Source organism: Cololabis saira, chromosome 15, assembly GCF_033807715.1.
Source record: "Cololabis saira isolate AMF1-May2022 chromosome 15, fColSai1.1, whole genome shotgun sequence".
Lineage (NCBI taxonomy): Eukaryota > Metazoa > Chordata > Actinopteri > Beloniformes > Belonidae > Cololabis > Cololabis saira.
Window position 1 is genome coordinate 22,211,564 of NC_084601.1, and position 124,535 is coordinate 22,336,098.

The 124,535-nt window shown below is 43.1% G+C and overlaps 3 protein-coding genes across 5 annotated transcripts; all 3 read right to left on the minus strand.

Annotated features, from left to right (window-relative positions):
* Positions 1 to 236: 236 nt before the first annotated feature.
* anxa14 (annexin A14) lies at positions 237 to 21,623 on the minus strand. Of its 2 annotated transcripts, none has more exons than XM_061741092.1 (13): positions 21,507 to 21,623; positions 21,381 to 21,417; positions 19,396 to 19,492; positions 19,225 to 19,313; positions 5,851 to 5,964; positions 5,683 to 5,773; positions 5,141 to 5,220; positions 4,286 to 4,324; positions 3,547 to 3,637; positions 1,196 to 1,291; positions 1,055 to 1,110; positions 456 to 563; positions 237 to 382 (listed from the first exon to the last, which is right to left on the minus strand). In XM_061741092.1, the coding sequence occupies exons 2-13, from the start codon at positions 21,402 to 21,404 to the stop codon at positions 323 to 325; spliced, it is 945 nt and encodes a 314-aa protein (XP_061597076.1). In that variant the 5' UTR covers positions 21,405 to 21,417; positions 21,507 to 21,623; the 3' UTR covers positions 237 to 322. The 2 variants fall into 2 exon arrangements, with proteins under 2 accessions (XP_061597076.1, XP_061597077.1); XM_061741093.1 differs by having other exon boundaries at positions 21,381 to 21,431; positions 21,507 to 21,586.
* A 1,037-nt stretch (positions 21,624 to 22,660) lies between these two features.
* crybg2 (crystallin beta-gamma domain containing 2) lies at positions 22,661 to 93,441 on the minus strand. Its single transcript, XM_061741088.1, has 25 exons — positions 93,222 to 93,441; positions 81,806 to 81,905; positions 74,652 to 74,798; positions 70,413 to 72,280; positions 65,399 to 66,065; positions 63,316 to 63,734; positions 61,456 to 61,642; positions 57,155 to 57,202; positions 48,842 to 48,960; positions 44,710 to 44,923; positions 43,228 to 43,367; positions 42,242 to 42,368; positions 41,478 to 41,513; positions 41,255 to 41,394; positions 41,056 to 41,182; positions 39,027 to 39,181; positions 38,822 to 38,948; positions 38,162 to 38,194; positions 35,773 to 35,885; positions 34,257 to 34,386; positions 34,032 to 34,171; positions 29,684 to 29,807; positions 27,544 to 27,702; positions 25,615 to 25,774; positions 22,661 to 23,289 (listed from the first exon to the last, which is right to left on the minus strand). Exons 1-25 carry the CDS (start codon positions 93,407 to 93,409, stop codon positions 23,201 to 23,203), a joined length of 5,757 nt encoding a protein of 1,918 aa, XP_061597072.1. The 5' UTR covers positions 93,410 to 93,441; the 3' UTR covers positions 22,661 to 23,200.
* A 16,373-nt stretch (positions 93,442 to 109,814) lies between these two features.
* prdm1b (PR domain containing 1b, with ZNF domain) lies at positions 109,815 to 121,053 on the minus strand. Of its 2 annotated transcripts, XM_061741085.1 has the most exons (7): positions 120,943 to 121,053; positions 120,578 to 120,851; positions 117,111 to 117,230; positions 115,196 to 115,436; positions 112,635 to 113,431; positions 112,064 to 112,192; positions 109,815 to 111,404 (listed from the first exon to the last, which is right to left on the minus strand). In XM_061741085.1, the coding sequence occupies exons 2-7, from the start codon at positions 120,746 to 120,748 to the stop codon at positions 110,880 to 110,882; spliced, it is 1,983 nt and encodes a 660-aa protein (XP_061597069.1). In that variant the 5' UTR covers positions 120,749 to 120,851; positions 120,943 to 121,053; the 3' UTR covers positions 109,815 to 110,879. The 2 variants fall into 2 exon arrangements, with proteins under 2 accessions (XP_061597069.1, XP_061597070.1); XM_061741086.1 differs by lacking the exons at positions 117,111 to 117,230; positions 120,578 to 120,851; positions 120,943 to 121,053 and adding an exon at positions 115,816 to 115,966.
* Positions 121,054 to 124,535: the final 3,482 nt, after the last annotated feature.

The following is a 124,535-nucleotide window of genomic DNA, read 5'->3' on the forward strand; positions in this document are numbered from 1 at the left end:
GTAATGAATCCAAATTTCCTGAAATTTGGAAAATTGTTCTGATGAGCTCTTGCGGACCAGTCCGGGTTATAGCTACCTGCTGCCAAAAAGTTAGTGTGAGTGAAACATTGGGTCAGAAATCAACTTGTCAACAGGAAACTTTATCGTAAAGACGAGATGTTAAGCTGGTTCAGCTAAGCAATATCAGAATATCAGAAATGAGCGCCAGCTGAATCGTTGAATTGAATAAAATGATTGAATAAAATATGACAAATATCTTTGGAACTTTTTTTTTTTAATAAACTGTTTTATGGGGATAAAAATCTTTATGTACAGCGTCGCTTCAGTCCTCGGACCGGCAGATGGCCTGCAGTGCCTGCAGATGTTCTCCTTTGAAATGGTTCTGTCAGAAAAAATAAAAAAAGTCAACTTCTCATCATGAAAACAGTGGTTGATCGGTGTGGAGAAGATCTCACCTGCAGAGCAGAGTACAGAGACGTTCCCGTCAGCTTCCGGTACGCCACTCGGACACACAGAAGGTCCTCCTCGCTGTGACACACCATGATGCCGTGGACCATGGATGTCTGTCGGAGAGGAAGATCAAAACAGTTTCACAAAGCAACACACAGCATTCAAACTGAGATGAAAAATAATGAAAGCTTAAATCAGGTATTTTGGCAATTTGATCCTCAATGCAAGTAAGCAGATAACCTCCAATAAGGAGAAACACTAGAAAACAGAAAATGGTCTGTTTTTTTCTACTGACCTCTGGCAGAAGGCCTTAAATCATGAACTGCCATCAGACTGGTGAACACTTTAAAACACTTTAAAACCTCAGCGATCAAACACCATTTTCTTGAATATGAGGCGCAGTCGTAGTAACCTCTGGAACCGTTAACATTAATTTTGCACCTTTGAACCTTCTTTTTAGCTGAGGTGTTAAAAACATCTAACTTGCTGGTGTGTCACTGAACACCTCAATATCGTTGCTGAGACCCCGTGATGACTTCTATGTGGACTCTTGTCTTCACTGATCAGAACATTCACCACTGCAGTGAAATCCACATCATCTCACCTTCATGGTGCTCAGTCTCTTGGCGAGGTAATCAGCAGGACTCTGGATGCACTGTACTGTAGAGACACAAACCAACGTCAGGAGCTGATGGATTTCTGCAGACGAAAAACTCATGTGTCTGCACTCTTCGTGTCTGCTTACCTAAAACTTTCAGAGCCGATCTGAAGTCTCCAGAGAATCGTTTCTCTACTATCTGACTGACCATCTGTCCGGTCTCCAGCTCCAGGCCCATCAGCACTGTCAAAGAGGTCAGCAGTCAGACACCAGAGCAGCACCAAGGTCTACATAATAATTAATAAATAATAATAATAATAATAATAATAATAATACAATAATTGGAAGAACACGGATGCACCTACAATCGGTGCTTGGATCAAGGTTATGGCACAATGTATGTCAATGGAGAGAATAACATATACATTAAAAAACAAACTTGGAATGTACGAGGACATCTGGAAACTGTTTAATCAATTCATTAAAAAAGGAGATATAGGTGTGCTTCTACGGGAGGAAAATGCAGGGCAGGACACTTAAATATCAAAGAAGTGGTCAACCTCGGAAGGAGAAGGGTCTTGAAGGGCGACAGCAAAAGTTTAATTTTTGTTTATTTGTAAGTTTTGTTTATGTATTTATGTTTCTTTAATTTGCTAGAGGTGCCATTGGACTGTACTTACAATACTGGCATATGCTACTTTGTACTAATTTTGGACCTTATAAGAAGAGAGATGCAAAGAGAGAATGGATGTGGGTTGGGATGGGGGGGGTTAAGACTGTTAAGTCAAAAGTTGTTGTGAAATGTCCTTTATAATAATATCCTGTGTGTGAATAAAAAAAATCAATAAAGATATTGTTAAAAAAAAAATAACGATAAAACATTTCTAGAGGGGATGCTGGATGGGACCATGTGGGATGAAGCAAAAAATGGGAAAGCTGTAATGTGGACGAGCGGCTAGGTTATGGATGGCCTGGAATTAGTGCAGGGTACTTGAGGTTGATGTGGAAGCCTTTAAAACCAGAGCTTCCTGTTACAGGGGTCCACACAATCAAAAACATAAACTATGTTAAAGATATAAGAACACGACCATGCAGCAGACTCATTTAAATCTCAGAGAGACTCAGTCACTCAAAGTCCCATTGAAACTGATGTCCATCTTGGACAATCAGTCCCACACCGTTCATGACACACTCCAGAGACAACTGAGCTCTTTCTCCAAAAGATTTATTCTTCGCCGCTCCCACATAGAAGGGTTCAGAAAGTCCTTTTTATCATTCTCCATAACACTTTTCAATGATCCCACCCTGTGTGACAGATGATTACACTTGCACATGTAAGTACGCACTTCTTTGCACTGCCAGAGTGTACATTTTTGTGTTAAATGAGTACCCATGTTTTTCTTTTTTCTGTTCTATATGTGTGTGTGTGTGTGTGTGTGTGTGTGTGTGTGTGTGTGTGTGTGTGTGTGTGTGTGTGTGTCTGTGTACGTCTCGTGTGTGTATATAATACTCTAATTTTAAGTTATTCTACATTTCCACTCGTTTCTGCAAATTGATATGCTGGTGAAACGCTATAATTTCACTTGCAGGATAAATAAAATACCAACTTACCCACAACCCATAAACCTGATTTCATCTATCATACCAGTATATACAAACCAAATAAGACATTACAATAATAATATAATACTAAAATAATAATACATTACACAACATTACATTTATCAGACACCTTTATACAAAGCTAAGGAATACAATCAAGCCACAGTAATGTAATAGACCAAAGTAGGTGCAGATAAAACAGAGTTAAAACAATTGCAGCTATGACGACATTCATGTGCTCGGGAAGTTAAAGGGGGAGCACAGTTCACGACAGAAGGTGTGAAGCTACACAAAGCTGTAAATGTAAGTTTTGTCCAACTGCTGTGATCATAAATACATTTTCATTTCATACCTATCTTTAAAGGACAGGTCAACGGCCTTAGTCCCATTAAACTAATTCCTGAAGGCTGTTTCTGTTTTTCTTTCGTTGTAACTTTCTGAAGTCAAAAAAATGTGACCCTATTTCTGGATGCCTCTTATTTGCCTTCTTGTTCTTGGTGAATTGTGTTGCCAGATAAAATTGAAGTATCCACTCCAATTTTATTAGCTTTAACAGTTAAGTGAAGGTACCAATTATCCAAATCAGAGAGAACACCAGTGAAGACCGAAGGTCCCAGGATGGAGTGCCTGAGAACACGGCTAGAGACAGAGGCATCCAGGAAAGAATATTACAGAACAGGTCGAGACCGAAAGTCCCAGGACAGAGCTCTGGGGAACATTGGTTCAGACCAAGGACTCTAGGATGGAGCCATTGGGAACACTGATGGTGAGAGCTGGGAACTGAAAGATTAAAATTGGAGGAACTGTCTTTCAGTTCAGATCATTGAGGTGGATAGAGTTTGATCTGGGGAAAATGGGGATTTCAATTTGCTGGAGTTTCTGTGTCAGCGGCTCACCTTTATTCAAGTGGTCTGGGTGTCTGGAGCTGAAGATATTGATCCACTGTCCAGCATCAACCTTTTTGCCACTCAGAGACCCAGCAAGAGCCTGCAGTTTTCAAACAAAATATTCATATTGAGCTAGAAACTTTCAGAGCCAGCTTTCAACTTGGATTTGGATTCCCACAGGTTATTACCCAGGAACCAAAATAAAAACAACAGACAAACGCAGTCCAACATGTGCTCATGCAGGTCACTCAGAGCTCTTTAACTCTGCAGTTGAGAAGCATTTAAGAAGAGTACAATCCGTCTATAATTGTTTTGCGGATGATTTACTGGTCTTCAGTGGCAAGAAAAAGTAAGAGAACCTCTTAGAAAACGTTTCTCTATGATATGAAGGTCATTGAACCGTTACAATGTCCATGAAAATCACCACGGAGGACGACAAAGTCTGGTAGAAATTTGGCAAAAGGAACATGGTTTACCAAGATCAAATCATCTACGAAGAAGCACAGTGGAGGGAGTTTAATGATATGGGCTTGCTTGGGAAAATGAATTCCTAAGTTTCTAGAACATCCTCCAGGATAACATGTCTGTCCACCAGCTCAAGCACAGAATATAAGATCCCATTTTAAGGCAAATAAAAGGCAGAAAAACAGTTAAATTAGAGAGGTTCATATACTTTTTCCTGTTTCTTTAGACCGAGTTTTCACAGTAGTGTACAACATCAACATATCAATGAATTGAGAAGAGATACCTCAACATCACTTTGAACCACAGCAGGGACGTTATGTTTCTGTTGTGAGACAAAATAAAAGCCTGTTAAATGACATGTGGAGGACAGAAATTAATTTGTATCATCACACATTCACTTTGTTTTTATGTAAATTGCTTAAAACTTCAAAATGGTTTTCTCCATGAAGTGGAGACATTCCTTAAAGAAAATTTAAAAACCATCCGTCCCATAGTTGGAGCTTCAATGCTATTTTAAAATTTCAGACTTCAGGAGAGCTGATTTAGGTTGATGGGTGGAGCTGTAGGAGCTGACCTATCAAGTGGAATGAGCATGTCTGAGTTGGTGGTGATGGGTGGTGTACTCTAAGGAAATCTGATCACTGCAGTTTAAGTGGACAGCGATGTTACGTGCTTCATCCACACAGCAATTGGTTCCACCTCTGTAGATGGAGTAAAAAACACATTTTCTTCTGATGATACACCTTGTCACTTGACTTTGGGCACTAGCTACAAGATGAACCCTGCAGTGTTGCTTAGCAACCTGGAAGGTGATGGTAGAACAGCTGCGCATATCCAATAGTACCAGGTTTATTTTTATTGATGTTTTTTTTTTAAAGTTTTCTGGGGAAGGAATTCTGAACCTTCCTGGATCAGTGTGAAACTACATCTGAAAAATGGAGGCGGAGTTAGTCGCATACTTTGTGTGAAACTTGGTGCCAAAATCACTTTTAAACAACAAATAAAGAAAAGTTATTTTTGCTGCCCACATGAATTTAAGGAGTTAATACTTTTCAGGTAATCTTAAAAGTTATCCTTTTCAGCGTTTGTACATTTTCAGCATTTTGTTGTGACAGAGAAGTATGTAAACTGGATTCACCTTCATCAGTGCCATGAGCAACTTAGAAAAGTCTCCACTGGTTTCTCCTCTCAGCTCCTTCTCCAGATCCTTCTTAAACACTCCAGATATGACAACAAATATGTAAGTTCATACACAGCAACATGCAATTTAAGGAGATAGACTATTGGCAGCTGTCCACAACAGGTTAATATGAGTTTTTTTTTTTTTTTTTTTTTTTTTTTTTTTTTTTTTTTAAAATGGTGACTGAAATAAATCTAAATTAAAAAAATGTAATGTGGGCGGAAGGTTATGAAGATGTGCACATAGTCTTTTAATTCCAAATACACTCTTCTGATGGTGCGGAAAATAGCGCTGGAGCAGGCTAGCTGCACAGGATATATCACCATGGTAACTTATTTGCTACTGCTTCTGTGAAACCAAATCAAGGCTTAATTCAGCCAGAATATCCGAAAATGCCTGTTTAATCCGATATTCTGGTTTTGTGAAACAGCCCTCAGACACAGGAACATGCCTGTAAATACAGCGAAGAATGGATTCAGGTTTATCTTTCCTAGACTCACGTTGTCTGTAGGCGGTGCTGATGTCTTGAAGTTGCTTTCCAGATCGAGTACTCAGGATCTCCATGAGCGTTTCCTCATCTGTGCCCAAACCCTATAAAACACATCAACATGGCTCAGTCATGCCATTGTGATCCAACTCTGTCAACACATGAACATGCAAGTGCCTACCGCCATGGCCTGCTGCAGACGCTGAGCCTCGGCGTTGTCTGGCGGCAGGAGCAACAGGAGCAGTAGGTCTTCCAAGTCTCCGGACATGGACTTCTTCAGAGCCACGCTCAGGTTCTGAAACACCAACACAGGAAACGTCATCCATCAGTGCCAACTGGCATTCCCAGGTAGGTAACACTGGAGCTCTGGTCTGTCAATGAATATTACCCAACCCAGAACACACTTTGCTATTCAGATCTAGTACACCTTCAAATTAAGTTGGTAAAGACATATTTAGTGATCCAAAGGAAGGAAGAAATACAGATATAATTCTAAACTGGTGTCTGTGGTCATAATGATAGGTTAACTATCAAGATAAACTAGCCACATTAACTAACATACTGTAGCTTCATCCATCATCTACTGCTTATCCAGAATCAGGTTGCTGGGGCGGTAACCTAACAAGGGAAACCCAGACTTTCCTCTTCCCAGCTGCTTCATCCAGCTCATCTGTGAGGATACCAAGGCATTTCCAGGCCAACTGCGAGACATAACCCCTCCATTTTGTCTTAGATTTTCCCCGGTGTCTCCTCACTTAAACTTAAACTTAAACTTTATTTATTTGTATAGCGCCAAATCATACAATATAAAATGCAACACATGGTGCTTTACATGCAGAATAAAATAACAATAAAAAACACAATTTAAAACATTCCATACGACCCCACCCCCCACGCGTACACACACACTCACTCACACTCATATACCTGTGCACACACTCACACGCCCACACCCACACACACACACACACAGTAAGTGGACTGGTGACATGGCTTAGCACTAACGATCCCGGTGAGGAAAACACTACCTATGGGTGGCCGTCCACACCGAGAGGCATCACCGACCACGACCACCAGAAGCATCCCCACAGAGACCCCCCCAACCCGGACAGACCGGGGCAGACCCCACACAGAAGGTGGAGCCCCCCCCCAGCTACCCAGGCCTGAGGGATCCCCATGACGACACCCCCATGGGCGGAGCAGGCACACCTCCCAGTGTGAACGACCCCCCTGAGGAAACACTGGAGCTAAAAACTAAAAGATTAAAAGAAAGTAAAAAATACCTAAAAGTGTAAAATTTTAGAGAAATATATATAAAACTTAAGATGAATAATAAATAACATAAAGTAAAAAGTCACTAAAATGGATTAAAGTTTTAGAGATGATAAAAGAGCTAAAGAAGTACACACAATACATAGCTAAAAACACTAGGTAAATGAGATCAGATAAAAGCCAAACTAAAAAGGTGTGTCTTGAGCCTCCTTTTAAAAATATCAACATTCTCTGCGGCCCTGAGGTTCTCTGGCAGGCTGTTCCATAAAGAGGGGCCATAATGGCTGAATGCAGCCTCACCGTGGGTTTTGGTCGCGGTTCGGGGAATGGTTAAAAGGCCGGTACCAGAGGACCTCAGGGTCCGTGAGGGTTGATACAGTAAAAGCAGATCAGATAAATAAGATGGCCCAAGACCGTTAAGACACTTAAAAACCAGTAAAAGAACCTTAAAATCAATCCTGAAACGGACGGGGAGCCAATGCAGCGATTTTAAAACAGGTGTAATGTGCTCCCGCCCTCTGGTCCTCGTCAGCACGCGAGCGGCTGAGTTCTGTAATAACTGTAAGTTCTTAATACTCTTTTTAGGAAGACCAGAGAGCAGGGCATTACAATAATCTAAACGACTAGAGATAAAAGCATGCATCAGCACCTCCGTGCTGGCCTGAGAGAGAAACGGGCGGACTCTGGCTATGTTCTTAAGATGGTAAAAACCTATTTTCGTGATATTCTTTATGTGTGGAATAAAAGTGAGCTCAGAGTCAAAAATAACACCCAGGTTCTTTACACGTTGCGAAGGTTTAAAATCTTGTAGTTTTGGTAAAAGTTTCTCTCTCCGGCCTTCAGGACCAATAACTAAAACCTCTGTTTTGTCCTGGTTGAGCTGTAGGAAATTATCTGCCATCCATGACTTAATATCTAAAATACAGTTAAAAAGGGCATCAAGTGGCCCTGTGTCATCAGGAGACACGGCGATGTACAGCTGTGTGTCGTCAGCGTAACTGTGGAAGCTGATGCCGTGTCTCCTGATGACGTCCCCCAAGGGAAGCATGTAAAGGTTAAAAAGAAGCGGACCTAAAATTGACCCTTGGGGGACCCCACACTTAATTTCATGCATTCTGGAGGAACATGTATCCAAACTTACAAAGAAAGATCGATCTGTGAGATAGGAGCGGAACCAGTTAAAAACAGTACCAGAGAGGCCCACCAGGTGCTTCAGTCTGTTTAATAAAATGTGATGGTCTACTGTATCGAAGGCGGCACTAAGATCCAGTAGAACCAAGACTGTCAGTTTGCGGTTATCTAAATTGCACCTGATGTCATTTAAAATCTTTAAAAGGGCTGTCTCGGTGCTGTGGTTCATCCTAAAGCCAGACTGAAATTTCTCTGAAATATTGTTTCTTATTAAAAAATAATTTACTTGGTTAAAAACCAGCTTTTCTAAAATCTTACTTAAAAAGGGTAAGTTGGATACAGGTCTGTAGTTATTAAAAATGCTGTGATCTAAATTACTCTTCTTCAGAAGGGGCTTCACCACCGCCATTTTAAAGGCGGCAGGGAAGACACCCGTCTGAAGAGAGTAATTTACTATATTTAAAATATGTTCCTCAAAGAATTCATAAAATGTCTTTAAAAGTGATGTGGGAATGGGATCTAAAAGGCAGGTTGTTGGGTTTACCTGGGAGAAAACTCGACCAAGTGTCCTCGCATCAACCAGGGCAAAACTCTCCAGTGTTTCCTCGGGTAAAAGCAACTGTCCAGATGTGTTAAAAATGACATTTTGATGTGGTAAAAGACTGGACCTAATGTTGTCAATTTTACTTCTGAAGTGGTCTGCAAAATCCTCACAAAGATTGTCTGTTGGTGGTTGTGAGGAATTCTTAAAATGTACATTTGTTAAAAGATCGAAGGTGGAGAAAAGAAATTTAGAATTGTTTTTATTGTCTGTAATGAGTTTTGAGAAATGGGCAATTCTTGCTTGTTTGACGGTTTTATTGTAGGATTTGAGTTGATCACGAAATATCTGATAATGTATTGTAAGTTTGCTTTTTCTCCACCTTCTCTCAGCACTCCTGCATTTTCTTTTTGATTTTTTGACTTCCTCAGTTCTCCATGGGGGTGTAGGCTTAGTTTTTATGGTTTTTGTTAAAAGTGGAGCAACTGAGTTCAGAGTGGATTCTAGTTTCCTGTTAAAATTATCAACAATAAAATCACATGATGCAGGTAAAACATCAGCAGGAGTGCTCTGTAAAATCTCAATAAAATTTGCAGCCACTTCAGGAGTTAGGTAGCGTTTCCTCACCGTTCTCATCGAGGCTTCCTGATGATTAAGACTGGTGACGTTAAAAAACACGCAGTAATGGTCAGACACAGCCAGATCGACAACAGAGGACACACCGGTGGACAGGCCATAGGTTATGACTAGGTCCAGGGTGTGTCCTCTGTTGTGAGTCGGCTGTGTGACATGTTGGGTAAAATCCATGCAGTTTAAAAGGTTTAAAAATTCTCTCGACAGTGGGTCGGAGGTATTGTCAATGTGTAGATTAAAATCACCAGTTATTAAAATTCTGTTGTAAGTGGTATGTATGATTGATAAAAGCTCTGAAAATTCACTGATAAAAACAGTGGAGTGATGGGGTGGTCTATAAACAGTTAAACAAAGAATAGGAGGACTGCTAAAAACAAAGGCAAGGTGTTCAAATGAGGAGTAGTTGTTAAAAGGGACCTCCTTTGTAGCTAATATGTTTTTAAAAATTGAAGCTGTGCCGCCTCCCTTTCTAACACCCCGTGTAGTAAATAAAAAATTAAAATTTGGTGGAGAAGCCTGGATGAGGGAAAATGCAGCGTCCGTGCCAAGCCATGTCTCTGTTAAAAGAATACCATCAAGTTTATGATGCACAATAAGATCATTTAAAATAAAGGTTTTGTTTAAAAGAGAGCGCACGTTCAACACAGCCAAGTTAATGTCTGTGTTGGACGTGCGCTCACGACCACAACGTACCGGGTTGATAAAAACAAGATTGTCTCTGTTAAAACCAGTGGGTCTGTGGATCTGACGGGGAAAACGGGCGGTGACCAGGGGATGAATTGGTTGAGGATCTGGTGTGTGGGTGGCGCCAGATGTAGCTGGTTTTATGGAAGAATTATCTGGTGGGGGTGGCAACACAGTGGGATGTGGCCATAAAACCTCAACAGGGAGGCATCCAGGAGGCTTCCTCACCAGTTTCCAAACCTACCAGATCTGCCTCCTGATATTGAGGAGCAGCTGTAACTCCTGGATGACTGAGTTTCTCCTATTTCTCAGGGAGAGTCCAGACAACCTGAGGAGGAAACTAAGTTTGTCCACTTGGATCCCCAATCTCATTCACTCACTACTCACAACTCGTGAGCATGGGTAAGGGTAGGAACGTAGATTGACTGGTAAATTGAGAGCTTTGCCTTTTGGCTCAGCTCCTTCTTCACCTCGACAGATCGATGCAATACCCGTATCACTGCAGATGCTGTACCGATCCATCTGTCAAGCTCTTGCTCCATTGTTCTCACTCGGGAACAAGACCCCAAGATACTTTAACTCCTCTACTTAGGATCTGGATCTGATCCCTAACACGGACAGGGCACACCACCTTTTTCTGGATGAGGACCCTGGTCTTACATTTGGAGGTGGCGAGTATCATCCCAGCCACTTCACATTTGGCTGTGATCACTCCAGTGAGAGTTGCAGGTGATGAAGCCAACAAAACCACCATCATCTGCAAAAAGAAGGGACCCAGTTCTGAGGTCCCCTAACCGGATTCCCTCCACTAAACTGCACCTAAAATTCTGTCTGAGAAAGTTATCAACAGAAGAAATGACCAAGGGCAGCCTTGGCAGAGTCCAACCCTTACTCGGCAACACACCTGAAGAGGGAAAAAAGCTTGGGTTACCAAGCACAAAATGGTAACCCATAGTCAAATGTATTTCAGGCACCATAGTGGGCAATGCTAAATTATATGTGCACAACAATGTGGGACTCTAGTTTTCTCTGGACCCCTGCCAGATCTGACCATTGATGATATGTTTATTGCATGTTAACCTTCAACCGCAGTCGTAGTCAAACTTCTCTGCAGCCTCCTACCTGATGCCACCCCTTCAAAACCTTCTAATGACTATCTACTCCCAGATATCCCACATCCATCCATCCATCCATCCATCCATCCATCTTCCACCGCTTATCCGGAACCAGGTCGCGGGGCAGCAGCCTCAACAGAGATGGCAAGACTTCCCTCCCCCTAGACACTTCCTCGAGGGAGTCCAAGACGTTCCCAGGCCAGCCAAGAGACATAGTGTCTCCAGCGTGTCCTAGGTCTTCCCCGGGGGCTCCTCCTGGTGGGACATGCCTGGAACACCTCCCTAGGGAGGTGTCCAGGAGGCTGCTGACTCCTCTCAATGTGAAGGAGCAGCAGCTCGACTCGACTGATGCTTGCTCAGGAAGGGGGAGTGTCCATCCATCCATTATCTATACCTGCTTTTATCCTTTGCAGGGTCACGAGGGTCTGCTGGAGCCTATCCCAGCTCGTATTCAGGCGAGAGGCAGGAGTTCACCCTGGACAGGTCACCCGTCTATCGCAGGGCCACATATTCATACAAACAACCAGACACACTCACACTCACATCTATGGGCAATTTAGAATCATCAATTAACCTAGTATGCATGTTTTTGGACTGTGGGAGGAAGGCGGAGTACCCGGAGGGAACCCACGCAAGCACGGGGAGAACATGCAAACTCCACACAGAAAGGCCCCTGCCGGGCCTGGGAGTCGAACTGGAAGGGGGAGTGTATCCAAGAAAAGTTTTAAAGCAATCTTTTGGTTTCTTTAGCGAAGTAATAATTATTATTTTATTGGCTTTGTATTAATTGGACCAACATGGAACTGTTTTGTTGAAGTGCCTTGAGATTATATTTGTCATGCTTTAGCATTATATAAATAAAGCTGAACTTAATTGAAGAAATTGAAAAAACAGGGAGTAGTGCTATTATATATTATAGGGGTAGCTAACAAAGCTAACCAAGTATAATGGCAACCAAGTGAATGGCAGTTAGCTAGCCAGGTGGAGAGATAACTGTATTTTGCAACCTAACATACCAAGTTAATAGCTACACCTATCTATATTTGTTTGCGTAGCTACACTGAGCCCAGCCGACATAACCTTGCTTTCTAGCTATCAAGGTTAGCGAGTTAAGTTAGGTTATCTATCTACAGTAGATTTTTGGAAGTATTTTGGAAGGTCACTATTATGATTATAAAGAATAATTTAAAATCAAACTGAATATGTAAACTGCATGTGCTCACTAATCGAATCTGTGTATGTGTTGAAACTAAGGTGCATCTCTGACTTTCACTGAGAGTACCATGCTGTAACAGGCACGAGATAAGAGAGGCCCCCAGCAATAAACTAAGGGGGGCCCCAAGCCACCCCTTTCTCAAGTGTAATAAAACTTTCTCAAGAGAGAGACCGGCAGATCTGGCGGGACGATTGACCAAGCAGGCTGCAGGAGCCGGCTCTGCCGATCTCACTCATGAGGCCTACTTTAATTCTATCCCAGTCTTGTGTCTTTTTATTTACCTTTTCCAGCTCAATTAAAGAACCCGGGGTGATTGAATTCGATCACAACAATTTGGGGGCGTCGTCCGGGATTGAGAAACAGGAAAGAGGTAATTATGAAAAAAAAAAAAAAAACAGCTGGTTGCGGAAAAAGGCGAGGACACGGCCCGCGCGGCAAATTCAGGGTAAGCAGACCGTTTATCTGCATTGGATATACTCAAATCAAGACTGTGTCCAAAGTCTTAAGTAAACACCCAGCTGCTGAATTTAAGAACTGTTAAATTTAAGGAATGATAACGGCTGAATTTAATAACTGCTAAATTTAAGGAATGACAACTGCTAAATTTAATGAAGAAAGGACAAAGCTGGAATAGAAAATAAAGAGGAAATATATATAAGTTAAGAGGAATATTTGTTAAGGGTTTAAGTCCCAGGATGTTATTAGAAAGGGTTTATTAACGGTTAGAGTCCGAGGATGTCGGGGTTTGAGGCCCTTTTGAGGGACAGGGTTATTGGAGAATCCTGTTACCGTAGACATTCTGAAGTCTCGGGCGTGGCTGCCCCCCCGTGACGTCGACGGGCGCACGTATTTTTGCTGGGTTAGAGTCCCGGGATTGAGACCACCCAAATTCTAAGAAGCTGCCAAAGAAACTTAAAAAAAAAAAAAGTTGATGGTATGCATTGAGGATGGAATAGGATTTTGGAAACTGTAGAGATGTTTTAAAATGCCCAAGAAACTTTAAATGTTGAGGGAATTTGGCTTTGTGAAGATATTATAAGACCTAAGTTGACATGAGCCTGAAAAACAGATATAGAGATGGTAATATTGTGGAATATATGTAAAAAAATTAAGCAGTGGCTGCTCGCCTTGCTATGAGAAAGGAGGGGCTGCGCTTGTGGGTGAAGCGCCTGCATTTACGTGTGTGCTGGTGTGTGTATGTGTGTATGTGTGTGTGACAGAGACAGAGACTGCGTGTGTATGTGTGTGAGAGAGAGGGAGAGAGAGATGTGAGAGATAATGTGTGTGTGTGCCTTTGTGTATTGTAACCTATGTTATGTTCATGGAATTTTGTAGATATATTCTGTCATTTTAAGAGAAAGAAAAGTATGATTTAATTGACTTCGTAGTTGGTTTTAAAATCGGAGATTGGTTAGACAGAAAAGTTGCAGGTTCAGATGCCATGGTCGTAAAAGTCCTCTGTCAGATCATGACCTGCTCTGATCGTTAGCAGATTTTATGGTGCTTGGAGATGCAGAGAAGCAGAGATGCAGACTGTTGCTCCGATGGAAGGAGGAGGGGCTGTTTGGGTCTTTCGGCAGCACAGATAACCAGTAAAGCTTTAAAAAAGCTAGAGATTATGTTGATAATAATCTTATTTAGGGGTTGAATAGGTGACAAATTTTAGAATATATTTGGATATTATAAGATAAAATGTTAAGAAGTAAAAGGTTTAAATTCATATGAGCCTCTCTCTGTTGACTTGGTTAAAATAATATGAACAATGAGCTTCTTTAAATGATACATTCTGTGTCTATAAAGGACACTTTTTATCTGTTAAAAATACATGAGCTTCAGCTTCTCTGTTGACATTTTTTAAGATAACATTAACAATGAGCTTCTTTAAATGATGCATTCTGTGTCTAATAAAGAAGACTTTTTTATTTGATAAAGCATATATGAACTTCGAGAGAGGACTTTTTGGGAGTTTGTTTGTTTAGGTTAAGAATGTTTGGCTGTGTACTGGAGCACCCCCCCACAGCGAAATATGGTGAATTGGTTAGGGGCGGCTCACGTTCTTTAAGTTTCAAGTGAGGACCTAATAATATTAACGTCTTAGTGGATATAAAGGAGTTGATGAATACAGATTTTGGAATCTGTGATAGTAGGGACATTGTAATTTCTGTCTGTAATTTTTATAGTTGAGGTTACTGTCATTTTTGGGAAGTAGAAGTGCTTTTGCAATTTTTATTTTATTTAGGAAAAGGACCAGATTGAAATGATAAATTACAGATATAAGTTAGAGGTTTTACAATGTTATTTAGGACTTTTCTATGGTTATTAATATTAGGACAGTCAGTGGATAATTTACTTTTACATTTTTGAACAGGGTTTGTCACTTTCTGTTTACTGTAACTGTTGCTGAGAGAGGAAAAATATATAAAGATTATTTTCTTTTTACAAACATTGGTTAGTTCTCCATTAGCGAACCAAGGATTTTTTAAATAAATTCGGATTAATTTGAACGAGAGGAGATTGGGAATTTAGAAGGAGTGAAAACTGAAACGCTACCTGGAACACAGGGAGGGGGTCGGAAAAGATAACAAAGGAATGTAGGGGTACGGCCAGATCAGACCATGTCGTAAACATGTTGGGTGAAACAGAAACAGAAAAAAAAAAGAGGGGAAACTTTCAGCGCCAGGCGCGGGGTCAGTGGGCTGGGGTCAGCCCAAGAGATACTGTTAGTAAATCAGCATTAAAAACACACAAATTTTATGAACCACCTTGAGCACCCAACCTCCACTACCACATACCATAGAGGGATGGGTGGACAAGGAGGGGCCCGGGGGATTTGGCGAGGGGGTTGCCATAGAGACCCAGGAAAAGACACGCCCCACAAAGAGACAACAGGGGACTGGCTGCTTTGGAGAAAAAACAGACTTTACCATTTACATGCCCCCTCAGGATGAGGGTGGGGCGCAAACCCTGAGACATTTTTTTCCTCGTGTCACACAAGCTCCCTGTGACCTGATGGGGACAGACCAACTGATCACTTGGGGGTGATGATTCAGTGTGGTCCCGATGGTTTGACGCTGACCTTTCTGGACGGGGGACACGGAGTCAATCAACCATCTGAGTGGACATTGCATGTTATCTCCTCAGCCAGGTCTGGCTGCAGCAGTACAGTATGTTGGACTTTGTTTGAACCAGAAACATCGGTTACTCCTGGCCCGATATACGGTCTATCAACAGTGGCGCCCCTGAGTCGACACCTGGTGTCCTTACGCTTGTTCCCCCAATCCTTTACATATCACATTATTTTACGATACACCTAATGGTAACATGATGCCTTGCACTCACATTATGACACGACTAAGGTGGTATGAAATTATCAAAAGGCTTGCCCTCATGTATCATTGGTTTTTGCGTCTGGCACATCAGGCTAAGGATTTAATGCCTCCAAAGCAAAATTATTATCACCACCCAATAGTTGTACGACATGGTGAAACAACTAGGCGTTACGATTTAGAGTTTTTTCTGTAACAGGATCATCAACAAGTGATCCTGTTTCAAAAGGGGGAGTAAGGTTGGTAGTTATGTGATGTGTAAACATGACCCTACATGTATACAGCATGTAGCAGTTAAAAGAAATTAATCAAAAAGAAATTAAGAAAATGAAGCATCAAATATTTCGTATACACACAAAGGATATCATAGGGGAAAACCACACAAGTGCATGCAAAGAATCGTTTGTGACGATAAAGTCAGGGAAGACTTAGTGAAAACACCATTTGACAAAGCGATTAATTTGTTTGTAGACGGATACGGTTTTAGATACTGGAACGAAGGGTTACAATTAGCATATGCGATAGTAAACGAGGAAGACGAAACATGGGTAACAGTAGATGCTAGAAGGATTGAAGGAATTAGAATCTGAATCAGAATCAGATTTATTAGTCAAGTTTGAATATTGCCCAAGGAATTAGACTTCGGTTATTTCGCTTTCCATTCGGATTTGAAAGTAGCAACAGTAAATAACAAATGTACGGTAGATAAAAGTGTGGCACGTATTAAAATATATACGATTAAAAAAGTGAAAGGTGTAACAGTATAGAGGTAGACATGGTAAAGACAGCTCTTAATAAGAAATATAAATAGTAAGTGGCCTTGAGATGGGAAACTGAGATTGGAATGAGTAGAGTTAAACCTGAAACCACCTGATAGATTGTACAAGCATTATGGGAGTAGTTTTATTCTTTAAGGTAAAGAATACCAGAATGGGCAAACAGATGGCGATTAGATGAATTAAATTCAGTCCAGGAGATGGCACGAGTAATTTTTCTTTTTTGTAAAAGGTCAAATTTTTTAGATAGCTGGGATAAGTATTACAGTAAATAATAGTACAGGAATTTAGATGTTGTCCAAACAAAGGTTGATAAAGAATAAGAAGAGCAGAGCGTGGAAGCAGGTGTCTCGCTTTGAAAAGCAGACCGACATTTTTAGATTCTTAGATATTTAGTTTTGCAAAAGTGATCTATATGACGATTAGAGTTTAGACAGTCATCAATGAGGACTCCAAGGAACTTTGTAGAGTTTACTTTCTTGATTTCTTTATATTTTATTTTGATCTGAAAGGCCAGATTTTCCATATTCTTTTGTTCTTTATGGAAACTGAGTGATATATTATTTGTTTTCTTAATATTAAGAGAGGTTTTGTCATTTTGGATCCAAATATCCACCTCAGAAAGCACATTGTTAAGGAGATTTTGAATTTCATGGATGTTGTTATGTGATACAAGAAAGGTTGTTTCATTGAACATTCCTAGAAAACATGTCAGTGTTTAGCCCCGGGGGCAGATCATTTTCAACTTTATTCTGTACGAAGATATGTCTTTATGTAACATTCAACAGTGAACTACGGAGGAGCTTAATAAGAAGGAATATGTTTTTCAGTTATTGTAATAATTCATTTGATCATCAACCAGTATTTTGGGGCAAATATGCCGTAGTTTCATGTGAGTGAATGATTTTTACTTTTTGTTACGTAGAAATGTCACTTTTCTATAAAGGAAATGTTAATCGTGTGGACAATCCTGAGTATCCCCTCAACGCGTAAAGGATTTAACAGAGTAATTTGCATGTCTGGATTGTTGACGTGGGTGTACATACAGTGCCCAAAGGGAAAGAAATCAGTAATGTTCATAAATAAGCAATTATTGCTCCACACCTATCTGTAGGAAATTGTAGGATAGTGTATTGAATCATCTGGAGTTGAGTATTGTGGAGTGGGTGACATCAGGAAGGCGTTTGGGAAACGCTGGATGGGACATGCGAATATGAAGACTAAATTGGCAAAAATCTGTGCACAGACCAAAATGACATGGGTGGACGCGGGCCACGGACTGACCCGTACGAACTACAGACTGGACGATTTTTTCTAGGGCCGCAGAATGCGCCCTACTTGAAGGAGACTGACGAATAACAATTTGGTCAGAAAGCTCACTTCTCCGAACTGCAAAGTTTGGTATCTGCTTACTCCAAACAGGTCGGAGACGGACGGACGGACACGGACCTCACAGACAGAATGGGTTCCCCTGTGAGTCATCAAGAGACAGTGGTCGGAGCCGAGGTGGACAGGACCCAGAACGGACCTCCCACGTCATCCGACTCCACAGGAAAGGTGACACGTGGTGTCAACGGTCGCAGTGGGCAACACCGGACCCCCCATGAAGATTAGGACCCCAGATCCGGCTGGATCATCAGCGTTTATAAAAGACCTGAGCTTTCAAGAAAGGGGCAGAATAATCCCCTGAGCAGGGTCCACCGGGTGTTCAGAATAGTCTACCTCTGACCCTGAAGAGGAACAATAAAGAAGAAAGAAGATACATAGGGTGATCTCTGATTAGAGATCAAAAGGGGGAATATTATGATTATAAAGAATAATTTAAAATCAAACTGAATATGTAAACTGCATGTGCTCACTAATCGAATCTGTGTATGTGTTGAAACTAAGGTGCATCTCTGACTTTCACTGAGAGTACCATGCTGTAACAGGCACGAGATAAGAGAGGCCCCCAGCAATAAACTAAGGGGGGCCCCAAGCCACCCCTTTCTCAAGTGTAATAAAACTTTCTCAAGAGAGAGACCGGCAGATCTGGCGGGACGATTGACCAAGCAGGCTGCAGGAGCCGGCTCTGCCGATCTCACTCATGAGGCCTACTTTAATTCTATCCCAGTCTTGTGTCTTTTTATTTACCTTTTCCAGCTCAATTAAAGAACCCGGGGTGATTGAATTCGATCACAACATCACCTAACTCACTTGCTAGCTAAGTTAGAAATATACACCTAGCTATCATAGCTAACCAATTAAGCAACTAACATTGTTAGCTAGACAAGTGTAGTTTACATAATTAGTTATTTTCCTAGCAAAAGGTAAGTATAGTTATCACTTCCAGTACAGCACTTGGAAGTCATTTTGAAAAGTATTGGGGAAGCTCCAGGTCTGCCTGCGCTTTCATAAATGGTATTAAATGATTAATAAATGACACTCTCCTAAAATGACAACTAAGCACTGGATACAAGACTGTTCAAAACAAGTCTGAACCTTGAAAATGTAGTAAAAGAGGAATATGAAACACTTTAGCAAATATTCCTCCAAGAAACACTGGAAATTAGGCTAAGTTAGTCATGATAACTACAGCTATGTTAGCCTCATGACCACGACGAGCACCTGGAGAACAGGAAGTTAATGAATGGATGGAAGTTTTCCCAACCTGCGGTTGTACCAGCAGGACTATTATAATCCTGGAGAGCGTGTGTGGATGTTTCCTTCAGGGTTAATTGGAAGTGTTTACTGAAACGACTCCATCCTGAACAAATAGACCTCTCACATGGGTGTGTTCAGGTATGTCTGATCAGCAAATACACTCCTGCGTACAGCTCAACACCTCCCTTTCTTCCTTAACGACATGTTGGCTTCTTTACCTTGCCGCTTTTCTCCTCGAAGGTCCTGGAAATCACCTGTCTCTGTGCGTTGTTCCGATTGGTCAAAATCCTGACCAACGTCACAGTGTCTGAGCAAAGTACAAACGCTTTATCAGTGACATGAAATAATGAGCCGAGCAAAGGTTACAGAGGGTGGAGGGCGACAGGAACCTTTCTTCTCCAGTGCCGCCTGGACCTCCATCACGTCTCTTTCTGGCTGGAAGTTGGTAAAAGGTCGGACAGTCCCTAGAGTCCCCCAGGACATGGTCTGAAGACAGGAGAGGAAGCAGACATCAGACTGATCACCATCTAAAGCTACATCACAGATGAGGCAACATGAAACTAAGACCTGCAGGCGTCTTCACAGATTAAATATGCTGATATGAGTCAGGCTCCATCACAAAAGAATCTCAAATATGTGTCATACATCCCTGAACAGATAAGATTGAACAGGTTGATTAAAAAAATGCAGGTGTTAAAAGCACAAATATGATCTTATCGTAGTGGGTCACAGATCGTAGTGGGTGTTGCCAACTTATTAGTGACTTTGTCGCTATAAGGGGTGCAACGGACCAAAAAACTCACGTATCGGATTGTTTCTTGGATCAGTCACGGATGTTGTGCCAAAGTGCTTACACAGTGTCACAGTTTTATCCATTAACCTATTCCGTCATAATTATATTTGACAGGGAAGCCAAAATGTATGGAGGACGAAAACTGACATAATTAAAAATAATAGCAGAAATATATATATTTTTTGTTTTTCCCTTTTCCTTATACATGCATTCCTTATTTTTACATTCCCTCATCTCCTCTTTTTACTTTACCTTATGCATTTCTGCCTCATTATGCAAATGAGGACAGCTGCCCTTCTTGATGGAGCTCCTCTACTATTGGTCAATAAACAGGAAGAAGCAGATCGGGCCAAAATCAAGACTATAAATATTTTTTTTATATAGTATAAAAATATGCAAAGTTGCATATCAAGAGTTGCATAACTGTAAATACAAGAATAAACTAATTTAGATCATGTATATCAATGTAATTATTATTCAATGACTCCACTGGCCTACTGGATAAAGGAAGGAGGTTAGAATTGCAGTATTAAAAAAAAAAAAAAAAAAAAATCAACAAAAAGAAAGTTCATTTGTAGTTTTAAGCATACATTTCTTTTTAACTTACTTTTTTATCTCTCCCACTACTGTATTCCTTTCCTACAACATCCATTACAATGTTATAAAATAATAAGATAAATAATAAAAGATAAATTATGCAAATTAGGTGATGACATAATTTAGCAACTTCTAGCAATGTTTAGGACAGCCAATAGCTAGTTTAATGCTGAGGAGTTGGCACCACTGGTAGTGGGGTCATAGTAGAGAATATCTATTGTGTCACAGATCATAGTAGGTATCTCTCACACACACACACACGCGCACACAAAATATGCGTAATGGGCAATACAAAGTTCCCCCTTACTGGTTCCAGAGGGTTTGAGAGCTGCAATCAGGTGTTCATCATCCCCGATGTATTGATCATCAGCAGGTATACAGAGCTTATAAAACGAGATGTTCTGTCAGTTATCTGATCTAAAACGTTCAGGTAAGTGATGATACCAAGAGGTAAGGATATCAGCAATGGTCTTAGAGAAGCCACTGTTGCTGCACATTCGTCCAGAAAAGGTTCCAATTCATCCATCCATCCATCCCTCCATGCATCCATCCATCTTTTCTATTCAGATTTGGGTCAAGGGGCAGCAGTCTCAACAAAGTGCTAGCAAAGGCTAAGTTAACAGCAGCTGAACCCGCTACAGTTAAGACTGTAGCTGTCAATCTGAGGGGCTGAAGATCTATCCTTCATGAAGACAGCTGGACCACGTCATCCAGATCCAGGCCACCAAGTCCTACTGGAAAGAATCCAACTTACTAGCAATACCAAAGTTTGAGTCCGTTTGTGATGGAACTGGAGCTGACCCGAAGCAACAGAACCAGAACCACCCACATCTTCCTGTAGCTCAACAATCCACCAGACCCCTGCATAGCCCTGACTAGGTGAGCTGAGGACAGGACTCTCCTGTATCTGAACACACCCTTTTAACTACGTAGTAATACGCAGATAACATTAACATGTAAGAGGAAAACTTTATAATCACTTACATATGAGGTGTATTCAGGATCCATGATTCCGTGGTCTCTGAGAATGACAGACTAGTGACATTAAAACACAGAGAAATCTTCACCCACACACACTCTCCCAGGTGAACCACAGCTCCTGTTTCTTACCTGGACACTGCAGCAGTTTAGCACACCTGTGGATCACGTTCACAACCTCAACTAATCTGTCCTGGATCTCAACACAGCTGCTGCAGGTACACTTACTTCCTGACCAATCAGGGCACAGCACACCCACAGCCCACTGTAGGGGAGGGGCAGGGGCAGGAATCCAGGCGGGCGGGTTTGTTTACATCCGGTGCAGCCTGAACTTGGTTTCACCTGCGGGAAGAAGCTGTGACGTTACTGATGTTTCCCTGGGATGGAGGTAGAAAGCGGAAACACCCCTGGCCGTCTGCTTACCTGGATCAGCTCAGGGACACCTGGAGAGGTGAGGCCTGGAAACATGACACCTGTGTGGTTCCTACAAACACAGCTGATCTGCAGGCTACGTCCTATTACAAACATGTGTGTCTATTGTGGAAACATTTAAAACAGAGGAAACTAGTTTACACTCAAAATAAGTCTGATAAAACCATGATCACAAAAAACCTGCAATTTCCTTTTCTGAGAAACAAATACAGAACCCCACACCTCCTCTGACCAGTACCGTCTGGATCCAGACCTGCAGTTCCTATACTGACCACCAGGGTCTGGATCCAGTCCTCCAGTTCCTCTACTGACCACCAGGGTCTGGATCCAGACCTGTAGTTCACTAGGTACAGCTAACTAGTGGCACAACTCTTGCTTTCAGACAGTTTAACTGTGGATCAACTAATCCTTCCCTTGTTGTACTAAAATCAGCTAACTGAGCTGGTGGTTAAACTGGTGTAGCTAGCACTGAGTTACACTGAAGCACAGATAACCACATGCTAACTGGGGCTAAAGCTAACCACATGCTGACCGCATCCAAATTCGTCACGTACTAACCACAAATTAGCTACATAATTGCAGCTACATTAGCCATATACTAGCTGAAACTAAATACACTAGCTATAGTCAAGTTAGCCACATGGTAACCACAGCTACATAAGTTGCATGCTGACTGTTGCTAAGTGCTACCTACAGCTAAATTAGCCAAATGGTAACCACTGGTTCTTGGTATCCAGGAGGAAAATGGCAATGGACAAATAGAAAATAGAAAAAATTACATGATTTAAAAAAGTGGGTACAAACATTTGAACATGACTGTTACTCAATGTGAATATTTGAAATAAAGTCACCCATTTCTTTCATTTTAACATGTTTATTCTTTATTCAGAATTAAAGCCCACCCCCCTGATACAGACAGAACATCTTAATAATCTTTGATATTAAAAATGCTTCACACTTTGGACCTAAACAAGACGAAGAAGAAATTGCACCACATAAAGCTATCCATCTCACTCTCTCTTTATGTCACACACACTGTCACACACGCACACACATATATATTGCACAGAAGCTCTCTTACACAAACAAATATAAAACCAGTGTGAAAACTCAAATATTCAAATGATTAAACTGCAGCCTCAATGCTCACCAAGGTCCTCAGACCTCCTTAAACCTTCTCAGATGTCCTGGAATATCATCAGACCTCCTTAAATCTTCTCAGATGTCCTGGAATGTCCTCAGATTTCCAGCTACTTTGAGCTTTCAGCTCTGTGATATCCCTGCTGCAGATACAGTAAAGTCTTTTAAAGCTTCCAAATATAATGTCTGTGGGAAAAAAAAAATTCATGTAGCATCCCAGAGCATCCTGGAGCGTCCTGGAGCTGGTATAAAATCTACAGAAGCTGTATCTTCCAACGCTGACTTGGCCTGTCGTCGCTCTCCGGCATCACCACCAAGTGGTCGCGGTCGTACGATTTTCCACCTGAAGAAAGAAAATAGGTCAAACCCGGGCCTGGAAAAGATGGAGGACCTAAGTAAAACCAGAATAAGTGGATTCATGAATGTCATAAACCCATCCAAGATATCTCCTTCCACCAAATGGTGGACTTGTGGACTGCACAAATTTCAAGTCCAAAGCTGTTACCGACGGGAAACATCTGGATCATCAAGGAGCGAAAAATAGATCCCGCTTCTAAATGCCAAAGCTGCTCCCGTCCTCTTCACCTAATCCTGATCCTAATCCTCCAGGGTCAGAGCCTGGTGACCCAGACCACGGTGACAAAAGATGAGAGGTAACGGTCCACCACGTCTTCTAAAACCACTTGGTGATGAGCCAGACCTCATGGGTAAGGGGTTAAGGCCCTGTCACACCACGATTTAGCTAGAGATGCATCGATCGATCGGCAACCAATCGGTATCGGCCGATACTGCCCCTATTGGTTTTGATCAGCGTTCTCAAAATAATAGTTCAAAGCTGGCCGATCCAATGACGTTTGCAACAACCCACCGCCCGCGCGTGCGTTCCCAGACCTCAGACCCAGGTGTCCTAAGAGGGTGTCGCCGGTATGGGTGTTTTACAATGTCCGAAAAGGACAACAAATTTGCAGTTTGCAAAGTGTGTTGCAAAGGAAATACCCCGAGGAGGAATGTTATAAAAGAATTTCAACACTACGAAGCTGATAAGACATTTGAAAGTTTCTCACATCAAGGAGTATATTGAGTTCTCAAAGTTGGCTGCTGCTAAGGCAGAGACAGAACAGGAGTGCGCAGCAATGACGCTACCTCACCTGTAACAGAGACCTACTGTAACAACAGCAGCAACAGCAAGAAAATTAAAGAACTACATCATAAGGTAATTGATTCATAGGCTACGTCTTGATCATCAGCCACTTTCTGTTGTAGCAGACATTGGGTTTAAACGCGTTGTTAGCTGCTTGGATCCGCGGTACACGCTGCAGAGTCGTAAATATTTCACTGATGAATGTCCGCCAGAGTTTTACCAGACTATATACATCCAAAGCCTCATGCAGGACGACAATCGTGTCAGTCGGCTTCACGAGACATGTGGAGTTCTAATGTGAAGAGTTTCCTGGGTCACATGGGGCGGATGCTATCGCCAAAGCTTTAGCAAAGCTTAATCATTCATAATTAATTTTTATTTTAAGATTTAATTCCTTTTTTTCCACAGGAAAACTAAGGTTTATAGTTAACAACTTTTATCAACTCTAAGAGAGGGAAATATCTGCTGTTGTCTGTGTTGGTGCAGTGCACGTGTTGTAGCTACACATAATTATTACCACAGGAAAGCTTAAGCTAGTAAGCTACACTTACTCTTTGTAAGCGAGTCTAAGTTGTCTCTAAGAGTCTCTAGAAGGTGAAATATTGCATATTGCATCAGCCTGCAATAAAACAGTAAATTCATGAAACTTCATCTCCTAATTTTTATACCTAACAATACGTCAGTGTTGTGTACATGAGACAACAATATTGAAGAATCTATGGATTTCACGCTGTGATCGGTGATTGGCAATATCCGGATCGGCAGATACTCCTTTTGGAGATCGGTGATCGGCCCTCAAAATCCTGATGCATCTCTAGATTTAGCCAGCATATGTCGACTAATGAAAAATTTGGCATCAGCAAGAGACACCCAGCGGCCTATCTCCACCAACACAATGGATAGAGATTGAGCTCTTGCTTTTCCAGACACCTCATAAGTCAATGAAATAACCGGTATTTTGGCCATATCTCCCGAGAGACCCAGGCAACACAGCACCTGGGATTCTTCAGGAATGGAAACCCTTCCATCATAATAAGGTGTTGATTCCAGGAGAGGATCAACGGCTGCTCCTCCACCTCTTCCAGTTGAGGCGGTTCATCTGGTTAGGTGGTCCCCTGGAAGCCTCCTTGAGGAGGTGTGTCATGCATGTCCAACTAGGACGAGCCCCAAAGCAGTCCAATGACACTGGAAGCTTGGATTGATCTGTAAGTGCTCATCTTTAACAATGAGGAGGGTTGAAGTTGTAAAATACAGGAGGAACAGTTATGGTTCCAGGTATCAGCCTATGATAAGCCTAATGTTTCCTTGTCAGGAACCATCTAAAAACTCCCTCTGTGTGAACACCAAGCGTTGGATTTTGCATCCCAACAGTTTCTGCAACTGGGACTAAAATGAAGAGGATTTTATAATGATCACAGATGAATTAATCTCCCAGTTTTCAGAAGGTACCACACATTCAGCAATGCATGACAGAAGTTTTGCTCATCTGGCTGACAAAGCATACATGCTCGTGGTTCCCTGCCGCACCTTTGATATCGAGCACCATTCCGGGGAACGTCAGGCTGGTGATGAGGCCCTCCATCTGGGCCGTCCAGGTCTGAATCGGCTGCCGGGTCTCGCTCCAAAGAAGCACCTTTGCTGCTGGCTCCACGTTTGACATGACTTGGAGGCTCATGGTGGGTGACATCTGCAGGACACAAATCCAGAGACATTATTTTAACCAGAACTGGTTAAACGCTGAGGAACCCTGGATTAGCAGTCAGCTCTGCTCCCTTTAGTTACTGTTGCTCCAATCTCTGTTTTTAGCATTTTTCAATTGTGACTGTGATAGCCATGTTTCAAGATATTTTGACAAATATTCAAAGTTTGCTTCATTATCAATTCCAATTACTCACAGCACCTTCTGTTCTGGTTTCTCCAGCAACCTTAAAACTTCTACACCGATTCCACTATCCATCCACAACCATGCTAGAGGTTGATATTTGTTCAGGATGGAGATGTTCCAGTAAACACTTCCAGTTAGTCCTGAAGGAAACGTCCACACACATACCATCCAGGATTATAATAGTTCCGCTGGTACAACCTCAAACCAGGCAGGGAAAACTTCCTTCGTTCCTTCCATCAATCCATCCATCCATGGCTAGAGTATAGAGTTTGTGTGTGTGGGGGACAGAAGGGGGTAGCAGGGAGAGAGTTAAAGCTCCTGACATCGTGATGGATGAAGCTGTCCCTAAGTCCGCTGTTCATGGCCAACAGGGTTCGGAGTCTCCTCCCCGATGGCAGCAGGCTAAACAAGCTGCGTGGCAGGTGGGTGGGATCACCTGAAATGCTGACAACTTTTTTTACACTTAGTTGCGTTTTTTCTGGGTGAGAGTTTGACTCCATTAGTTCAATTCATGAGTACTTCCTTATATACTATCATTTTTATTAGAAAATGTCTATGTCCAGCCAAGGGGAAGATGCCATCTGGTTTGATGGTTTAAAGGATTTAATCACTACTTTTTGCAGATGATGTTGTCCTGTTGACAGGAGTCCAGATCTTCAGCTCTCTCTGGAGAGGTTGACCGAATGAAGGGATGACAATCAGCACCTCCAAATCTGAGACCATGGTTCTCTTGTTCAAAAACAGCTTGGAATGTTTTTTTGCAGTTCTCCAGTTTTCTCCAATGTTTTCTCACCTATGGAACTGTGGGTAGTGACTGAAAGAACCAGATGGAGGATACAAGCAGCTGAAATGTCAGCTGAAATAATCACAATGTTGACCAGGGAAAAACCTGTGTTATCTTGATTGTTAATTTTTGTTTGTGATTGACCGAAATAAATATTTACTAACTACTAACTAAATGAGTTTCCTCTGCAGGGTGGCTGACTCTCACTTAGAGATTGGAGGAGACGTTGAGTCATCCAGGAGAGACTCAGATTAGAGTCACTTCTCCACATGTTGAAGGACCACTGGAGGTGGTTCATCTGGTTAGGATGTCTACTGCACACTTTCTTTGGGAGGTGTTACTCAGATAAGAGGAAGATTAGGGATGTGTAGATGGAGCGATGAGTGAGCCAGCCACACAGCCAGCGAAGTCAGAACGTTCCTGGAGAAACCAGAACAGAACCTTTTGCTTGAATGAAGAGAAAGCATTAAACCTTCTTTCTGTGAAACACGGTGGTGGTAATATCATGGTTGGAGCTTGTTACTGCTTTTCTACATCGTCAGTAAGATGTCAGGACATGACAGACTGATTCTCAACAAGCAGTGGGTCATTTTGAGATGGCCTTTGGCAGACAACAATCTACCACAGCTGGATCACTGAAGGAGGAAATGTTGTAGAGGTTGGCGTGAGGCATGTTTGGATTGTTCCTTATCCGTTTTCAGGAGCAGTGTAAAGGTCTTATAAAGTTTCCAGGTCAAATTGAGCGATACTTGGGGATCAGGGTTCATGACTCCAATGACATGGTTACCTTGTTTTTAATCAGCCCATCCTGGTAGAACCAGATGTCACTCATCGGCTCCACCTCTGGAGACGCCACCACTCGACCCGACTTCATCTCGTCCACACCGCCCTGGACGGATATGAAGTGACCACTCTCCACGTTCTTTATGCGGAAAAAGTGACGCTTCTAAAGGAAGAAAAAGAATAATTGTTAACCTTAAATAAGTCAATCACATCTGCATAAGGGGATATTACCCATCAGGATACTGTTATGTCACAGAAATACAGAAAACTGCACTTCCTCTTCTGACCTTTGACCTCCAGGTTAAAATTTCTTTTGTGAACTTCACAGATTAGCTTGAGCTAAGCTAACAGGAACTAAAATAGCTAAGTTTTGGTAACTGAACTAAGCTGGGTTTTTGTTCATTTGTCCATTCCTGGATTGACCTTAGTTGGGTGGAGTCAGGTCCTACCGACTTGGCGTCTTCTGTCAGTCAGAAACTGCTTTTAAAAACAATTCTGCAGAAACCTGAAGGTGAAGAAACATCTAAAACATCCTGGACAGTGGTGGGCGAGGCCTGGGTTAAAGAACACTGGTGCAAAGTGAACTTTTAGACACCTGTCCACCCATTTTCTACTCCTGCTTAAGCCTACACGGGGTCACGGGGTCTGCTGGAGCCCATCCCAGCTCATTGAAAAGAAAAGGCAGGGGTACACTTGTCAGTGTACAGTCACAGTCCATTACATATGTAGATAAAACAACCATACACAATCACACTCATGGGCAATTTAGATTCATCTGTCAACCTAACACACATGTTCTTGGACTTTGGGAGAAAGCTGGGTTGCCCGCAGAACCCCCTCGCAAGCAGGAGGAGAACATGCACAGAAAGGCTCCTGCCAGTCTGGGAGTTGAACCAGGAACCTTCTTGCAGTAGCAGTGCTAACCGCTAAGCCACCGGGCTGCCCAACTTTCAGGCACTGCAACTGTTATTTTGTCAGTGGTGTTTGTGTTGTTGTTGCGCAACGGATGGACACCTCTTTTTATTGCACATTGTGGGAAAAACAGAGCCTGGTGTAGTTAGGGTTGCCAAACGTCCCTTGAAAAACGGAATCGTCCCGTATTTATAAACTAAAGTACGCGTCCAGTATTGAGCTGAAAAGGGACGCACTTTGTCCCGTATTACTGTGAGAGTCAAAACATAGTCATAAAACATAGTTCATAAGTAATTTTTTTCTGTCTTACTACAACTGTAGACTACAGTCATGGCCTTTGAGGCAAATATATGTTTACAAGTTTTCTACAGACTTTCTGTTTGCACTTTTGTTATTGCAATAAAAATGTGCACTATTACAGGATGGATGTTCTGCTTTCTTTCTTTTGTTTTATATTAATGTATACAATTTTAAGTTAAGCAGGACAGGTTCCTGTTTAAGAAAGATACTTGTTTTATTCAGTTCATTTTGTTATTTTGTATTAAAGTGAATTGCTGGATAATAATTTGTTTTCCATGTGTTCATGTCATTCAAAAATATACATCTAATTCAATTCAGGTTCGAGTCAAATAGTTAAAAAATCGTTTCACTCACAAAAAAGGGGCTAAAAAAATTTGCCAGGGAACTAAAGTCACTTAGATTATAAAGTTTATGTAGAACAGAGTTTTGGTTTTGTGAAACATTCATTGTGAAGATGTAACGTTCTGAAAGAGTGGAATGGCCCTTTTGGTGTTCTGCCAAATCAGAGGCCGTGAATCAACGGCTTCCTCACATGAACAAACACACTCCACAACCATTCCACATCCAGGAAAAACCTGCAGGAATTCCAGGACAAATACCTCAGACATGGATGAGGATGTTAGGATAACTTTAAAGCCCACTTATTATCAATTTCTGCCCACTCTGAAGTAACTGGTAAGAACCGGCAAGAACAGGGTGTGGGTTCTGTTGGAGTTCCCTGCCTGAACCACCTCACTGGGCTGAGGCCAAGCTAGCAACGGAGTTTTGGCACAAGAAGAATTGGTTCCAGAACTGGAGAAGACCTGACACACACATCAGGACCGAGGACCTCCAGAAACAGTACATGAACAAAAACCCAGTAGCCTACAGCAGACTGGAGTGAAGGTCCATCCCTAAATGGTTCCCGGCCCGGGTAATCAAAGAGGACGAACCTGTCTGACCGGATACATGGAGCCAATCCTCTGCAGAGAGCTGAACTTGGGCCAGTTGGTGATTTCTATTGGTTCCAGCAGGAACTGGCGCCCCCTGTAGTTGGTGTGTTCACATACCACCCAGCTGCAGAGAGGAGGAACACGGTTACAGGAAACAGATACGGTGAAAGGAAGGAAATAGAGTTACAGGAAACAGGCAGAGTTACAGGAAGCAAGCAGAGTTACAGGAAGCAAGCAGAGGAAACAAGCACAGGAAACAGGCACAGTTACAGGAAACAAGCAGAGGAAACAGGAACAAGCACAGGAAACAGGAACAAGTACAGGAAACAGGCAGACGAAACAGGAACAAGCACAGGAAACAGGCAGAGGAAACAGGAACAAGTACAGGAAACAGGCAGAGGAAACGGGAACAAGCACAGGAAACAGGAACAAGCACAGGAAACAGGCAGAGGAAACAGGAACAAGCACAGGAAACAGGAACAAGTACAGGACACAGGCAGAGGAAACAGGAACAAGCACAGGAAACAGGCAGAGGAAACCGGAACAAGCAGAGGAAACAGGAACAAGTACAGGAAACAGGCGGAGGACACAGGAACAAGCACAGGAAACAGGAACAAGTACAGGAAACAGGAACAAGTACAGGAAACAGGAACAAGTACAGGAAACAGGAACAAGCACAGAAAACAGGAACAAGTACAGGAAACAGGAACAAGCACAGGAAACAGGAACAAGTACAGGAAACAGGAACAAGTACAGGAAACAGGAACAAGTACAGGAAACAGGAACAAGTACAGGAAACAGGAACAAGTACAGGAAACAGGAACAAGTACAGGAAACAGGAACAAGCACAGGAAACAGGAACAAGTACAGGAAACAGGAACAAGTACAGGAAACAGGAACAAGTACAGGAAACAGGAACAAGTACAGGAAACAGGAACAAGCACAGAAAACAGGCAGAGGAAACAGGAACAAGCACAGGAAACAGGAACAAGTACAGGAAACAGGCGGAGGACACAGGAACAAGCACAGGAAACAGGAACAAGTACAGGAAACAGGAACAAGTACAGGAAACAGGAACAAGTACAGGAAACAGGAACAAGCACAGAAAACAGGCAGAGGAAACAGGAACAAGCAGAGGAAACAGGAACAAGCACAGAAAACAGGAACAAGCACAGAAAACAGGAACAAGCACAGAAAACAGGCAGAGGAAACAGGAACAAGCAGAGGAAACAAGCACAGGAAACAGGAACAAGCACAGGAAACAGGAACAAGCACAAGAAACAGGAACAAGCACAGGAAACAGGAACAAGCACAAGAAACAGGAACAAGTACAGGAAACAGGCAGAGGAAACAGGAACAAGCAGAGGAAACAAGCACAGGAAACAGGAACAAGCACAGGAAACAGAAACAAGCACAGGAAACAGGCAGAGGAAACAGGAACAAGCACAGGAAACAGGAACAAGCACAGGAAACAGGAACAAGCACAGGAAACAGGAACAAGTACAGGAAACAGGAACAAGCACAGGAAACAGGCAGAGGAAACAGGAACAAGCACAGGAAACAGGAACAAGCACAGGAAACAGGAACAAGCACAGGAAACAGGAACAAGCACAGGAAACAGGCAGAGGAAACAGGAACAAGCACAGGAAACAGGAACAAGCACAGGAAACAGGAACAAGCACAGGAAACAGGCAGAGGAAACAGGAACAAGCACAGGAAACAGGAACAAGCACAGGAAACAGGAACAAGCACAGGAAACAGGAACAAGCACAGGAAACAGGCAGAGGAAACAGGAACAAGTACAGGAAACCGGAACAAGCAGAGGAAACCGGAACAAGCAGAGGAAACCGGAACAAGCAGAGGAAACAGGAACGGGAAACCGGAACAAGCACAGGAAACAGGCAGAGGAAACAGGAACAAGCAGAGGAAACAGGCACAGTTACAGGAAACAAGCAGAGGAAACAGGCACAGTTACAGGAAACAAGCAGAGGAAACAGGCACAGTTACAGGAAACAAGCAGAGGAAACAGGCATGCTTTTACTTCTTCACGGCTGGAATACCACGCTGAACAAATATACCTATAGCCAAAAGGGAAAAAACAGAGGAAATAGATACAGTTTCAGAAAACACACACAATTGGAAGAAAAAAGCTCACAGGGAACATGGAGAAGTAATAAAAGTACTTTTTCTGTGTGTACTTTCACAGTCTCGGGACAATTACGGGCATGTAGGGGAGATGAAATCAGCCCTCAGCTGTGCCTGTAAGGCATCCGTAACATACATAGAACAGAGAACTTTTTTTTACAAAGCCATGGTTGGCTGGAACTCTATGCCAGTTCATATCTCATGTAGGTAGCAAAGATTGGTTTAAGATTCAGTTGAAACAATATCTAAATTTATTGAATTATGATTTATAATTTGGAAGGAACAGAATGAAGTTTTAATAGAATTACAGGTAGTGTAAACCCTATCACAATAAAGGTGAAAAGTGGTCAAGAATTCTAAGATAAGGTTATTTCAGGCAGGTATTGTTTATGAAGGTGTTTTATTTGATTTCATTTCTATGTATTTATGTCTGAGAATGATGGTGATTTAGTTCTCCTCTGTGTTGTTTATGACTAAGGGAGTTGTGTCTATTGTTTTGTTTGTCATGTATAATGTATGTCTGTTATGTATTAAGTGTTAATTTGTGTGTTGTATGTCGGACCGGAAGAATAGCTAATGCTGTTGCTAATGCTAATGGGGATCCTAAATAAAACAAACAACCAAACAATCAGAAAACTGTTGGCACTGAATCATCAGCAGAGCAGTCAGCCCTCGCCTGAAGACCTAGTTGGATAAAGACCTGCTCACATAAAGACCTGTTTGCATAAAGAGTCCATAGCACTTAGCTTGCTGCCCTGAAGAAGATGTAACTCCTGTCATCGTCAGGTTGCACAAACAAGTCTGCTTTGCCAAAAGGTAATGAAATCCATCTGATGTCAGGTAACTGAGACCAACCGCACCCATGCATACATCCTTCCCTGATGACAACGGTTACAAACTTGACTTCCTGGAACTCTCAGAAACCTGGAGAAAAGCTGATAATTGGAGACATTAATTGATCGGGGGTCATGTTCTGGTCTCTGGAAAGATCCTAGAGACAACTTCTGTAGTAATAGACGCTATAGGCCTATAAATAAAATTGAATAATCCTGCTACCCCAGCTGCACTATCCTCCAGCTACTCTTTTTCTTTCATATCCTGCTGCTTCTGACAAATGGAAATTTGTCCCGCTGCTACCACGATAACAGATAGACTATATTTACATACGGTGCTATCATGATGATGGCTCCAGTTCAAGTTTCTGGGGTTATGTATCATCCACCGGGACTGCTGGGTGACTTTGTGGATGAGTTAAATACACTACTGTCTTCCATCCCAGATATATTATGGTGCTTTTCCACTAGTACCTACACAGCCCGACTCGATTCGCCTCCATTTTGCGCTTTTCCACTAGGGGTCTAACGTGCTGAGTAGATACTTTTCTGTAACTACTCTGCCGAGGTTCTAAGCGGCTGAGTCGGCTGTATCTGACGTCATCACACTACAGGCCACCGATTGGTCGGGGGTTGGAGTCAGACGTCTGAGTCAGGAGACGGAAATCAGCAAAAGAGTGACTCTGACGGCTTCTTGTTCATTTTATTCGACAGGCAATGGCAGCGCAAAAGTGTTTCTGATCCAACTCTGAGGTGCAGATGTTCATAAACCTGGTGGCTGAGGAGAGAATTAAAAAGGGATCTAGACGGGCGAGAAGGAACGACCAGATCTACCAGGAGCTCTGTCACTTCATAGCTACTCGCGGCTCCCAACGGAATTTTCAGCAGCGCCGAGACAAACTAAATAAAATTAAAAAGCGTTGCCGCTTGAAGCTTCTCTCACTCTAATTTTTTCACTTGATATCGAACACAAGCCACAGACCCAGCAGCACATATATCATCTCCTCCAGGTTCTACATCTTTAGTGTTGTCATCTTCTTCGTTTAGATCACACAATCAAATACGTCACAGCAGCTTCACTCCAACCTCCTACTTCTGCTCCAGGTGCTGAATTGTTATGGAAAAGAAACTTGGTTGAGTAGAGCCGAGTAGGTGCTAGTGGAAAAGCGCCACAAGAGTAGCTCCTATCCCAAACAACTGTGTCTCTAACTTAAAAACTTTGCTATATATAATGTACAGGAAACAAGAACAGAGGAAACAAAAAACAGAGGAAACAGACACAGTTGCAGGAAAGAGAGTTACAGAAGAATCAGTACGTCTAGGTTTTAGAAACACTCATCCAGCACGGGTTCATGGGTTTCCACACTGACCAGCCGCTGTTGACTCTGATGGACAGGACGTTGTTGTTCAGGCCCTCCTGGAGCATACTGGTGATCTCTGTGTCCATGGTGATCTCTCTGCCCTCCAGACACTCCAGCCCGAACAAAGAGATGGAGGGAACCGAGAAAGTCTGCAAACAGAGACGGACGCTCGCAGTCAGATCAAGGAAGAGGGCCCACACCGGGTTTTACCGGGACACTGGACACCGTCCTCACCAATGGCACTGGTTTCACGGAGCGGATGGAGGCAGTAAGGGGGCAGCCCATACTGGCCAGACTCGGGTACTCTCCTTCAGACAGGACATAAAGGTTCCCGGAGAAGTTCTTGTCTTCATAGAGAACCCAGCTGGAATATGGAGACAATAATCAGACATCTGGGATATCATCATCATTCTTGTGTAGGAATTCTGAACGCTAGGCCTGTGTTGAAAAAAAAACAAAAAAAAAAACAATTTTCCGATTCTAAATCGATTCTAATATTAATTCCTAAAAATCGATTCATATGTGTAAAGATTGATTTAAAAAAAAATGTTTCCCCATCATTACAGCTTTTGGTATTTTTTTGTTTAGGCATGAAAACATTAAAGTTTTCAGTTATAATTGCATAAATTGTCTATATTTATTTGCTTTATATACTGTCTTGGGGTTACATTTGCATAAAATGCTAAAAAGCAAACTCCCATGAATGGGAAAAAATAAAACTGAATTCATACATCTCGGTTTGCTGCCCTGGATCTGTTTAGTAATTCTGACCCACACAATGTTTCTGAAAGCAGTTATATCAGCATTCTGGGAGGTGATTGGTCCTTACAGCATCATAAGCTGCCAATACTTGCTGTTGAATCTCAATATAATACTAGTATTAATATGTTGCATAATTACAGTCATATAATTCATGCAACAGCTGAAAAAACAGTTTTAATAACACCAACCCAAATAAATATCGGAATCGAATCAAATCTTGATAATTTGTTCTGAATCTTAAGAATCAGAATTGAATCGATTCTTGACATTTGAATCGATCCCCAGCCCCAATGCTGACAACTTTCCACAGAGAATTTATGGTTTGTGCACGTGTGTCACTGGTGAGTCGCGGAGAGCTGCTTTTACATCGTTCTGGGCTACTGTAGGCTACTGTAAGCTTCAGTTGGGTTTAAAACCTGAACAAATGTCAGAAAACATATGAAAAAAAGGACAAATCACAGATGAATTTATTGATGGATTAGATAGTGATTATGTAAATAAAAAGGAATCAGAAGGCACTTTTGTTTTTTTTCTTGTTTTGTTATGAATTTTTCATCTTTATTACCATTCCTAGGCCTTGCTAATTACTGAGTTCATGTATGTATGTACGGTATGTAAGCATGCATGCATGCATGCATGTATGTGTATATATATATATATATATATATATATATATATATATATATATATATATATATATATATACATACATAAACAAATAAATAAATAAAAGGAAGTTCTGTCACCACTATGAATGTAATTTTTTCTTCAAATGCCAAAGCAATCCAATCTGACAGACATTAATGTGTAGTGAATGATTGATGGTACTGGTGTGTATGATTAAACTTGTGAAATCCTGAAAAAAAAGGAATAGATTTATTGATCTTTACTTCCTTTCTTTCATCATCATTATCATCATCATTATCATCATCATTATCATAATCAGATCCCTGAAACCTCCTATGACTTGGCTGTTCCGTCTGCATACCTTCCTCCTGCCACTCGAATCGACCTGGTCAGGAATCTGTCCGCCAGCGCATCCTGGTGGTTTTCAAAGATCTTACACTCCCCTTGGAAGTCTGGCTCGGGGTAAAGGATGATCTGATGAAGACAGAAGAGTTAAACACTCCAGCATTTTTTATTTCCTGTCCTTTGAAGAGCTGGAAGTTACACCCCTTGTGTTAAATTTAAATATCCAACCGTGTGAAAAACCCGACTGAAAAAATGTTTTCACTAAATGGACCAGTTTGACGCATCTATCACTCTGCTGAGTCGCTCACGTTGAGAACATGCTTTGAGGGGAAACTATGTCTAAATCTTTGTGGAAGGTCAAAGCTGTAGGACAGATCTCTGACAAGCCTCATCCTTCTGAACGAACTAATATGTTAAAGAAGGCGTATCATGAATTTGTCAGATATTAAAATGGTTCCTTGAGGTCTTTATGAGGGTGGGCTTGTTTTGGAGAACCGCCAACGGAGATCACGGTTTAAGACTCTGCTTTTATAAGATTCAAGGTTAATTTGTGTCCCGTGGGAAATTTGTCTTGGTCAAAAATAAAGTCGCAGAAATAAACATATTAGACAGGACGGACTTGGACAAACTTACACAGATACAACATGCAATTAAAAACAATACAGTAAGTCCAAATACAGTACCTCCCACCCCATCCCATTATGTTTCCAAGCCTGGCCTGAGTTTAGCTGATATGGGGATGGATGACTTCTTGTATCTATTCGGGTATCTCCTTGTGATGGAGGTATCCCATCCCTCCATGTCACATGGTTAAATGTCATGCTATGTGTATTAGTGATTGTGATTTTATCACTGAGGAGGATTCTTTGGCATGCAGTTCTTGGCAGCTATGGAAGTCAGTCCTACACAAAGCATGGTACATAAATCAGCAGTACCACAAACAGGCAGGCTGGCTGTCAGTTGTTTGGTGGAACTCTGAGCACTGCTAACATGTTTGCAAGGTGTGAATGGATTAAAGCCCTTAGCCGTGTCCTCTGACAAAAGAGTATTCTGTGGCTGGTCAGAGTTATTTATACTTCCTGGATCAAACCAAGTATAGGAAGCAAGAGAAGGGTGTTTGGCTGGATAATTGTCTGCAAATTGTGTTAATGAAGCCACACAGAGATCAGATGTAGGCCAATATACAGTATAGTCAGTACTCGAGTTGAGGGGGGATGAGGGGGGATGGCATCCCCCCTGAAATAAAAACGGTCAAAATCATCCCCCCTGTAAAACTGCCATCCCCCCTTTCCATCCCTTATGTCATTTCATCAATGAATGTGGTTTTACTGCTATTTCAACATTTAGAGTCATCACCAGAAAAATAACACCAGAAAAATAACTTATTTGACAATTTTCACCGGTTTCAAGTAAATTTTCACTTGAAATAAGTAGAAAAAATCTGCCAATGGGACAAGATTTATCTTCTCATTACAAGCAATAAAATCGTGTTCCACATGCAGATTTTTCTACTTATTTTAAGTAAAAATCTACTTGAAACAGGTGAAAATTGTTGTTTTTTCCAATGATGAGTCTTGTTTTAAGTGTAATGAGATTTGTTTTACTAAAATGAGACATTTTCACTAGAAATAAGACAAATATTCTTGTTAAGATTTTGAGTTTTTGCAGTGATCCATTTTATTTATCCTGTGAAGGACAGAGTCATATTGATAAGTTCAGAAAACTGTTTTTTATTGTTGTGTTTTGATGTATTTGATGTAAGCCCAGTGGATATTCAAAGCTTACAGAAGGCTGCAGAATTGGGGGCTATTATTTGTAATATATTATATTATTTGTAATATATTATTTGTAATCAGCACAAATTATCTGTCCCCATATGATAAAATCCACCATCCCCCCTGATTTTTTTTTACAACTCGAGTACTGAGTATAGTATAGGAGTAAGAAGTTGTATATTATGTATTTACTCTTGGACAAGTGATGTGTATTATGTGTGTGTGTAAACTAAATCCCTACATTGTCATGTGGTCTTGTCCAATCAATGTGGGGAGGGTATATAAGAGCTCAACCGGGGTGGTGAAGTGTTGTTGTCAGTTGTCTGTGCACTGTGCTTGTAATAAATGCCCACACAAGGGCTAACTTGATTTCTGCTTCAGCCTCCTCACGTCATCATATTTAAGGCCGCCATTTACACTCCTCTTTAACTGGAACCCTGTAACACCTTTCTGATGGAAGCAGCTCATATTGAGAGTATATGTACTGTAGGGGGTCAGACTACTGGGTGTTCTCTCACCCCCATCACCTTCATTGCTGTACAGACCAGTCTGGTTGGTTCTGATTTTATGTTTTCATTTCACAGCGATTCTCCATAACTTTTATTCCTTGTACTGCTGGGAAACACTCACCTCATGTCGGTTCCCCGAGACGTCCTTTGGAGCCTAAAAGACAAAAAAGTGTGAGAAACCTGGATTCCTGTTAAACCATTTTGTTTCACACAAATAAAAGGAAGAAGAAAAAATTCACATAAGGAAAATATTAAAAAAACAAAAAAAACAAGAATAAATATGTGTGAGGAGTGGTTAGAAGCCTATATAGGCTTATATGAAAACCACACCCAAACAATATACTAAAGTTAAGATATTAACAAATATAAAAATCATCATTAAATGCACAAACTGAACATTTCCTGTAAAGGAAAAGGTGGAAAAAAATAAAATAGGGGGTCCTATTATTCTAAATCAAATGAATTAGTGAGCAGCGCATTCTTAAGTTTCTTTTTGTACATAGACAGTGACGAAAATAAATCAATTAAATGTACATAATTGTTGCACATGATAACTGCACAATATTTAATAGAAAACTGACCATGGGATGTTTTATACAATGGAAGATGAAGTTTCTTAACTTGTTGTGTTGAATAACTATGAATTTGAGAATTATTAACAAAATAGTATCTAAAACCATGAGGTAAATCATGTACAGACAAAGACAAATGTACAGATTTGAAGAATGTTGATGTCATGGCTAGTCAATAATCGCAATTTATAGATCTGATTGGTCCTCACCAGTAAGATGGGCTGGACCGAGCAGATCCGGGCGTCCTGGGTCCCCCAGTCGGCGCAGTTGTTGTAGAAGCCTTTCTCCAGGATATACTGGTTCCCAGAGAAGTCCACGTGAGAGTAGGCAATCCATCTGTGATGAGGAAGAGGAAGAGTCACCCCGAGGACCATCACACGCTTCTGTCTGACTCAGCCGAGGAGGAGAACTTACGCCCCGCTGACCACGTTGATGGAGCGTGTGGACGTTTTGAACCCGAACAGCTCCACATCTGGAATGGTCTCCGTCACTTCAAACGTGTTCTCCTCCGACTGGCTGTCCTCTTCCTCGGGCTGCTCGAACATCACCATCATTGGATCTGTCAAGTCCTGCAGGCAAGCATGAAGTTGGCTTCATCTCAAATATTAATTATCCATCCATCCATTTTCCACCGCTTATCCGTTCCCGGGTCGCGGGGGCAGCAGCCTCAGCAGAGATGCCCAGACTTCCTTCACCCCAGACACTTCCTCCAGCTCCTCCGAGGGGAGTCCGAGGCGTTCCCAGGCCAGCCGAGAGACATAGTCTCTCCAGCGTGTCCTGGAGCGTGTCCTCCCTAGGGAGCGTGTCCTCCAACGCCTCCCTAGGGAGGCGTCCAGGAGGATCCGGTACAGATGCCCAAGCCACCTCAGCTGACTCCTCTCAATGTGAAGGAGCAGCGGCTCGACTCCGAGCTCCTCCCGGGTGACCGAACTCCTCACCCTATCTCTAAGGGAGCGTCCAGCCACCCTGCGGAGGAAACTCATCTCGGCCGCTTGTATCCGCGATCTTGTCCTTTCGGTCATTACCCAAAGTTCGTGATCATAGGTGAGGGTGGGGGCGTAGATTGACCAGTAAATCGAGAGCTTCGCCTATCGTCTCAGCTCTTTCTTCACCACGACGGTCCAGTACATCGACAGCATAACTGCGGACGCTGCACCGATCCGTCTGTCAATCTCCCGCTCCATCGTTCCCTCACTCGTGAACAAGACCTCGAGATACTTGAACTCCTCCACCTGAGGCAGGACTTCTCCACCCACCCGGAGAAGGCACGCCACCCTTTCCCGGTGGAGAACCATGGCCTCGGTTTTGGAGGTGCTGATTCTCATCCCTGCCGCGTCGCACTCGGCCGCAAACCGCCCCAGCACATGCTGGAGGTCCCGGTCCGATGAAGCCAACAGGACAACATCATCTGCAAAAAGCAGAGATGAAATCCTGAGGTTCCCAAACCGGATCCCCTCCGGTCCCTGGCTACGCCTAGAAATCCTGTCCATAAAAAATTATGAACATTATTGGTTATCTTCCTCAACCAATCAGACAGCTGGAGGACGTTTCTGCCGGGTCTGGAGGATTAAGACAGATGCATAAATTGTTTCATTCTTTTTAATTGATGACTGTCTGTCTTTAATTTCTGCTTTTGAACTCTTACTTTTTAGTGCATTTTTAAGATCTTTATCTATAAAGCACTTTGAATTGTCTTGTACATGCTGTTCAAATAAACTTGCCTTGCCTTTAGAGGACCAATCAGCAGATGGAATTGATGCATCTGGAAGCAGGAAGTTGACTCAGGAAACTCCTGATTATGACTGTTTTTCAAAGCTTTAAGTTACTAACCAGTTAAACTAGCTAACAAGGTTTGCCCTTTTTAGCTTCTTAAACTAACTGACTTAGCTTACCAGTTTGCTTAAGTTTGCTACTAGAGCTAGGTAACTTAGTTGTTGCATCTAGGGGGACAGGGCTGACTCCATGTGGGGGTAGCATATGTACAGGTTAGTTGGTGCTTGAAGCCGTTATGAGATTTTTTTTTTTAAAGTTTCAGGTTTGACTGTTATTTCAAAACTTGTATTTATTCAACCATTGTGCACTTCTTAAAATCACAGCTAGGCAGCTGAAAAACTGGATAAATGACAGTTTAAGGCAGTTTGAGCCTTTGAACATCAAGAAGAGGGAAATGGGACCTTTAAAATTCTCCTGTACAAATTCAGGCTTGGTTGCGTTTGTTGACTGAAAGGGCCGAGGAGGTCAGCCCTGCTATAGTTCAATCCTTGAAGGTTTTAGCTCGGACCCCTTTAATGGACATTTCTAAAGAAAGAGAAAAGTTAAGGCAATGGGGTCCCAACATGGTGCCTTGGGGTCCTCCACACCCCAAAAAAACAAAGCGTTATAGGGTTCTGAGTTACTTGAGAGCTGTGTTATTGTGATATAGCACTAGAAATAAGAGACTTACAGCTCGGATGACCCTGGCAGAGCGAAGCTCGGAGTCGCAGCCCCCCCATGTCCTCCAGTCATGGTACTCCCCCTCTTCCAGCAGGTACTGGTGTCCGCGGAACCCCTCCTTCTCGTAGCCCACCCATCTGCACAAGCAGACAGAAACGTCATCATACCAGCATTATCAACGAACACAGATACTGCGGGCCGACACTCACACTCCTCCAAGGACTTTGAGTGAGCCGACACTGTACATGAAGGCGGTCTGCTGCCGGTCTGTCCTGGTTATAAAGTCCCGCATGTCCATGGTGACGATGCGCGACTTCCCGGAGAAGTACGGTTTGTCATAGATCACCATCTGGAGATGAATCAATGATCATGACTAGGACTGCTTCTGGACAAGACTGTATCTGCAAGATGGATGTTTTTTTATCCTCCTACCTTTGGTTCGCTCATGTTTTCCACTGTAGGTTCGCCCTGGTGTAAACAAAGACAAGTGATCGATCAGTAGGCAATCAGAGATCACTCATTATACAGTAATCCCTGGCTATAACGCGGTTCACCTTTCGTGTCTCGCTGCTTCACGGATTTGCATTGTGCATCTTGTTCTGCATTCTGATTGGCTAAATAGTCTCCCCACTTCTTCACTTCCTGTATGTCAATAATGTTGGTCGTTTAGCAACAATGCTAAGAATGGCCAATGAGCTTCAGCGAGCAGCTCAAGAACGGGACCCTTTGATGAATCGTTCATTACAGTTCTCAAATATAATCAATGGTGTCGGTTTAGAAGAATCTTTTTGCCCAGAAGAAAAAAGATCGACAACAACTACCCATAACTATGTTCTTCTCTCAAAAAAACACACCTGCACCGCGGGCTTTAGAAGAAAAAGACTCTACAGAGCGAGTCAGGATGCAGCGGCATCAGAAGAGCAGTGAAATACGCGCCAGTCACAATTTGTCCTACTGTATCTTTTTTCATAATAATTTTTCATTTTCTCCTGTTCAAATACAATTAATCTGGTCGCGGTGGGGCGGGGCTGATCTCCGCAATTTGAAGCCTTGTATAATAATTGTAAAAAAAAAAAAAAAAAAAAGGTTGCTACTTTGCGGATTTCACTTATGGGTTCTTTTTGGAACGTAACCCCGCGAAAAACGAGGGATTACTGTATATCACTTGGGAGCTGGGAAAAGAGTCAACCGCTTACCACTTTGAGGGGGTGCAGAGAACCCACATAAGGCTGCTCAACCCCCCAGGATGCCGGGTTGGAATAACCCCCCACCTCCAGGACTCGTGGGTCGCCCTGGAAGAAGGGCTGCGAGAACACAAGCCAGCTGAGGAGCAGAAGACAAGATTTTAGTGAAGACTGTCCAAAACTGAACGGTCCAGACCTGATCCAGCCTCCCAGAACGTCTCCAGAACTGTGGATCATCACTGGGACTTTACAAACGTCAGTGGATTTCTGCAAATTCCAAAACTTTGGAAAACCTCCAGCATTATTCTCATTCCTGAATCCACAAAACCCAAAGAGATTAATGATTTTAGTTTCCCTTAACGCTGTGCTCATGGAATCCTTAGAAAAGATTTAATTGTGTCTTACACTGCAGACAACGCTGATCCCCAGTTTGCACATCAGTCTGGCGAAGGTGTCGAAGATGCTAAACTCTTCATTCTCAACAAGGTTCTTAACAAGTTTCCTAGTTAGAAGCAGGGCTGGGGATCGATTCAAATGTCAAGAATCGATTCGATTCAGATTCTTAAGATTCAGAATCGATTATCAAGATTTTATCTGATTCGATTCTGATTCGAGTTAATGTTACTAAAGCTGTTTTTTGAGTTGTTGCATGAATTGCATGACTGTGTAGTTTTGCAACATATTAATACTAGTATTATATTGAGATTCAACAGCGAGTATTGGCAGCCTGGCCTTGCTCCCAAGGATGGGATCTCTCATTAAATCCAATCTTTATTTCACCATCCTTCATTCTGTCCAGCAGACTATTCAACTGGGATTTAAATTATATATTTGGAGCTTAGTTCTTGCAGATCTGGCCGTCACAGCGCTCTGGTATCATGCTGTTGTTTTGTATGAACGGAGGTGTATCCGTTGGTATTGTTTGTATATCACCGGGTCGCTGCATAAACGCATCAAACTGGGATGAACAACATTTCTGCTCCTGATTCATCACTTACAGTCCAGCATTGATGATGATGGAGTTGGCCTTGATGGGGAAACCAAAGATCCTGGCGTCCTCTGAAGTGTCCCTGAAGATCACCTTCTTCCCCTCGGCGTTCTCTTCTGGGAACAGACTGATCTCTGGAACACTGTAGTCCTGATCAACGACAATACGAAAATCAGATAAAAGAACAAGTTGCATAGATGGAACTGCGGAGAATCTCCTCGTTACCATCAGGGACAGCGGATTACTTCTATTCACTCTTACAATGTAGGCAAAATATGTAAACATTAATCAACTTTCTCACGTTAAAGTTTAAGTAAGAGTAATTTCTGTCCATGCCGACTCTACGTGTGTAGTTCTCCTGCAGCCACCAGGAGGCTCCAAATTACCAGGTGAGAATCAACATCCAGATTAATTGGAGACATACTGTAAAATTAACCATTTTAACATTTAACTTCCTAAATAAGAACCTCCCTGTGAAGAACTGAAACCGGGACTGACCTAAGACCAGGACTGATCCAGGAAGGGAAACAAGGACACAAACCATCTGGTTTCAGGTTCAAGTTTTCTCTCAAATGTATAGGTTTATAAAGTCAGAAATTCAGACCCATTTTCATGGAATTATACTCCCACCTGTGTTGTTTTTTTCTTAAAATGTTTCAAACATCCCATCATACTAGTTTTATTAGAACTAATCACAGTTGGACCACAGAAAGTCATTACAGTTGTTTTTCCTGACTGCTGTTTTGAGGGTTGTCAGATACCTGTGATATTCAAACCTGCTTCATCACCTGTCAGGACAGAATGTACTTCTTTAGATATTTTTGCAGGTTAAGAATTTCAGTGCCTGGTGTAAACCATTATTCCTTCAGTTAAAACTGTTGAAATAAAAAAAAAATTCAGGACAAAATGAATGGAACGTTGTGTTTCTGTAAAAGGTATCAGTTTATGGAACAATCTGGATACAGAAGCCAAAGAATGCAAATCAAACATTACATTTAAAAGAATAATAAAAGCCAGTTTGATTAGGAAATATCATGATAATTGTTAAGTTAGGTGGGGTTTCTTTCTCTCTCTCTCTCTCTCTTTAGCACCGTTGTCATATTTCTTTTCTTTGTATCAAAAAAGAATACGACTTTCTGTGTTTGACGACAGCAATTTTGTGTTATTTTATAACTTTGTTGTAGTTTTGTTTTTGTTTTTTTGTTTTTTTTTATTTACGTTTATTGGAAAGTGTTTTTTTTCTTAAATTGCGTAATTTGTAATTAGTTTTTTTTATTATTACATTAATTGAAATTTGATTTCTTAAAGAAAAGGACAGATAAAATAAGCTTAGTCTTCTTTCTGTTCCCTTTCATTCAAGGAAAGAGATTTGTTGTAATTATATTGAACTGTTTTGTTTTTCTTTTAATTAATGAAATAAAGAATAAAATTAAAAATTAAAAAAAAAATCAAATAAAATGTGCATGTGACAATAAAGCATCTGGAATCTCACCCTGACTGCACGGCGTACAGATCCGATGATGGACCTCTGAGCCGGCTTCTTCTCCACCGGGTCGTCACTCGTCTGTCCGTTCTGCCCCTCCCCCTCCTGCTGTCCGTTTTGAGGCTCCTCCTCCAGGGTCCTGAAGGGGCAGGTGAGCTCTGTGTCGCCCTCGTGCAGGGCAATCTTCTCCCCTTTGAAGTTAGGTTTCTCGTACAACACCCACCTGAGGAAGAGTGAACGTTGGTGAGAGGAAGGTTACAAGACAGTTGCTGGAGGGCAGTACTGTACCCTAAAACTGCCCCGGCTAGGATGTATCACCCTAAAACTGTCCCGGCTAGGATGTAACACCCTAAAACTGTCCCGGCTAGGATGTAACACCCTAAAACTGTCCCGGCTAGTAGGCAGCGTCCTCAAACTCCACCGTCTGACAGTCGGTATCCCACAGTCATGCCCTAAGAACTGGGAGGCTGGGGTAATGCCGCCAAGCCTCCTAGTTCTTCGTATCAGGGCAGGTTAAAAGGGCAGTTTTAGCCTCCGCAGCTAATTTCACATATATTACAAGACCCCTCAAAAGCCCTCTTCAGAAACCTCTTGGAAAAACTTTGCAGTACATAAAGAGACAAGAGTGGTTTAAAATAGGACATCAAATATAAAAAAAAATAGGGCAGCACGGTGGCTTAGTGGTTAGCACTGTTGCCTCACAGCAAGAAGGTCCCCGGTTCGACTCCCAGGCCCGGCAGGGGCCTTTCTGTGTGGAGTTTGCATGTTCTCCCCGTGCTTGCGTGGGTTTTCTCCGGGTACACCGTAGGTGTGAGCGTGAGTGTGGTTGTGAGCATGGTTTGTGTGTTTATATGTGGCCCTGTGATGGACTGGTGACCTGTCCAGGGTGTAACCCCTGCCTCTCACCTAAAATGAGCTGGGATAGGCTCCAGCAGACCCCCGTGACCCCGCAAGGGATAAAACGGGTAAGATAATGAATGAATGAATGAAAGGAATATCAAAACATTAAAAGGATTATTTTTGTCTTCTTAAGTTAGCTACCGTCACTGAGCCTCATCACCCAAACCAATCCACTTCCTAAGAAGTGTCTCAGTGAAATGGGTCTGGTATCCTCCCATTAAGCATCGAGGACGTCCAGAAGGAACACTGTCTGAACTCTGTTTAAACTCCTCCCGGCACTACAGAGCACTGTAAGCCAAAACCTCCAGACACAGAGACAATTTCTTCCCCCAAGCTGTTGTTCTAAGGAACTCTCATCACTCATAGAGTCTCAGAGTAATCAATCACTGTGAAATAATAATAATAACCACAATCATATGCTGTAACAATGCACCTTTTAATAATCATGTCTACTTCATACTGCTGCACCTTTCACCTTTTTAAAATTGTATATATGTTAATAAGAGCTGTCATTTGCCTATTTACCGTACAGTGAGCGAAAATAATAGAATCAAATTCCATGTCTTGTTTGACCTGACTTGGCCAAATAAACATGATTCTGATTCTGGTCTGCGTCGTGCCCGCAGCATCCCTCTTCTCACCCTGCTCACAGACTGTTCTCCCTCCTGCCCTCAGGCAGGCGCTTTAGGAGCTTACGGTCAAGGACCAGCCGTCTGAGTAACAGCTTCTTCCCCAGAGCTGTTACTCTTTTGAACTCTACTCCCCTCTGATCCTCATTACACCACTCTATCTGCACTGTAGACACTTATACCATTTGTTTGCACTCAAGTCAATATGCACTGAATATTTACACTAGCATTATTTCATATTATTTAATGTTAATTTCATCTGTCTACTTTTTTTCAAACTTATTACCAATAGTACCAGGTCAGGCCTTAAGCCACCCTCTTGTATAGCACTTTATAATCTGTATATACTATATTTACTATAATACTTTGTTGCACTTCTGGTTGGATGCTCAACTGCATTTCGTTGCTCTATACTTGTACATGTGTAATGACAATAAAGTTGAATCAGAATCCGAAGGGGAGTGCACCAGAAAACGTGTCCATTATTATCCTCAATAGAGTGTCCTTTGTCTTTGAGATGCAGGTGGACCGGAATCATGAAACAGATTAACAGATTTCACCATCACCTTGCACAGTCTCGTCTGGTGTAGTAGACCTAGTTTCAGTCTTATGAGGAGATTCTTTTGTCTTGACACAAAGAATATATTTCGGATAATTAACTGGCTCTGAATAAGCATTTTTTGGGGGGAATAGTCTTCTCCCCAGAACTGTGTGATGGAAATTTCAGTCACTGTAAGTTATTTGTGAGTGCACTCAGTTCAGACCAGTATTGTGTCTACAGAGTTTGGTTCAGCTGTCGTATACATTTACAAGGGTTTTGTTATGAGAACTAGTGTGATTTTGTCTAAAAAGCACCTCGCTCTCCTCTGGCAAAACTCTTGCACTGTTCTGACTTTTCTGTCATTTTTCAATAGTCTTCAGAGAAGTAGGTTTGACCTTCCTGTTTTCAAAAGGTAGTTACAGTCACTGAGTTCTAGCCATTGGCCAAGCCTTCATTTTAATAGGGTTGCTGCTTTTCAGTCTCACACAGATATTGCAGTCACCTTGTGTTTAGAATGCATTTATACACACACACATACGGTATTAGTGATGTCAAAGCCTGGATGTAGTCCAGGAGGAATCTTAAAGTTCTTTGGAAATTGCGTCTCACTTGAATTGCTGGGTAGTTCAGATGAATATTGTTAGTCTTTCTGGATTGTGGAGTTTTAAAGCAGTTTGAGTTTAGATGCCAATTGTTACACTTTGGTTCAAAAGCCAGATACAAAGCATGTGGACTTCCTTTTCTTGGTTCTTGAAGACTTTTCACCTTCTGTCAAGCAAACATGCCTTCCAAAGACATTAAGGAAGTCCAACAACATTTTCAGGAACCATGAATAAGTCAGATTGTGTTGATTCAATCCTTTGAGGACTACCCTTACCTAGATGAGTAACAGCCCACACCAGTATCGGGCCACTCCTGTGCCTAAGTGATGCGTAAATGGGTAACCATGATGCCGACCCTGCAGCACCACTTGGTCCCTGAAAGGTTAAACCAGAGTAGGATCTATTGCAGCAGCTCCGTCACACTGCTACTACATTCTTCATGTGAAGCGTGTGTGTTTAAACCTGTTATATGGGTGTGTTAACCACTGAAGGAATCTTTAGTTTACTTTGGAAAGGTCTCATACTTGGCAGTTTCATCTATTCTCTACTGTCAGAGCGCCTCGGGCTAAAGCTCTAAACACGTGAAGGTGCTATGAGGAAAGAATGAGGCTTTAACCTATTTATTTAACGAGAGAAACAAGTTAGAGGTCAAGTGCGAGTCCAGTTCCAAATGCAACACTAACCAGATACTTGTGCCTTGCAACCATGGACTGTATATGTTCCTGTATCACCTCAAGAACGGGGGCAGCCCCACACCTTCCCTTGAACAAGTAGAAGAGATCAGAGTGGATGGGAACAGTTCTCTGGAATGAGCGAAAACAAAAACTGATACCAACTGGACTTACTGCGTGTCCTGAATCAGAACCCTCAGTAGGCATTTACGATATACTCCAGTTATCTATATCAGACAAACCTTGAACATGGTGGTAGATGATGAGCTCCACACCAGAAAAAGTGGAATAAAAAATAAAAAACCCCACTCATGCTTAATTTAAAAACAAACGTTCATTTCATTGCAGATAGTTTGAACCCCACGCATTTTGTGTTTTTTCTCTCAATGACTTCATTTCGGCGGGGACCTCTCTAGACAAAAAGGCGTCTGTACGCTGAGCTTTTAGAATAAAATCAATTGCCTTCCATACAACAATATAGACAAAAAATATTTGTTTGTATTTCTGCCTTTATTTTACATATCGTTTTATTTTCTTATTGCGATGCATTTGTGATGTATATGTGTATGGGTTTGAGCTGTAATATATTTTGTGGTGATTGATACAGATTTAATAAGGAAGACCTGTTTGTTCTCAGAGGTTTTCCTGTTTTACAGTTAATCCCACGTTGCTGCTCTCAACCAATAATGTAGTTGATCTCTGAGCCAATCAGAACCCAGCTCTCCGTAATTAGGTTCAGGGGATTTACAGGTGAGCCGTGCCTGCTCCGGCCCCCTGCAGTTAACGTTTTGAACTCACCCTCCTCTGACAACCCTGATGGAGAAGGTTTCCTGCAGTTCCCAGGAAGTGGCGTCGGTGACATCACTGTGCATCTCAATCCTCTGGCCGCACATCCCCGGACGGTCGAAGACGTACATCTAGAAAGACGAAGAGAAAACCTGTTGATCGACACATGATGTTGGAGACCGGAGAACAGCGGACTCCTCCATCAACTTTCTCAGATGTTTTATTCATGAGTGGAAGAGTTAGAAAAACCGACTCAAAACCAGCTGAATCGGTTTCTGGACCAGCAGTTTCACACAAAATCTCCCTCGACGGATAATGAGAAGCTAAGACCGAGTCTCTGAGACATAGATAGACCCAAGTAAGAAAGGTCTTCCCATGGGATGGTCACTAGTGGTCACAAGAGTTTATTAAAAGGTTCTGGAACAGTGCCACACAGTGAAGGTTTACTGCCATTACTAACTGGAGGAAATTCAAAATGATACTTTTTTGATTGATTGAGAGACACTTTTAATTTTGTCACTATTTGTCACCTGTTATAACAAGTAACCATAGCATTGAGAGCGTTTCCCAGACGTGTCTGAGGATGGTGACAGTAGCCATTACGCCATTATCTACGAGCGATGCTGCTCGCCATGTTCCAGCATCAAGACGATCACCTCCCAGCACATTTTCCATGTCATTTCCAGTCATTTCCAGCTCCTCTCCCCTCCCACCTGGATCTGACAAGGAGCTGGTCACACCTTTCTATTGTTAAGGCTAGGCTGAAACTGGTGAGTCATGACCTCCAGACCAGTTCAGGAAAAACGGCAAGTTCCTGGTGCCCAACAGACAACCATTTTCTGTTGGTCTGATTCACGGCATGAATCGGCACAGATTACTTTTGTAATACTGTATTTGACCCGGTCTTTGTACGTTTTGACCGTATAGAAACGTAATTCTTGCCATTGTAAGAATGAGATGTGTACCTGCTTTACTCTAATGCCCTTACTTTTTAATAACTTGTGCTTTTTATTATTTTACCTCTTTTCTTATCATTAGGGCCCGAGCACTGACAGTGAGAAGGCCCTATTGTATCTGTAGGATTTTATTTTATTTTTTTATATTTAATGGTTTGCATTAATGGGCGTGGCCTAAAGGCTCAACAGAGCCCCCTAGAAACCTTCGTGCCTCAAGCCCCACCATACAGGGGCGCAGATAGGATTTTTGAACTGGGGGGGACCAAGCTGTCAGCAAATGATTCCAACTATTTTGTGTAAACTCATATATATATATATATATATATATATATATATATATATATATATATATATATATATATATATATATATATATCCAGAAGCTCTTTTTGGGGGATTATATGTGCTTGGTGTAACAATGGGCCCTAGAGACAGATTGTCAAACTTGTCCTCTTCCTCCTTAAGTGGGAAACGGGCCCTCTTCTATTTCATTTAGAGTATGCGTGTGTATGTGCATGTATGTATGTATGTATGTATGTATGTATGTATGTATGTATGTATGTATGTATGTATATATATCTCCCATTAGGCGTGTAGCCTGGTAACATTTTGTTTCAACATCTGGAATATTGGTAAACCTATCAATTTGTCATCACATCTAAAACCCAGCAATACTCAACATGGCTATGCAACCAGATCTGCTTCTGCTGTTCACTTTACTCTTCCTCTACCAAGAACCGATGCACTAAAGAGGACTACAACGTAAAGAGCAGTAACATATTGGAATAAGCTTCCACCACATTTAACCATGATAAACAATAAAGCTAGATTCAAAAATAAATTAAGAAAACCAGCACTTAGCAAGGAAGTCAGTTTTAGTTAGTTGGTTTATTCTGAAATTCTTGGTTTATTGAAAAGTGTAAAGAATGTGTAAAATGGAATATTTTTTGTTGTTTGGTTCTGGCTGGTTTCAACAATTTAAGGGTTGAATTCCATTACATCTCAGATCATTTTTGTTTAGATTTAGTTATGTTTTAATTGTATTTTATTGTTTTATGTGTGCAATGTTGGACCCCAGGAAGAATAGTCTTCACTGCAGTTAGGACTAATGGGGATCTGTAATAAATACATTAATAGATGTGCCATTTAATCGCACCAGTATGGCTCTAATCGCACCATTCCAGTGGAGTGCATGAGCATTCCTTTTTGTGTTAGTCTTCTTGGATTACCCAACGAGGTGCCCAGGCGAATTTGCTCCAGACTCCAGTCAATTACGCCTGTACAACGGGGGCACAGTGGAGACAAGTGTCATCGGGACACAAAGTCCTTGTATTGGTCCCATCTTCCAACTCTACATTACTCGCAACTTGGCAAGGATTCTTTGTTGTCACATATTGTGCGTTCTGACAGGGGCGAAACAACACAGATTTACCACGTCAACCTCCTGTAAGTGTGGAGAGATGCTGTGTCTGTTTCTCAGGTGAGCTTAGTGACAGATTGAGACGATCCGGGCCAGAGGTGTCACATTCCACCAGTTCACCTCCACTCCTTTGTGAAAGCCATCTCTCACCCTCCCGGAGAGCAAACGTTGCCCAGTTTCAAAAACATTTTGCTGATGTACCCTCCCCCCCGACCTCACTGCAGGGTTACTACACATTTTTCAAGGTCAAATTCAAGCACTTTTCAAGCACTTTCAAGGGTCATTTTCAAAATCTTCAAGCACCTTATCGCTGGGGTAAAATATCTACGGGAATTATATATATATATATATATATATATATATATATATACACATACATACATACACACAGTGTGTATACACACATATATATATATATATATATATATATATATATATATATATATATATATATATATATATATATATATATATATATTCATAATTATTTGTTCTGCTTTTTATCACAATTATGTACATTGTATCATGCTAGATGTAACTAGAAACATCTAGTTATGTTTCATCTTACAGATTTTATCTCTCCTTGTAATAACTAAACTATACAGTCTGATCCCAATTTTGTGAAAGACACAGAGTTATAATTTCAAGCATTTTCAAGCACTTAGTAAACTAAAATTCAAGCACTTTTCAGGCCTTGAAAACACAACATTGAAATTCAAGCACTTTCAAGGATTTCAAGCACCCGTAGCAACCCTGTCACTGACCTCGTCCACCATCATGTGGAGACCATGGACCACCGGGCTGGGGATTGGTACCGGGCCACAATAAAAATCCCAAAACTTATATGCCATTTCATTTCAGTTGGTATTCCGGTATTTCATTTTGGAAATGTGTCTCTTCCTCGCTCCCGCTCTCTTGACTCAGCTGTTTACTGATGCTGTTAGCATCAGCAAGGCTGCATGCTAACCCTGACAGAAAATGGCCAACAAACAAACTTTGCTTCTTAAAAACACACAAACAAGGGTCACAGAGTACCAGCAAAAAAGAAAGCTGCATTTAAAAGAAAATAAATAAAGACTCATACTTAAATTATGTGTTTATCACAACAGGTGACCCTCGCGCTCCACACCCAGCTAGCTAACACTAAAAACTAAGTTGCCACATGGAGACCAAGCATTCAAAAACAAGCCCTTGGAATTATGTGAAAGAATAAAAATGTGAATATGATGGACCGAAAACAATTACGAGGACCACAGCTTCAACACATGTGCCTGCACTAAAAAAATCAGTCTTAGTGGCTAACTGCATTACTAAAGCCAAGAAGCCTTTCGTTATTGGAGGAGAGTCAGTGTTTTTCGCTGTTAAGGACATTTGTCGTGGCCTCTGTTAAAAAGGTAGCAAGCCTTCCTCTTCCAGCTTCCACCATAACAAGGTGAGTCAGTTTGGGATGCAATTCAGGCGGACGAGTCCACCGATGTTGACAATGAGGCAACGTTGCTCGTTTGTGTACGATGCATTTTTCAGGAAGACGGGCATGAGGATTTGTAATGTGCACCGTTTCTGCCAACCAACGGCACCTTGAACACATCGAGAGGACTTTTTCCAGGTGGTGTTGTGTCGGTGCGTGCAGGGACTGGGCGGCTTTTATATTGACCCATGTTTGAGTGACTGTCTGAAACGTAGACGAAAATATAGCATTTGAGACGTGTTGCTGTTCCCCATGTGTCTAAATGAACAGCACACTTGGCTTTTTTGTAACATTAGCAGCATGTTTAACCATGTTTACATTCAGTGACGGTGTGGTCCTCTCTTTCTGTGTTTATGTTCCGTCAGCACGTCGCGATATGTTAAACAGGTCGAGATATACAGTATGTGCAGCTTTATCATACGTAAAGTCTGCTAGCTTTAGGCTTAAACAGAATATACCTTTATTATTGTAAATATTGGTGAAAATACTTTTTTTTTAACTTTTTTTAACGAAAACTGACTAAAACTGGAATAAATACTTTTTGAGTTTTCGTCAACTAAAACTATCACATATAGAAATGACTACAATGTTACCAAAACTAATAAGCATTTTCGTCCAAAAGACTAAGGGCCTGATTTACTAAGACCCTAAATAAAGAGTACTAAATTGCGTGTGCACTGAAAAAGTTTGCACGTGCTGCTGTTGTGTGTTTTGCGGGTGATCAACTAAGAATGCTTGCGCAATTGATAACAGGCGCAAACCGCAGTATTTAAATGAGGTGTTGCGTGTCTTAGGGTTTGCGCCATGGAGAGTCTGGATGGAAAGCAGGATAGTCGCAAGCGCAAAATGAAATTTGACGAGTTGGAGTTAGAGATATTAGTGGAAGTAAATAACCACATTCATGAACTACAGCAAATAAATTTAAACATTACCAAAAGAAAGAATTGATTATTCATCAGGGCAAAAGTACTAAATGAACAACGTGTGCTATTTTGCTCATTTGAGAGGCGCAGTCCTCTTTGCACGCTGTTAGTAGATCAGCTCGCACATTGGTTTGCGGGTGATGTCAAGTTTGCACACCTTTTTACGCACGCAAACCTTTAGTAAATCAGGCCCTTAGACTAAATCTAAAATAGCTGCCAAAAACAACACTGGTCTACACACCGTTTCATTCATGGAGACATGATGGCGAACCGAAAAATGTCACCTGAGCTTAACAGTGTTCCGCAAGAATACGCCCTTGATGGACGCAGAACGACGTCCTCTGTTGTACACGGAAGTGAGAGGCTTTCCAAGTGCAGATGGCCGGCCAGAGTTTTTGGATACGAGAGGCACTCGAGATTTCTTTCAGAGAAACAGTCACCGCTGGCGGCACGTTTCAGTAACACAGAATGGGCCACAAAACTCGCTCCCCTGTGTGAAGTATTCAACCTGCTCAACGGGTTCGATCTGTCATTACATAGGAAAATGAGCACTGTTTTCCTGCACATTTTAAATGTTTCCCTGCACACACCTGATTCCAATTAAACGACTGCTATCAATAAGTCATCAAAGTACACAATCCTATTGTGGAAAAAGTATCCTTCTAAAACAAAATACTTGGCAATAAGGCTCAAATTAGTGAATTATTTAACTCTCTTTTGCATGCGAAAGGGTAAAAATGTACATCTCAAGTTTCAACGCAGGAGTGACACAGACAGTCGTCAGCGCTGCAGTTTCACCAGAACAGCTCAGCTCGGTGCTCCTCGGACAAAATAACCTGCAGTTCTCAAAGCAACATCTTTGCAGACATCTAAACCCAAACTAAACCCAATGCTGGTCTGACCTGAGGGGACCTCACAGAGGGATTGAAAATTCCATCACAAAAGTATTATTGAATTAAATGAGGTTATTAGAGGTCGTGAGAGGTTATTATGGATCATAAGAGCTCACATTGTGGATTCTCGTCACACTCGCCTCTATTGGTTAAAAATAAGCACAGGAGTGCTCCAGGTAGCTCACTTGTTTGAGTAGCTTTTACAGAAGCTATTGTTCTGCAGGCTGTCCAAGATCCACTCGCGGCCTGTGACTCGTATGGCACTTTTCCACTATTACCTACTCAGCCCGACTCGACTCGCCTCAGTTTTGTGCTTTCCCACTAGGGGTCTAACGTGCCGAGTAGATACTTTTTCTGAGGTTCTGAGATCCAACTCTGAGGTGCAGATGTTCATAAACCTGGTGGCTGAGGAAAGAATTAAAAAAAGGGATATAGACGGGCGATAAGGAACGACCAGATCTACCAGAAGCTCATAGCTTCATAGCTGCTCGCGGCTCCCAGCTGACTTTTCAGCAGCGCCGAGACAAACTAAAAAAACAATAAAAAGTGTTGCCGCTTGAAGTTGTTCTCACTCTCATTTTTTAACTTGATATTGAACACAAGCCACAGACCCAGCAGCACATATATCATCTCCTCCAGGTTCTACATCTTTAGTGTTGTTGTCTTCTTCGTTTAGATCACACAATCAAATACGTCACAGCAGCTTCACTCCAACCTCCTACTTCTGCTCCAGGTGCTGGATTGTAGTGGAAAAGAAACCAGGCCAAGTTGAGTAGAGCCAATGAGTATGTGCTAGTGGAAAAGCAGCAGTCTTCCCCTCTCCACCTCCAAACTCCTTTCAATAAACATCACTAAAGTCACGGGAACAAGGCCTCTCTGTATATCATAACATCCATCCATCAGCAGCTCCAGCCCTCAATGACAGAGTTTTAGCTAGAGCTGCTCAATAACAGGAACATGAGAAAAAGGATGAACGTGAGCCAGAATAATTCCCTGGAACACATCTAATTATCGCTTTGTTAAAGGTCAGAGCTCTCTGGCATATGAGGCAGCCCTTGAACATGCGTATCTCCTGAGCTCAGACATGTTCAGAGCCTTCAGGCAGCTCCTCCTCTCAGGAGCAAGCAGAAGCAAGCCTGACATTTGAGAATTAATAGCATGCTCTCGGGAACAGGATGAGCGGGATCTAAAAGGGCCATCTGATGAAGATGATGACTCTGCCGTTGGTTTAGTTAGTCCTAACCCCAACCGGATGGCTTTAGTTGGTTTTCTAAAACTAACCTGATGTTAGGAACGATATGTCAAAAGTATCATATCACGGTTTTTGCTTGGGGTGCTTCCTCTTCAGGGGATTAAACAGATTCCTCGTGTTACCGCCCAACGGGCGAACGGTTTCCGTGCACATTTTGCAAATTACATGTGCTTGAGCTACTTACGGTAAACCAATTCCATATAATTGAGGTGGAATGTTCTTTGCGACCTACTCCATTTGGCTTTTAGCCAACAGTCTCCATACTCTACCGCTGCACACACAGACAAGGAGGCGGGTAGCGTCTTTAATTGGTCGGTCAGGTTGGTGACGTCTATACGTCTGGTGAGTCTGAGAACTGCAATTTATAGAATGTGTCCTAGATCCCACGATGTCTGCAGTTTGAAAGATCATCTTCACGTTGTAACCTTTCATTACCTAATATCGTCATATCGCCCACCCCTACCTGATGGGTGCACTGCAACCCTGCAGTGAGCAGCTGTGACACTGAAACATCTATGACACTAATATTTGGGAAAACCCAACGGATGACTGTTTTTGCTCACTTCACTGAGCCCTGCTGATTAAAAAGGCCACTAAAAATACATAATAACAGACCTCAAATAACATTTCTCCTCCGTCCATCGGCCCATCCGGGACCCAACTGGACCCAGTAGCCCCTACACCACGACAGGACATCCACAGGGACCCAGTACAAACACATGTGGACCGGTTGAGTAAACTCAGGCGCCCTCGAGGACCCGAGCGAGGTCTGGAACCGGTCCAGAGTTCAGGAATGGAACCAGAATTTCTTCTCATCAAGCACCTTCTGCGCCCTTATTTAGCAAATTTAAATTATTATCAATTTTTTCTATTAACAAGTTTCAAACATGCCTGTTTATGTTTAAGTTCATTTATTGCAAACAAGACATTCCAGGCACTTTTCATAATTTTTTTCTGTTATCAGATATTCATTCTCATTCAGTTAGAGGAGGGAAGAACTTTCATTTACCTCTTTGTCGTACCTGCATTCTTTTGCTATTGACTGATTTGTTTTTGGTGACTTTGTATTGAGGGGAGGATTTCTTATAAGCCCTTCAGGCTTCTTTTCCTCTCCTGCACAAATTATTTGTCTTTTTATGATAAAAAAATTATTGTATTATCACTGTGCAAAAAAATAAATAAATAAAAAATAAAAATAAAAAATTGTTGAGGTTGGACCTTCGACCAACTCTCTTGTCCGTTATAAGACTCAGTGTTCTGATTGTCATGGACTTATAGGGGTCAATTAGCACCTTTAAATGATGTGACGATATTAACCTTTAAATGAGTAACACTCATTTAAAGGTGAAAATGTGTTACCTTTAAATGAGTAACACTCATTTAAAGGTGTGTTACTTTGACATTTAGACTCACCTTTCCAGGACGAGGATTGAGCTTCCCATGTTCCTTCTCTTTGGTGAGCTGCAGAGACAGAAATGACTCAGGTAAGGAATGTTTTAAAGCTTGTTGAATCCATCCTGAAAGAGAACCAAACTTTAAAAAAATACAGCAGCGTTACACTTTCTGAGCACACCAGACCACCCACACACCATCCACACATCACACACACAGAGGCAGCTGGGGCCACAGGTACTGGAGGCCCCAGACAGGAGGTCCTTCAGACCTGGCCTGTGGCGTTTGCAGAACTTTCAGAGAGGAACAAGGTGTTTTGTGAGTACGAAACCCGGAGGAGCCCCTCGGGAAGAAGGCCTCGGAGGAATCACTTTCTCTAACCCTGCAACTCCAGTCTTTACACCCACACACTTTCTGACAAACAATTAACCTCACTGAGCCAGGAGGACGTGAATGAACATGCGGGAAAGATCACATAAACGTCACACTCAAAGGAAAGGTCACGCACATGCACATGCACACGCACACGTCTTTCATGCAGAGCCACTTCAACCGCCCCAACAAGACACCTCCAGTAAGACGACGGTAAACCCCCCCAGAGGCAACGCACGTTCTTACAAAACAACTTTACATGTACAGTCATGTGAGGAAAAAGGTCTGAAGATGAGGTAAAGATGACCTCAAGAACAGGACATGATATTTTAAACTGAACTAAGAGTTGTAAACAGACACTGATGAACCCCATCGTTCCATCCGTACCATCATCAGCAGGTGTGCACGCCTCTAAAAAAAACCAGATGTTTGATGGTCTGGAGCCTCAAGGTGTGTTTTAACAACAATACCAACTTCTGGAACAGTATGTACGAATGAGATCAAAGGGGAACTGTTGGATCTTTTAAAGTCCAGCAACAGTGAAACTCATAGCCGCTGCTAAGCAGGGTGGAGGAAGAGTCATGGTTTTGGGTTGTGTTGCAGCCACAGGACCTGTACACCTTGAAGTCACCAAAATATCGTCTGTACGCCAGAATATTTATCAAGCTCCTTTGGTCAGTTTGGTAAACTTGTGCCTCCTGAGAGGTCAAGAGGTCATCTGCAGATCTACAGTCAAGGTGGTGTTTGTGTGTGTTGTTTTCTGGTACTCTTAACTGGATTTCATTGCAGGTCTGAAAACAAATTCATTACTTCAGGGGCCTGTACTACGAAGCAAGTTCAACATACCCAGGATATCTTTTCCTTATCCAGATTCACTAACCCGGACAATTGCAATCACGCTAAGCGGTCACACGACGGTGGTTATCAACTCGGTATATCAACCCAGGTTTCTCCAATCTGGATATGAGCGCGTGCACATAAAAGGGGCGGTGTTTTCAGCGCATGACCAATCGCAAGCATGGAGAAGTCCGCTGTCAGAGCCGCTTATTTCAGTAGCGAAGAGCAAACAATAATTTTACGGAAATATGATGAGTATAGGCATATAATACAGGCAAAAAGCAACACAGTTGCAGCTGCAAAATGCAGGAAAGACAGCTGGCAAAAGATCGCTGACTGTATAAATGCGTAAATTCATAGGGATATAAACATATATTTGAATATTCTGGGAATCTTAATCTTAAACTGTAAACCATGATCAGCAATATTAAAATAATAAAAGGCTTGCAATATTTCAGTTGATTTGTAATGAATCCAGAATGTATGACATTTTTTTGTTTTTGTGTTTGCATTACAGAAAATCACAATATTCTAATTTTCTGAGACAGTCCTGTATATATTGGTTCTATAACTATTGTTGTTGACCGATAACTTGTGCTGATGCTGTACCAAAGAATTGTTTTTTTTAATTTATTTTATTTTATTTTTAATTTTTTCAGGAGGGGGGTATTTAGTATTTTAAAGTGACTTCTCAGAATGTTCGAGGGACGAAATTGAAAATCCCTTTTTTGCTATCCCCTTACAAATGCATCTTCTTTTTGATTTCTTCTTGATTTATTTATTTAATTGGTATTAGTTTTGGATTGACTGTACATCGGATTTTGGGTGATGATTTGTTTTATTTATTCATTGATTGATTTATTTTTTATTTTCTCCTCCACCTCTTTTTTCTTTTTTTTCTTTTTTTTTGGATCGTTTATACAGGTACTCATCAGGGAAAGCAAAGGGGTTTTGGCGGTCCCTGAATACGCGTTCTCTTCGGAGGGATCCTCTCACGATCCGCGCACCGAGCTCCACTGGATTCTATTCGAAAGGGCATGCCATTTTCCAAGAAAGCTGATTGGTCAGTGGGCGGTGCTTTTATACCCGGCGATCTGTATCTCGAACATAACCTGCTCCGGAGCAGGTTAGCTGTTCAGCATAAGTTACCATGGCGATGTACCCCGGTGAGAAGTGAACCACCGTCGTAGTCCTGAAAACCCAGGGTTAAACCTGAAGTTACCTCGCTAACCCCAAATCCCGCTTCGTAGTACAGGCCCCAGGTCTTCTCATGGATCTACCGCTTCTTCTGTTGTTTCCGCCTCATCAATTAAATGAGTGCAGCGAGTGTAAAGGAGAGGCGTGGCCATGTCTCTGCAGGATCAGACATATCTGAGACGGGTGCGGAGAGTTCGTTCAAAAAAAAGAAATAAAACAACAACAACAAAAATTTCAGCTGCTGCAGGGATGATGGTGATATTTTTGAGGCCCTGGGCAGCTTCCTGTTTAGGGGCCCCACTTAAGTAAAAGCTCAGGGTGGCGGAAGAGGTCAGATGATGGTCCTGTGATGCGTCAATCTGTTCCACAGGACGGATCAGAGAATCTGAAGTTCAAGATTGACTTTCAAGTTAAATTTCTAGAATAACGACATCTCCCAGCATTAATTTTTGCGATGCTCTAATCTATGATCTGCCTTTTGCACTTGCGGAGGCCCCGAGTCTCAGGTGCAGGGGTGGAGCCTTGGACATTTGTTTGTTTGTCATCAGTGACAACATGTCAGTGAATTATGAAGCAGATTGCAGTGAAATCACCGTTTAAGTATTTCAGGGTGGAGGAGGAAACTTGAGCTGCCGGTGATGAAAGCTGTCGTCGATGAAAGTTGCCGAGTCTTTGGCAGCTCCGGTCTGGCAGCAATGTTCTTCCTCTGAAATCATGAAGATGGAATCTTCTGTTTCTGAAGAAACTTTCGTCTGGCAACGCTGGTATAGCGCGTTCTCTGACACCAAGGAACATACAGTTCCTCATCACTGAGTGAAAGCAATTACGAAAGGCAGATTTCCACGTCGCAGACTCTGGTCGCCTGACTTCTACGTGTTTTACAACATTCCAACATAAAGACTTTCGTTGTTGCCAATCTGAGGACAATTAAGTTTAAATAATTTTCCTTTGTTTCTTCAGAGACAGGAACAAAAGTGTCAACACAAGGTTAAGTGAAGTTTTTTGAATCACCTGCTCATAAATTGTGATCTGATCTTCATCAGAGTCTAATCTTGTGATTAAACCGCAAGCAGAGCAAGCAGCGCTGGTTGTTGCAGCGTACAGGGGGTTGTGTCATTCCCATGAAAATCATTTGACGACAAGTTTGGTCCCCCCCAGGCACAAATGTAGCAGAACGAGTCCAGACAAGCCGCTCAAACACACCTCAGAGTGCGGGATCACAGGAATATTAAATAAGCATTTTCTCTGAACCATTCACCTCCCCCCACCATCACCACTTGCACACAGGAAAAAAAGAAATATAGGTCATGTTGGCAATCCAAAGTACCTCCTTATTGCTTCCACTGGATGTGTCAGTTACACCCAGGTGGGTGCTGATCATCATCCATCATTGATGGAGATTATTGACCATCAGTGGGTATAAAAGCAGATGTTTTGGCAGTTTTGCTGGTCTGGAGAATTTAGATGTGTGAACACAATGCCAGGAGGGAGAGACATTAGCAATAGTCTTACAGATGCAACTGTTGCTGCAAATAAGTTTAAGTTATTAAATCATTTCCAGACTATTTGGAGTTTAACGTGCTACAGAGATAAAATATTGGATTTTAGGTCAGAGGAATATCAAAACCCTGCGTTAACAAGTGAAAGTGCTGCTACTATATGCTTGTCAATACAGACGATGTACAACCTCAATGTGTTAAACTGTGTTTGCAGGCATAAATAAAACAAAAATCCCCATATTTTACCTTTAAACTGGAAGGGAGGTGCTTATTAATGCAAACAGGATTTTTATTCTTTTTTTCCTCATTTTTGTTAAACGTTGGGATGAAAAACCCTCCATGTTATTTATAAGAAGTTAGGACCTCAGTGTTGGAAGGTTTCAGAAGGTCAGAAAATGTAGAAACAGGTGAACTCACGTAGGCGTCGGGGAACGCTCGGTACTTGAACATCAGGTTCCGATCCGGTTCCGGTTCTGGTGGTTGGCTTTGGAACTGAGACCCTCCATGCATGCTGCCGAACAGTGGACTGTGGACACCTGCGGGGCCCCCATCGCTGCTGAGGCTCCTCTGCAGGACGGGGCCTGCCAGGACCCCCAGGCCCTGGCTGAAGGCAAGGCAAGTTTATTTGTATAGTACAATTCAACACAAGGTAATTCAAAGTGCTTTACATCAACTTTAAAAGTGGCAAGACACAATTAAACAGTAAGTAAAAAAATTAGATTAAATAAAATGATAAGAAAAGAGGTAAAATAATAAAAAGCGCAAGTTGTTCAAAAGTAAGGGCAGTAGAATACAGCAGGTACATCTCATTCTTACAATGGCAACAATTACGTTTCTATACGGTCAAAACATACAAAGACCGGGTCAAATACAATATTACAAAAGTAATCTGAGTTGATTCGTGCAGTGAATTAGACCAATTTGACAATTCTACGTCACAATGCCTTCATTCAGGGCTTATCCATAACTTCGGGTTGATTTCAAAAATCATAAGTATTTAATTTAAGAGTACGCCTAAATAACAAATAAAATGATAAAATGAAATAAAATTAGGGCTGGGGATCGATTCAAATGTCAGAATTCAATTCCGATTCTTAAGATTCAGAATCGATTATCAGAATTTGATTCGATCCTATATTGATTTGAGTTAGTGTTATTAAAAATGTTTTTTGAGCTGTTGTCTGAATTATATGACTGTATTTATGCAACATATGAATACTAGTAAGCCTGTCGCTGCAATCACTGCAGCTACTCTTCGTTGCCATGTCCATTGTTTGATAGTTTCACACCACGCCCATGTGTGAATTAAATGTCGTGACTACTGGGATTAAAGTTCACCGGGGCGAAAATGTAATGACATTAGGCATGGGACGATATGAAAATTTCATATCACGATATTAGTGGACAAAAATATCACGATTACGATATTATCATGATATTAGCGCGTCGCTTATAAAATTCTTAAAATGCAAGGAAAAACACTAACCGTAGATCCACTGGTTCCTTCAGAACATTTATTCTCAAATCATTCTCAACACAGTGACACTTGAGGTAGAGAACAAATAGTGTACTGTAAATGTTATGCATTACAAAGTGTAAACTATAGTACCGGTACCGGTACTTATTTGAACTTTCTTTTTTTGTAAGAAAATACTTCCCTGAGAGTCGAAAGAAATAAGTGACAAATAGAAATAAAGTGACAAATTAGAGCCAAATGCACACTGATTGTATTACTCTCTGAAACTTTAACAGTGGCTGGCTGCCTGCTACTTAGTACGGCTCTCTGGAAAAATAATAAAATAAAGGCACTGCTCTGTAGTATACAAAACAAAAGCTGCATGGCCAACACAAAGATTGAGTGAAAATAAAGTGCCACAGTAGTCAAATGCACACGGATTGTACTACTCTCTGAAAAAATATTAAATAAATAATATTAATAAAATACATGAAAAAAATAACACTGGCTTCTACCTGGCTGGTAGCCTTGTGTGACCAAAAAAAAAAAAAAAATTTAAAATTAAAAAAAAAAAAAAAAAAAAAATTGGCGATAATTACAGTACCCCACGATAACGTTATCGCGGCCGTTTTTTATCGCCATATACGATAATATCGTATATCGCCCCATGCCTAAATGACATACGAATCGATTTTTAGGAATATGAGAATCGATTTAGAATCGGAAAATCGATTTTTTTTTCAACACAGGCCTAACTAATGATAAGAAAAGAGGTAAAATAATAAAAAGCACAAATTGTTAAAAGGTAAGGGCAGTAGTACCTTAACAAAGATAAGGGGGGCCTCTGGAGGCTGGTGGGGGCGTTGGGGGCGTTGGGGGCGTTGGCTGGGGGGGAGCCTGAGCTCAGTGAGGGGGGCCGGCTCATGCGACGGTTGCTGGAGTCTTCGGTTCCAGTCAGCGAGCCCGATGAAGAGGAGTTGACGAGGAAAGAGAGGCGCTCAAGACGGGACCCCACCGGTTCCACCTCAGCAGGAGTTTTGGACCCTGTACTGAGCCGATCGCTGGAAAGGTCCTTCTCCGGCAGCGAGGCGGCGCGGAAGAGTGTACGTTGGGCCTTCCCGTCCGACCCCGAGTCGACCGACGGGGACCTGAGGCTCCCGAAGAGGAGGCTGCCCTCCAGACGCGAGCTGGAGGGCGGCGACAGAACTCCATTTCCGTTCAGCGTCGGAGGATGAAGATCCTGAGGACAAACAAGGATACAGTTCATACCAGGGCTTCGAACCCAGGGAATTTTCCCAACTGCAACCTCTCCTGGCGGGATTATCAACTTGTTAACAGGTCTAGGCTAGCCTTAAACAGGGAACCACACACATAACTACCGCCATCAGAGTTTCTGTTCATTTCTAGAAGTTTTCTAGAATCTCCCACATGAGACCAGGACCAGAACAGGGGAGCTTAGAGCTTAAAAAGTGTAACTAAGTAGTTTAACATGTTTATACTGCATTATTATTATTATACTGATTTTTTTTATTGTGCACTTCGAGAAAAAAGTCAAAATGTCGAGAAAAAAGTCAAAATGTCGAGATTAATGTTGAAATACAATTTCAAGAATAAAGTCGAAATTTCGTGAATAGAGTCGAAATTTTGCTTTTTTTCTCAACATTTCAACTTTATTCACAAAATTGTACTACAACAATATTCTCGACACTTCAACTTTTTTCTCAACATTTCGACTTTTTTCTTGAAATTTTACTTCAACATTAATCTCGACATTTCAACTTTTTTCTCGACATTTCGACTTTTTTCTTGAAATTTTACTTCAACATTAATCTCGACATTTCAACTTTTTTCTCGACATTTCAACTTTTTTCTCGAAGTGCATAATAAAAAAAAAATGTCTCTCCTCTAAAATATTTTTATTTTTCTCCTGCCTGGCCCTAATACTCTTCCATAGTTGGCTAACTTCAAACATCTGCTTGTTAAAAAAAAACTTGAACTTCTACCATTTCGTGTCTAACTGGAGCAGATTCTGACCTCCTACAGGTCTGAGCTGCAGAGTCCAGTTCTGTCTGAGAACCTCAACACGTTGCAGACAAACATGATCAGCATTCAAGAACTTAATCATCAGAAAAACAAGGTAAACGATCTGTTCTCATGTTCTCGTCTGCTGTGGCTTTCTCACCTGTTTACATCTGTTACCAGTAAGTTAAACATTCAAGAACTTAGAGGTAAACAATCCTGATCCTGGAACCTTGAACTTGGGGATTCCAGGCTTCATTTAATTCCAGGCTTCATTTATGCAGATTTGTGGTTTTAAGACATAAAAAGAGGTAAACAATCTTGATCCTGTAACCTTTAACTTGGTAATTCCAGGCTCCGTTTATGCAGATTTGTGGTTTTAAGACATAAAAATAGGTAGAAAATCCTGATCCTGGAACCTTGAACTTGGTGATTCCAGGCTTAATTTATGCAGATTCGTGGTTTTAAGACATAAAAAGAGGAAAACAATCCTGATCCTGGAACCTTGAACTTGGTGTTTCCAGGTTTCATTTCATTCCAGGCTTAATTTATGCAGATTTGTGGTTTTAAGACATAAAAAGAGGTAAACAATCTTGATCCTGTAACCTTGAACTTGGTGATTCCAGGCTTAATTTATGCAGATTTGTGGTTTTAAGACATAAAAAGAGGTAAACAATCTTGATCCTGTAACCTTGAATTTGGTAATTCCAGGGTTCGTTTATGCAGATTTGTGGTTTTAAGACATAAAAATAGGTAGAAAATCCTGATCCTGGAACCTTGAATTTGGTAATTCCAGGCTCTGTTTATGCAGATTTGTGGTTTTAAGACATAAAAAGAGGTTAAGAGACTCCTACAACCTACAGGGAGAGCTGCGTGAGTGTGTACCTCTCTGCTCTTCATCAGCTCCAGGGGGGACCTGTTGTCCCTGACGGCGTTCCTCTTCAGTCCAAGGTCAGCAGGCAGACTGAAACGGCGGTCCACGGTGTCCTGGTCCTCTGAGATGGGGGGCAGGGCGGGCGCAGCGCCTGTGGGGACCGGGCGCAGGAGGGTGCTCCTGGGCCTCAGAGTGGGGCCCATGCTCCTCAGCGTGTCCACCAGGCTGTCCATGTCCAGCTGGAGGGGGGAGTCCGGGGTGGTGGGGGCTGCAGGCTCGACCAGGTCCACCAGGGTTGCCTTGAACAGCCCGGTGTAGGTGCAGGACTCGTCTTGGTCGGGGAGCTGATGCGAGTCCCAGCGGGGCTTTATCTCATCTGCTGCCTCAGCCTCTCCCTCACCTGCAGGAGCAGCCAGCTCCGCCCACTCCACCGAGCTCCTCCCCTGCCCTGTCAAGCTGTCGTCGGGGGCAACGCGTTCCTCCGCAGACTCGAAGCGGGATCTGTACGGAGACACGCCCTCGAACCTGTTCCTCCAGGTGAACTCTGATCCGGGACCGGACTCCTGCGACTCCTGGATCAGGTAAAGGACGTGTTGCTGCGGCGACGCCTCCGTGGGCAGGGCCACCCTGCTGTAGCCATAACTCATCCTGTCCTCCGGGTCCTGGTCCACCACAGTCCTGAACAAACACAGAAAACTCTGAGCGGCTGCAGGACCTCACATGATCTCATGCAAATGACAAACTGGCTGAAACCAGCCGTGACCTGGATGCAAAAACATCCTCTAAACTGTGGAAGTCAGGTTACAGCCGGGTAACTAACCCTGAACCCGTTAAAAACAACAAGGCAGTTAGCTGAAACCCGTGCACACACACACACACACACGGGATAGTTTCAGTGAAAACATCCTGGAAAGCAGATTCACTCATAGGATGACAAAAATGCAGTGGACCTGCAGTTCCTCTACAGACCACCAGGGTCTGGATCCACACCTGCAGTTCCTCTACTGACCACTAGGGCCTGGATCCAGACCTGCAGTTCCTCTACTGACCACTAGGGCCTGGATCCAGACCTGCAGTTCCTCTACTGACCACCAGGATCTGGATCCAGACCTGCAGTTCCTCTACTGACCACCAGGGTCTGGATCCAGACCTGCAGTTCCGTCTTGCCTGAGCCAGATTTTAACCCACCGTCCAAGGGACTGCTGACAACCTGGTTGCCAGTGGTGACAGGCCGCCCTGGGTCAGGATGGTCACCAGCTGGCTTCTTTCTCTGTATGAGCCACTTTAAGCTTCAGCTTGGAAAGATTTGGATCATGGTTGTAGCTTTGATTTCTTCCACTTCCTCACTACTGAACCGTGGGACAGGTGTGGCAGTCTGAATACCTGCTTCATCTTTCATTTCTCAAGTTTTGGGCATCAGAGGCCTCCGGCGTAAAGAAGAACTAAACCCAGAATCCGCTGTGATCCCTGACTACATACAAACAGAAACCTCCTGCTGGGTAGGCAGGAGTCACAGCGCGGCTCTCTGCTGCCACCAGTTGGTCTGACGTCTCCACAACCCAAAACCACGGAGGCCAGGTCCTTGTCTTGAATCACACGAAAACCACAGAAAAACCAAAACCAGGAATACAAAAAACGTCAACATGACAGCTTTCAACGACATAGTGACCAACCAAGAAGCTCACAAACCAACCCAGCATGTTCCAGACCAGGGGTCACCAACCCTGGTCCTGGAGAGAACCTACCCAGCATGTTTTAGATGATTCCCTGCATGAACACACCAGATTCTAATCATTGGTCATCATTAACTTGTCATCAAGGTCTGGACAGTTCTGTTGTATCATGGGAAAGCAGGGAAAGATCTAAAACATGCTGGATAGGTGCTCTTGAGGACCAGGGTTGGTGACCCCTGATCCAGACCAACCCAGGATCTTTAAGAGCAACCCAGAACCTTCCAGGGAAAACCAGAACAGTTCATCAAACCTCTGGACTAACATATTAAATGATATGAAGTGGTTGTTACAAACATGGTGGAGATGAGTGATACCTTTGTGTAGATGGAGTTCCTGCATAACTGGATATCAGGACCGTACCATATTGGGGTGACAGAGGTATTTTTGCAGTGGCTTTGCTCTAATAATCTACCTCAGTTGTGGCTTTCTTTTTTGGTAATTTTTAAATATATATTTAAATATATTTCAAATATATATTTTAAATATTGCAGCTGATTTGAGAGGTAATAACATAGAAAGTTGGGAGCATCTAAGCCTCCTTATTGGTTTTGCCTTGGCAGTGTTGATAAACTAAATCTGGGTTTCTTGTTTTTCCAGTAGAACTGTGTCACTAATGAGTTAAACCAGTACTGCATGGTGCTGAAAATACTGTTTTCATTTGAACTGCAGATATCTGGCTCATAAGTGAAATTGGATGGTTTGTCCAGCGTTTTAAATCTCGGGGTACAATAACATTAACACCCAAATATTTCATGTCACAAGTGTTGAGTGTTAGAAAGTTATGTTGAGTCACAGAATTCCACACGTTTTCTGAAAGCTGTAGTAGTCGATTTGAGCCAATCAATAGTATAGTTGGAGATTTGGAAAAATTCATAATACTCAAAGTATCTTTTATAGATTTCTAAGGACCCTCTAGATATAATAATGTTATCCGCATAGAGACTGATTTTATGTTGGGACTAGGGCTGCGCGATTAATCGATTTTAAATCTAAATCGGATTTATTAATCACAATCGATGTTAAAAAAAGGAAAATCGGAAAATCGATATTTTGCAGCTGGCTGCATTACAGACAGAGCTCGTCTAGTCATCTTTGTTTGGTCAAGAAAATTGTAAATGTTGTCACTTTACTAAACTCAAGGAGGATTTATAGTATCTTTCAATTGCACTTCATTCCCAATCGGGAAATTTGTTTGCTATTTTTCTTTAAAAATAAAGATAATATATTTGAAACAATTTATTCCATTGTCTTTTGTAGTTTTACCAAAAAAATCGAAATCGAAAATCGGGTTTTCAGAGAAAAAAATTGGGATTTTATTTTTGTCCAAAATCGCCCAGCCCTAGTTGGGACTTATCGTGCTTTAATTCCTTTGATATTGCTGCTGCGAGTGGTTGAATGAAACTCAGTGAAGGAGTGAGTGAGCATCCTTGTCCGGTTGAATGATATGACGATTCCAACCCAGGTGATCTCCCTGTCCAGCTGTTTACAAACCACCAGGACTTTTAAATAGGGAAGAAAAGCTCAGATTCTTCCTCAGATGTACAACAGTCAGCTTTCTGAAATTATACACCCTCCAGCTTGGAGTTCAATTCTCCAAACATCCTGAGGAAAATCTCCTGAAGTGACCAGTAGACCTCAACAGCCCTGTCTCCCTCAGACTGGAATCAATCAAACTGTTTCATTATTTTCCGCTTCTTCATCATCTTCACCTGATCTCAAGTCCATCTTTTTTCTCTTGCATGTCTATCTTTTCAGATTCAGCTATTTGCACATTTTCTTCATGATTGATATGAATCCACAAACCTGTCAATATCTCACTGATCAGTTTTTAGTATTTTAGAAAGAGATTCTACTTTTAGGTGTGAATAAAAAGCTCAGATGTGAAGTTACTCAGAAATTCTCACTTCATATTCTGATTCAGACCAACAAGCTGCGGCGCCTGTTTGCACCAGTTGTTAACAATAGAAACTGTAATAACAAAGCGGCTCTCCAGCACCATCTGGTGGCCGCAGTGAGAAACACCTCCTTCATCATGGATACTTTAATCACCAAGAATAATTCTTCGTCAGAATATCAGATTTAGTGAAATGCATCTCGGAGCTGCAGAAACAGACTCATTTTAAGTTAGATTGGAATCCTCACAAGGAAGGAAGGAAGGAAGGAAGGAAGGAAGGAAGGAAGGAAGGAAGGAAGGAAGGAAGGAAGGAAGGAAGGAAGGAAGGAAGGAAGGAAGGACAGAAAGGAAGGAAGGACGGATGGAAGGTAGGAAGGAAGGAAGGAAGGAAGGAAGGAAGGAAGGAAGGAAGGAAGGAAGGAAGGAAGGAAGGAAGGAAGGAAGGACAGAATGGAAGGAAGGAAGGAAGGAAGGACAGAATGGAAGGAAGGAAGGAAGGAAGATAGGAAGGAAGGAAGGAAGGAAGATAGGAAGGAAGGAAGGAAGGAAGGAAGGAAGGAAGGAAGGAAGGAAGGACAGAATGGAAGGAAGGAAGGAAGGAAGGAAGGAAGGACAGAATGGAAGGAAGGAAGGAAGGAAGGAAGGAAGGAAGGAAGGAAGGAAGGAAGGAAGGAAGGAAGGAAGGAAGGAAGGAAGGAAGGAAGGAAGGAAGGAAGGAAGGAAGGAAGGAAGGAAGGACAGAATGGAAGGAAGAAAGGAAGGAAGGAAGGAAGGAAGGAAGGAAGGAAGGAAGGAAGGAAGGAAGGAAGGACAGAATGGAAGGAAGGACAGAATGGAAGGAAGGAAGGAAGGAAGGAAGGAAGGAAGGAAGGAAGGAAGGAAGGAAGGAAGGAAGGAAGGAAGGAAGGAAGGAAGGAAGGACAGAATGGAAGGAAGGAAGGAAGGAAGGACAGAATGGAAGGAAGGAAGGAAGGAAGGAAGGAAGGAAGGAAGGAAGGAAGGAAGGAAGGAAGGAAGGAAGGAAGGAAGGAAGGAAGGACAGAATGGAAGGAAGGAAGGAAGGAAGGACAGGAAGGAAGGAAGGAAGGAAGGAAGGAAGGAAGGAAGGAAGGAAGGAAGGAAGGAAGGAAGGAAGGAAGGAAGGAAGGAAGGAAGGAAGGAAGGAAGGAAGGAGTAAAAACATGAAACTTTCCAGAAATTCCTGTTAAATGTCATGCAGAGATTCTGACTTTGACAGTTCCTAGGATATTCCACTCATGTCCAAGTTTCTGGTGACAGGTGAAAAAAAAGACATGAAAAAAAAGACACCCGAGAGCTCCCTGAACAGACCTGGCTCAGGTTCTGAGGCTGCTCAGATCAGGAAACACAACCCTCCCCCCAGAGAGATGTGCGACTCACCTGTGCTCCAGCCGAGCTTCGTCCTGAGCGTGTCCGTCAGGCCGTGTATCTGGATTCAGGGCTGCGGGTTCGTCTGGTAGCGACTCTGCAGCATTTCTGTCTACATGCTGAGAGATTGACTCCACCCCCTCTATGGTGTGGGCATGGCCATCTTTGTCATCTTCATCCTCTTCTGCTAAAGCACCCAGCAGGTGTCTAGGATTCCTACAGTCTCTGAACTGGTCCTGTAGGCCCTGGGAAAACCCGGCTCCTGTTTCCGACCCCTCCCTCTGCAGGTTGGGGGTAGGTGGAGCGGAGTCACATTCCAGCAGCCTGTTGACCTGCAGAACCGGTGAGCTCGGTAGCTCGTCTTCGCCTCCTCCCTCCTCTCTGGCTTCTTCTTTCCCTTGAACCTCTAGGAGCTGATCATGTGACATTGGAGCTCCCCCGTGAGCCTCCTCCCTCCCAAGCTGCTCCGCTGCCGCCCCTCTGTGGCCGGGCGTCTCCTCGCCGCCACTGTCCTCCCCAGTGTCCTCCTGAGCGCTGTAGTACACCTCCGTGGCGCCGCTGTCGTCCGATCCCACGCTCAGGTATTGCGGACTCAGAGGCCGTTTGCCCTCCTCCATCTGCCCGGGACCCTGGGAAAGCCCCTCCGCACCGTTGGGGGGGTCCATCTTGTGGGTGGGAGGCGAGCTCAGCTTTGTGGTCAGCTGCTTGACGAGGATCCCTCTGCGGGCGGATGCGGTAACCTGACCAATGGAGGGTGGAGCCGAGCCGACAGCGGTGGGTGTGCACGGCTCAGAGTCAGGGGCGTTCACACTCTCAGTGAGGGAAGATGACCCGTTGGGGGGTTCTGCGACATCGTGAGGCTGAGATGAAGTCCGGGTCTGGTTTAGGGGAAGTCTGGAAGACTGAAGGACAGGTTTAGGGTTGGTGTCCTCTGAACGAGTCGTGATCTTAGAAGTGAAGCTTGGAGGGAACAGAGACGTGTACAGAGCTCCATGAACCGCCTCTAGGTCAGCAGGACTAGCTGCTGGGGGGGGGTTGGTGGCTCGTGGAGCAGAGCCAACGCTGCTGGAGTCAGAGGAAGCCGGCCGATGACCCAATGAGGCAGCGGTGGTAACTGCATCCGGCTCTGGAGGGGAGCAGGTCAGCTCAGAGTAAGTAGCATCGTTCCTCTCAGAGGGTAAAGATGGCCCATGGGGGGGCTTTGGCACGTTCTCGCAAAGAGATGAGGTCCAGGTCTGGTTTGAGGGAAGTCTCTCACAGGAAGAAGAATGAGGTGAGGATGTTGGACATCCCTGCAGTGTCTGGAGCATGGAGGGCGCTGGATGAGTCTTAACACTGGAGGTGAAAGTCTGAGGGCCTCGAGGGGCATCAGGGGGGACGTTTATGGTCTTTGGAGCAGGACCAGGTCTGCAGGAGTCACTGCTCAGAGAATCTGGCTGATCCCCCAACGCGGCGGTGCCAGTGGGCTCGGTTGATCTGTGAGACTGTTGGACGGTGTCGTCGGGTGGATCTGAGGTGATGGGGGAGCTGGCAGATCTGGCATCACTGCTGAATGATGGAGGCAGAAGCCATACGGTCTCCATCTCCTCTGAAAAGACGGAATCGTTCAACTGCAGCTCCGGGACTGAGGCGATTGGAGCTCGGAGCTTCTTCTCCTGGAAGCCGCTCCTGAGGTGCTCCCTTCGTTCTGATTGGTCCCTTAATGCCAGTTGGGCCTGGATGGTTGCGGGTGGACGGTCTGGGAGGGTGAAGTAAGGTTGTGCCTGGTTTGAAGCCACAGGGGGAAGGGAGGGGATGTCAAAGGTCCCACTGGAGTCCAGCTCTGGTTGAGACACGCTGAATCTAGTCTTTGTGTGGGTCTGATCCAGATCCATGGGACTCTTGGAGAACAGAGATCACATTTTCACATGATCAGACAAAATACAACCTCGGATGAATTAAATGTATTTTTTTCACTGTGACGTTATTTAACAAGCAGGGAGAAAAAAGAAAAAAAAGGGCAATCCTAAGTATCCGCTGCTACCGTATCAATAAGATTTAACAGCTGCAGCCAGGTCTTCCTAATCATCATCCTTGATTAACAGATCATCAGTAGGTGTCAGACCTACATGAAAGCAGATGTTTGCTGGTCTGAAGCATTTGGGTGTGTGCAAACCAGTGTTGTGCATGAACGCGTTCATTGAACATGTTCATTGAACATGTTAATTTCTGTGAGAACGTTGAACTGAACGCAATATATTTGCAAATAAAGAACTTGAACGTGAACTTGTTCAGATCTGCAGATCACGAACTGGAATTTGAACTGTTCAGATTGTGTGAGTTTCAGCTTCATTGTTTAGGTCCAATTATTATTGAATACATTTCACTAGCGGGCACTGCGCACATTTAAAATACTCAACGAGACGACGACTTCACACTACATTATCCACAATCAGTGTTGTGCACGTTCATACTTCTAATAAACTAGTTCAAAGTTAAGTTCACATAGTTTAAAAATGAATAGTTCACATTCATAGTTCACCATTTTCACTTTGAACTAGTTCAAATTCAGTTCATTTCAATATTTTTAGGTGAGAAGTAGGAATGAAACGCCAGCCTATCCAAAAACTGTTCACTGTATACAATCATGTTTTGTCCTAGAGGCTTTTCAACTTTACTCAGAGGCTGTACATCTCCAACAATGTAGTCCATTATCAGTTTGTCTCCCTGTTGCTGGGAAATCAACCCCCTGAAGGTGCAGCAGTGGGACTGGGGTCGTTTGAGGCTGTTGGGTCTTCTTGGTCTTTCCTGATGACTTTTTTTGATTGTCAAGGACAATTTCGTGTTCTTGATTTCGAACAGGTGAGGCAGTAATCAGGCCTGGGCGTGGCTAGTGAAATTGAACTCAGCTTTCCAAAGATGTGATAAATCACAGTTAATTATGTCTTAATACAGGGGGCAATCACTATTTCACACAGGGCTATGTAGGTTAGGATTTTTCTTCCCCTTAATAATAAAAAACTTCATTTAAAAACTGCATTTGTACTTGTGTTATCCTTGTCTAATATTTGAATCGGTTTGATGATCTGAAACATTTAAGTGCAACAAACATGCAAAAAACACACTTTTTCACACAACTGTATATTAAACCATCCAATTTTTTTGAGAATAATCCTAATTCTTCTTAGTTGCTCGAAAAGCCAGAACAGGTAGACAAACTGCCTCAGGTGGAGAAGAGGTGAAGAGATGAACTGTTGGACCTGATGCTAGCTCTCTAGCATTAGCATTATGTCAGCAGTTGCTATTGAAGCAGATCTTGGTCTCAGCTGATACCTCAGGTCCAGATATCAAAAGAAAAAAGGAGAGGACATTCCAGATCTAAAATGACATCAGCAGACTTCTAGAACAATGTCACCTGGACAGATGACACCAAAGTGGAGTTGTCTGGTCAGGTGAGGTCTAAGTGTTGTCTTGGTTAAACAACTAATTATCTCAATGATTTAGTATCCATATCTTAGCTATCTTGGTTAAAGCAGCACTATGTAACTTTTCCACCTTAATCTAATATTTCCAGAGTCATTGTGATGGTACATCAACTTCCAACAGGTTTAATGACACCTCTGTCATGGTCTGAGGGGTCTGTATCGCCTTCACTGGCACTATGTAACTTCCAGGTGCATGGTAGGAACCCTGCCACACTACTGGTAAAGCATTACCGCTTTTGTCCAAAGGAGCCGCCAAACTCAACAAAAGCTGAAAGTTACATTGTGCTGCTTAAACTAAGTTTACTTTTTTTTTTAAGTTTACATGATTCTACCTAAACCAGAACATTTCAAGTTTAACCTGGAGGAGTGTAGTTAGCTAAACTAGCATTTTTAGCTTTGGGTTAACTTGATACAATCTAATCTAGACAGAAAAGAAGTTAGTCAGTTTAGCTAGAGTTGTGTCGGTATGTATTTTGGGGATAAAATGTACATTTCTGAAATCAAATGCTCTTTTGGATAGCTACCTCAGGTAACTCGGCTACCTATGTAAATATTAACTAAACTAGTATGTTCTTAAGATCTAAACAGCCCAAAATCCAGAAAGTTTAAAAGCTCCTTAAAAAAGGTAAATATGGCAAATCAGCTCCTCTGAGCAGCTTCTGGTCAGCTCCGTTACTTAGGCAGCAGCTGGATTATTATGGGAAGGAAAAGCTGAGACTGTAAACCTCTGTTCCACAGAAACAGTTTGAAAACATTCACAGAGAAAACTGTGTGACAGTGTTACTACCTCCTTCTCCATTTCAGAGCTGTGGAGACCAAAGCTGCTCTTTGAGATGTTCCCACTATCCTTCCTCTTCTTCTTCAGACCGAAGGAGAAGGTGGCGATCCTTCTGGGCTTGCGGAGGTCCAACTCGGAGTAGCTGAACTCTTTACCCTGAGAGTAACACAAGGATGAAAATTCAAAATAAACCAGTATGAAAATAGTCAGGACACACATAGATTGGTAGTGGAGTCCCTCAAGGCTCCATGTGTGGGCCTCATTCTCTTTTCATTTTTTTTTTTATTTATTTATTTAACTTTTATTTAACCAGGAAGTTCCTTCAGATTAAAATCTCTTTTTCAAGAGAGACCTGGCAAAGATAGCATACCATTACAGTTACAAAAATTATTTAAAAGAAACATGTTAAAAACAGACAAAGAACAACAGACACATACAACAAAATCCAGATCAGAAGTAGCAATTGCACTCTTCAGTTACAGTTTTTTTTTAATCAGAGCTTTTCTTGCACCAGAGTTTTTCTTGCATCCATGAATCTGCAGATTCATGGATGCAAGAAAAACAGTATACACACACTTTAATTAACTGGAATTAACTGGTTTTCTGCATTTACTTTATTACAAGTGGTCCAAACTCCATCTGCTGATGTGAATCATGCTTCATTGAAAGAAGATACCTGAAAACAATAAAGAATCCTCAATGAGGTAAAGAAGAAACCACAAGGAACAGCTAAATTCTTGAAGCTTCACTGGAACTGGAAGCATCTCTGTTAGTCTCACTGCAAAAACCCAAAATCTTAACAAGAATATTTGTCTTATTTCTAGTTAAAATGTCTCATTTTTAGTAAATAAAAATCTCATTACACTTAAAACAAGACTCATCACTGGAAAAACAACAATTTTCACCTGCTTCAAGTAGATTTTCACTTAAAATAAGTAGAAAAATCTGCCAGTGGAATAAGATTTTTTTGCTTGTAATGAGAAGATAAATCTTGTCCCACTGGCAGATTTTTCTACTTATTTCAAGTGAAAATTAACTTGAAACAAGTGAAAATTGTCAAATAAGTTATTTTTCTGGTAATGACTCGTAATGAGATTTTTTTGACTAAGAATTAGACATTTTAACTAGAAATAAGACAAATATTCCTTGTAAGATTTTGAGTTTTTTCAGTGCTATCATAAAGAAGTCTCTGAACAAGCAGAAAGTCTTTGAATAAAACCATTGAGGAAAATGCAGTTTATCCATAAAGTGCCCATTAGTAAAAAGGAAACAGCTTACCAACATCAAAACATCATCCCGGTGGTGGACACAGCAGAGGGAGCATAATTATTTGGGCTTGTTTGACAAAATAATTTTCCCAGAATCCCCTCCAGAATAATGCCAAGTGTCTGTCCACCAGCCGAAGCTCAGTAAAAGGTTGGATAATGCAGCAAGACAAGGAGTAAACATAAAAGTATATACAACAAACAACATATACACACACAGTTCCTGAGGTGGTCCAATCAGAGCCCAGGAAAGAGGAAAGGTCCAGAATGCCTCATGAAGGCCCCAACATGGAGCCTTGAGGGACTCCACAACTATGACACTAAAGTGCTAAAGTGCTCTGAGTGACTTGTGTTAGTTATTGTAATTTAGATCAGATTGCATTATATGAGAAATGAATAAGGGAAACAAGAATACGAGTTAATTCCAAGGGGCACATGTTTTCTGTTTACAGAAAAATTCATGAATTTAAATAAATAAAAAAAATAAATAAATAAATCACCAATAACTTTACTAGTATAAGTTTTCCTTAAAGCACACAACTGATGTGACTAATAATTCCAATCTAAAAATTAAACTAATGAAACAATTAAATAACTGGCCACCTACAGTAAGCCCCTGAAACATGCCACTTCCATGTAGATCATACAGTAGCTGTACATTGTACAGCTGCTGTAAGAGGAAACCACAAACTGATTTCACAACTTCAGATCAACAATGAGTCTACACTTTCAAACAAAAGAGTGGATACCAGGACTTCATTCCAAACAGCTGCTCCACCCTCAAGGAATTCAAAGACTGTAGAAGTGCCACATAATAAACCTGAAACCTGCCACTTCACTCCAATCTGTTGTCATCCCAGACATGGCGCTGTGCTGTCTGATGGATTTTGTTGAGCAACCGAGATAGAGAAGCCAGGTTACACCCAGGCTGAAACCCCAAATCCCTCACAAGTTGAAGAGGAGACATCACAGCAGAGCAGGTCTTATTTTGCTTATAAAGAATATATATTCTGTTGGTAAACCTAACTGCTTATATTTACAACTAGTGCCAACCAATAACAGACATAACCATGACACAAGACAAGCAGTAAACAACAGATTCATATCACCTCTGCCGAGAACTAACACACTTAGAAGAACAGCTGTGTACAGAGCTGTTGCAGAGTGGAACAGCTTCCACCCGAGCTCTTATTACTTGAAAGCAGAAGTAGTTTTAAAAACAAACTGAAAAAAGATGATTTTAAAAAGGTGTGTGTATAATATCTGACTAATATCTGACTTCTTGGTAAGCTTTTGTTGTTTTTTGGTTTCATAATGCTATGAAATAAGACACCAACTGTCTTATTGAGTTGGTGTGAAAACAGGTTTTAACAATCTTTTCCAATTGTAATTAGTAGTCGACACTGTGGTAAATTATTTCCGTGTTACTACCATGTATAATTTTATACTTTATTGTTATTCTGTATATTTTTTTTATTATGTATATAATTGTTTCCTGTGTGAGGACCCCAGGAGGAATAGAGCCATTACTCCCACAACGGAGTGATGGCTAATGGGGATCCTAATAAATAAATAAACAGCAGAGCAGGAGTAAAGCGGAGAGAGAGCAAGAGGAAGTTTAAAAAAGCACCACGAAATTTGATCATTGGTAACAGTCGGTCTCTCACTAATATGGACAAGCTTGAAACGAGGACAAGTCTGCATCTGCATCTGCAGACTCGTGTGTTTCACCGAGAAATGGTTGCAGGCCTAAACATGCAACATAAATGGTCTTCACCCTGTTATCATTACTGCATACACTATTTAAATATATTCTCAGACAAAATAAAATCCCTGATGTCACCTGTGTTATAAAATTATCTTTTCACTTTACTATATTTTTACTCCACACATCATTTGTCTTGTACCACCAGTTTAAAAACATCTCCAACAATAATCAGATATTATCGACTCTTTACCAGACCGATATTTTCTAACTTTCTAAATATGTTCTTTAATTTAAACCTTTTCATTTTATTCTGTTGATTATTCAAATGATTTTGATTAAAAGAAAATTATGATTGTAGATTACGATTCATACGATTGATCCTTCCGTTTTAACATTAACCAGTAGATGAACGATTACAGTAACATGTTAAAAAAAAAAACTCAAATATTTAAAACAGATTAATAGCCATCAGACTTCTTTCAGACTCCAGCCCCTCCTGGAGAAAATTTCTAACAATCTGATTCACAAAAAGATGTTAAATACTCATTTACTTTGATGGCATCAGCCAAGAAACTTTAAGCATTTTAATAAATTCAAAACAGACTTAAATTTACACGCCTGTCAGTTCAAACACCCACTCACACACGACTGAGCGGTGAGAACCAGCTGTTCTGGTTCAGCTGGGATCTTCTGGGCTCTCCACTGGTGCCCCCTGATGGCTGGTCACTAAAACTACAACTTTATTTTATTTAAAGGAGAACTATTATAGCATTTAATGTATATTTTAAACAGGACTTGAATGTCTTAAAAACAATCAAAAGCTTGTTTTTTCTACATTAATCAGAAATTCAGCCTCTGAGCCATATCTTTATTTTTACCGCTTCTAACCTCCTTCTCTATGAGGGATTCTGAGGGGAGGGGGGGCTATGATAATGAGGCTCTGCGCTGATTGGCTGCCTGAATGACACGTAGCAGGGGAGGAAACAAAGCCTCTCCGGGCTGAAGAGCAGCCGGCTGCATACACAAAGTGTGTTCCATGCGATGCGACAAAATGTGACAAAACTAATTCCATTGCTTTATTTTCTATTGGCCTGTCCTAACTGGCCGCCAGTTTAAGTGTTTCAGTGTGGACAGAGAGCGTCCGATGTCACGCAGCTCGACGCGATAGTTGGACGCTTGCATGCATTTATGACACGATGTAAACGACTCCCTGGGATCTTAAAACCTGAATTACAATTCTGCGTTAAATTGACGCGTACCATACGCCGTAGGCTCTGCGTTGGTGTAACGCGGAACCATAAATTAGCCTTTAGTCACCTCGTCTTCACACAGGAAGATTTAATTGAATTCTAAACAGGTACACCACAGTTATTTACTCTGGTTCCTCATCATTTCATTTCTTATGTTACAAGACAAATTAATCATGTTAACTGTAAAGAAATCACAACACTGAATTTTCACAATACACGACACACTCCGCTTCTAAACAATGGCGGAAGCTCTGGCCGGGGGAGTTAGTTGTGGGCATGGTTTCATGCAGCGGAGGCAGACCAATGGAAATCTGCTCCCGTCGTGACTCACGACGGGAGTAGAATCTGAACAGCTCGTAAAAGTCACATGACACTGGAAGGATCCTCCGGGTGGGGTGAACAGACCCTTTGCTTTCCTTTGGTTGCTTTCCTCCTTCTCTGTGTTGGTAGGATGAGGGGAGACCACTTTATATATGTTAAAGCAAGAAAAAAACGTGTTTTTCATAATAGGTCCCCTTTAAGCTTTCATGGTTTTAGACCCAGTTTCTTACTGTCCGCGACTGTGAACAGTCAGAGAGAACATGGCTCAGATGGATCTTCAGAGCTTCCACAGGTGAGACAAAGATGAGAGTGGGATGCGTTGGGGCTGAGGGACGTCATCGGAGACACCCTGGAGGTCTGTGTATGATCCTGATCCAAACCACACCCCGGACCTGCTCCAGAAGATCCGTGACCCTGACCCAGGAGAAGCAAGTCTAGATGCTGGATGGATGGACTTCAGGGGCAACTGCAGTGGATGTCTTTGATCCTGGTCCGTGGATAACTGCTCTGACGTGAATCAACCGTAGAGCACAGAAGCTACCGGTCCGATGGGAATTCTGACCGGCAGCTGCCAACACTGTGAGCCGGATGAAAAGTGTACTAAACCTTTGTCTCAAATGCCACTATTTAGTCTTAATAAACCATCTTTGCTCCAGTGAGCACCACAAGCATTCCTGCACACCTCTGAGTGACATCTGGACTCCTGGGATCAATATTCTCCACAATCAAATGCGTTAAAAAGATGGTGAGAGAGGGGAGCGATTTCTCTCCTATTTGATGCTGTAAATTAATTAGTCAAAACTATTCATTTTTGTGTGAAAAAATAAGAATTATTACAATGCACATCTGAGAATCATCACAGTAGCCACAGGGCCAGGCGACAGGGGGCGTGACTGAAGACCACTGACTGCTGCAGAATGCCCCACCACGATCATCCAGGTGATCAGCGTGAACGAACAGGATTCAGGTCGGATTTTCACTGAAATGAAGAAAGTTCAGGTCCAGCCAGATCTACAGACTCTGGTATGCACTGATGTGGACTCTCATCCAGGTCCTGGCGGGTCCTCAAAGGTTGGGTTTACAGTAACTTTTCTAGATTCTTGAAACACTTATAGCAGCACAACGGAACTTTCAGCTTTTGTTGAGTTTGGCGCCATCTTTTGGACAAAAGCGGTAGTGCTTTACCAGAAAGAACACTACGTTTCCCATGAGCACCAGCGCGTACTGCCGGAAAACTCCTGTCCCGTCGCGTGCATTTGTTTTGATAGCGAATGAAGACGGGACGCTTTTCTGTTTCACCAAGTGAACAGACAGAACGCAAAAAAAAGATGTTAAACTGCTGGAAAGGAACTGGAATTTACCGGGATACCTTAAACAAGGAAGCCAGGGAGCGATATATGGAGAAAATAATGATTATTAACGGTTTGGATCCATATGAAATCCCTTCTAAAGAATGGAGCTCCTCGTCGGAGCTGCACTCTTTAGAAAGGATTTACTGCCCCAGTTCTGCACAACCCACGTCTTAGGCTACCTTGTTTAGGAGTGTTTGGCAGCTGCTTTGGTAAATGTTTGACTCGCCATGTGTTTCAATAAATTTGTATAATAGTACAACATACAGTACATGTTTTGTATCCCCCTTACTTCTCTTTTCTTTTTTTTTGACTGCTATATTATGCTGAAGAGGCTCCGAGGCGTGAGCAATATTTTTGTTTTCCTCGTGAGATTATTTTTTTCCTCTGCAGCTACAAATAAGAGTTAATATTTTTTCCTCAACAAACTAGTTTTATCTGAAGATTGGGGTTAATTGCACCGCAGAGAGCTGGCCAGCAACTGCGTTTAGCTGGCGAAGTGGGGAATAAAACCTAAAACCTTTTAATACGAACTGATTAAACTGATTAAATTTTGTAGTGGGTAGCCTGAGTAATAAGGACGTACTGTTTTTATGGTGACAAAAGAATCATCTGGTGAGCTCTGCTTGTTGCCTCCGACACATTCACTCCGCTGAGCGCGCACACACACACACGCACACACACACGCACGCACGCACACAAACACTGCATGTCGGGGGGCGCAGAGTTTCTCTATGAAGTCGGCGGTGATCAGAGTAATTTGTGTACAAGCAGAGCGAATCACAACTTTAATGAGTGCGGTCTATGAGAAAAAAATGTAATTTTATTAAAATCGAAAAATAATATTTATAGGCTATAAAAATAAGCGTCATTAAAGTAGCCGGCTGGACCTAATCGAGTAGTCGGCTATATGGCCGGCAGCCGGCGCTTGTGGAAAGCCCTGCAATCAGCACAGTGCCTCATTATCATAACCTCCCCGCCCACTCAGAATCCCGCATAGATAATGGTGGTGATAATGGCATTCCAAGATAAAGCAGATAAAGACATTCCTCAGAGAATACATTTCTAATTTATTTAGAAAAAACAATCAAAAGCTTGTTTTTAAGACATTCAAGTAAATATTACATGCCCTTTAAAAAGAATGTATTTTTGTGCCGTTAACTGCATCAGGAGACCACCAAGGTCGCAATATTTTTTAACCTTGATTTCGGCTTGTTGTCAGAACCACAAACAGCCGGTCGTTTCTGATCTCTCGGTACTCCTCACTGACCTTAGCTCTGCCTGAGGGGCTGTTGATAGTAGCTGACTTTCTGACCGAGGCGATGTTGTTGGTCTCTCGGTCCTCTGAAGGAGTCCTGGGGTCTCCGACACTGAGGAATACACAGTTATAACATGAGCCTGTGCAGAAATGTGGAATTACATAATCTGTTTTACATGTAAACAGGATTAAATCCCTCCTGCATTGAAGTAACTTACTTATGTCGTCTTCTGCTGCTCTGAATGTGGAAGGAGGGGGCAAAACAATCTACTTTAATCCCAAAACAAGCCACATGTGACAGACCAGCCCTTCTGCTTCCTTTATGACCACCAGGTTCTGGATCCAGACCTGCAGTTCCTCTACCGACCACTAAAGGCTGGGGTCCCCACAGTATCTGGGCCCTCTTTGTCAAACTCTATTTTGTTGATGTCAAACTGTAATGAATAAAGTCAAGTATTTATGACATCAAGAATGTCATAAATACATTTGTCCACACATGTCTCATAACTCTGCTTGTGGTGGTCTTCCTCGTCACCTGCTGCCTACATTTAAAACATGTCAAACCTGTCCTTCTGTTTGTTTTTTTTAAAACAAGTTTTTGACTCAGTTAACCCTTATTGTAGAGGTATGTAGCACATCACACATCACATTTTTATGAAAGGTCTAAATTTAAATTTATCTGATCGACTGTTCTTGTTCCCTGGGGTCAGATCATAGGTGGCAGTGTTGCTCACCACAGCTATGCAGATGACGCTCAGGTTTACTTTGCTCTAGAGATGCCCCTATAGTGGTATCGGTATCAGGGCCGATACTGCTCTCCGATACCATGCACCTATATCACTTCACTGTTGTTGTAGTTACTGGTTAGTGACTCTAGGGGGAGATGTTGCGCGGGTGAGTGTGCAGCCTGGCGGCAGAGCAGCCGCCAAGCCGCCGCTGCTCAGCCAGCTGTTCCGGTTAGCCGCTAGTCGGCTAAGCTTAACTGGTGATGAGAAGAGAGTGATACCCGTGATTGAGACTGGCAGCACCGTTTCAGGCAAGATAGCGATAATTAATGCAAGCGGGATGTCAGCAGTGTGGACATATTTCAAAATAAGCAACGACGACAGAAGCAAGGCAGACTGCAAGCTATGTGCTGCCAAGGTGTCAAGAGGAGGAAAGGAGAATACGTTGTTTAATACCAGCAACTTGATAAAACATCAAGACTATATGGAGTATACAGAGTTTGCTAATGCTACTGCAAGACCACAACAGCAAACATTAGCTCAGGTTCTGCAAAAGCGACAGACAATGGCAAGAGACGACCCACGGGCCGTTAAAATAACAGAGACTCTAAACCGTTATATAGCGCTGGATGACCAGCCACTGTCAGTTGAAAAAAATGGTATCGGGGCATCCCTAGTATAAAACAATACATTTATAAATAACAGGGACGTGGCCTTTGGATTGGCATATCAGCTGAAGATGCATTGAGTTCTGCCGTAGCAACATGGCGTCCTGCTCAGAACTACAAGTGATGTGAGTTCTTCATTTACACTTTACAACTGGAATGTCATCGTCAAGATGTTTTCCAGTTGCAAATGCACACTTGAAACTGCTAAATTCAAACTTTTAAGACAAACTGTCCAAAACTATTAGCCTCAAACCGCTAATTCAATTCAATTAAATTGTATTTATATAGCGTCTATTACAACAGAAGTTGTGTCTAGGATCTTTCCAGAGACCAGAACATGACCCCCGAGCAATTATTACATAAACATAACATAATCAGGCTGCTGTTGTTTGACTATGTGTCTCTTAGCAATTTGGTGGGAATATGTTTTTAGGTGATTAAAGCCGAACACTCTCCAGTTTGGCTGCACATGTATATTTAGTCATAATTTCTGTGGTTAAAGGGTCTGATTGATCTCTAGGCCTTCAGGAGCACAGTTTCTAAACTCCATGAGCTCAGTGACAGTTTCTTTCGTTTGTAGGTGACCGAGTGACAGTGCAGCCAACTCTCTGAGCAGGTTCTCTGAGAGGATGATGAAGGTTTCCAGCATTGGTTTCAGCCGAGTCAGCCCGTGGCCGAAGGCTCAACCAGTTCGTGATCACCCTGCAGGCATGTGGAGAGGCAGGTTCCTGTACAGAGCCTCCATTCATCCCGCAGCAGCCGACACACCTGGGAGGGCGTGGTTTCCACCCAGAAACATCACCCACTCCAGACCTGGAGTGGTTGCTGACACCCCCCAACAGGACTGACCAAAACAACGATAACTTTCAAATCCTCCAGACTGCAGATGTTTCTAACTGACCTGATAGATGACCACGACTCTCCACCAGAAACAAATATTATTTGACAAAAACGAAGGTGAAAATAACAGTTCTTGAACTCCCGAGAATTCAAGAGTTGCTGCTCATCATCATCATTGATGAACTGATCATTCAGAGGTTTGCAGACCTCTAGAAAAGCAGATGTTCTGGAGCATTCAGGTATGTGCCAACACAATGCTTAGAGGGAAAAACATCAATAATGGTTTTAGAGAAGCAACTGTAAAACCATTTCCAAACTAATTGGAGTTCAGTGTTTCCTTTATTAACCTCCATGTTAAAATGTCCAACTTTACTGCAGAAATAAAGAAGATTACAGTCTGGAACAAAACCATTTTTTAGTCTCCATAGTTAGACCTCACATCCATGACAACTGTACGAGGTTGTTTATAAACCTCAACAGAAATCAGTTTAGCTTCTTATTGCTTAGCAGTTTCTGTGAGTTTGATGTCGGAGCTGTGAATAAGACCTAACGGACAGAATCCTTCTCACTTAAATATAGGTTAAATCCTCTTGTTAAATGCATTAAGAGGCCTTCAAGATCAGTTCTGGAAGGAGTCGGGGGGGTGAACCTTAGCAAATCATCGGCCTTTAAGACACCCGTTGGACTGCTCTATTATCTTATCCTCCAATCATTTCAGGACCCTCCAGGTCAACTCACCGACCAAGACTCTCCGGGAAGAGAAATATCATTCAGTTATCTTTCACTTATTACTCTTGAATATTTATAACTAAGATAATTGAAAAAGCTGTTTTTCCAACAGCTAAATAACGTTTTAACCCAAAATAACTGCTATGATGCTTCCAGTCGGGTTTTAGACAGAACCACAGCACTGAGACGCTCTGACCAAAGTGTTTACTGATATGTCTGAATACAGACGGTGGAAACATGTCTCATTTGTACTGGATCTCAGAGCTGCATTTGATCCAGGTGACCACAATATTTTACTGAAACTGGAGAACTGGGCGGGTCTTTCCAGAACTGTACTAAACTGGTTCAAAACATACTTGGAGAACAGGAAGTACTTTGTGTCAACAGGTAACTTAACATCTGAGCAGATAAGAATCACATGTGGAGTTCCCCAAGGCTCCATCCTGGGACCTCTTCTGTTTTACATCTACATGCTCCACAGATTATAAAGAAAAACAAAATAAACTAACATACCTATGCAGATGACACACACATATATATTACAATGTCACCAGGAGCCCGAGGCCTTGTACAGTCTCTTGGTAAATGCATTGAAGAGATAAATGACTGGATGTGCCACAACCTTCTGCAGTTAAACAAAAACAAAATTGAGATAACTGTCTTTGGAGGCAAAGAGAAACGATTACAGGTCACCACAGAGCTTCAATCTACACACCTAAAAACCATCAACCATCACTACACCCAGAAATCTGGGTGTAGTGATGGACTCAGACCTAAATTTGGAAAAAAACACATTAAGGCAATAACAAAGTCAGCCTACTACCACCTTATGAATATATCAATGTTAAAAGATCTGATGTCTCAGCAGGACCTGGAAAAAGTAGTCCAGCATTCATCTTTAGTAGCCTGATCATTGTAACAGCATCTTTATAGTCCACCTTAAAAGTCAGCTAGACAACTACAGCTTATTCAGATCTCTGCTGCTCCAGTCCTCACTAAGACCAAAAAAGTGGACCCCATCAGTCCAGCTCTGAGGTCTTTACACTGGCTGCCTGTCCATCAGAGGACAGGCTTTAAAGTTCGTATGCTGGTCTATAAAGATCTGAATGTTCCTGGACCAGAATACATCAGGGACCTCCTGACCCGGCATGAACCTTCCAGACCCCTCAGGTCATCTGGGTCTGGTTTTTTATCAGTTACCAGACGTGGAGAAACTGCATTCATGCTTCTATGCTCCGCATGTCTGGAACAAACTCCCAGAAAGCCTCAGATCAGCTGAAACACTCAAGTTTATCTACATCCAGGTTGAAGATTCAACTGTTCTCAGCTGCATTTAAGTAAAGCTCTAAATCTGCAGTCCCAAAACGTAATCATGTTTTAAATACTGATTTTATTTGATCGTTAGAAGTGTGTCCTCAGTGCACGAGGAGTGTAAACGTTGATGTGTTGAGAAGCGCTCCTCTTTTCTTCCGCTCGGTTCTCTAACCTGTGTGCAAACACATCTACGTATCACTCAACAAACCGCAATACAGTTACAACCTATCATGTGACAGACGGTGAGCTGTGTGTGTGTGTGTGTGTGTGTGTGTGTGTGTGTGTGTGTGTGTGTGTGTGTGTGTGAGAGAGAGAGAGCGATAACACTGCTTACTAAAGGTGTGACTGCTTGCCGGACACCTGCACTCTGCATATTTATGGGATTGTTGAGCAGGAACGTCCTTCCTTGTGTCAACCGTAAACATCAACCTTTTACATAATTTTTTACGGTATACCGTAAAAAAACAAGGCCGACTGACCAAATGAAAGGAAGGGGAAAATTAAAAAAAGACTTTTAAAAACTTTAACTTGTTTTTACGTTACAGCATTTTAATTTTCTGCAAACCTTACCTCAAGATGAAATGAAGTTATCAAATATCTTGGAGTTAATCTCAAGGGTGAGAACAGGTACGATACAGAGAACTTTTTTTTTTTTTTTTTACAGAGCCATGGTTGGCTGGAACTCTATACCTTGAATAGAATTACAGGTAGTGTAAAACCTATCACAATAAAGGTGAAAAGTCTTCAAGAATTCTAAGGTAATTTCAGGCAGGTATTGTTTATGAAGGTGTTTTATTTGATTTCATTTCTATGTATTTATGTCTGAAAATGATGGGGATTTTGTTATCCTCTGTGTTGTTTGTGACTAAGGGAGTTGTGCCACTGCCTATTATTGTTTTGTTTGTCATGTATAATGTATGTCTGTTATGTATTAAGTGTTAATTTGTGTGTTGTATGTGTGTCGGACCCAAGGAAGAATAGCTAATGCTGTTGCTAATGCTAATGGGGATCCTAAATTAAACAAACAAACATCTAGATAACTCTTTTAGTTGGATGTCCACGTGGAAAGTCTGTGTGCCCGTGTGCAGCAAAAACTGCACTTTTTGCGCCGATTGAGGCTGTATGGTGTGGACAAAAACATCATGTTGTTATTTTACCAGGCAGTACTGGAGAGCTTGGTCCGATATGGGATGTCAGCCTGGTTTGGGAACCTCACCGTCAGGCTGAAAACCAAACTGCCCGTTCAGTGCATACAGCCTTGAAGGTGACGGGGAAAAGGGACCATCATTCCTTGCAGTTCATATGTGAACCAATAGTTGTCAGGCAGGCCCAGAGGACGGGAGATGAGCTTTCCCACACCCTTTAATTGTCAAATTGGTTAATTTCACCGTACGAATTGTTACAGATTACTTTTGTAATACTGTATTTGACCCGGTCTTTGTACGTTTTGACCGTATAGATACGTAATTCTTGCCATTGTTAGAATGAGATGTGTACCTGCTGTACTCTACTGCTCTTACTTTTTAACAACTTGTGTTTTTTATTATTTTACCTCTTTTCTTATCATATTATCTGTTATTTACTGTTTAATTATGTCTTGCCGCTTTTAATGTTGATGTAAAGCACTTTGAATTACTTTGTGTGAAATTGTGCTATACAAATAAACTTGCCTTGTCTTGATTCATCTAAAAAAACATTAAAAAAAAAGAAAAGTCAGAGACTAGAGATGGCATTTATCTACCAAAACAACATCCTTGATGTTACGCTACGACAGTCCAGCCTCCTGGCGTAGGCCTACGGGTCCCAAAGCAGCCCTGCCAGCCCTTGGTTCAGCCCCGCAAGTCCTGGTCTCAGCTCCAGGGCAACCGCCCTCCAGCTCAACCCCAGACCGGTTCCAGCGGCCTCTTAGGTAACAACAGAATGATTCTGGTACGTCAAGTTTTTGTTCACAGCTCAGAAGTTTAGACACCCCTACAAAGCTAAACTAACCGCTATCCATTACCACGGCTGAAATCAAACAAATTAATTACTCTACATCAAATTAGCAGGACCAAGCAGCATCTTGACTGAGACGGAGGCATGAAATCACCCCATTAGTACACTTCCAGCAGCCTCAAAAGTCATGGAAAAGGCAGTGGCAGAACAACCCATTGCCCATCCTGAATCCAAGGCACTTTTACATCCGCTGCAGTTTGGATTCAAGAAAAAACATTCCACTGACACGACCATCTATTTCCTTGAGGACATTAAAAACAACTTAGACCAAGGAGGAGTGGTTGGCGCTGTATTTTTAGACCTGCACAAGGACTTTGATACTGTCAATCAAAATAAACTGTTAGATAAACGTGAGGTAATTACAATCTCTCATTACACACCCAAAACTGGATTAAATCATACCTTAGTGACCGTCACCAATGTCTGCGTGTAAACAATACATTTTCTCCATTTAAAGCATGTACACATCATATACCACAATGGCCAATCTTGGGGCCATTACTTTTTTAGCATATATATATAAATGACCTGCCTTCCATGTGTGATGATGTCGGCATAATAATGTATGCAGATGATATTGTTATATATAGTCATGGTAAGAGCGCTACAGAGGTTGCCAAGAAATTAACAAAGGGAATGCAAAAAGTTGCTGCCTGGTTACATAATTCATGCCTCACTTTAAACTTAGAAAAAACTGTAACCATGTTATTCACCAATAGGCGCATACTGAGAGATTGCCCAGACGTCTCAGTAAATGGGCAAATATGGGCAATAAATAATGTGGATAAATTCAAATATTTGAGTGTTACCCTGGACCCAACTCTCAGCTTTAAAAACCATGTTAAAAAACTGAGAAACACACTGAAATCTAATCGTGCTAACTTCAGACACATAAGGAATTCCCTCACAGTTGAGACCTCCAGTATGTATCTGAATGCTATGATTATACCATATTTTTTATATTGTATTACAAGCTGGTCTCAGTCAAATAAAACAGTTCTAATACCACTTGAATCATTATACAAAGGTGCTCTAAAAATCCATGATAAAAAAAAACACGTAGCTACCATCGCTGTCATATACTCAACAGATATGACATTTTAAACTGAGAATCTGATAAAGCACTCAAATGTCTGCTTACTTTTTAAAATTATCCATAATGCTGCAGCTCCCCCCTTGAAAAAATGTGTTTCTCTCTGCTCTGAGAAGTCAACACGAACAACCAGATCTGTTACAAGGGGTGAGTGTCGTGTACCCCAACGCCAAACTGCATTTGGGAGGTCATCATTCTCATGTATTGCAATGAGTCAATAGAATACTCTGCCAACAGACATTATTTCATGTACAAGTCCCCACACCTTCTCACATCTTCATCCAAGCGTTGGTTACTGTAGAGACAAGTGTGTATACATTTATGAAGTGTGTGTGTGTGTGTGTGTGTGTGTGTGTGTGTGTGTGTGTGTGTGTGTGTGTGTGTGTGTGTGTGTGTGTGTGTGTGTTGGGGGGGCAGCCTAGCTTTAGATCTTAGGCGCCAACAACCTGATAGATCCCATGTTCTGTTGAATCTGCTTCCATGTTTCTATTTATCCATTTGATCTATTGTCTCTTTGCTTTGTTCTGCTCTTACTTACTTTTTCTATACTAATTTTTATGAGCTATTCCATCAACCTGTCCAGGGATTACAGGTGGAAAAGGGGTCCGTGTAAACGAGAGGAAACAACGCATCAACCAGGACGTACAGGCCGATGACAGCTGGAGGACTGGCAGGGATCAGACGAGGTGAGGCTGCGCTCGCAGCTGAGTCAACAGAACGTCTGCAGCGCTGAACAGTGAAAATGCACCGCCAGCGAGGAAGAACTCATCAGTGAGAGATGTTATCCTCGCCAACCTGTTCTGAAGAGGTTTGCAACTGCGGTGAAGCATGGCGGTGGCAGCGTCATGACACGGGCAGGAGAAAATGGGAGCTGGTCATCCCGACAGAGTCCTACAACTACACCAACTACCACACACACTATATCTGTGTTTCCATAGCGGTCTTCCAGAAATTGCGGTTTTACTTTTTAGATTTTTAGCTCAGAATGATGACATCACACTCCGTTTCTGCCCTCTGAAATAATAAGGAAAACCTCTGTGTCAAATGTCTGTCATACGTTCACCTGATTTTTACCTGAATAGACTTTGTTTTCCAGTCTCAGTCCTCAGTCATGTCAAGCAGAAAAGATCTCACAAGCTGTCAAACCAAAGTTGTGAAAAAGCGCTTTAGATAATCAATCGCAATTTACTATGAGACAAATAAAACCAGAGAACCTACTAAATCCAGTTTTTCCATTGTGTATTTATTATTTATTATCCAAACCAACTTGTTCCTGTGTGAAAAAGTATTTGCCCCCCGAACCTGATAACTAGCTGTTCTTCTCTTGGACAACTGCAGTCAGCTCTTTATGAAAACTGAAAATGAACCTGTCACATCTCTGTGGAGGAGTTTTGTTTCACTCTTATTTAAAAAGGTCATTTTAATTCAGCAATATTGAGGTTTTGCCAGCAGGAAATTAATCTGATCATTTAGATCACCACTAAAATCCTCTGAATATCACTGATCAGTCTGTTTTCAAAGGATCAATGTTTCTCATTTGTTTTTATGCAATACAACTTTTGTCATTGTGTCATTAATTTATCGAAAATTAAGTAAAAAAAAAAAACAAACAAAACAAAAAAATAGCGGACAATCCTAAGGACCAGCTCACTGCTTCCACTAGATTTAAGAGTTGCAGCCAGGTGCTGCTAATCTTGATGAACTGATCAGACCTCTAAAAAAGTCTTTCCACTTGGTCATTGTCAAGGCCAATAAATCCCGAGGCTTAGCTTCATCATTGTATGAATTACTTCTTAAGTCGACATATAAAAACCTTACTTTTCAGTCACGTTGGCAGACTGATCTAATCTGTGATGAATTACACTGGAAACACATTTTCACCAACTCAAATTTTTTGATGTTTCACCAACATCAAAAAATCCTAATCACCAGTTTATTCATTTTAACTTTCTGCAAAGAACTTATATCCAATTGTCACTGGAAAGGCAATTCCATGTTCTCCCAGGGTGCTCCTGATTAATGATGACTCTCAGTTAAATTTACAATGCAAAGAAAAAGTTTTGTACCTGGCAGGATGAACAGCCGCTAAAAAAATGCTTGCTCTTCGATGGAAACCACCACACGACCTACCAACATGTCACTGGTTTAATCTGTTTATGGACATTCTACATATGGAACTTTCAGTGGCAAGAATTCATGGTGCAGGACCCAGGACATTAAAAATATGGACACATGCCATTGAAAAATTGAAAGAACTGAACATTGACTGAACATCTATCAATATATATATATATTTTTTTTTTTTTTTGCTTTCTTGTCTTGCTTGTTTTGTCCTGTTGTTGTGTTATTGTTGTCTTGTTGGATCACTACAGGGTGGGTGGGGGGACGGGTGATTTAAAAGGTGCTATATAATTGCGTCCATAATTGTTCTATTTAATTGTATGCATCAACAAAATATTAAAAAATAGTTGATCACAAAAAAAGACCTCTAAAAAAGCAGATGTCAGTTTTCTGGTCTCAAACATTCAGGTGTGATAAAACAATGCAAAGAGGATACAACATCATCAATGACAAGACTGCCAAACTTATGAAACAATGTCCTGTGGACATTAAAACCAAGGGGGAGTTGTTTGTTATTAATATTAATACCATCATTGGAGGAAACTAAATACCGGATTTCAGCAGAAACATCTCATACCCACTGTCAAGCACGGCGGGTGGAGAGATGATGGTCTGGGCTCTGTTTGCAGACAGATTTATTTTTATTTTTTAACCAGAATGACTGAAACATAGTAGAATTAATGTTTTTAAATGACCTAATAAAATTCCAGACTTCAACCCAATTAAAAATTAAACAACCGAACATCATCAATGGATTGACTTGGTCACATCACCCTGACCAAGTGGGTCATTTACAGAAGTAATGCCTGCTGAGAACAGATTATCATTAATGTTTGGATTATTTATATTTTACTTTATTTATTATTTGTTGGTCAGAAAGGACTGAATCAATCCCTGACAGGAAGATTAGTTTCTGTTTGCAGGTCTCAGAAACCTCAGAGTGCACTCGGGTGCAGGTTTCTGTGTCACTGTCAGTTTAGCCGGAAGTCAGAGACTCTCTGTATTCACCTCACATCCATGGAGAGACCACTGCATAACGTCCACTCTCTACTAGGGCTGGGGATCGATTCAAATGTCAAGAATCGATTCGATTCCCATTCTTAAGATTCAGAATCAATTATCACGTTTTGATTCGATTCGATTCCGATATCGATTTGGGTTAGTGTTATTAAAACTGTTTTTTTCAGCTGTTGCATGAATTATATGAAGGTGTAGTTATGCAACATATTAATACTAGTATTATATTGAGATTCAACAGCAAGTATTGGCGGTTAATGATGACTGTAAGGACCAATCACCTCCCAGAATGCTGATATAACTGCTTTCCGAAACATCTTGTGGGACAGAATTTAGACTTTAGAAATCGGTTTTAATTTTTTCCCATTTATGAGAATTTGGTTTTTAGCATTTTATGCAAATGTAACCCCAAGACAGTATATAAAGTAATTAAATATAGACAATTTATGCAATTATAACTGAAAACTTTAATGTTTTCATACCTTTAAACATATCTAAAGGCAAAAACATGGCACTAGTTATGCTCGTGTCCAACAAAACATTCCTTTTTGGGGCATAAACAAAAAAATACCAAAGGTTGTAATGTAATGATGAAAAAAATTCTTTTTTTTTTTTTTTTTTAAATCGATCTTTAGACATATGAATCGATTTTTAGGAATTAATATGAGAATAAAAAAATCGATCTTTTCAACACAGGCCTATGCGTTGAGAATTCCTATTCCTATTTTTCCCCATTCATGAGAATTTGGCTTTTAGCATTTTATGCAAATGTAACCCCAAGACAGTAATATATAAAGCAAATATAAATATATATATAAAGCAGCTGATCTGCAGCTGTCCTGCAGCTGCAGATCAGCTGTCCTGCAGGTCAGCTGTCCTGCAGGTGTGACACCGTCCCCCCCGAGCCCGCCCCGCCCCGCCCCTACCTGAGCCGCTGCGGGCCATCGCTGGCCGTCCTCCGGGCAGCAGGGTCCTTCACCTTCATCTTCAGCTTCGGGAAGGTGAACTTCTTCCTCCTCTCGGCCTCGTCCCGCGGCGAGTCCGCCTGCGCGGGCTCGTCTTTCCGGGAGAAAAAGGCCCTCAGAGTTTTTGTGGATAAGCTCTTCTTCGCCATCCCTGCGGACCGCGGCGCGCGTGCTGCTTCCTTTTGTGTGCGGCGCGTGCAGCTCAGGTGTGGCGGGCCACGCCCTCCCGGACAGACACGCCGCCTCCGGTCTGGTGGGCGGGGCTTCAGGTGCTTGGAGGAGTTTGAGTTCATTCAGTTGGAGTCAGGAGCGTTTAGTGATGATCTGAATCCATAGTTTATGTACGGAGTCATCTCGACATTTCGACTTTTTTCTCGAATTGCAAATCTTCCCCTCTCAATTCAGTTCAATTCAATTTCAGATTTTCAGATTCAGATTCAGAAAACTTTATTCATCCCCGAGGGGCAATTGGTCGGGGGGCCGTCAGATGTTCAATTTTATTTGTATAGCGTCTAATTCAACAGATGTTGTCTCTAGATGCTTTCCAGAGACCCAGAACATGACCCCCGAGCAATTATTACATAAACAATGGCAGGTAAAAACTCTCCTAGTGGGCTCTCAAATATTTTTTCTCCTGCATGGTCCTAATACTCTTCCGTGTTTACAGTATGTGATATAACCAGCCATGATTTTTCATTTTTGATCTTGGTTTTGTCTCGGCCTCTGGTCTCTCGGTCTCACCGGATTTCGGACTCGGATAACTGAGATACCGTTCGTTGCACACCAAGGTGACAGAATCTTGTGGTCACCAGTTCTTCCTCTTGTTAATAGTTGTGGGCGTGGTTTCAGCAGCGGAGGCCGAACCTGTGGAAATCTGCTCCCGTTGTGACGTCACGACGAGAGCAGATTCAGAACGGCTCAAAAAAGTCACATGACACTGGAATTTTAATTCGGGCGGGGTGAACAGACCCTGCAGATTTTCATGGGATTTCATCTTCCCTGTGATGGCAGGGTGAGGGGAGACCACTTTATATATGTTAAAACAAGAAAAAACTTGTTTTTCATAATAGGTCCCCTTTAAAAACTGCAACTGATTTATTCAACTGTCTGAGCAACAAACAGGTAAGCAGGGGAAAGGTATAAAAGTGTATATAAAACAGTAAAACAGTAGAAGAAATACTAGAAAATTTCAGGTAATTTTGAAATGGGCATGCCTTACCGCCCATTCGTTCTCTCTTGCTGCTTTTGTATGGGGTGGTACTGGATGTGTTCAGGGTGGTTCTGGTTCTGGGTGGCGAGGCATAAATAGCAGGTTAATGTTGGTTCTGTCTGAGGTGGTTATGGTTGCGATTCGGGTGGTTTATAGTTGCACACCCCTCGACGAAGGAGTCAACAACGCCCGTGTACTCTTCATCGTTCCCCTCACTGACACCGTCAACGATTGCAGAGTCGTCCCCAAACCTTTGCAGGTGACAGGACTAACCTAAAAGTCTGAGGGTGAAAGTATGCAGGGTGAACAGAAAGGGAGACAGAACAGTTCCCTGTGGAGCCCCAGTGCTGCTGGCCACAGTGTCAGACACACCATACGGCAGTCTGATATACTGTGGTCGACCTGACAGGTAGTCAGTCACAAGCCAGGAAACCCGGGGAAGGTCCACCTGCATCGCCAGCAGCTTACTACCCAACAGAGCAGGCCGGATGGTGTTGAACGCCCTGGAGAAGTCCATGAACCAAATTCCATACAGTACCCGGTCTGTTCAGGTGGGCGCAGGCACGGTGGAGCAGGAAGATGATGGCGTCCTCCACTCATAGTCTTGGCTGGTAGGCAAACTGAAGATAGTCCTGTGATGAGCTGACCAGGGGCCAGAGAAGTGCCATGACCCCCCCATACCCCCTACAAAGCAGGGGGTATGGTTAAGGGTTGTTAATGAACCACACCCCCCGGGTGTGGTTCAGGTTCTGCTTCTGTCTGATGTGGTTCTTGTAATGTTTGGGGTGATGAAAACACAAGGTCAAGGTGATGTTGATAGAGGCCCAGATGAAGAGCAGGACAGTCCAGGCTGGATTGTGGTATATTCCTCATCACGGAGTACATCACCCTCACAAGCTTCGGAAGATAAAAGCCGTCATCGATTGCTCCATCAGATTTCAGGACACCTCACTAATGCTTTTCCACTAGTACCTACTCAGCCCGACTCGACTCGCCTCGCCTCGGTTTTGCGCTTTCCCACTAGGGGTCTAATGTGCTGAGTAGATACTTTTCTGTAATTACTCTGTAGAGGTTCTAAGCTGCTGAGTCGGCTGTATCTGACATCATCACACTACAGGCCACTGATTGGTTGGGGGGTTGAGAGTCAGACGTCTGAGTCAGGAGGCGGAAATCAGCGAAAGAGCGACTCTGACGGCGGCTTCTTGTTCATTTTATTCAACAGGCAATGGCAGCACAGAAGTCTGTTTGGTGATCCAACTCTGAGGTGCAGATGTTCATAAACCTGGTGGCTGAGGAGAGAATTAAAAAGGGATCTAGACGGGCGATAAAGAACGACCAGATCCACCAGGAGCTCTGTCACTTCATAGCTGCTTGCGGCTCCAGCTGACTTTTCAGCAGCGCCGAGACAAACAAAAAAAAATTCAAAAGCGTTGCCGCTTGAAGCTTCTCTCACTCTCATTTTTTAAACTTGATATCAAACACAAGCCACAGACCCAGCAGCACATCTATCATCTCCTCCAGGTTCTACATCTTTAGTGTTGTTGTATTCGTCGTTTAGCTCACACAATCAAATATGTCACAGCAGCTTTGCTCCAACCTCCTACTTCTGCTCCAGGTGCTGAGAAAAGTAATTTGCATCGTCGCAGGATCGAGACGCACATTTTGATGTATAACACACCTGGATGCACGTTACGGTTCGAGCGAAGAAGCGGCCGAAGAAATGGCATAATGACACGATTAATTCAAAATGGCCGACTTCCTGTTCGGTTTCGGCCATGGCGCCAAGAGACTTTTCTTTAAGTTGCGACATGATACAGGTGTGTACCGATTTTCGTGCATGTACGTCAAACCGTATTGTGAGGCTTGAGGCCGGAGGTTTTCTAGGGGGCGCTGTTGAGCCATTAGGCCACGCCCATTTATGCAAACCATTAAATATCACATTTTTCGCCAGGCCTGGCTTGCATGCAAAATTTGGTGACTTTTGGGGCACGTTTAGGGGGGCAAAAAGGCCCTCATTTTGTCGGAAAAAATAAAACAAAAACGAGGATAACATCTCCTACAGATACAATAGGGCCTTCGCACTGTAAGTGCTCGGGCCCTAATAATAACAAACTGTATTTATATAGCACCTTTCTTAACAAAGTTACAAAGTGCTTCCCAAGAACAATAAATACATCAGAGTGAGTAGTTAGTTACGTGACGTCATTGAGTCATTCTATCTGGATCTTATCTGAAGATAGCTGCTTAGTCATTGTCTAGCGGTCCAACTGGTCAGTCTGGAAGATTCTGGGTCAACCTGGAGGGCGGTTCAGCTTCCGGACCAAACCAGAACCTCCCACACCAACCAAAACCAGTCTCAGTGATCTTTTATTACCTTTATATTACAAATAGTTTTGCTCTGTGAGCTCTTTATTCATGGATCACATTTATTGAAAATGCTTGGGACTATGTGGCTAAAGCAATGAAAGCTACTTGTTTGACAGCTGTAATGCAGCTGTCTCTCATGAAACCATGCCCCTCCTAAATACATGTACATTTGTAATTTAATATAACTTCACCTGGAAAAGGGGCCAAAACTGTTTTATGTTACAGACCGTGAATGCATTTCTGTTGTAAAGTTGAACATTGAACACAGGGGTAGGTAATCCTGGTCCTCCTGCATGTCTGAGATGTTTCTTTAACATTTAACATTTTATTCTTTATTTCATCATTCATTAAAAGAAAAACAAAACAGTTCAATATAATTACAGCAAATCTCTTTCCTTGAATGAAAGGGAACAGAAATAAGACTAAGCTTATTTTATCTGTCCGTTTTTCCTAAGAAATCAAATTTCAATTAATGTAATAATAAAAAAAACAAAAACAAATGACAAATTACGTAATTTAAAAAAAACAACACTTTCCAATAAATGTAATTAAAAAAAAAAACTACAACAAAGGTATAAAATAACACAAAATAGCTGTCGTCAAACACAGATAATCGTATTCTTTTTTGATTCAAAGGAAAACAAATATGACAATGGTGCTAAAAAGAGAGAGAGAAAAAAAAGAAAACCCACCTACAATTATCAAGATATTTCTTCATAAAACTGGCTTTTATTATTCTTTCAAATGTAACGTTTGATTTACATTCTTTGGCTTCTTCATCCAGATTGTTCCATAAACTGATACCTTTTACAGAAACACAACATTCCATTCATTTTGTCCTTTTGTCCTTTTTTTTAAAAAGATCTCTGTTTCTTTTAAGTTATACTTATTTCCTCTTTTTTCAAATTCTTTCTGTATATTGATTGTCAAAATTTTCTTATGAGCTTTCCACATAATTTGCAGAATTCGGTGGTCCACTTATTAATGTTTCACTGCTTTAACAAAACTGATTCTAATTAACCATCCTCATCAGCTTCTCATCCAGGTCTGCACTAGTGTGAATGACAGTTATTTGTTTCAGAGTACAGTAAAGCAGGGAGACATCTAAAACCTGCAGGACCAGGAATGCCCATCCCTGATTTAACAGCTGTAGTCCTCTCTCCTACCAGTAGATGGTGCTGTTGTAAAAGGGTTTGTAAAGTAGCAGGTCCCAGGACTGCAGCTCATGTATAGTCAGGCTGATGAAGGACGTAGCACCAAGAGCGAACTATTATCTATACGTCTTGCATTTATTTTGAGGCCAAAAAGAAACTTGTTTCTGCTACTTTATGTCTGTGCTGGAGAATGGTGATGTGATTTACATGCATGCCTCCTCACGTCTACATCCAGTCTGTCACGGAGTTCTGGGTCCAGTCCATCATGAATCTCTGAACTTCATCACTAATCTCAAAGCTTTTAAGCACCTTTGTCCTTTGTATGCTTGGATCAGATGGTCTTCTTTGTCTTCCGTAGATGTAGACACTTTCATACTTATTAACAAAGCTACTCTTCGTATTCTTTCATCCTATACACTAGGGATGCCCCGATACCGATACTGGTATCGGTATCGGCGCCGATGCTGCTCTCATGTACTCGTACTCGTACTCGCAAAAGTTGTCCGATACCATGCACCTGATACTTCATTGTTGTTGTAGTTACTGGTTAGCGCCGCTAGGGGGAGATGTTGAGCCGCCGGCTGAGCAGCAGCTCTGTGGCTGTTCCATGTTTCAGTAAATTCTATCTTCTTAATTATACAAACTGGACGGTTGAGTATTACCCTTACTCACAGGGAACTTTATTAAACACTCCACGTAACTCACAGTACAACATAAACAATCCCATTGTTACATTCGGGTTAGCCATTAGCCGCGTTAGCCGGTAGCCGGTTAGCCGTGCTGACAGCCTGAAGTCTTTCTTGCTTTTGTCGTCGTCCCTTATTTTGAAATATGTCCACCCTGCTGACATCCCGGTTAAATTAATTGTCACTATCTTGCCTGAAACGGCGCTGCCAGTCTCACCCACGGGCACCAGTGCACCACTCTATATAACCGGACTGTAACTGTTTTTATTCTTCTTCTCTGTTTTATTGGCGGATCGCAACTAACTTCAAGGTGCATACCGCCACCTACTGTACAAGAGTGTGTAACATCATTTCATTTAGCCTGTTTTTTAAATTCTATTTGATTGTTTATGTTGTTTCACACGGACGGCTTCAGGTGAAGCACCGCACATGCTCAGTTGATGTACCTGCGACGAGACTAAAGCACGGAGGAAAGACCGGCCGGCGGAGTTTTGTTTAAAATTGAATTTCTGTTGCAAATAAAACCTGTCTTCCAATTCATTGCATTTTTCATTGCATTTTTAGCCTAGTTATTTTTGTGGTAGATGTATCGGATCGGTACTCGGTATCGGCGAGTACACAAATTAAAATACTCGTACTCGGTGTGAAAAAAATGGTATCGGGACATCCCATAAGACTTAGACCCCGTCCACACGTAGCCGGATATCTGCGGATATCTGCTAAACCGGAGATATTTTCCTACGTTTTGACCTGTCATCCACACGAAAACGCAAATAAACGAAGGTTTAAAAAAACTCCGGGCAAAGTGAAGATTTTTGAAAACTCAGTTTATGTAGATGCGTGTAGACACACACAACCAGAGTTTTGCGTTTTCGAACGTCACATTATGCGCCAAAACAACAACAAATCTGCTCTGACGTGCGCCTTTTGTTTACTACAGATGATCCAGCATCTGTTCCCCAAGCTATTAAATAAATGGTCTCTGGTCTTGACCACCGCTTACTGCGTTACACCGACACAGAGCCTACAACCGTAGGGTACGCGGCGACGCGCACCCTACGGTGCCCGCGGAGCCCCCGCGGAGGTGCAGCTTCCCGGGAGCCGCAGATGATCTACAGTTCGAATGCTTATGAATGTGGTCGAAAACGCAGATCTTCGGTTATGTGTGGATGCAAATTTTTTTATAAACGGAGGGGGGAAATATTCGTTTTTAAAAATACCCGGCTACGTGTGGACGAGGTCTTAGATCTTGGAAAAAGCTCTGGAGGTTCTAATATTTGCTCCCAAGACTTAATTCCTTTAACTGGACCTAAAGTCCAAACTAAGAAGATAAAAAGGGATTTAAGGATGCTGCTCCCAACAACTGGAATCATCTCCTACTACACAAAAAAACAGCACTGCTGAGTCAGCATAGCCAGGCTTCTCCTACAGTTTCTGCAGAAATGAGCTGAGTGTGTGTGGGCGACTATTTCAGCTGTTTGCATCCGTCATTCAGAGCCTGATCGTTTTTAGGGATCAACCACTGCTTAAATCATTAATTCAAACAACATTCCTGACTGGAAGTCTGGAACTGAAACCTGTCAGATAATCGTACACATCCTCTGAAGGAGCAACTACCAAACAATTTTGTATTTAACAGAAATAAGCCCAGAGCAAAAAAAATAAATGAATAAACAAAAGTAAAGTGGACAATCCTAAGTACCCCCTCACTGCTGATCATCATCATTGATGACCTGATCATCAGCAGGTATGCAGACATCTATATAAGCATATGTTGCTGCATTTTGTTGGTCTGGAACATTCAGGTGTGTGCTAACACAATGATGAGAGGAAAAGACGTCAGCAATTCCAAACTATTTAGACTTCTGTGTTCTACAGTCAGAAGATTATTTACGAGTGTGAAACATTCAAGACAGTTGTACATGCAGAGCCAGGTTTGTCGGTTATTGATGATGATCAGGTCACGTTTACGATAAATCACTGCAGAAAAACTTGTCTAACTTTTTCACTAACTTTTTCTGCTTCTGTATTCATGATGATCCTCAGACATTTCTGGAACATGTCTTCTGAGGGTTTTATCTTTACAAGCTCAACCTTCAGACTCATTTCATCAGACGGAGGTTACTCAGGCCCCGGCCCCCTGTGCACAGCCCCCCCTCCACACACACCAGCGAGTCAAACAGGAGCCAGAAACCCGACCACGTGGCAGCAACTTTTTTCTCAGAGTGGTGCAGGCAGAATGTCTGGACCTCAACACCACCTAGACTAAGGAACTGGTCGTTGACTTTCGGAGAGGTCCATCCAACATCCCCACTCTGTCTGTCAACAATCAGTCTATAGAGAGGGTTGACTCATACAGATATTTGGGGTAAGTAATTTACCACAAGCTCACCTTCCAACCTAACACTGAATCCATTTTCTCAAAGTGCCAGCAACGCCTCTTTTTTTCTTAGAAAACTCTGTAAACTTCAAGTCCACCAATCAGCCCTGACAGCATTTTACAGGTGTTTCATTGAATCAGTTTTAACTTTCAACATAACAGCTTGGTTCAGATCTTTATCTAACATTCACCGCAATCCATTAAACAAAATTATTACATTGAGCAGCAGTAAAATAATTGGACAGAAGCAGGTAATCACTGATCGGCATCTATAACAGAAGGACTAAACGAAAGGGACAACAAATAGCCTCAGACATCACACACTCACTCTACAGTCAATATAAGCTCCTCCCTTCAGGTCACAGATACAGATCACTAACATTCAGGACGAATTGAGCCATGTCAAGCTTTGTGCCCTCATCCATCACACTCATAAATAGCTGATTGACCTATTTATTTTTTTGTACCTGCTTTTAAACATATTTTTAAAATCATTGCCTTTAATGTACTTAATGGGGGACTTATTTTTATCTCTTGTTCTTGCTTTACATTGATTGTGTGGTTTGTTTTTGCTTTGTCCTGTCACATATGTTAACTGTACACGCACTGATGCTGCTGCTTTTACACAAACGAAGTTCCTAACGGATAAATAAAGTTATTTGATTGATTGATTGAACTGGCAGCAGTGTTGAAGTAAAAGACACACACACACACACACACACACACACACACGCTCTATTGTCTGTGTGATGTTTCTGCTGAACTCAAACAGGAAGTGCAGACATTATTTACCTAGAGCAAGCAGAACAATTCTCATTCACTGAGATGTAACTGCTTCTGATCACATGATTATGGGAGAGATCTTTCTCCTTTTCGACAGGTTGCTCTTCGTCTGCTGACGGACGGTTTGAGCGTGGGAATGCTGGCAGACCTCCAGGGTGGCAGTCCTGTCACGTTTCTGCTGTCACTCTAACCGCAGAAGTGAAATTACCCTGAAATATTTTAAGTTTCCAGATCGCAGCATCTTCTGCGGCTATTCCTGATAAAACCCTTTCAAGATGAACAGGTTGGTTACGCATACAAAAAAAACCCCTCAGAGGTAACTAGTTCCAGCAGGAATTAACTGTGAAACATGCTGATATTTATGCAAGTCACAACACCAAAGACCATCTATCGTGGGAGTCATTCAGAACTCTTAACCCTCCAATGTTTTAGATGTTTCATTTCATTTCATTTATTTATTTAGCACAATTTTTTTTTTAAACAGTGCATGGAGGGAACGAAGCCCGAAGGACAAAGATAATTTACAACAAATTAAAAAAAATTATAAATATAAATGTAAAAGTGAACATGGACACAAGGTCTGGATTACATTAAAGATAAAGACATTGAAGGTTAAGATGGAATAAGATGTTTTTTTAATAACTTTCTGAAGGAGGTAAAAGATAATGTAGACTTCAGCGACACATTCAAGTATTTCCAGAGTTTTGGATCTAAATCTAATATTAAATTGATGACCAGATTTTCGACAGAAGGGTAAATGAAGATTGCCACTGTGTCTAGTTGGATATGAATTAAAATCAGATGAAAAAGTAAAAAACTGCTGGAAAGTGACAGGAAGATCTTGTTTTCTATTGATAAACTTCTGCAGAAACAAGCATGAGTGAAAAACATTAAGTTTATGAATGGATAATAGTGAATATTTCATAAAAAGAGGTGCAGATGGTTTGTGTCTACCAGACTGAGAGATCGTTCTTAAGAATCCTTTTTGGATTATCAGTAATTTCTTGAGAAAAGTTGGAAAAGTTGCAGACCAGACAATATTGCAGTAATTCATATGGAAATAGGTTGAGTCCCTCAAGGCTCCTCGTTGGGCTTACAGCTCCTTTAAATATATGATTTCCCCCCTGGATTCCCTTTATAAAAACATCCCATATCCTGAGACTGTTTTACATATGATGATCTTTTGATCTTTAAATGGCAAGAAACAAAGTATGTGAACGCCTCTGAATTAACTGGTTCCTGCAGGAATGAACTATAAAATGAGATCTGATCGTCGTGCACGTCACAACAACAAACATGATCTAACATAAAAGTCATTCTGAGCTCCTGAACTCCTTAGCTTTGATTAACTATTGGCGCTTTTCCACTAGTACGTACTCGGCTCGACTCAACTCGGCCTGGTTTCTTTTCCATAACAATTCAGCACCTGGAGCAGAAGTAGGAGGGTTGGAGCGAAGCTGCTGTAACGTATTTAATAGTGATCTAAACGAAGAAGAAGACGACACTAAAGAGTGAGAGAAGCTTCAAGCGGCAACGCTTTTTTTTGTTTGTTTGTTTGTCTCTGCGCTGCTGAAAGTCAGCTGGAGCCGCGAGCAGCTATGAGGTGACAGAGCTGCTGGTGGATCTTGTCGTTCCTTATCGCCCGTTTAGGTCCCTTTTTTATTCTCTCCTCGGCCACCAGGTTTATGAACATCTGCACCTCAGAGTTGGATCATGAAACAGACTTTTGCGCTGCCATTGCCTGTTGAATAAAATGAACAAGAAGCCGCCGTCAGAGTCGCTCTTTCTCTGATTTCCACCTCTGACTCAGACGTCTGACTCCAACCCCCCGACCAATCGTGGCTTGTAGTGTGATGATGTCAGATGCAGCCCACTCAGCCGCTTAGAACATCGGCAGAGTAGTTACAGAAAAATTATCTACTCGGCACGGATAGACCCCTAGTGGAAAAGCGCAAAATCGAGGCGAGGTGAGTTGAGTCGGGCTGAGTAGGTATTAGTGGAAAAGCGTCACATGAAGGACCTCCATCAAGACCAGCAGCAGGTTCAGCCTTCTCAAACTAGCGTCTTACCCAGAGGCTGATTTTGTTGTGTCCTCAGCATCATGTGGAGTTCTTTCTGTGACGCTAAAGTTCGGATGTGTAGAAGACAAAAGGACCGTTCCACAGCTCTCTAGAGAAAGGGGTGTTCTGTTTGCTGTCCTGCATGTTTTAGATGTTTCCTGCTTCATCACACCTGATTCAGATAAATGGTTCATAACTAGCTTCTCATCAAGGTCTGCACAAGCATGTCACGACATTCATTTGGACCAGCTGTTTAAGCAAAGAGACATCTGTTTAGACTGCTTAAACCTAGATTAGGATTCAGATTAAAAACTATATTTATACTGGTCAAACTTGGATTAAGTTATTTTTTTAGAATACCACATTAAGGACAATTTTTTATTTGTGAAAATGCAACAAAGGAGCCATTTCCTGTGTTTTTGTAATTAGACCACCTTCACGTTCACAGCAAAAACCCAATTCTTAGATTATTAAAACCTGGGTTAAGTTATCTCTTGGATAGTTAGTTGGACAAATAGTTTTTGGTCTGTGTAACATTTGTACTTTATTCCTGTGTTGACAAAGTCGATGGGAATTTGTTGCAGTGAGTTTTACACTAACAGTAAAAACACTCAACCATCACACAATAATATACGATAAATACATGGAAATAAATAAATGATAAATACTGACAATAAATTAGAATCTAGGCTCAAGAAGTAAATACTAAAACTAAAAATACTAAATATTGCAAAATGCAATGCTGTAAAAAGCAAGAGAATGATCCTTTGATTACTTCTGACTCAGAAGCTGTGAACCACAAACTAATATCAGTAATTTCCTTCTAAACCATCAATAATCCCAACATGCCACCACCCTGTCCACAACACATAAGACAAAGAGTGACTCATCTTTCTCCATGATCAATCCAGAACAAATACCTCAGATATGTTGGTGTGAATTTCTGCTAAAGCAAATCCCAGACTAATTCTGTAGATAGAAGAATGTTCAGATCAACATCATGATGGTTCTGGACAAACATCAGATCACCATAACTGGCTAACTGGCCATGGCATGGACTAAAAGTGGAATTGTCCTGAATTCTTCTTGGGGCACCAACATGGAGCCTTGAGGGACTACAAAACTAAGAAATTACAAATTTAAGGAGTTGTATGGGATCTGCATGCCAGAATGTTTTTGTTATTCTGATCTGATGAAGATTTTATCACAATTTGAAGTGAATTTATGGAGAAAAACAGTTAATTTTACGAGAATACTTTTTTTGCCTTTGTATTACCCTGCAGACAGAAAAGTTTGATGTTGATACCTCCCTCCCTCTCAGATTCCTCGCGTCCTCCCTCCTCCACTCTCTGAGTCAGTTGTTTTCATAATTTCTCAGAAACCAATCATGGGAGCTAGTTAGCCATCTGGACGCAAGCTGGGGTGTGATCCGCCCCGGATGGGTCACCTGATTGAGGGCGTATGATTTCGAAAAGACCCGAAAAGCCCTATGACTTCAGCGAAATCACTGAGGATGTGTCCAGATAGGCATCAGTAGATGTATTTACACATCAGAAAACAATTTCCAAGGGGAGCAGGTGCCGATATTGACCGTCAGAAGGACTTTTGCCTGGTTTCGAGTAAAGGCTGTGACACATGAAGTTGTCTGGATCCTCAGATGTCAATCCTGGAGTCTTAAAAGTTCACAGGTCACTTCTTGGAGGTTCAGAATGGTTCTGACTGCAGCCATGACACATTCAAGGCTTCAACTGCTGTTAACTGCTTTCAGTTCTCACGAAACCCCATTCTAGTGGTCCTCCCACTCATGCCTCTTTTCCACCAACTCAAAAATATGTGCTGATGCTAGTTCTAGTGCTAGAGTCATTTCCAAACTTTTTATACTAAGAAAAGGATTGCTTTTCCACTGGCCGGAGAACACTGGAGAACCAGGATCCTATGCCATGTACTATGTCACCAAATTGGAAGCAGGAAATTCATAAAAGGAGCATGAAATCCCTTAAGATGACAACAATAGAAATCAAATTTCGATATGTGCATACATTGAACCCCCCCCTCAAAATCTTGTTTGGAGTCAAGAATTGACTTCTTGCAACTTCTGCCATCAACATCAACTGCTTTCCTTGCAGCTGGCGGACAAAAGTCTGGCACTAGCATTGAACCAGCACCGAAACCGCTTTGGTAGAAATCAGAGCTACCAGTGACCACAGCATGAAGGTTTCCAGACGAACCAGAACTCCATCTACAAGTCCGGTTCAACAGGAGAACCTTGAAAACAAAGCAGTGTTTTAATACAAAGTTATTTTTGTGGTAAAACCAGAGACTGTATAAGAAGGAATTGAGAAACTCCTGTGATGTGATACAGGTGTAAGATGCTTGCTGTCTTAAAGCGTCACCTTAGACTCAAAACATCTAGTGCTGCCAGAGCTCAAACAACTGTTTCAGTTGTAGGCAACCGAGCAACAGGTAGCAATACCATGGACGCCAGCTGGTTAGGGGTCCATTACGTCAGCCTGGAACCTAATGGTCAGTGGAGGAACGGCAGGTCTGGATCCAGACCACATTCAACCTGGAACCCCTGGATTTTTGGTCTTTGGGCCAAAAACCGCAAAGAATTGGTCCAAGTCTGGTGAATATGTGGCCAAGTTCATGCAGCCACCATGACCCTGAGTCAAGGACAAATATGGACAAGAAAAAGCTGCACATGTCGGCTGAGTTTGAGCCAAACGCTCTTTGCTATCTACAGTAGGTTACGTCATCCTCACACCATCAGCAGCTTTTTTTCACGGCTGCACCTGTACAAACCCAAAAACCCAAACAATAGGAATGAAACTTTAGCATCAAACGTGTTGAAACCCTGCTGCTTCCTTCCAGTAATTCACAGACATTTCTCAGTCTGCTTTATGATGACGGCTGGTAAAGCATTTCCTCTCATGGCCTGGCTGCGGGGGAGAACCCAGCAGAAACCACCTACACACACTGTTGACCAGAATGACAACACCTCAGACTGTCAGCCTGCCACAGCAACAGGAAACCCTCGTCCTTAAACCAGGGGCATTCTAGGTGGAGAAATGGTCGGTTTTTCTCTTTAAAACTCTATTGATGCTCATGTGGAACTAAGATTCATTGCAGTTCCCCGATTGGCCGCTAGAGGCTGGCTCCCAAAGCGAGTCAATCTCCACAGACTTCCATGTTATAATGTCCAACTTGAGAGCAGATATAAACATATTTACCTCCTGGTTCAAAAAAATAGTTTTGGTCTTAATCGTTTGATTTCAAATCCATGATAACTCCGATTTTTGTACGTCAGGATATCAGGTACCATGTCACTTTCTTACCCATAATTGTCATGCTAGTGCGCTTCGCAAACCCATCCTCGGGGAAAAGCGACAGCATTTTTGATTTCGATATTGAGTCAACATGTCAAATGGTATATTTTGATTGGGGACTTGCTTTGATTGAAGACTCCATTAGATTTGGGGCTCCCTCTGATTGGGGACTTGGTATGATTGGGCGCTCGTTAGATCAGGGTCTTGGTTAGATTGATGTTGCAACATTCAGCTTACCAGAGTTTGTTTTCACACCGACTTTCTCAAATTAAGAGAACCTTCTAAATAACGGGATCTCCTTGCCCGTGATGGCGCTGCATCAAGAATTACTGCAGGAGACTACAAAACAATGTGCAAAGTGTAGTGTTACTTCCGTTTCCATTTTACGGTTGTGCACTTTCTACATTTCATATCAGTTGAGGTGGACCAAGATCCACATTTTTAGGCCAATCAGAGATCATTTCTTTGATCCATAGCAGAGATCAATTATGATTTCAAACCTCCCTAAAGCAATCAAACTCTGGCTCGTTTGAAACAGACCAAACATCCAGGGTGCGACCTCAGCTACCTAAAGAAGCAGCGGTGTTTTCTTCTGTCCTCGCGGTGACTCAAACCTCTGCAGTACTACTTTACGCGATGCTGACGCGCAATGAAAACAATGAGAGAAGAGAGGAGATTAATGGCTTTGTCCCGGTGCAGCAAGTTAACCTGGTCCAGGTAGGACTAAGGTGTGGGAGGGATGGAGGTGGAGCACTGGTGCCTGTTGGGAGACTTTCAGACATAAAACTTGAATGTTGAATGTCCAAGTCAAAAACTCTGCAAGCACCTCTCCAAGAGACTTCCATACCTCCACAGGTATATCGTCGGGACCAACTGTCTTTCCACTCTTCATCCTCTTCACTGTCCTCATTTAAGCCTAACTGATTTTTGCTACCTCCTGGTCCGCAATAGTTACTTCTTCTACTTTTCATTCTCTTTCATTTTCCTCGTTCATCAACTCTTCAGAGCACTATTTCCTCCTATCACACTCCTGGCACCTGTCAATATATTTACTTCCCTATCCTTAAGCCCAATCCCAATTCAACTTCACTCGCCCTTCTTTTCTCCACTCGCACTTCTTTTCTTCCCTAACCCCTAAAAAAGAAGGGGGAGATTTTAGGGCACTTGAAATCTAGGGCACTTGGCCCAGGTGCCTGTCCCAATTCTCCCCCTACCCCTCGTTTCCATCCCTACCCTGATCAGGAAGCAGAGAGCCAAAAGCTGTTTTAATTTCAGCTGTAGCGCTGTTATGGCACTTTATTAAGTTTTAATATTTTTTCAGGTATAAAGGTAACCTTTAAGATCCGCAACCGGGGCTCAGTTTCGAGATTTCTGTCTGCCGGCTCCGGAGCTTGGGTCCCCGTTAAATCGATGCAGAGCCTACGGCGTACGGCGCGCGTCGCCGCGTACATCGGCGCAGAGCTTACGGCGTAGGTTACGTAACCTACGCCGTAAACTCTGCGTTGGTGTAACGCGGAACCATAAATCCCTTTATTCTGGTGTGATCTTCGGCAACTTTATCTGAAAGTGTGTAAATTACCCAGATAACAGCTGGATTACTTTGTGGTTTCTGAAAACTATTATATCAGAAACATCCAAAACAAATCTGACGGGTCACAGGATTATTTCTCTCTATTTCTCTGAGACGAGTCTGCCTGTTTGCCTTCGGTCGGCGAGTCAAATCGACGCAGAGCCTACGGCGTAGCTTACGTAGCCTACGGCGTAACCTAACAGCCTTTACTCCGGCGCGATCTTGGAGAACAACGGACAAAAAAAGGGATTATGTACATTCACTGAGTGAATATTATGAAAGTAAAATATTGGTTTGTAACGAGAAATGTAATCAAAACGGAGTTTTATGCAGAAACTAACTCAAAATATTGATTTTATTCACAAAAAAATAAGAAATGTCTGCCATGTTTTTTTTTTTTAATTCAGTCCGCAAATGACGACAAAAGCATTCTGGGAAATTTTCATACCCCCTCGCTCGCCAAGTCAGCATCTGAAATCCCTCGATTTGAAGGGGCTATTCTCAGCCCCTAGCCCTCGTTATGCCCCCTCCCCCTTGGTGAAAAGAGGAATTGGGACACCACTACCTTCACGGGAACGCGCAAAAGTTAGGGTTAGTGAAGAAAACAAGGTTGAGGGGTTCAATTGGGACGCAGCCTTAATCCACCTGGCCTGCTGCTGGTCTTTCCCTGCTCATCTCTCGGTTTCTCCAACCTGTAGAAACCATTCTCTCCTTCCTTGCTGTCCAACCTACAAATCATCATACGTCCTTTGTTCGGCTGTTGGCACCTCTACCTTTTCTTATGCTGCATCATTAAACTTATGCTTACCTTTACAAGACACTTATTAGGTCACTGGATATTGACTCCATTCTGGATCCAGACCCCGGTGGTCAGTGAAAGAACTGCAGGTCTGAATCCAGACCCTAGTGGTCAGTAGAGGAACTGCAGTTAGATTCACGTCCTGGTTTATTTCAGTCTTGCCAACCGGAGTAAATAGACAAACCACAACACTTATAGAAACAATATCTTTAATGTGCTACATCATGTAAATAGAAAAGTTTCACCAAAATATTCTCTCACGTATAAATTCTGAACATCTTGTAACAAAAAATAAACTACGTAAACAAATGTACTGTACAAAAGTAGAAAACTACAAAAAAAGGAAGGACATGTCTGACTGAAGGAGGAAGTATTTACAGCTTTTCAGAGTAAAAGCATCAGTCAGGTCTGTTTTCTTTGATCACAGCACTACTTGACTAATTCAAAAGCTATGAACTCATCTCCACTGCTTATTACGAGGTCCTGACGTCTGGAGTCTGATTTGGACGAAGCTGCTGTTTACAGACATTTGCGGTAAAGCTTTCTGGTTGAAAAAATATTATATTTCTCAAACATGGGAATCCGGTGAGAGAGGAAGGACAAACCTGCTGGGTTCGTCTTTTTGGTAGCTTCAGGTTTCATTCAGCACAGTCACAAAAGCTGAAGAAGTCTTTGTCTGAATCTCTTCTCTCCTCCGTGAAGCTGGGAAACCCTAAAACAGTGCTGCACATTCATGTCTGGAAGTTTGGCAAATGCTCATTATCCCGATGGATTTTTGTCCCTTTATGACATAAATAAATAAAACAATCACACACCAATGAGTTTGTGCCGTAGAAACTGTCCTGGTGTCCAGAACCAGAGGCCATCTATGGTTTTCCAAACAAATCTCCCCAAAAACTAAGGAAAAAAAAACAATCTATGACACAACTAAATAAATATAAGTCCATCTTCAACGGAAATAAGTTAAAGCAGAATAAGCAACAACTTTCTACCTGAGTGAAAGGTTTTAGTTCACAGCTTCAGATTGGTTCAGTCTTTGGAGTGCTGTTCCCCAGCTGGCACGTCCGTGTGGAACGTTCTGGGCTAAAAGTGGGCTACGTGGGTCCAGAGTGGGTTATAAGTGGGTAAATGTCTCTGATGGTCTCTGATGGCCCACTCAAGATCCATATTTGGAGCCCACTTTTGACCCGGGTGGAACCCACAGATGTGCGGCTGGGTCCTTTGGTGCTGTGCTTGTTGGACCAGGAGGAGTCCCGATGTGAACTGGATTTGGCGTGTTTGTTCTCACTGTCCTTCTGTTTTCACCACAGGCCGTGCGTGGAGGTGCACCACGCTGGCTCTGTCCTGATAGGCCGCGTGGTTCCCAGGTACCGCCGCCGTCAGGGCCCTGAGCAGTACCGTGGCCTCCTTCTGGTCCTCCTTCCCCTCCCCCTCCAGCGTCCGGGCCAGCCAGCGCTCTGCCGCCTCGGCCACCTGGGAGGCCGGCGCTGCGTCCACCAGCGCGTCCGCCTCCTGGCTGGCGTCGAAGCGCTCCAGCATCTCGGCGAAGGGGGCGGGGCTGGGGGCGGGGCCGGCCGGGCAGCAGCCCCGCTGGTGCAAGCGCAGGGAGAAGCCGTGGAAGAAGGCACAGGCGCAGAGCGGGCAGCGGTGCGGGCGCTCGCGGCCGCTGTGCAGGCGCCGGTGCAGCTTGAGGTGGATGTACTGGGTGAACTTGGTGCTGCAGAGCTTGCACTGGTACGGCTTCTCCCCCGAGTGCAGCCGCAGGTGTGTCTTCAGGTTGCTGGTGCTGCTGAAGCGTTTGTGGCACACCTGGAACAGGAAAGCAGCACTTGTGAGTCACTTGTGACGGTCTAAGAAAGGTTCAGAGAAAGGTTCCGAAACAACCATCACAACAGGTGCGTGAGTCAGTTTCTGTTTCATGTGAAATGTCTTAAAGCAAAAAAGCAACAAAAAAAACAACCTGCAATCCCAACTATCCCCATAACCATAAGATTTAAGATGGTGTGCTGCAGCCCGGTGCTGCTGGTCATAGTGATGTTTTTGGCAGCCTGTTTCAATTTTAGTTTTAGTCTAGTCTTTGGGTCAAGCTATCATTTTAGTTTTTATTAGTTTTAGTCACGTTCATTCTCCTCAAGTTTCAGTCGACTAAAAGTCTGAGCATTTTAGTCTTATTTCATTCAGAATTTTCCAGGACCATTTTAGTCTTAGTTTTAGACAGAGATTGTATTTAGCCAAACCCATGTTACAATTCTAACAAGGTTATCTTATTTTTATATTATTGTTGCATTTTAGAATCAATAATACCTTCATTCCAGATACGGAAGACTCTAATTTGAGTTTACAACATATTTATTTTTCTATTATCGTCTCTTCTTCTTCTCCCCCCCAAAAAAGTGCAATCCCAACTATCCCCGTAACCATAAGATTTAAGAGCTGCAGCCGGTGCTGCTGGTCGTCCTGGAACGTACCTGGCACTCGTGCGGCTTCTCGCCTGTGTGGACCAGGTGGTGCTTCTGCAGGTGGGCCAGCTGAGTGAAGCTCTTCTTACACAGGTTGCACTGGAACGGCCGCTCGCCGCTGTGCACTCGGAGGTGGACCTGGAGTTGTTGGAAGGAGGGTTCATTACTCTGGAGTCAAATCTTTAAAATTGAATTCAATTCATTTCAATTTCATTTATATAGCGTCTATTACAACAGAAGTTGTCTCTAGGATCTTTCCAGAGACCAGAACGGGACCCCCGAGCAATTATTACATAAACATAACATAAACAATTGCAGGTAAAAACTCCCCTAGTGGGAGAAAAACCTTAAGCCAAATTGGTTTAATTCACTGTACGAATTGTTACAGATTACTTTTGTAATACTGTATTTGATCCGATCTTTGTACGTTTTAAAGCACTTTGAATTACCTTGTGTTGAATTGTGCTATACAAATAAACTTGCCTTGCCTTGCCTAAGCCAAACAGTGGAAAGGATAAACTCCCCTTTAGGAGGGAAGAAACCTTGAGCAAAAGGTGAGGCGCATATTTGGAAGGCTCACCTTGAGGTTGGACAGCTGGCCGAAGGTCTTGGAGCAGACGTTGCACTCGTACTTGATCTTCCCGTTCTGCTTCTTGAGCGGGTACGGCAGCGCCTTGTGTCCGGGGCCGTTGCGCGGCGGGGGGCCGCCCCTGCCGGCGGCGCTCACGCTGAGGTTCACGGCCTCCTCGCAGCTGAGCGGCGACGCCTCGTTGGACTGGGGGTCGGGCTTCGGGGCCGGGGACAGCTCCGGGGTGGCCGGGGCACCCCTGGGTGGCGAGACGTTGGGCGTCAGCTCCTTCAGGCTCCCGTGAGTCGCCGGAGCGTAGGGCAGGGGCATCGGGAGCAGGTTCGGGGGGCCGACGGGGGGGTAGGGGAGGCCGTCGGTGCCCAGGTAGCTGCCGTACCGGAGGGACCCCCGAGAGGACAGCACCCCCGAGAGGGCGGCGGGGTAGGGGGGCACCAGGAGGCGGGAGTAGGGGGGGCCGTAGGAGGGGAGGAACTGGTAGGAGGGCTGGAGGGGTCTGGACTGGGGGTAGAGGGGGTAGGAGGGGACCACGCCGTGCAGGTGGAGGGGCAGGTTTCTGTGTGGGCCTGGCTGGTGGGGGGGGTACGGGGGGGTCAGGCCCAGACCGGGGTCCCTCCGCTCCGTATCCGGGTCTTCCTTCTCCACCTTCCGGCTGAAGTCCATGACCTGGTCGTCGGGGGTGTCGGGGGGTGTGTCTCTGTCCAGCATCTCCATGGTGACCTTCTCCTCACTGTCCTTTAGCCACGTCTGAAAAAGTGGCGCCACTTTCACCGCCTCCTCCTCGATTCGCTCTGGAAACAAAAACATGGACAAGGACTTAAGTTTGGGTGGAACCCACAGACGTCACTGCACTTCTGACCCCCGCGCCGGACTCTGAAATATTTTTAACACTTTGAAATATTTTCAACACCCTCCTGGACCCAGGACACCCTCTGCTGGTAAACGGCAGCAGTTTCAGTTCTGCCATGACACACCGAGAGTGACAGGAGTGATTTGTGCGTGGGAGGTTGCGACACAGGCGTCTGTGTGACATGTCATGTTTATGAAAGCGTTCCTGGGTATCGTTCATTACCGTACTGACCACAAGCACGGAAGAATATCAAGACACTTCTCTTCTTTCTCCTCTTCTCTGTTTTGAGAAACGCTCAGTTGTTCCCCACTGTGACTCTGTGACTCCAGAGCTCAGAAGCGGAGTACCGAACCGCACCGTACGTCAACCAGAATCACGTTTTATTGTGTGGAGACAGAATAAAAATCATCCAAATTTTTTTACTTCTAGAAAGAAGAAAAAAGAAATCCCCCCTGACTCCTTCTGTATGATTCAAGATGCTGCATAATTGAAAAATAGTGCATCCTTAGAGTGCAGTATTGTACTTGGGTTTGAAAGAGTTGTCACCTAGCTAGGATCCCCTTTTGGGCTCATCTTGGTTATAAGTGGGGCCCTTAGGTCCAGAGTGGGGGTCAAGTACCCGGGAACCATGGAGCATACAAGTGAAGCTAAAGATAAAGAGATACAATGAAAGTGTGACATCCTAAGTACCCCCTTACTGCTCTGGTGGATTTAAGAGTTGCCACAGGTGCTGCTAATCTCAAAAATGACGAACCAATCATCAGAAGGAGAACAGACCTCGATAAGACATCAGCAATAGTCAAACCAGCAGACTTTTGGAACAATGGTCGTTTGAGATGATCTTAGTTATGTTTTGACACAGAAAATAGCAGAGAATGAGTCCTGCAGATGACAGCGTCAGTCAGATCAGGAATGCGTGACTCACTCCTCGTCACCTGGATGAGGCGCGATTCATCGCCTGTCATTGTCCTACCTGATGATATCATGACTTAATGATGTTCCACAGATAGCTGAGATCAGCTGACTCACACTGGGACTTTGACCAGCCTCGCTGGCGACAAAAAAACACTCCCTGCCGAGTAAACCTGCAGGCCAGGTTCCTGGGGGGGACTCCCCATAGGTTTCAACCTCAGCTGATTCAGCCTCAGCTTCCTAACCAACTGTGGGGAACCTTCAGGGCCTTCTACGCCTTCAGAGAATGCTCATTTAATTTAATACAACATATTTAACAGATTTTCCCTCATCTATGTTCGAAAAATTAAGTTTATTGTCAAGTTCATGTCCTGAAAACCTGTTATCCAATCAGAATCGTCTGTCTTTATTAAGGCCCGGTTAGCTGCTCATTCATTGGTTAGGACTTCACGAATCCCGGGGAAGGCCAAGCTATGTGTTTTGGTTTGGAGAGTGACGGGCAAATCGACCAATCACGGTTTGATTTCAAATAGGCGGGAATAAAACACTAGATCGTAGGCCTTCATGAAGTCCCAACATCAAATCTTTGCAGAGTGGTGAGAGCGGTTGAGAGACGGAGTTAAATGGCGGAAGATGAGAGTGACGTTTGTGTACTCTTGCTTTTTTCCGCAATTATTTATTTTCTCTGTGATAAGGTGAAGGCCCAGTGGTAGTGTTCACGGTTCGCCACTGCTAACCAACTCCCGGTTTTCATGGCGGGTTGGGGACGGTATCGAATGGCGGGGGTTCTCACCGTGGCCTGGCTCGTCCTGCTGGCTGCAGAGTCTCTGGGCGAACTCGCGGCTGTACCACACCAGCAGCTCCTGCCGCGGCTCCACGGCCCGGGTCGTGTAGAAGTAGATGTCCCGGCCGTTCTGGCAGGCCACCAGGTTCTGCTCGGCCGGGTAGCGCGCCGGGTTGACATAGCGCATCCAGTTGCTCCTGTGGACGTCGTAGCCATCGATGAAGTGCTGAAGCTTCCCCCCGTTGTAAATCTGCAGGAGAAGAGGAAGAGTCAAGGATCTGAGTGGGACCCGGTAACTACCTCAGATAATTCAATTCAATTCAATTTTATTTATATAGCGTCTATTACAAAAGAAGTTGTCTCCAGGATCTTCCCAGAGACCAGAATATGAACATGACCCCCGAGCAATTATTACCTAAACATAACATAAACAATGGAAGGTAAAGCAAGTAAAGACAACAGGAGTGGTACACGATAAGTACCTCAGATAGAACGAGTACCGGTAACTACCTCAGATAACAGGAGTGGTACCTGGTAACTACCTCAGATAACAGTCAGATAATTTAAAATAGATCCAATGTAATAATAAACTAAAATAATAAATCAGCGGAAGATCAGGAATAATTCACCTCTGCCATGTACAGTCAGGTATCCTGTGTATCCTCAGGTGTGTGTCTCGGTGTGTGTATCCTGAGTGGTGTGTGTAGCTGTCAGGTCTGCGTGTGCTGCGCTCTGTTTTAGTCTTTGAGGTGGGTGGAGGAGTGGCCTGGTGGCTGCCTCCCTCCCTCCCTCCCCGCCACTCCTCCTTTCACTTCTCTTCCGTCCCTGCCCGGGGACATGCCTCCTGCGGCACGTCGGCCCCGCGCTCCTGTCACCGCTGATAACACAATCAGTCTGACTTTCACTTTTGCAATGAGGCAGGATCCCCCCTCCCTACACACACACACACAAACGCACGCTCCGGGAAATGAAGCTGGAAGGAAAATACGTGGGCAGAAACTACTCGTGGGAATTGACTCAGCAGAAGTGAAAAATTTCAGAGAGTGACACAAGGAGGATGGCAGAAAGGAAAGAGGCAAGTGCAGAACTCTGCCAGTAAATCCACGTTCACGACTTCCTCTCACATTCACACGGAGCGCCTCCTTTCCCTTTGGTTCTTTGAATATCCAGAGTTTTTTTTAGATGTATCGCAGCCTGTTGGGACTCTCAATGGTTTGGAAAACAAAAATGGCTGAAGTTAGCTTCTGAATCATCACTTTTTATTCCTCAGAAGGGACAAGGACCTTCTCAGTAAAGGTTCCACAAATCAAACGTTTCTATCCCAGAGATCATTCACTCCGGGTTTGACTTGTCCAAGTATTAGTTTTTAATCTGAACCTTAATCTGAACCTGGTCAAAGGTGTACAGATGTTAAAAAAAGAGTAGGAAAATCGTCCTTTTTTGCATTTCCACAAATGCAATAAACATTTCACAACCTATTTTATTACATTTTTACGATCTTAGTATTATAAAGTATTGCGTTATGTTTTTGTGACCTGGTCTAAAGTGGCCTTCAAGCTCTTAAAACCGATGTAATGGTAACTTCAGTGTTGTAGAAACAAAAAACAAGTACCAGAAGAAGTTCAAAAAAACATCTTTACAGCCAATCAGAACCCAGAAAATGAACAGGTCACCACCAAGCCCCGCCCCCTGCTGGCCTGACTGGGAAAATCCCTAATCTCTGATGTATTTGGCAAACTTTTTCTGGTGTTTTTTAGTATTTTGTTTCCCTCATGTCTGAACGTGTACACTGAGCAAGCTAGCTGTTCCTGTTAGCTGGCTAGCATCCTGTTTTCCCTCCCGCTGAGCAGTGCCTATCCGACAGACGGACAGGGTTTGAGAGTCCCCCTTCCCCATCTCTGTAGTAGCTGTGAGCATCTCTTACCCTCCAGAAGTACTTTCTGTTGGCCTGCTTGGGGACGTTGTCTTTGGTGTAGATGTCTCCCTGCAGGGGCCCGAAGCGGGTGCCCAGAGGGATGTATTCTTTGCTGAACACACCTGTCACCTGGAAGACAGAAAAGACACGGAGGTCAGACGACAGCGTAACCGTCGTGCAGCGTTTTGACCCAGCCAGCTCCACACCGACATGACCCAGTTTCCACCTAAAGGAGTTGAAGGAATGAGGGAAATCCCTGACCTGGTCTACTGATCCCTGACCTGGTCTACTGATTCCTGACCTGGTCTACTGATCTCCTGGGGGGGGCCGGGCTTCAGACTCTGACACGGCAGCTCAAGTTCTGACTTTCAATTCACTTTCAGCTTAACAAACACCTGAATGCTTCAGACCAGCGATCTGTTTTTAAATGGCTGGACACATGGTGATGATCAGTTCATCAATAGAGGGAATGCGCATGACGTCACAGATGCGACTTCACAGCTGGTTACGCCCACTGAGTGGCAGAAAGAATGAGTGGCAGCGTAGACTTTCAGTTTGAGCAACTCGAAGAGTTATCGTTTAACAGACTGGTGAAAAATAAGCTTAATAGAGACAAAGATCGCTGCAATTCACAGAAACAACTTGATTCCAGGCACCGAAACGTGGATTTGCGGTTCCCATTTTGTATCAGGTAATGTTGGATTTTTGGGTAGCTAACGTTAAATGGTCATATCATGAAGTTTGGTGTCCTTTAATTTCGCCAACAAATCCTGCCTTTAAGTAGGACTAAGCGTCAAAACTTTTGTATGCCTTCAAGCTTTGCTTCGTGTATTTCCCCAGCATAGAAATTAAGTACATATAAATATCAGGAAACTGGATTCGTGGCCAAATATTAATGTCCATGGACCACTGGTTCTTGGGGTAACTGTACGAGTCACTGTCAAGTCCAACTGCCTTTAATTTTAGTCCATAATCGGCTGTTATCCCGTCTTCTCCACTAGTTGCTGCCATTTTTGCTGATGTTTTGCCACTCAGTGTGAGTAAGGGGGCGTGGTCCAGTGGGGAAGTGACATCAATGCATACCCTCTATACTGATGACCGGCAGCACCTGGGTGCATCTCTTAAATCTTCTGGATCAGTAGGGGAGTACTTAGTATTGCCCCCATTTTCTTTCTTTAACTTCATTTCCATTGTTTTGAGAGTATTTTCAAACTATTGTATCTTAACCTGAACCAACATACCAGCTCAAATCAATCTGCATCATAAATGGACCAGAGAACCCCCATTAGCAGAGCTCCACCAATCTCTGACAGTTGGTCAGGAAACTGGGGGCTCAGTGCCATTGTTGTGTTTTCTTCTTGAAGTGGGAGATTAGAATCAGCTGCAGGGGTTTTACAGGTCAGAGCTAGCCACGTGTTAGCCACGGGTTACAGATACGCTTTTGGTTAGGCTAGGTAAGACAGAGGACAGATCATGTCATGTCTAGCAATACACAAGTGTGTGTGTGAGCGTGAGGGAGTGTGTGTGTGTGTGTGTGTGAGTGTGTGAGGTGAATCTGGTCTGACAGGGTTATTGTGTTTCGTTGGCATTGCGTGACTAATGTGTTGCTGTAGCTGCTCAACCGCTCGCTTGGACCAGGTTTGGATGGTCCAAACCTGGGGGGGTTTAGAGTGGGGTTAGAGTTGGCCACAACCCCCCCCACCCCAACACGCACACACACACACACACACACACCAGCTGAAACCTGGCCCACTGCCCGGCAACAACGAAAGTTAATCATCTGGTTTTAACCCAAATCACCCCCCCGCCCTAACCCCAAGGACTCGCTGAACCCCCCCCCCCCCCCCTCGAAGGCAGCCGTCACCGACGCTCCATCTGCCACGTGCCCTTCACCCCTCCGGCCCGTCCCCGGCACGCTTCAGCGGCGAGGAGAACTGGACGGCCGGCATTCCTTCTCAGGATGATGAGGGTGTTTGAGTTACCTGAGTACCCCCCCGACCGGCTTTATTCACCGTACAAATTGTTACAGATTACTTTTGTAATATTGTATTTGACCCGGTCTTTGTACATTTGACCGTATAGAAACGTAATTTTTGCCATTGTAAGAATGAGATGTGTACCTGCTGTACTCTACTGCTCTTACTTTTTAACAACTTGTGCTTTTTATTATTTTACCTCTTTTCTTACCATTTTAGGTCATTTTATTTGTTATTTACTGTTTAATTGTGTCTTGTCGCTTTTAATGTTGATATAAAGCACTTTGAATTACCTTGCGTTGAATTGTGCTATACAAATAAACTTGCCTTGCCTTGCCTATGAGAGTCACCGGTCCTAGAGGAACCGCAGTGAGCCTGGTTCTGGGGCCGTGTTTGTGTCGTAAGATTTTATCTGAGCTTTCTCTTCTGCAGACGGAGGAGGAACAGACGAGTGTGAAAGCTGCAGAAGAGGAAGAGGGGCCAAAAGAGGAAGAGTATTTATAGCAGAAAACGCTCCTCACTCTTCCTTCAATGAAGCTGTGTCAGTTCTTCAGCCGCATCACTCACGCCCTGTGCACCTGCGTGTATCATCACCAGGGTCTCTCTACTAGTATACTTCCGAATATACTTCCTCATACACTCCATAATATGCTACTTAGTTTGCTCCCTAATTTTATGAAGAAAAACTCAAACATTCTGACTTTTTAAGTTTGCAATCATAGAATTTCTGAATGTCTAAGGGATGGTTCAGTTCATTAACTCGCGTAATTTTTTTTTGTACGCGAATTCCTGAATTTCTGGCTTTTTAAAAACTCACAAATTTGAGACGGAAAACTTGTATTTACCAAATTTGAAAACTTGCGAATTTGGAAGAAACAAACTCAGAAATCCTGGTTTCATAAATATATAAAGAGATATATTTTTATAAATAAAAAAAAGAAGTGAGTTTCTGAACTCCCATGAGGAGTTTAGATTTCTGAAATTTATGGAAAGATCTGTTTTATTTTTCAGTGCAGAGTCCAGATAAGTTCTTCAAAAGTCACAAGTTGAGTTTTGGGTCAGAGGTCTTAATCAGGCAGCTACACCCGAACACAAAAGTCTGGATACGGAGACTCGACCTGTCACCGTATGCAGCTCGAGGTCTGAATCTGGACCGGAACAGATCTGAACCAGACCTGGAACAGACCTGGAACAGATCTGAACCAGACCTGGAACAGACCTGGAACCGGTTCTGATCAAGGATCAAGGATGTGCCAGAGGAGGAGAAGCTGTGACTGCAGCTGCAGACTCAGGTGCAGGACTGACCGGGGACCTCTGACCTGAAGCTGCCAGAGGCCTGGCGCTCGCAGGGCTCCCTCACACAAACACCCTCTCTCTCACACACACACACACACACACACACACCCACACACACACACACTCTCATGCGATCCTGCTAGTCAGCAGGTCTTTTGTCCCACACAGATGGCAGGACCCAACTCCAACCCGTTGAGGCATTACCTCGTTGTCGCTGCCGTAGTCGAAGGCCAGGTTCCGGGGGACGGAGGTCATGGCTTTGGGCAGGCTGAAGCCGGGCTCCGACACCTGGTCCGGGACGATGTAGGTGCAGTTGAGGGCCAGGTCGGCCTCCCTCCAGTCGCTCGTGTCCATCGGTGGGCTCTCCAGCTTCATGCTCTCCGTTGGTTCCGTAGACGCTGGATCCGGTTTGGTTTCCGCTGCTTCGGTTTGGAAGTGCTTTGGTCGGGTCGTGGTCTCAGGTACTAAAGCTTCAGGTCTGGAAAGGAAACCAGGACAGAGAGATGGACGTGAGGGTCTGTGAGGGCCCGTGAAGGCGGTTCCAGGGTCCGGGGCTCGCTGGGACTTACTGGGACTGGTCCGTTGAGCTGCTGCAGCCTCATGTCTTTGGTTGTGTCATCTCCTGATCCTCCGTCAGGTATCCAGTCTGGCTGCGGTCCGTCCAGGTCGGTCACTCTCTAGGAACTCGTGAGGCTGCGTCTGCGCTGAGCTTTTAAAGCCCCAGGTCCCGGCCAATCGGCGGCCACTGCCCGTCACGTGACCGGGTCAGTCTGACACGCAACTGGTGGCTTGGGTCAACAACAGCGGTGACGTAGCGGCCTCGCCCGGCGGGCGTGAACCAGCGCTCGCCAAAACAAGACGTCTTAATGAGTGAATAAAGGAGCAGATGGCCGACCCGCTGCCACCCACACCCGCACTTTTGCTTGGTTTGGCACTTAATGAGCAGTCTGCTGCCACTGTGTCGTCTTGACCTACATCTCTCTCACACACACACAGGCACACACACACGCGCACACACATACACACACACATAGTGCAGAGTTAACCGAGAGTGGAGAAGGTGAAGAGAGTGTTCTGCAGGCGGAGGCCCGGCAGCCTTTCTCACCTGCCAGGTGAGCTTTCCTGTCAGACACCCTGAGGGTCACGGGGGGCCGGTGGGGGGGGTGGGGGGCTGAAGGGGTTGGTGGCTGGAGAGGTCTGGGGGCTGGAGGGGAGCAGGAGGTGCCGTTGGAGTAAGGGGGGGCTGGAAGTGCCAAGGGAGACCCGAGTGGATGCAACTACCGTGTTTTATTTTTTTCATTTTTTCTTTATTTCATTCATTAAAAGACAAACAAAACAGTTCCATATAATTACAACAAATCTCTTTCCTTGAATGAAAGGGAACAGAAAGAAGACTAAGCTTATTTTATCTGTCCCTTTTTCCTAAGAAATCAAATTTGAATTAATGTAATAATAAAAAAACAAAAACAAATTAAAAGCAATTTAAAAATAAAACACTTTCCAATAAACGTAATAAAAAAAAAACTAAACAAAACCAAAACTACAACAAAGTTATATAATAACACAAAATAGCTGTCGCCAAACACAGATAGTCGTAGTCTTTTTTGATTCAAAGAAAAAAAATATGACAATGGGGCTAAAAAGAGAGAGAGAAAAGAAATCCCACCTAACTTAACATATTTCTTCATCAAACTGGCTTTTATAACTGGCTTATATAATTATTATTAGTTTTAGGTGTGACATCACATCATTCATCCGTCAATGAAGCCCATGCTACAATTTTGATTTATATAAATGTATTTTGAACATTTAGGATCTATTTATACATCTGTGACCCCCCCCTGCATCGTTCTAATCTTGGCTGGTGAAATGGTAAATTGGCTGCCATATGGCATCAGTGCTTTTCCAAGAGCGGAGCTTTACCGGGATGTGGGGCGGGGGGGTTAATGCGAGTGTGTAGTGGTGGTGGCGGTGGAAGGGGGGGCGGGGGGGAGGGAATTTAGGGCTCTTTCACTGGCCCTCACCCGGCTGGGCTAATTTCTCTAATTTGCAGACAGTCTGAGGCTAAAACCCGGCGCCCCGGGTCGAGCGACTCTCTCGCAGCCTGGACACATCCAGCTAGGGAATCCTTCCCGGGGCGGGCGGGGAGGGAGGGAGGAGGGTGGCAGACCAGACGAAAAGGATAAGTGGAGGAAAAGACCTGAGGTCAGCTCTGCCGAAGCTGTCTGAGACCGAGAAACCGCAGACGAAGTGATGCCACCTGAGACGCCAGTGCCACCTGGTCCTTTCGTAACAGCCTGGTCTGAGCCGCGGTGGCCCGGTGGCGGCAGCACGGCTCACACTAAGAGAAAGCAGTCACCTGCTCTGCCTAATAGAACCACGAGGACAGTATTAAACTGAGGTGATCTCCTCCAGGTGTCGGTGCTTCGCTCAGACACTTTCACCAGTCTCAGGCTGATGGCTGTTGAGTTGAGAAACGTGTTGTGGCAGGGTGGAGAGGTTAATGGGACACACGCACCTGTGTCCCATCCGCCTGAGTGGCAGCCGCGCCTCCACCCTGCCTGCCTTATAAGGCAGAGCTGGACAGCAGCAAGTGGTTCGGTGGAGTTGCTGCTAGTGTGAGGTGCTTGTGCACTGTGTCCTGGGTGATTCGGGTCTAATAAAAGGGTCTGCACAAAACTCTGTGTCTCTCCATCCTGTCGGTCGGGCCCCCGTAGCACTCGCACTGCTACACTGGCGCCCAATGTGGGGCCTGATGGGCGGAGAGGCATGGAGCGGGGCCTGGACGCGCTCGCCCAGGCCATGGCGGACCTGGCCGCCCTGCGCCGGGACCAGGGCGGGCATCAGCTCGCTGTGCTGGCGGCTTTGATGCCCGCGGAGCGACCCACCCCTGCGCCACGCCGGAGGGTCGCCGCAGCAGCGCGGGAGGAGCTGGCGGCGCCGCAGCTGAGAGGCCGTGAGGCAGAAGCTGCGGGCCGCCAAGCGACGGCTCCCGAGACGGCGGGACCCACGGAGCGACCCACCCCTGCACCCCATCTGAGGTTCGCCGCGGCAGTGCTGCGGCGCTGCAGCCGACCGGCCGTGAGGCAGTCGCTGTGGGCCGCCAGGCGACGGCTCCTGGGACGGAGTCCGCGGCGGAGGCGGAGGGGGAGACGGAGGCGGAGGGGGAGACGGAGGCGCAGCCGCCAGCGACGGCGGGTCCCGCGAAGACGGGGCCGGACCAGCGGCCAGAGCAGGGCGTTGTGGAGGAGGCGGTCCTGGAGGCGGACCGGCAGCCCGCGCAGGGCTGCGTCACGGAGGAGGGGGTGATCCTGGACGCACCGTTTGGCCCGAGGCCACCATGGGCCCGGCCGAGAGCAGCTTCCTCGGCGGTCAGGCCGACGCCGGGGACGACCCCCCCGACCAGGAAGACCCGGGGGGTTCCGAGCTTCCTCTCCCGCTCCGAGGGGGCGGGGGGGGGAGTAGGCTCGGCCGGACGGACCCCGGCGCGAGATTGGCGTTGGGGGTGTGTGGCAGGGTGGAGAGGTTGATGGGACACACGCACCTGTGTCCCATCAACCTCTCCACCCTGCCACACGTGTCAATGATCATCAAATGCCCTTTGTCACCGGTCCTGTTCATAATATTTATGGACAGGACAGGGGCCGGAGGGGATCCGGTTTGGGAACCTCAGGATTTCATCGAGGTGGCTTGGGCATCTGTACCGGATCCTCCTGGACGCCTCCCTAGGGAGGTGTTCCAGGCATGTCCCTCCTCCCTAGGGAGGTGTTCCAGGCATGTGCCACCGGGAGGAGACCCTGGGGCAGACCCAGGACACGCTGGAGAGACTATGTCTCTCGACTGGCCTGAGAACGCCTCGGACTCCCCTCGGAAGAGCTGGAGGAAGTGTCTGGGGGGAAGGAAGTCTGGACATCTCTGTTGAGACTGCTGCCCCCGCGACCCGGGAACGGATAAGCGGCAGAAAATGGATGGATTTTTGAGAATTTGGTTTTTAGCATTTAATGCAAATGTAACCCAAAGACAGTATATAAAGTAATGAAATATAGACAATGTATGTAGCGAAGCACAGCGTCTCCCGTTTTAGTGACCCCTTTTGGAGCATTTTCTAAAAAAAAAAACATTTTACGCAAATTTCTTTCAGCCTTTCAGGAGTTTTTAAAAC

What these genes read in the sequence shown, in the direction of transcription:
- anxa14 (XM_061741092.1), bottom strand. Translation starts at nt 21,404, where the DNA reads ATGGATCCTGAATACACCTCATAT. An exon ending in GTCTGCAGCAGGCCATGGCG is followed by an intron (nt 5,774 to 5,850) that starts GTAGGCACTTGC and finishes TGTGTTTTATAG; the next exon opens with GGTTTGGGCACAGATGAGGA. An exon ending in ATCGGCTCTGAAAGTTTTAG is followed by an intron (nt 1,111 to 1,195) that starts GTAAGCAGACAC and finishes GTGTCTCTACAG; the next exon opens with TACAGTGCATCCAGAGTCCT.
- crybg2 (XM_061741088.1), bottom strand. Translation starts at nt 93,409, where the DNA reads ATGGCGAAGAAGAGCTTATCCACAAAAACTCTGAGGGCCTTTTTCTCC. An exon ending in ATCAACGTGGTCAGCGGGGC is followed by an intron (nt 38,949 to 39,026) that starts GTAAGTTCTCCT and finishes TCCTCATCACAG; the next exon opens with ATGGATTGCCTACTCTCACG. An exon ending in CCGTGAAACCAGTGCCATTG is followed by an intron (nt 34,172 to 34,256) that starts GTGAGGACGGTG and finishes CTCTGTTTGCAG; the next exon opens with ACTTTCTCGGTTCCCTCCAT.
- prdm1b (XM_061741085.1), bottom strand. Translation starts at nt 120,748, where the DNA reads ATGAAGCTGGAGAGCCCACCGATGGACACGAGCGACTGGAGGGAGGCC. An exon ending in GCAGGACGAGCCAGGCCACG is followed by an intron (nt 113,432 to 115,195) that starts GTGAGAACCCCC and finishes TTTTGTTTCCAG; the next exon opens with AGCGAATCGAGGAGGAGGCG. An exon ending in GCCAGCTGTCCAACCTCAAG is followed by an intron (nt 112,193 to 112,634) that starts GTGAGCCTTCCA and finishes CAACAACTCCAG; the next exon opens with GTCCACCTCCGAGTGCACAG.